At 42.9% G+C, this 141,332-nt stretch overlaps 2 protein-coding genes across 5 annotated transcripts; one reads left to right on the top strand and one right to left on the bottom strand.

Moving 5' to 3' along the window:
* The first annotated feature begins 29,518 nt into the window (after nucleotides 1-29,518).
* On the top strand, nucleotides 29,519-46,652 carry PAQR3 (progestin and adipoQ receptor family member 3). 3 transcript variants are annotated; one of them, XM_084855436.1, is made up of 9 exons: nucleotides 29,519-29,683; nucleotides 30,695-30,799; nucleotides 31,261-31,520; nucleotides 32,796-32,958; nucleotides 34,033-34,188; nucleotides 39,086-39,283; nucleotides 39,985-40,075; nucleotides 41,235-41,383; nucleotides 43,071-46,652. In XM_084855436.1, exons 3-8 carry the CDS (start codon nucleotides 31,336-31,338, stop codon nucleotides 41,372-41,374), a joined length of 933 nt encoding a protein of 310 aa, XP_084711562.1. In that variant the 5' UTR covers nucleotides 29,519-29,683; nucleotides 30,695-30,799; nucleotides 31,261-31,335; the 3' UTR covers nucleotides 41,375-41,383; nucleotides 43,071-46,652. The 3 variants fall into 3 exon arrangements, with proteins under 3 accessions (XP_084711562.1, XP_084711561.1, XP_084711563.1); XM_084855435.1 differs by lacking the exon at nucleotides 30,695-30,799; XM_084855437.1 differs by lacking the exon at nucleotides 43,071-46,652 and having other exon boundaries at nucleotides 41,235-41,420.
* Nucleotides 46,653-47,942: 1,290 nt separating this feature from the next.
* Nucleotides 47,943-136,748, bottom strand: BMP2K (BMP2 inducible kinase). 2 transcript variants are annotated; one of them, XM_084855432.1, is made up of 16 exons: nucleotides 136,000-136,748; nucleotides 110,631-110,749; nucleotides 109,392-109,497; nucleotides 106,410-106,552; nucleotides 104,092-104,213; nucleotides 100,168-100,249; nucleotides 99,172-99,304; nucleotides 91,940-92,043; nucleotides 89,673-89,752; nucleotides 86,199-86,356; nucleotides 84,205-84,392; nucleotides 82,630-82,725; nucleotides 80,943-81,124; nucleotides 75,408-75,565; nucleotides 68,478-68,591; nucleotides 47,943-54,199 (listed from the first exon to the last, which is right to left on the bottom strand). In XM_084855432.1, the coding sequence occupies exons 1-16, from the start codon at nucleotides 136,187-136,189 to the stop codon at nucleotides 52,761-52,763; spliced, it is 3,414 nt and encodes a 1,137-aa protein (XP_084711558.1). In that variant the 5' UTR covers nucleotides 136,190-136,748; the 3' UTR covers nucleotides 47,943-52,760. The 2 variants fall into 2 exon arrangements, with proteins under 2 accessions (XP_084711558.1, XP_084711559.1); XM_084855433.1 differs by having other exon boundaries at nucleotides 80,943-81,118.
* Nucleotides 136,749-141,332: the final 4,584 nt, after the last annotated feature.

Below are 141,332 nucleotides of genomic sequence, written 5' to 3'. Positions count from 1 at the left end.
TAACTGCATTCCAATCTGCACATTTGGGAAGTGTGAATTTGGTAAATTCTTATCAAGATGCAAACCAAAATTTTCTTTCCCCCATCCTTCATGCTATGCTAGCCACAGTGCTAGTATACCACACAAAAGAATCACAAAGCCGCTGAGTCCCCACAAGAATAAAGCAATTTACCCCAGAGTAGAACTACTGAAGTCAGCAAGAATGTTCAAGAAGGAAGTAATTATAGATTACAGTCTCAGGACCAAACTTGCTGTGCTAAACACATAGTTTGCTTGGACTCTTAGACTGTCTTTGGACTTTGCTTTCAGTCCTGATCCTTGCTGATTTCTAGCTTCTCTGCCTAGGCACTGCCAGAACTCCCATCAGCCCTACCCAGCATAGCCACTGTTGCGAGATCATGGGAGTTGTAGGCCAAAATATCTGGAGGGCCACAAGTTGACCACCCCTACTCTAAGAAATTATTGATTGCTATGAACTACATGATCAGGTCACTTGAGCAAGCAAACTTTTGTTTGGCGAGTATCTTCTCTACTGGGATCAGTTCTTTCTATTGTTTTGTGCAAATGTTTTATGCTATTGCATTTCCCAGTCCAGATCCAAAACTCTCTCTCTCTTGCTCCCAGGTGTGTTTGCTTTTGGAGAGGGAGGGAGTTGTCTCCCAGCCATGGCTGGGGTTGAGAACTACAATTCCCAGAGGATAAACAGTAAGGTGTACATAAGAACATAATAAGAGCTGCCATGTTGGATCAGACCAGAGATCCATCGGGTCCAGCATTCTGTTCACACACTGGCCAATCAGCTGCCCACAGGAACCCACAAGCAAGACATGAATGCAACTTCATGTACTTGAAAGGTTGTCACAGAGAGGAAGGCCAGGATCTCTTCCCGATCTTCCCAGAATGCAGGACACGGAATAATCCAGCTGAACATCAGGGAAAACTTCTGTCAGGGATGCTCTGACTTGGATTCCTGCATTGAGCAACGGGTTGGACTCAATGGTCTTATAGGCCCCTTCCAGCCCTACTCTTCTACGATTCTAAAGCCATCCAAATTGGTGGCCATCACCACATTTTGTGGAAGTGAATTCCACAGTTTGACTATGCGCTGTGTGAAGAAGGGATAGGATAGCACGCTTGAAGTACTTGAAAGGTTGTCACAGAGAGGAAGGCCAGGATCTCTTCTCGATCATCCCAGAGTGCAGGACACGGAATAATGGGCTCAAGTGACAGGAAGCCAGATTCCGGCTGAACATCAGGAGAAACTTCCTGACTGTGAGAGCAATACGACAATGGAACCAATGACCTAGGGAGGTGGTGGGCTCTCCCACACTGGAGGCATCCAAGATGAGGCTGGACAGCCATCTGTCAGGGATGCTCTGACTTGGATTCCTGCATTGAGCAAGGGGTTGGACTCAGTGGTCTTATAGGCCCCTTCCAGCCCTACTCTTCTATGATTCTACGATTCTAAAGCCATCTAAATTGGTGGCCATCACCACATTTTGTGGAAGTGAATTCCACAGTTTGACTATGCGCTATGTGAAGAAGGACTTGCTTTTATCTATCCTGGATCTCGCACCAATCAGCTTCCTGGGATGACCCCACCGGATTCTAGTATTATGAGAAAGGGAGAATAATGTGTATGCATATGGCATCTGTTAGAAACAGTGGCTGAATAACTGAGTCTACAAAGCGAAGGCTCGGCAAATCAAAGTTATGTGGTTGCAAAAAGCAGACACAGACACTGACGCAAGAACTGAACTGTTGTTTCTGTGAAAAAGGGAGCCCTGGTTAAAGGAGCAGAAAGCATCTTTGGCTCCGCCTTGCCAGCACTGCAGGCAGGGTCCTCTGCATGGATCCGGGGGAGCTGATCAGCCCGGAGACCTATTACACCTCTAATAGTGTAAGAGCAGATTAACCCTTTGGTGAAACTGTCTGCTAGTGCGATCTCCTGCCAGTGCCATCAGTATTCCAACAGCATCCTTGGTGCACCTGAAAAAGCATGTCAAGCTGGGTCAAAACCCTTAAAAAACAGGCGAGCTTTTTCCAGAGGCCTGCCGAGAAAGCTCACCAATACTGAGCCAATTCTGAACTGAGCCAGGGAGAGCTTGCCCACCAGTAATTCCTGCCTAAACAGACTGGCAGTTCAGACATTGCTCTAACAAAGGTCAAAGCCAGACTGAGCCCTGATATACTACTGCGGTCCAAGCAGCTTGCTCGAGCTCCATCTCCAGCTGCTGGCCTATTTACTACACAGCCCTTGTCTTGAGCTCCTCACTTATCCGTTGGATAACCTCTGTGAGGCATTGCGATCTCAACACCGCTGGGACAGCAATGAATCATAGAATTATAGAATAGTTGAGCTGGAAGGGCCATCAAGACCATCGAGTCCAACCCCCTGCTCAATGCAGGAATCCAAGTCAGAGCATCCCCAACAGGTGGCTGTCCAGCCTCGTCTTGGATGCCTCCAGTGTGGGAGAGCCCACCACCTCCCTAGGGAATTGGTTCCATTGTCATATTGCTCTAACAGTCAAGAAGTTTTTCCTGAGGTTCAGCCGGAATCTGGCTTCCTGTAACTTGAGCCCATTATTCCATGTCCTGCACTCTGGGATGACTGAGAAGAGATCCTGGCCTTCCTCTCTGTGACAACCTTTCTAGTACTTGAACAGCGCTATCATATCTCCCCTTAGTCTTCTCTTCTCAAGGCCAAACATGCCCACTTCTTTCAGTCTCTTTTCATAGGGCTTTGTTCCCAGTTCCCTGATCATCTTTGTTGCCCTCCTCTGAACCCTCTCCAGCTTGTCTGCATCTTTCTTAAAGTGTGGTGCCCAGAACTGGACACAGTACTCAAGGTGAGGCCTAACCAGTGCTGAGTAGACAGGAACTAGTACTTCACAGTATTTGGAAGCTATACTTCTATTGATGCAGCCCAAAATAGCATTGGCCTTTTTTGCAGCCACATGACATTGTTGGTGCATATTCAGTTCAGTGGGAATCAGCTCAACTCACCAACCACGGCCGTGACCACAGAAGCATGTAGACCAGCAGTGGAGGCTGGTGACCCCAGTGTCAGTGGGGTGGTGAATCTGCTCTGGGTTTCAGTCAGAACCAGAACCAGTCAGAACTCTAACAGATCTATCCAAGGTGCTGAGCCCAATCCCCCAAACAGGTTCAGCACCTTGGATTTTGGATATTAGAGTTCTGACTGGTTCTGGTTCTGATTGAAACCCAGAGCGGATTCGCCACCCTAGTGACATTGGAGCCACCAGCCTCCACTGTAGAACAGCCTTCCCCATCCTGATGCCCTGCGGATGTGTGGGACTGTAACTTCCACCATTTCCCTTGGTGGTGCCCACCCACCACCAACTTCTAGTTGGCAGGCAGATTCATGGCCAGCCTACCCAAAATATACTGGAGCACTGCTTGCGCTGAGCAGAGAAGCCTGATTCCCAGGCTGTCTCCCATCCAAGTACTAACCAGGGCTGACCCGGCTTAGCTTCCGAGATCAGATGAGATCAGGAGCATCCATGTATTGGTAAATGTGTGGCTGCCCTTGAGAATGACAGATGTGCAGCTGAGAGGCTGGCCTTCCTCGTCAGGTGTGGCTGCTTGGTTTCCAGGTGGGGCTTTCAAAATTGGATGGAAAAATCAGCAATTTCCTCACAATCAACAGAAACTGCCACAGCCCAAGTACCTATGTGTATTTTAGTATCTATGAATTGTTTGCATCAGAACCATGTAAGCTGAATGAGAAAAACCATTTTTAAGTCCAAACACATTTATCTGCTTATACTGAACACCTTCCTTCAATAAACAATACATTTGTGACTTTGTAAAGTCACCCCTTGTCTCCTCCAAGCTCCTTGTAATGCTCATATTCACAGCAGCTAACCGTTTGTTTATTCAGAATGACTTAAGCATCACAAGAACGATAACAATGGAGGCTGGTGGCTTCGATGTCAGTAAGGCAGTGAATCTGCTCTGTGATTCAGTCAGAACCAGTCAGAACTCTAAAGGAACAATCCAAGGTGTTGAAAGCTTGAAAAATCTACTGTAAGCTATGGGGAATCCTGGCTGGAAGGAGCTGGACAGGTCAAAATGGGTAGAGTTTGGAGCACTACCATTTTCTGGGAACACTAGTCTCCACTGTTTGGCGTTTCCTTTTTTTAACCAGAACTTTTCCCATTGTAAAAATCAAACTTTCATTCTTTAAACAGGCACTACCATGTCACAAATTAAAACACTTCTTTCTCAAAAAATGCTTAGGAGCAGCAAACCGGTGCTTCAGTGGGATGGCACACCCACTGGCTCCATCCTGACTACCAGCCTGTATCTAGGTTTTCCCAGCTCCCCATGAGTAACCTTGACTGGTACTTAGCGATGCCATGACATTATGATATTCCATGTTTCCTTCTCCTCACTCCACATCATGATATTCCATGATATTCCATCATGATATTCCACATCATGATATTCCACATCATGATATTCCATGTTTCCTTCTCCACATCATGATATTCCATCATGATATTCCACATCATGATATTCTGTTTTCTTCTCTTCACTCCATATCATGATATTCCATCATGATATTCCACATCATGATATTCCACATCATGATATTCCATGTTTCCTTCTCCTCACTCCACATCACGATATTCCACATCATGATATTCCATGATTCCTTCTCCTCACTCCACCTCATGATATTCCACATCACGATATTCCATGATTCCTTCTCCTCACTCCACATGACTGACTGCCGATGAGAAGCAGGGAGGGGAATGTCATGATGTCATGGTACAGGAAAGTTCTGCTAGATGCTACAGAGCAGAGGAGGGAGTTAGACAGGCAGCTGTCATTAATCACAGCAGATACATGTTTAATATCATGTCTAGTTTGGGCCTGTCAGGCTCCTGGAATACTGCTAGACAGCAAAGCACCAGGAACTTGCAACCTAGTAAAACGAAAGAAACCTTTCAATTCATACTGTAACCCTGCATTATTCAGAAGCATAATGAAATTCCAGAGAACATCAGATGCTGAAGTACATGCAGATAATTTTGTTTTTATAACCAATTTCAGACAGATAAATACTAGCCTCCTTTCCAATTTCCCCCCCATTAAACTGAAGTGTCAGTGAGATTTACAGCCCCCTCAAGTTCTCTTTTCATAGGAACATTCATTTACATAAACAGATAATCCAAGATAAAAATTTCCATTAGACAAAGGTGAAATGGATCAATTTTCTCTGCCAAGGCAAATCTTAAATCTTGAATAGATAGGGTCATTATTACACACCAGCCCCATTTCAGAAATAAGGGGAGGGGGGTTCACATACAAAAATCATCCAATAGCAGCCATTTCCAGCTTTCCAATTATCTTTAAGAAAAGCTTATTCTGTGGACAATAAAGCACATTACGGCACAATATGATACAGTCCATAAAGATCATGACGTTTTATGAAAGGTTAAAAAGAAAGCTCAGCACATCCAGGGGGGAATGTCATAACACACAAAGACTTTCAAGATTTCGCTGAAGGTGCGCATCAGCTGTGTAAATATTGTGGTAAGGAAAATGTGGCATTCCGTTTTGAGTGTCAAAACACTGTGCCCGGAACCAGATGCCCAAGCAACTCTGCTGGAAAAGCGGGCCCTCACACAAGGTTAAACAACAAAAGAGGGCACCATTCTCCCTTCAGAGAAGAGGCTAATTCAGTGTTTTGCTTGGCCTCAGCGTCTGGTGAGGACAAGCCAGGAGACCAGAAGCATTTCAACCCATTTTGATGTGAGTGAAATTACTTTGAAATGAACATTGTCATTTTGAGCCAGCCCTACTTCACACAAACCCTTTTTCACCACACTCCCCACCCGCATCTGTCACTTCATTCCTCATCTATCTATCTATCTATCTATCTATCTATCTATCTATCTATCCAACTATCCATCATTTATTTATTTATTACATTTCTATGTTGCCCAATAGCCAAAGCTCCCTGGGTGGTTCACAAAAATTAAAACCACAAAACACAGCATAAAATTCAATATAAAATTTAAAAGTGTATAAAAGTATAAAACCAAAATAAAACCTAGCAGCAATGCAGACATTTAAAATACAATAACAGATGTAAAACAATAGAACTAAAAGATGAAAAGACTATACGTATAGATAAATAGACATTATTTATTATAGACTGACGAGAGACAGAGAGAGACAGAGATGACAGACAGACGTAGTAGCAAATGGATCCAGCACTGTATGGGTTAAAGGTAAAGGTGTCCCCAACCAGTCGTGTCCGACTGTAGGGGGTGGTGCTTATCTCCATTTCTAAGCCGAAGAGCCAGCGCTGTCCGAAGACGCTTCCGTGGTCATGTGGCCGGCATGACTGAACACCGAGGTACACAGAATGCTGTCACCTTTCCCGCCGAAGCGGTGCCTATTTATCTACTTGCAATTTCTTGCTTTCGAACTGCTAGGTTGGCAGGAGCTGGGACTGAAGACCGGAGCTCACTCCGTCACGCGGCACTCGGGTCTCGAACTGCTGTCCTGCCAACCTTCCGGTCTGCAATTCAGCGTCTTAACCACTAAGCCACTGCAGCCCTACTGTATGGGTTAGAATAGCCCTTAGTTTGATACAGTGAAGACTTCAACCAAACTTGCACAGCTGCCAGAGTTGGACACATTGTGCCCGCCCTGTCCGAGTAAAGCCACACCCACTGGCGCCCCACGGTATGGCCCCTGCCATAGTGTACCCCTAAAGCCCCCAGAGAGATGGGTCTGTCCACTCCATTACCCTGAAGGGAGGCTGCCCCACAGTAGCGGGGGAGGGCACGGGCGTGTAACTCTGATGCTTGGCCTACTGTTTTCCCCTGACTTCAAACTGTCCGGCTGCAAGGCTCTGTTAGGAAAGTCTGCCCTTCATGGCTGAAGATGTGACGGCAGGCTTCAACCACATGGAGACATTTAAATTAATTAATACATTTTAAAAGAGGGGCGGCGTCAAGAGTAGGCATGGTTGGGCACCTGCGGAAGGCCCACACCCCAGCAGGGGCCCGCCCACCGGAGTTGCTCCTCCTCTTCACCACTGCAAACTGCTTGTTCACCTGCCTCTCGCTCTGGCCCAGGTAATGGTGGTGGTGGCAAGGAGGAGGACCGGATGCCACGGCCTGTTTGCTCAGTGGCTCTCTGCCTGTCAAACAAGCAAGTGGGCGCAATGAAGGGAGAGAGGAGGAGGAGGAGCTGGTGACAATGGTGGTGAGAAGGTAGACTCACTGAGGGAGGGGGCCCACTGATGTTGTCTTGCCCAGGGGCCCGCAAAATCTGGAGCCGGCACTGCCCTTGAACCCAGTTCCTAATGCATCATTGCTTACCCATCCCCACTGCCACTGAAAATCTTCCCCTTCCCAGAGAGGGCATGGAGCAGGCCTGCCACACCAAGCCAGAGGGTCACCTTCCAGCCACGTGTTGTGGCCCGCCAATGGAGGACCCACTTGACAAAACCTATTTTGCACTTCCAGTCAGGTGGCAAAAGGACATTTATTGGGCTCCTTGTGAGCTCCCATCCATATCTGGTTGGATTCAGTAGTTCATGAATTGTGCATGCCTGACACAGAGGATGTTTCTCACAAATTCTCCTCCTCCTCCTCCTCCTCCTCCTCCTCCTCCTCCTCTTTCTTTTTCTTTTTCTTCTTCTTTTACACTTGTAACCATCATTCCTTGTGGGATGTAACACAATTCCCTGAAGTCCCTCAGTCCCTATGAGAGTGAAGACAGGCTTGAGAATGTATGGGAAAGGCCTGCTGAAATCTTAGGAAGCTAAGCTAAATTTTTAAGGGAGATTCACATCACGCACACACACAAACACACACACATGTGTGTGTGTTGGTCAGTACAAGTGTAGACCCTTTCCACACTGACTGAACACATGGACGGTGAGGCAGCATTTCCACTGCAGGCATCAGTGGCAGAGGTCTGGCTGTGGTATGCTTCTGTGCTGGTGGTGGAGAGGAACTTCCCATAACTCCCCTCACAGTTTCTTTCAATGCGTTTCGGAGGGGTGGGGGTGTCATGTGAATCTCCTTTAGTGTTCCAGGGGAGGAGCTTCAGTGCTTGGTCCTCCTGATGACTAGCCGAAAGAGAATAAAATTATGCAAATGAAGCTCCAGTGTGGCGTAGTGACCAGAACAGGGGCAGGGTAGGCAACCTTTTTGGGCCATGGGCACATTTGGCCATTTGAGAAACTGTCCTGGGCACCACCACAAAATGGCTGCAGTGGGAGGTGTGGCCAAGGTCACGTAACCTCCCCAAAAGACTGAGCACAAGACAGAGGTGGGGACTGAGCACACTGAACAATTCCTTTGAACCCACAGTTTTCAGCACCAACAGAATCTTATTTCACAGAGACCCCAGCTGTCAGGTTTTTTTTAAAAGGTTAATTTAAAAAAATAAATGGAAGGAGTAGGGTACCTGAACAGGTACCAAGAAAGGTGCCTGGGTGGCGCATTGGTGGCCATGGGCGCCATGTTGCCCACCCCTGGGCTAGAGTGTTAGGCTTTCACTAGGGAACTTTAGTCTGTGTGAGCCTGGAGGTGCCTGGCCTGCTTGAGAGACCCTGGCACATCAAACATCGAAGAGACCTTGCAGGCGGAGGGAGGTGGCACTCAATTCTTAGAGGCCCCTGAACGGACTGTGCTGCTGACATATGAAGCACAACTGTGGCCCAGCGCTTAGAGCCGGTGTGGTGCGATAGGCAGGATGTTGAACAGACCTGACTTCAAATCTCTGCTCAGCCATGAAACTCACCAAGTGAATCGTAACCACTCTGCCTAATGCTCGGGCTGGGCCACCCACCTGAGTATAAACAGGTGGAGTCTGGTAGCTCCAATGTCAGTGGGGCTGTGATCCACCCTGGGTTTTAGTCAGAGCCAGCCAGAACTCTAAAGAAGCTATCCAAGGTGCAGAACCCATCCCCAAAATAGGTTCAGCACCTTGGAGAGCTCATATAGAATTCTGGCTGGTTCTGACTGAAATCCAGAGCAGATTCATAGCCCCACTGACATCAGAGCCACCAGCCTCCATTGGTTCCAGCCTGTGGACTCGGTTTCCTTTGGGTTATATGGTGTAGTTCTTAGAGCATCAGAGTAGGATATCTGAGACCCGTGTTCAAATCCTCAGCCATGAAGCATGCTGGGTGACTTTGAGCCAGTTGCTATCTCTAAGACTAACCCACATTGCAGGGTTGTTGTGAGAATAAAATAGTGGAGGGAGACTATGTATTACCACCACTGTCTCCTTTAAAGAAAGGCAATATAAAAATGTAATTAATAATAATTCTGCATTTAATCATTCACATTGGATTTTACTTGCTATCCCTGATTATCTTACAGGGCAATAAATGCCTTGATGTCATACGAATATTGCCCCACTGATGTATAGCTGGTCTGTATATAGATAGCTGGATTGCCCATAGTTTGCTAGATTAGGACTGCAGTCCCAAGTGCATTTATATGGGACTAAACCTAACTGAAGACAATGGGGTTTATTTCTGAGCAGACGTGCACCAGAGCCTGCTGCGTACAGTGGCTACCCGGGTTTCCCACCTAGGAACTTACATCTTTGTTGAAAATAAGACAGAGATCAAGTTTCTCCAGAGCTGCTGGGAGCAGAGTTTATGAACGGTGACAGCAACAAGAGGGATGCGCTAGAAATCACTCTCTAATAGACACAGTCATCAAAGCCAAAACAAGCAGCAACAAATGCAGCTCATATTTTCTTCAGGGAAGAAACATCTTTCTTTGCTAGTTAATGAAACCGACTCCCCTTAGGAACTAGAGGCTGATGGAGAGGGATGGGGTTTGAAGGAATGATGGCAAGACATACTGATCAAGGGGCAATGAAAGGCCTATTTATAGGCAGTCCACTCATCAATATGCTCCTGCAAAGTGCCAACACTGCCAAGGTAGGCAGAAAAAACAGCAGATTTTTTCAAGCATAAATATTGGGAGGAACAGCATTTCATTTGCTAGTTGCACTATAATCTGAATCTATAAAACTAGGGTGTGGAACCCATAGTCCATGGGGCACATCTGGGCCTCATCCTAGTTTCAAGTGGCCCTTGCCTATGGGTGGATGAATCTGACAATTTAGATTTCGCTCCATTTCTTATTTTTCCAGTCTTAAGTTTGGTTTGTGCCAAACACTGAGGGTTTAGTACTGGGAAAATGCTATCATTCCCCTGACCAAAAAAGCTCAGGATGATCTTGAGATGGACTGTGAAACCAGGGAAGCACTCAAATGAGGAAGTGTTGCAGTAATAGGTGACCTCAATTACCCCCACATTGACTAGATAAATGCATGTTCAAGTCACTGCAAAAAGGATAAATTTCTTGATACCCTGAAAGACTGCCCTAGAACAGTTGGTCGTGGAACTGACCAGAGGGAAACCCTGGACTTAATCCAGTGGTGCCCAGGACTGAGTGAAAGATGTGAGTGTTGTTGAACCAGTTGGAAACCATGACCACCGTCATATCAAATTTAATGTATATCTAAAAGTTAATGTATATCTACTTCAAAAGAGGTAACTTCTCTAAAATAGGGGAACTGGTTAAAAAAAAAAAAAAAGGAAGGAAGTTGAAAGGGGGAGTCAAGAGGTTACATTTCTCCAAAATGCTTGGAGGTTACTCAAAATCACAATAATAGAAGCTCAGAATGTATACTTCAGGTCAGGAAAGGTAGCACCAAGTCCAAGAGATCACCAGCATGGTTAATGAGCAGTGTTAAGAGAAAAAACTGGAAATCTTGCCCAAAAAGGAACAAAAAGGAACTCAAACTTGCACAAAGGAAATGCAAGCAGACAATAAAAAAAGGAAAGGTTCCTCCTGTGCAAGCACCGAGTCATTGCTGACTCCTAGAGGGATGCCGCTTTCACTGGCGTTTTCATGGCAAACTGTAGCGGGGTGGTTTGCCGTTGCCTTCCCCAGTCGTGACTACCTTTCCCCCAGCAAGCTGGGTACTCATTTTACCGACCTCGGAAGTATGGAGGGCTGAGTCGACCTGAGGCGGCTACCCAGGACCCAGCTTCCGCTGGGATTGAACTCAGGTCATGGGGAGAGTTTCAGTTGCAATACTGCCGCCTACCACTCTGCGCCACACGAGGCTCTTAAGCAGACAATAAGAGATGCAAAAAAGGATTTTGAGGAGCATATCGCTAATAACATGAAGGTCAACAATAAAGAATTATATTTCATCAGAAGCAGAAAACAAGACTAGGGAGGCAGTTTGACCTTTGGATGACAATGGAGTTAAATGAGTACTAAAAGACAATACGGAGTTTGCAGAAAAGCTGGATGAATTCTTTGTGTCTGCTTCACTGCAGAAGATGTAGACAGAAACCTGGGCCTGAATTGATGTTTTCAGGAAAAGAATTTGAGGAACTGAGGCAAAAAGTGATAACGAGATGAAGTTATACATCTTATTGATAAATTGAAAGTTATCAAGTCACTGGGTCCAAATGGTACCCATCCTAAAGTTCTTAATGGTGAAGAACGTTCAGATCCGCCCTTCATACTCCAAATAAATAAATAAATAAGCAAGCAAGCAAACCTCTGAACTCGGAGACTTATGAGTAACCAAAGCAGAGTGGGAGGCACACTCTGCAATTTAGCTAGGCAGGCTGAGGTGTCAGGGAGGGGGAGGGAAAGAGGCTAGGGACAGCTGGAGATACAGCGTAAGCTGTCCCCTCCCCTCCCCACCCACTCGCCCGCCCCCTTTCCCTCCTCTCCAAGCTTGCGTTTGCTTGGATCAAATAATGTAGGATGATTGAAACGAAACAGGATTGCTCCAAAAGGATCTCTCCAAACTGGGTGAATGAGCATTAAAATAGCAAATGTGGGTCAATGTAAGCAAGTGTAAAGTGATGCACGTTGGTAACAAAAAAGTCCCAACTTCATAAATATGCTGATGAGATCCAAGCTAGCATTAACTGACCAAGAAAACTTTCTTGAGGTTGTAGTGGGTATCTCGATGAAAATGTTAACCCGGTGTGTGGCGGCTGGAAATTCCCTGTTTAGAAAAGTAATTGAAAATAAAATTGCCAATATCATACTGCCCTTATATATAAATCCACGGTGTGACCACACTTGGAATACTGTGTACAGTTGTGGTCACTGCACCTCAAAAAGGATACTGTAGAATTGGAAGCGATGCAGAAAAGGGCGACTAAAATGATCAAGCGATCACAACCAACCTGGATGGCTTTCAAAGGGAATTAGACAAATGCATGGAGGACAGTTTCATTTCATGTGACCTGCAGAAATGGGGTGGAAGTGGTGGGGTGGTGGAGAGATGGAGAGAGAAAGAGGGAAGGTGTCACAGGGAGAAGAGGCATGGGATGGGGTGGCAGAGAGGAGAGGGGGAGGGAGAGAGAGAGAGAGAGAAACACTATAATATCCTGAAGTACTGCCCACTGACTCTGCCCACCAACTGCTCTGGCTCCAGCCACCATAGGCTGGGGCCCACAAATACTTTCAGAGGAAAAAGGTTCCCCACCCCTGCTATAAAACAATATTTTATGGCCACAGTGGTTTGTGATCCTTTTTTTCTTTTCTTCATTTCTGGAGATCATAACTAATGTAAAGCTCCAGTTTTATGCACATGTGCAAGAGAGAAATCCCATTGAAATCAGTGGGACTTACTTCCAAGTAAACATGCATAGGATTACACTGCACATCCTGTTAGTTTCAATGACACTTATAGGCCAATCCTATGTGTGTTTCCTCGCAATATACAGGGTTTAGGATTCTTCACACGGAGCTTTTATCCTGCGATTGAGATGGCTCCTTCACGGAACTTTGCGGGCTCTTTACATGACACCGTGGCCCTCCAGGGCATCTCCTGCACTAAATGCCCTTTGTTCCATTTTTAAATAGATCGCAGATAATGAGCTCTCAAATTACCCTGTTGTGTTCCGCTTGAGTTCCCTCCGTGAAAAGAAAAAAAGCAGAAAGAAGAGGAGCAAGATCAATGAAAGATAATGGAAGACTCAGAGACGGGGAGAAGGAGGGGGAAAGGGAAGCAGGAGAAAAAGGGAGTCGTCATCCTGCATTTAAAACGGAAGCAGAAAGCCCCATTTTAAATGCAGGATTTTAGGCTGGTGTAGAGATGCCCTTACTCTCAGGCATATGCGTGTAGGATCGCAGCTGTAAACATTACTAATTCCCTCTGGATCAAGGCATTCATTTTTTAAAAATCAGATCATAACAAATTCTATTGTTCCATGAACAACATTAACTGAAAACATTCACTTTTTATAAACAAACATATCATTTTTAATCCCCCAGCTTGTGCGTTTATGTCAGGCTGGGGAACCTGTGGCCCTCCAGAAGTTGTGGGACTTCAGTTCCCATCAGCCTCAGCCAGCCTGGCCAATGGTGAGGGATGATGTGAATTTAACATCATCCCTCACCCAGTCCTGGATTATGTTTTCAAATGTGCATCCAGAACTTCCTTGAGGGCTAAAAACCCTCATTTGCCTGTTTTAGTAAAAGCTGAGGTACTCAAGAACCCAATTCTATGGCAAACTTCATATTTTGGGTAGAATTCTGTGCATGTATAAGAACAAAGGTGGTCAGAAGGTCAATCGGGATCTACCAGAAGATCTCTGATCAATTTACAAGAGACTGGCAATTGTTCCTGATTTCCAATAGTTTAACAGCAGCAAGTAAAATTACAAGTAGAAAAGCACCACACTCTCAGCCATTCCTGGACTTGTGCTAATTGCTCATCTCTTAGCTTCAGCGTCCCCCACCTGGAAAATAAACATATTTTCTTTATGCAGTTTTGCTAGCCAGTTTTGCAATGTTCTATGAGAGAATCCCTGATTTGAAGTAACTCGGATATGCATTTGCAGGTCACCCCAGTGCATTGCTCATGGGGTTCAGAAGGTAACAGGCCTGTCCCCTTGAGCCACCATTTTGTATCTTTTATTCCACCATCATCCAGCTACTATTTTGCACCTGACTCCAGCTGGGAGATCTCAGTGCTACACTACATGCTATATTAAATACGTAGCATGCGGCTGATCTTCACCTTTTTAAAAACATCTCTGTAAGCGTGCAGGAATACAGTCCAGATCAGGACCATCACACACAGGTAGGAGAGGTTTAAACTTTCTCAGCCAGCCACTGTTTTTCCTAAATTCACCCCTGCAGGGGCTATTAGGTAGTGTAGAAACCTCCATTTGTGCTGATGGAGACTCCCCCCTCCCTTTTTTAGCCTCCATTTGGGGGGTGGATAAATTTAGGAAAAGGGAAGTAGCTGGATGGGAAGTTTTAAAATTCCCCTACCTGCATGATGTGGCCTGGATCACAGCTCCATGTGCTTACACTGAGGTAAAAAAAACAACTGAGGATCAGCTGCACTTGAGATATTGAACACAGAGTGTAACTCAGCCTTCTGAGTTCTGGCAAAAATATTAAGTAGGTTTTAACTTTTCTTGGAGAGCTTCACTTCTGTGGTTAATTTTGCTGGAGTTCACCCCTGCTGGGAAATTGAACCTTTTGACACAGAAGCTCAGATATGGAAGCTTAGATATGAATGCATGTGTTACACCTACAAAGTGGCACTCTGCACGTGCTCAGATACACTGAGGTCAACTACATATTCTAGGGTTGAGTCCTCTTGACAAGCCCTGGGTGAAATTAAGCCACCCTTCTGTCGTGCGAAACTTTCTGTTAAAAAAAGTATGCACAGACAATTATTACTGCGAGTGTAGCTGGAATAGCAACCATAACCTCTAATGATGTAGAGATAGCTGCATTATAAAATTCACAGCTGGGTAGCTACATGGCTCAAGGCAACCCCCTCCCTTCTTTTTTAAAGCCCGTGTTTTAGTAACGGGTGGGTAGATGTTTATTAAAACATTGTCTATTAAAAATATATGACGCATCATCGGTCATTCCATGTGATGTGATGCCAGACTGTTTATCAGTCGCTCCACCTGGGATGATGCGTGAAGAAATCTGGCAAATGTGTTTGACAAGCCCACAGCCTCATAATTTAGTAGGCCATCAAACAATAAATACATTTCAAGTCCCAGAAATTAAATCACCGGAGCCTCTCGGCCAATAGGCCCGTCCATAAACGTGGAGTCTACGTGGCAATGGCGCGCCAGGCTCCATTCTCCACTGTCACTCAAAACTCGCAATGAGGCTGACACTCCAAAAGGTAGTAATTGCTTCCTCTTCGCCTCATGTCTGAAGTTGTACAGATGAATAATAATGCTGCTGTTCTTCCAGGAGACAGTGTGGGAGAAAGAAAGGAAGAACAACACCAATAAATTATTCCACAGTTTGCTTCCTTGTGCCCCCTTGTAGGGCTCAGAGCTTCGGTGGTGAGTCAGGCCAGAGCAGCTGGTTGCTGGGGTGTTGCTATGGGGATCTTGGAGGTAGGGCAGCCATTTATGAATTGAGAAAAAGCAGGAAATGCATCACCAACAGCACCGATCTGGCCACTTCCTGGGCTTGCAAGCCCTAACATGGACACCTCAGGGACCGCATTCCTTGTCTTCCTCCTAACTCTCAAATAGGGCTACCCATGTGCCCTACTTTACAGAGGACCATCCTCTGTTTGAAGAGTTGTCAGTCATCTCTTTGAAGGTATCCTCTCTTTGAAAGGCTGCCCCAGTCCAAAGGCTTTTCTACATGAGGCATCTGTCGTGTGCTCGTCATTCCCTACTCGCGGTTGTTTACAAGTTCTTTAGAAGACGTTGTGCTTACATGCACTGGTTGCCAATTTGTTTCTTGGCCAAATTCAAAGTGCTGGTTTTAACCAACAAAGCCCTGCACAGCTCTGGACCCTAATCCCCCAACAACCACTTTCCCCACCCCCTATGAACTAACCCAGAACCTGAGGTTAGCATCAGAGGTCAGCATCTCGGTGCACCACTTCTGAGAAGCTTGGGGCGTGGCAGTTCAGGAATGTGTTTTTTTGTGTGATAGCCTTATGTTTATGAAATGCTGTCCCCAAGGAAATTCACCTGGCACCGCCAATGTGGTAATCTTTTCTGCACCAAGTATGTAATTATTTTTTCAGGTATATGGACATTCAGGTATATGGCCTGACTGTAGAGCATAGTTTTAGAACTTTTCTCCACAAGGCATTTACCATGTGCTTGTCATTCCCCACTCATGGTTGTTTACAGGTTATTTAGGCAATGTCATAACCTTCCAGTTTCACTTCTGTGTCTACCCAGCACTTTCAGTGAGGTTTTTTAGAGCAGGGAAAATGCAGCATTTAATTGTGAAAGCGAAAAAAGGTGTGGCTTCTTGTCTATTTGCACCATCCTGCTATGCCACAGCGCCACTTAGAGGTTACGTAGCGCAGGATACACTCTTCGTGTAGTGCTTGGATCTCAGTTCTGTGACAAAAGCAAAAGCAGATGCAGCAGATTAACAGCCGATGAATAGCCTCATATAGAAAAGCTCCAAATCCAGTTTAAAGATAAAGAACCATAAGGAGGGACTGCAGCAGGAGCCTTGGAGTTGCCACATCCACAGTTATCACCTGGACAGCAGACTGAGCAGGAAAACTGGTCACCTGGTCAACGTTCTTCCCTGCTATGTCGAGACTTATTGTGTTTCTACTTAAATTATGGCCATTATTTCTAAATTTGCCTCTATACCTATACATTAGAATATGCAATGCTATGCAAATCTATGTCCTTTTCTGGCAATGTGTAAGTGGCCAGCTTACCAGGGTCCCAAGGCAGAAGTTGAATGTTGCCAGCTTCCATGACTTTCTATTGCTGTGCTGCACAGACGCAAAACCTCCTATGTCCCCAGGAAGATGATGTTGTTTCCATTTCCTTTCCAAGGGCACAGTTAGGGGAGCAGAAATAGTTGCCCCTAGATAGGAACTGCCTTTTTTCCCCATATACTGTCCCTTGACAGGAAACAGAAAAGAAGTCATTTCCCTTCCCAGAGACATCTGAGTCAATCTGCATGTGGCTGGGAGCCTAGATGTTTTGAGGAGGGTGCTGGGGAGAGGGGAGCAACCACTAGGCAGCAGCACCGTATAGTAGCAGGAACAGTTGCTATTGGTCTGGCAGAACAAGGAACAGCAGCAGCAACAGCTAAGCTGCTAGTGAGGGTTGGGGGGAAGACCCACCACCCCAAAGGGAATTGTGCACCCTACTTATTTTTACTTTAATTATGGGGTATGGTGATGTGATAATGAATAGGGATGATTAACTGAAGGGAAAGTGATTTGGGGCCAGGATCTGGGGTGTGAAATCAAATTGTGAGAAAATTAACTGAAGAACTGATTTGGGTGATCTGGGGTGGAGTTCAAACCAAATGATGCATTTTGGGGTGATTTGGATGGGAAATTGGCTTGCCTTATCTGAAACTTAAATTCTAGTAATTATTTATAAATTTGCATCTATACGTGTAAATGAGCATATGCAGGTTGCAGTCTTCTTCTTTGGTGGTGCAAATCCTCTTTTTTTGTGATACGTTAAGTGGCCATTCCCACGCACACATTCCAAGAGATGTTCTGGACTTTGGTTACATTGAAGCCTATGTATCACATTGTAATGATTTATTTATTTCTTTATTACATGTAGTAGCACTTATAGTCAATAAAAGGGTGGGAAAAGCAGTACTGGGGTACAATCTCAAAAACGATAGAATGATCTCAGTACGAATCCAAGGCAAACCATTCAACATCACAGTAATTCAAGTCTATGCCCCAACCACTGAGGCCGAAGAAGCTGAGGTTGATCGGTTCTATGAAGACCTACAACACCTTCTAGAACTAACACCAAAAAAAGATGTCCATCATAGGGGATTGGAATGCTAAAGTAGCAAGTCAAGAAATAACGGGGATAACAGGCAAGCATGGCCTTGGTGTACAAAATGAAGCAGGACAAAGGCTAATAGAGTTTTGCCAAGAGAACACGCTGATCATAGTAAACACTCTTTTCCAACAGCACAAGCGGCGACTCTACACATGGACATCACCAGATGGTCAATATCAAAATCAGATTGATTATGTCCTTTGCAGCCAAAGATGGAGAAGCTCTATACAGTCAGTCAAAACAAGACCTGGAGCTGACTATGGCTCAGATCATGAGCTTCTTGTTGCAAAATTTCAGCTTAAATTGAAGAACGTAGGGAAAACTACTAAACCATTCCGGTATGACCTAAATCATATCCCTTATGAATATACAGTGGAGGTGAGGAATAGATTTCAGGGATTAGACCTGATAGACAGAGTGCCTGAGGAACTATGGACGGAGGTCCGTAACATTGTTCAGGAGACAGCAACTCAATCCATCCCAAAGAAAAAGAAATGCAAGAAAGCCAAGTGGCTGTCTGAGGAGGCTTTACAAGTAGCTGAGGAAAGAAGGGAAGCAAAAAGCAAGGGAGAAAGGGGAAGATATATCCAACTGAATGCAGAGTTCCAGAGAATAGCAAGGAGAGACAAGAAGGCCTTCTTAAATGAACAATGCAAAGAAATCGAGGAAAACAACAGAATGGGAAAGACTAGAGATCTCTTCAAGAGAATCGGAGATCTCAAGGGAACGTTTTGTGCAAAGATGGGCATGATAAAGGACAAAGAAGGCAGGGACCTAACAGAAGCAGATGAGATTAAGAAGAGGTGGAAAGAATACACAGAAGAACTATACAGGAAAGATCTTAATGTCCCTGATAGCCATGATAGTGTGGTTACTGAACTTGAGCCGGACATCCCAGAGAGTGAAGTCAAGTGGGCCTTAGGAAGCATTACTAACAACAAAGCTAGTGGAGGTGACAATATTCTAGCTGAGCTATTTAAAATCCTAAAAGATGATGCTGTTAAAGTGCTGCACTCAATATGCCAACACATTTGGAACACTCAGCAGTGGCCGCAAGACTGGAAAAGGTCAGTTTACATTCCAATTCCAAAGAAGGGCAACGCCAAAGAGTGTTCAAACTACTGTACAATTGCGCTCATTTCACATGCCAGCAAGGTTATGCTAAAAATCCTACAAGCTAGGCTTCAGCAGTGTGTGAACCGAGAACTACCGGAAGTACAAGCTGGGTTTCGAAGAGGCAGAGGAACTAGAGATCAAATCTCCAACATTCGCTGGATCATGGAGAAAGCAAGAGAATTCCAGAAAAACGTCTATTTCTGCTTCATTGACGATGCTAAAGCATTTGATTGTGTGGATCACAACAAACTGTGGTAAATTCTTAAAGAGATGGGACCACCTTACCAGACAACCTTACCTGTCTCCTGAGAAACCTGTACGAGGGTCAAGAAGCAACAGTAAGAACCGGACATGGAACAACCGATTGGTTCAAAATTGGGAAAGGAGTACGACAAGGCTGCATATTGTCGCCCTGCTTATTTAACTTATATGCAGATTACATCATGAGAAACACCAGGTTGGATGAATCACAGGTCGGAATTAAGATTCCTTAATTAAAGAATTAAGAATTAAGAATTAAGAAGGACAGATACTGAAGCTGAAGCTCAAATATTTTGGCCACCTAATGCGAAGAGAAAACTCCCTGGAAAAGACCCTGATGCTGAGAAAGATTGAAGGCAAAAGGAGAAGGGGACGGCAGAGGATGAGATGGCTAGATAGCATCACCGATGCAATGAATATGAACTTGAGCACACTCCGGGAGACAGCGGAGGACAGGAAGGCCTGGCGTGCTATGGTCCATGGGGTCACGAAGAGTCGGACACAACTTAACGACTGAACAAAGCAGCTGAAAAAGTACTGGCTTAATATGATCTCGTTGGCCAGTCCCCATTAACAATCTCGCTGCCCTGTTTTGGACCAGTTGAAGTTTCCAGACCATTTTCAAAGGCAGCCCTACGTATAACACAATGCAGTAATCCAGACAAGAGGTTATCAAAGCATGGATAACTGTAGCTAGGCTATCCCTGTCCAGATAAGGTCATACTTGGCATATCAGCCTGATAAAAGCTCTGTGCCACTGAGTTCACCTGTGCCTCAAGTGTCAGTTCTGGGTCCAAGAGCACCCCCAAACTACGAACCTGTTCCTTTAGGGGGAATGCAACCCCCTCCAGAACAGGTTGAACATCACCGAGCCTGGCATAAGAACCACCCACTAACAGTACCTCTGTCTTATCCGGATTGAGGCTCAATTTATTGGCCCTCATCCAGTGCATTACCATGCCCAAGCACTGATTCAGAGCAGCCACTGCCTCACCTGGATTTGACAGAAAAGAAAAGTAGAGCTGGGTATCATCTGCATATTGATGACACCTCAGCCCATACCTCCTTCCCCAGCAGTTTCATGTAGATGTTGAACAGCAGAGGGGATAAAATAGATCCCTGTGTAACCCCATAGCATAGTTGCCAAGGCACAGAGCAATAATCCCCCAGCATCACCTTCTGGAATCAGCCATCCAAGTAGGAGTGGAACCACTGCAGTGCAGTGCCTCCAACTCCAGCCCAGACAACCTATCCAGAAGGATACCATGGTCGATGGTATTGAAAGCTGCCAAGAGGTCCAACATGATCAACAGGGTCACACTCCTCCTGTCTCTCTCCTGGCAAAGGTCATCCCACAGGGTGACCAAGGCAGTTTCTGTTCCAAAACCAGGCCTGAAGCCCAACTGAAATGGATCTAGACGATCTGTTTCCTTCAAGAGTGCCTGGAGTTGTCCTGCAACCACTTGCTCAAGCACCTTGTCCAGAAAGGGGATGTTAGCTATCGGCCTATAGTTGTTAACGTCCTAACATCCAGCTTAGTTTTTTTCAGGAGTGGCCTAATTACCGCTTCTTTTATGTTGGCACGTATCAGCAGGAATAGACAAGTTAGATCAGCAGTGAGTAAAACTTTCCAAGTGCTTAAAGTACTTTCTTCTCTTCTGCATTAGTGCTGTCAAATTCTGTGGATTTTCTCCCACTCTGTGTAAGCTTCAAAGGGTGCTTCTAGATGAGGCTTTTATTGTGCAATTGCCCCGCCTTAAACACTGAATTTTTCAGAGGGTTCAGATGATGTTGGCTCCCACTTGGAACCCTCTCGTGTTTTCCCGTCGCTTCTTCTGTCTTTTTTCTTCCTAGAAAAAATCTGTTAAGGAGGAAAAGACGGAATTGCCACAGAATACCTTTTGATAGACGCCGTCCATTTGGGGAAGCAAGCCAAATGTCAGGAAATGTGACCTAATGTAAGAAAGTGTGTGCACAATGTAAGAGAAAAACACAGTTGTGTTGTACGTGTGCAAATAAAGATCACATCCCACTGTACAATTCTAAATGTTCCCTAGGAAAACCCCTAATAGAGAGTCCAATTCCCGTAAAGGGCACTGGCCCTAGAAATTCTTGCTTGCACCCCTGGTGGTAGCTTGAGTGCTCGGAGGCCAAAGGCAGCAAGCTAGGTGAGATAAAGTAAGCTAGAATCCACTCAGATCTGGACATATTAGGTTTATTAACGAAATGCAGAGAACGTAAAAATAGAATTGCAGTCAAATGAACAAACATTGTTGCTGTTGTTGTTTTTAAATGCTTGTGCAAACTTCTGATACTTGCCCTAGATGTTAAAAGAGGTGGGTCATATCTGACATGGCACCACAATATCCATAGCACCAGGCAACAGGTTTGAGTTAGGAATCAAACATCCATCTCTGTGCCCTCCTGGAAGAAGATGTATTGGGAGGCACTGAACTGGGAGGCATTGGAAACTACAAATCCCATACATCCCAATGGGCAAGGAGTCTCCTGGGCTTGCTAGGATTTCCAGATCTTGAAGATGAGGTCTTCAAGGTGTCAATGAATCTCCCCTTTACCAGTTCTCCCCTTGCTTGGGATAGAGGGACCAGGAAGGAGAGCTAGGAGAACAGTGAACTACATTTTCCAAGGACAAAAGCCAGAGCTTTTCCCTTTCCTATACTTTCCCCTCTCACCAAAAAATGAAGTGAGAAGTTGGTCCGCAATGTACAGAGCTATCCGCACCCAGTGCTATCCTCACATATAGGAAGCACAGTTATTTGCACTTGCCTTGCTATAGAACACATGTCTGGAATGCCCCTTCCTCTTCCCGCCACCACTGCAGCTCTCTTCCTTCTATAAATTCATCTCGGTCTATAAAAGGTTGAATCCAACCCATTTCCCAAGTAATTATCCTGTAACCATTTTGTTTGTTTGTTTTTCTTGCTCTAGACAACACGTTAACATAAGAGGACACTTGTCGTTAAGCCTAATGGAGAGCAAAATAAATCTGAGCCAGCCAATGGAATGTCAGGGCGCAGCAGCATGGCTAAACATGGGTGGTGTTATTTCTATTAATGTAGCACAAACAAATGGCTTCATCATTCCACCCCTCCATAATAATTCCAAAGTGATTTAAAATGGATGAACATTTCCAGGTAGAGGGCATTGCTCCATGCATAAGAAAGAGACTATGGCACAGTTTATAGTGGGCTTGCATTTACCTTCCAAAGCTATATATATATATATATATATATATATATATATATATATTTGCATAATCTATGTGGAAAACCATTTTTTTAAAACTACCATTAGCACTGTGGAGTTAATACAATGTCAATTGAGCAAGCTGTTATGCCTCATGTCCCGTAATTGCACCTCAGATTCAGTGCGTTGAAACACAAAATATGAGCAGATCCAGCTGCCCTTTGAAATTTTAGCTCTGTTCAAGAGAGAAACGTCTGTAAGCCCCTCCCCAATTCCTAGGGGAAATGTGTCAGGCGCAAAGTCAGCTTGATATAGTAGCCCATAATATGTAAAGTTAAAAGATATTTGTGCAGAACTGATAGACCAGTTTCTGGCAGCGGTGCCTACCCCAAATATGCACTCTAGTGATGCATTCCAACTCGAGCCACAGTTATTAAGGCAGCCTTTCCCAGCCTGGTGTGGCCATTGGCCATCCTGGCTGAGAATGATGGGAGTTGCAGTCCAACACACCTGGAGGGCACCAGGCTGGGCAAGGCTGTATTAAGGGCTCTTGCCTCCATCTTCCCAAAGCAATGGGCAATTCCAGGAGCAAGCTTGTCATTTTCCTTCAAATGAGAGATGACCGGATACTTTTTGTGTCTGGGGATTGTTTCTTTTGAGATATACAAGCTGAGCAAGCAGGATGGAGCAGGCAAGCATCCTGTGCTAGTCTGTAAAGGAGTATCAGTTCCACAGAAGCAAATTGCATACCCTTGGAGCACCACAAGATTCATTGGCATTGCTTACGTTTCCCCCCCTCTACACTCATGTGTACATTGACCTGCCAACTTAGGCTAACACCTCATGCATCTGACAACGCGGACTCTACTCCACGAAACCTGCTGCCATAATGAGTGTGCTGCTCTTTAACGTGTCATAAAACTCTTTGCTGTTCTGGCTGCAACAGACTGGAATGGCTGCCCCTCTAAGAAGATATTCATTCTTGTCCATCAGCTGTAAAACTTTTGGTTGCCTCCACATCAGCCCCTTCTTTCTTCTTCCACTTCTTACATAACATCTACATGACATTGTTGCTAGCCTGTACTAGAAGCTCCTGCCTGACAAGAATAGCCCAAGACATTGACCTGGCTTGCACAACACGACAGCCCATTGTGGGTTAATTAACCCTCGGTCTGTTGTAGGGTTATATGAGGGTTGTTTAACCCTCAACTCCTGCTGGCAGGCTCACACAACATGACAACCCCCCGTCTGGGGTTGTATATTCATAATGGTGGCTGGCAAGCACCGCAGCTCCTCAATTTATTTTATTTCTTTATTAATAAATTAAATTATTTAATTAATTATTTAATTAATAAATTAAAATGTATTAATTAACCCATGATAGGCTGTTGTGTCATGCAAACTGGCCCATTTTGACCCAAGCTTGAAAATTAAAATCTCTCTTTCACACACACACACACAAAATTAAATAACTGATAATTTGGCAACCTTTGAAGATCGCTTGCGTAGGCCATCTCACTATACTTCATTAATAAGAGTCAGGCTAACTGCCTGAGTGCAATGGGCTAAGTTCCCTTTGAGTTGTTTGGTGTAGTGGTTAGAGTGTAGGATTAGGACTGGAGAGACCTGAGTTCAGGTCCCCACTCATCCATGGAGCTTGCTGGGTGACCTTGGTCAGTCACCATCTGTCAGCCTTACCTACCTCACAGGATTGCTTGAAGGATAACATTTGGGGTAGCGGGGAGAACCATGTAAGCTGCCCTGAGTGCTCTGATGGAAAGGACAGGATATAACTTTAAGGATATTGAACTGGATCCAGACCTACTAGAGAAGACCTATTGAAAACAATGGGACCAGTTAGTCATGACTGACTTCAGTCCCATTGATTTCAATGGGTCTGCTCTAAGCATGACTAAGCCTAGATCCAACAAATCTAGAATCCAATAAAATTCATAAACAAACAGAATGTTCCAAGCCCAACTGAGAGCACTTGTATTCACTTTCATAGCCCTAAACAGATTGGAGCCAGGTTACCTGAAGGATCACTTCCCCACATATAGCTGCCTAGACCTTAAGTCTATCTTCTCAGTCCTTCTCTGGGTGCCCCCTCCAAATGAGGTGGAAGAGGGGAGACAAGAAAGGGCCTTTTCAGTGGTTGCACCCAAGTTACGGAATGCACTCCCCAGAGGCTTGCCTGCTGCCCTTGTTGTAGTCCTTTCAGCACCAGTTGACAGGCTTTTTTATTTTCAAAGGCTTTTCATTTGTTGTACTGGTTTTGTCTTCTGCTGCTGGTTTGATACCATATTAGGTTTTATGGTCTTACCTTTGTATTTATGTATTCTTATAAGAAGCCTAGAGAATGCATGTAAATAAATAAGTAGCTATTACCATAATAATGACACCAATGGCAGCTTCCCTTTGGGAGCAAATAGAAGCTGGGGGTGGGGCATTATTGGATTTTTATTGGACATTTTAAATGCATTTACACATTTAGGATGCAATCCTATGCATGTTTAGACACAAAAAAAGTCCTACATGTCCCAGCATTCCTCAGCCAGCTGGGGAATGCTGGGAGATGTAGGAGTTTTTTTCTGTCTAAGCATGCATAGGATTGCTCCCTTAATGTACCATCTACTTTAGCCCTTACAGACACTTGTCGACAAGTGACAGATGCCATAGTTTGAGTAACACTCTACATGGGGCTGCCCTTAAAGAGTGTCTGGAAACTTCAGCTAGTACAAAATGCTACAGCCAGATTTTTTACTGGTGTGCATTTTACAGACCACATAACATCGGTCTTGAAACAGCTCCACTGGTTTCCTGTTTGTTCCCAAGTCCAATTCAAGGTGCTGATTCTTGCCCATAAAGCCCTGAGTAGCTTGGGGCCAGGGTACCTCAAAGCCACCTCCTCCTGTATGAGCCTGACCGAAATTTACATTCATAATCTGAGGTGCTGCTGCTTGCCCCATCTCTTGGAGAACTGAGGTTGATGGATACTCATAACAGGGCCTTTTGTGTAGGTACACCCCCATTGTGGAAATCCCACACCCCCAGGAATGTTAGTCTAGCCTCCTCTTTCGTGTCCTTTAGAGGGCTGAAAACAATATTGTTCCACCAAGCTTTTCATAGTTAATGCCATGCTCTGTTTTATTGGTAATCCCCAGTTTTTAAAATGTTTTAGATATTTGAATGTTTATGTATTCTTCATACTGTTTTTATTGTACATCATCACAATTATTCATTGAGCAAAGGGGCAAACTAAAAATATTCTAAATAAAATAAAATAAATAATTCCACTAACAGCCCAGGCGCAACCATGCCTACAACAATGGCTGCCATATATAAAAACATGACAACCACACTGTCAGCAATATATTTATATCACACTTTTCTCCAGCTCTTCATCCAAAGAGGCATATATGGGATTATCTGATTTTATCCTCACAACAACCCTGTGAAGTAAAGAGCAACTTCCCCAGCATCACCCAGTTAACTTCACAATTAAGTAGGGATTTGAACCCAGGATTCTACATGCCAAGATCAACACACTTCACCACATTGACACGGGATTAATATCCTACAGTGAGATATTATCCTACTGGTAGTCAGTTTGCTTTGGTTGGGCAGGCTAGGAAGCTAACAGATAGCTGCCAGAGCTCATGCTTGTTTATAGTCACTGCACAGGTAGATCCCAACGTCAGTGAAATTTGGGATCTAGTTCTAAACTAAGAGAGCTGTATTCCTGGGAAAATTAGGACAATAGCCAAGCATTTCTAGAAGTCCTACATTCTGACTTAATTTACATTTTCAAAAATACACATGAACTGAATTATTGAGAAATTACAGTGGTATAGCAAGGGAAGAATTCCGCTGCCTGGAATTTTAATTGCAGGGGAACACCAAAGGGATTTTCTAAATAGCCCAAAATGTAAAACAAAATCATCACAGTCTTCTTATGAACGACAAAGAGTCTTGTGGCATCTTAAAGACTAACAGATTTATTGTCGTGTAAGCTTTCCTGACTGAACAACAAGCTTTCCTGGGCTAGAGCCTGCTATATCCAATGAGGTGAGTTCTAGTCCACAAATGTTTCTGCCACAATAAAGTCTTCAAGGTGCCACAACAAGACCCTTTGTTGGGTTTGTTGCAAAAACAGATGATTACGACAACCCCTCTATTCTTCTCCTGGTGAAAATGGTGATGATTCAATGGAAATTCTGCAGTGACAGAGTGACATCTGCTGGAAGATGTGAAGAAAATGAACCTTGGACAACTGATAAGAAAGTGAAAGTAAAGGTAGAGCTACCAAACAGGGTCTAAGTGACCAGTAAAACTGTAATTTTCCAGGTAATCATTACTAAGATCAGAAAAACCAATGAATTCCAGGTTCTGCCAGCCTCTGCCCAAGACCTACAGATTTTTCATAGCACCATTGGGTTCAAACCTGGCTGCACCCCAGCTTCTCAAAGTCTTCCTCATTCTACCACCCCTGACCTAGGTTCTACTCTGACCCATCAGGTTTTGCTCATCACAGGGCCAGAACATTTTTTAAATCAAGAGTTGGTGACTTTAAATAAAGGTAGAGAGAACTTTTCACACAGTCACAATATCTACCACAGAGCAAACCGGATAGTGGGGGGCAGGATGTCCCCCAACGGCATAAAACTAAATGGGCAATATCATGGCATTCAAGGGAGGACTGGAGGGCAGGCATCAAAGTGCACCACTTTAAACCAAAAACACATGTTGGTGGAATGCATGCTTAACTCAAATGTGCACTACACTGTTTTGGAGCTTGGTAACTTTTACTGAACTGGTTAACATTGTCTGTCTTCAAAACAGCCAGGTTTGGTGATCTCCTGCAGAAGGTCTCCATGGCAAGTCTGGCTTGGGAAGAAAAGGGGCAGGTGAGCAGTTGGAGAATTAACTATGTATGACAATAAATTGTTGAAAACTAATTTTATTGATAAGCATGTGCTAAAATTTATAAAGCACATTTAAAAAAAAATCCAGTCCTGCAAATTCTATACATCAAAAGTTAACACACAGTAAATTTTGGGGTGCGGAGGGGCCATAGCTCAGCGACAGAGCATCTGCTTTGGATTCAGAAAGTCCTAGGCTGAATCCTCAGCATCTTCAGCTAAAGGATCTCAGGTAGCAGTTGATGCGAAAGACCTCTGTCAAGGCCCTGGAGAACTGCTGGCAATCAGAGTAGACAGCACTGCGCTATGTTCCTACATCTGCATCCCAATCAGAAGTTAAGTCCCACTTCCTTGAAGGCACGAGTGCATAGGATTATGGTCACTGTGTGAAGTAGGTACTGTACATATTAAATAGGTACAGTCAGAAAGTGGGAAGAATTCTGTCGTTCCCCACATAGCGTGTGATACAACCGCAGCAGAAAGTCACTGTTGCAAATGGCGACATAGAAAAAAGTGTTCATCATTATCAGTAAGGGAAACATAACAGGATATCTTCATAACATTCACATGAGCACATGACTGATTACTGGAAATATCTGAAAGCCATCGTTATGTGGCTGGAACTGGCAGAACAGTAGCATCGGACGATACAGCATGGCAGAATATAAAAATGGGTGGGTTATGCAGCACAGCTGGCTGCATCATTCCATTGTAATTTATAAGACCACAACATCTGGCCCTTGGCAGCTGAGTTTCCATCTTTGTATTTCGTAGTCCAGATTTCTCTCTGCCACGGGGAGGTGGGGAAGCAGGGGGTGATTTTTATATTTTGAGTTGAGTCGGGGATGTGGGGGGATGAGAGAGATCATGGAAAGGAGGCTAAGAGGAACCAGGTTAATTGTATTGAGGTTATGATTATGAATATAGAAACAATAAAACTGAAGAGGCTGCTGTGGTCAACTAACAGCAATTCCACAGCGCAGCTTCTCTTTGCCCTCTCTCTCTGGGCAGTGTTGTGGGAAACTGCAACACTGCCCAGAGAAAGCACCCGCAAATGCTGCACCATGAGAGAGAGATGAGTGGCTGCTCCTTACGGCCACCTCCGTCACTGGGCAACACTGCTGCAAGGAGAAGCCATAGCTTCTGCTTGCTCTCCAGGTGACCCGGCAGTTGCGATTAAGCCTGCTGTGGAGGGGGCCTAAGAGTGAAGCGTTCTCACTACGGCTTAGGGTGGTCAAGTGTCCTCTTTTACAAAGAACAGTGCTCTATTTGAAGCGCTGCTGCCAGAGGACTGTCCTCTGTTTTGAAGGCATCCTCTGTCTGAAGGGCTGCCCAGCCCAGGTCCAGTATAAACAACCATAGGAGAGAAAACTGGGCCTTGAAGCTGCCCATCAACAGTAACAGGACACCAGACTGAGCAAGACACACAGAGTAAAATCCGAAAGAATAGAGTAGATCCACTGAAAGAAATGGGACTTCGGTTAGTCCTAAATCCATCATTTCAATGGGTCTACTCCAAGTAGGACTTACACTGGATTTTACCCACAGGTTCTCCACCCTGGGGCGAGATGTACTATATTTCTATTTAAATTATATTATAATTCTGTATTTGCATATGACAACTTTATGCCAATCAGTGTCTTCCATTTTTGGTGATCATACGTGTCACTCCACCTCACCCAGAACATGACACTGAGGACTCCAACCAGAACCAGCTGTGATTAAACCGGCTTCACACCGGTCCATGGCCTTTGTAAAGGGGAGCACAGCCCCTGGGGTGACATATGAACCAAGTGACGCGGGGAGGAAGGGAAGAGGCACAACCAATCAGGCTGCCTGCTCAGATTGGCACCCGCCCCCGCGCCTCCCTTAGAATTTAAATTCGAAACCCAGGGGCCGTTGGCGTCGCTACAACCGCGCCCTTCGTTCGTGCGCATGCGTGACTCCCCTTGCCGCCCGCCCGCCCGCGACCACACAGCCAAAGCCAACCTCGCCCGCCTCGCTCGCTTTGTCTTCCTACGTAGGGCGCGCGTGCACGCAAGCGCTCAGCACGTGCACACTACCTGGGCGTGAGGAGAGCGGCAGTCCTGATTGGCGCGCCCGCTGGCCCCGTCCGGCGGCATAGCGGCTGCGTGACCGTCGCGCGGTGATTGCGTAATCCGAGCGGGCCCGGCCGGCAAGCGAGGAGGCTGGCGGGTGGGTGAAGTTGCCGCATGAGCGCCGCTTGTAGCGGGAAGAGAAGGCGCTGAGCCCCTTCCCTTCTCGCCATGGTGCGTGAAGGGCTGAGGCGGCTCCCGCTGCTGAGGCGGCAGCGGCGACGACCGGGGTAAGCCGTGGGTGGGCACCGACGGAGGCAGGGAGTGGCTCGTACTGTAATGGCTGTAATACAGGAGCCCTTCTTGTCAGCTGGTACCTTAATGGCCATAATAGTTGAGCCCGTTACTCTCTCCCCCATTGGAGGCTGGTGGCTCTAATGTCAGTGGGGCTGTGAAACCACTCTTGGTTTCAGTCAGAACTTCGAAGGAGCTATCCGCGGTGCTGAAACCTAGCCCCAAAGTGGGTTCAGCACCTTGGGTAGCTCTTTTAGAGTTCTGGCTGAAACCCAGAATGGATCCACAGCCCCACTGACATCAGAGCCACCTGCCTCCGCTGCCCCCCCCCCACAACAACAGAGAGCCTTGTGACACCTTGACTAACAAATTTAGGGTGCGATCCTATGGGGGTAGGTGGCCACCTATCCAATGCAGGGCAGGAGAAGCCCGGAGGGGATCGTTCCCTCTGCGCTTCTCCTGCCCAGATCTGCGGCTACACAGCCAATTTCAGCTGTCTAGATGCTGGAAGGCGGAGGGGGAGAGGAGGCTGCCGGACGACACATAGGATGTGTCGTACTGGCATTTCCACTTTCCCGATCCCGAAATGCCCTGTTTTGGCCGCTCTGCGCTCCTCTTCCGAGCGCTGAGTGCAAGGCTGTTCCATGCTGCTGTGAGGCAGTGCAGAAGTGGGGAGAAGGTCAGTTCTCCAGTGGCTCCAAGGTTGGTTCCCAGAAAACCACATATCCTATGGCTGTCTAGCCGCTGACTAGCAGCCATAGGATTGCTCCCTTATTCTGGCATAACCTTTCGTGGACACTGTCCACTTCATCAGACCCACTTACACCCGATTATGTGAGTTTTAGTCCATGAAAGCTAAATAAATTTATTTAGAATAAATAAAATAAATTTGCTACACTTTAAGGTGCCACAAGACTCTTTGTTTTTACTGTGACATACTAACACAGTTACTCCTCTGCAAATTTTTATATATATATACCTTACCTTTTCTTGTTTGTTGCGTGCAGGTCCGTGGTTTGCTTCTGTTGGTAAATATACAGCTGATTGTTGTATTGCTACTGAGAGACCATCATTTTACCCATGAAGTTGAATGGGATTCAACTCGTGTTTTGGTAATCAAGATGATAACAATTCTGAACAGTTATATAAGGGATCTTTTTAAAAAATGTTCAAAATACTTGGGTATTTGTGTGTGATAATTACTTCCTTAAGGCTGGTTTATTCAATCAAAATACTCCCTTGGTAAAGCTTCTTCTAGGTTTTACGATTCCAGGTTGTAGGGTAGGTCTGGTTGTTTGAAAAAACTCCACCTCCAGGCACCTAGTCTTCCCTAATGCGTGGTTTTTAATCTACACAGAGGTGGATTTGTTTGGTTTTTTCCCAAGAGCTGCTAATCATTAGCCGTTTAAGTATCTTGAGTTGATAAGACACCCTTTTTCTGTTGCTCTAGTTGCACAATGTTGTGTACTTCACAGAGAACTGCTTTGTGACAGATGTGTGAAGAGTGGGACTGGATGTTCTGTGCTGCATTAAATATTAAGCCACTGTATGCCTTGTCTTGGTCTGTTTGCAGGTAAACTGTAGCAGAGGCCAGAGGCCTTGAGTACTACTCTTTTTACTCCTGGTTGATGACTGAAACCCTACTAAAATGCATCAGAAACTCCTGAAGAGTGCTCATTACATTGAGCTGGGAAGTTATCAGTACTGGCCTATTCTGGTGCCTCGAGGAATTCGCTTGTACACCTATGAACAGATTCCAGTGTTCCTGAAGGACAATCCTTACATCACGGATGGCTACAGAGCATACCTGCCTTCCAGGCTGTGTTTAAAAAGGTTTGGAGTTGATCCAAATGGTTCAAAATGAAATCTACCAACTAGTCTGAACTAAGGCTGTGCTTCAAGGAAGCAATAAACACTTTGATTGTAAACCTGTTTGTTTCAGTATATATGTTCTGCTCCTGTATAAATTATAATCAAAGCAGCTAACAAAGCAGGGTGCATTGTACTTCTGTATGAGAAATAGTAATTCATTTTGTCTGTTCTGAACATATTGCTGATCAAATTTCAAACGGTAGATCCGGAGTTCTGTGTCTTACGGTAATGCAAGAAACTTGAGCAACCCAGTTCCCCCATCCAATTACACAGGTGCAGTGCATCTGTGCAAGACCTTAGACCAGCATGTGCTTCCAGTGTGCCCATGTGGGCTGGGGATGATGGGACTTATAGTCCAATGCATCTGGAGGGCACTGTGTTGGGAAAGGCTGTCTTAAACTGAGCCAAAGTGGGCGGACAGATAGTGTGACAGAGTGATGAGGTTAATTGGCATACCATTCTGTGCTGGAACTGGGATTCTATCTTGCACCCCTGCAAGGCTATTCTCCAAAAACACGGGTGATCACTGAAAAGAGAAAAATGCCAGGTACTCACAGCCCCATAAGTTGAAAGGCAAAAATGCATTTACTGACGCACGCACACACACAGCAGGAATACAAATAACACCATACGCAACATACTCCCATGACAGATGTACATCACATGTACAATGTACTCCCATGTAATGGTTCCTGAAGCAGAGTTTTTCCTCCCTTGGAACCCATGAACTCCCATCCCCATTTGCCCATCCCTCTGCCTAGGAAAGCTTATAAGGAACCCTGGGTTATTCCAGCTCTGTTCTGGCATTTTTGCTGATGGGTTTTTGCTTTGGGATATGTAGGAGGTGTGTTCAGGCTACAGTGTTTTTAGTTGTTTTAGTTTTACATAGCTGTTGTGATACTTCTGCTTTAAACTTGTATTTAGTGTATTGTTTGCATATCGTATTTGCATATTTTTGTGAGCTGCTTTGGGGGCCTTTTGGCTGAAAGGTGGCATAGAAACACAGTATAATGTAACATGAACTCTTCTGAAATGGGCTGAGATGTAGAAACAAGTTCTCTGTATATATATATGCACACAGGCAGGTTGGGCAGAATTGGATACTGACTAGCTTGTATAGGAGCAAGTGAGAATGCAGTAGCAGCCATCTTAGCTGGAACATAGGATTAGGGTACCAGTTTAACAAATGTGTCAATTGTGAACAAGACAGTCATGGTTGTTTTCTTCATTTTCCAGCCTATTCATTTTATCCAATGAGACAGTCAACATCTGGAGTCACTTACTGGGCTTTTTCCTCTTCTTCACTTTGGGCATATATGACATGACTTCCGTGTTGCCTTCGGCAAGTGCCTCAAGAGAAGATTTTGTAATTTGTTCTGTTTGTCTCTTCTGCTTTCAAGTAAGCTCCTTTATGAACTGCAGCCCAACTTGGGTGGATGGGAGGAAAAAGGCAGGGAAGAAGGTCTGCATTCTGTCCCAGTTTGAGGTTTGTGGTGTCCTTCTGCAAACTCTAACCCACTTACAGCAGCTTGGCTAGTCTCAGTCTGTGGCCCAGTGCTGGAGGAGAAGCTGCCTTCAGTGCTCTCAGTGTGTGGTTCCTTTTTTTATTGGTTTAAATATTTGTATCCCATTTTCCTTTTTACAAACCTCAGAGCTACTTACAAAAAAATAATAAAATTTTAAAAGTAACCTACAGGCTTCACTCCACTGTATATTGGAAGGGGGCAATATGGTTAGGGTCCAGATTATGGAACACCTTCTCCTGTGAAATTCATTCGGTGCCCTTTATATGTGTTTGAGCACCTGGGCAAAGCATGTTTATTCTGGGAAGCATTTGGCTTGCTGGGCTGATGATGTGTATGTGATGAACTCCCATCTTTAAAAAAAAAAAAAAAGTTTTATCTGCTGAGCCTGTCTTCATTTTCATATTGTTTGTTGTAAGTCATTTTGAATAGTGAGAGTGAGGTAGGGAACACTGGGTAATAGAGTCAAGCCAGATAGTTTTGCCCTGTTCCTTAAGTCTGTGTTTGTAGTCCAACTGGAGAGGCACAAGCTCTTTGGGTTATTGTGTACTGAGCCCAAAGGGAATATTTAAGAGATTTTATTATATTCAGCAGTATATAAATGCCACAAATAAATAAGCATTTCTGCACCGTTGCCTTAGCAAGTGTGTCATCACCCTCGAGAAAGGGTAAGAGGAGTCTTCGCCTTACTTTCTAGCTTGAAGCTGGACAGCAGACATGTTACAGCCCAACTTGATATATCCCAGGTGCATGGCAATATGGCATTATTGATTCCTAGTAACAAAAGTCAGAGCAAATGGTCTACTAACATCAGACACTCAATCTGCTGTTTGTAGATCCCCCACCCAATATAGTTTAATCCGACTATTTAGAGTAGTGTCTTATTGTTTGGCTCTCATGAAATTAGACCCTGAGAAAATTAATGTGGATTTGTTTGAATGTTTTTATAGGTCTGTATGCTTTGCTCAGTAGGGTATCACCTCTTCTGTTGTCATCGCTCAGAGAAGACCAGTCGACGGTGGATGGCGTTGGATTATGCAGGAATTTCCATTGGTATCCTGGGCTGTTATGTGTCTGGAGTCTTTTACGCATTTTATTGCAATAATGTAAGTTGGCATTTATGTTGATTGGTGTAGCTTTGCCTTTGTTGATGTAGCTTTGCCTTTGAAGTTTCTGGTATTGCAATTGTATAATTTGGTTGAGAGGGAGAATTAATTAGGGATGAATATAGAGATCTGGCATCACTTCAGATAAAAGTATTTTCCCATGAAAAGAGAGACTGGTATCTTGATTCAGGGTGAATTAAAATAATTTTTCAGAATAATCTTGATTGTTCTTCCATTCAAAATTCCAGTAATATTGTGTTCATTTAAAATAAGCTGATTCAAAATGAGATTTGTCCTCTTAAAAAATAAGTGCAGGAATCAAGCTGGTGTTCCAGTTCAACCATAGAATTGTGTACTGAACAAGTGTACCATATTTAATTCTAGTATCGCAAAGTCCAAGGAAGACATCATGTTTCATATAACCAAAAAGAAGGCCAAACGGGCCAGCTCAAGCAGAGGCCTCACTTTGCTCAATCATTTAATGAACGACTGTTGTTGTTGTTCAGTCGTTCAGTCGTGTCCGACTCTTCATGACCCCATGGACCATAGCACGCCAGGCCTTCCTGTCCTGCACTCTCTCCCGGAGCGTGCTCAAGTCCATATTCATTGCATCGGTGATGCTATCTAGCCATCTCATCCTCTGCCGTCCCCTTCTCCTTTTGCCTTCAATCTTTCCCAGCATCAGGGTCTTTTCCAGGGAGTTTTCTCTTCGCATTAGGTGGCCAAAATATTTCAGCTTCAGTATCTGTCCTTCCAATGAGCACTCAGGGTTGATTTCCTTGAGGATGGACTGATTTGACCTCCTTGCAGTCCAGGGGACTCATAAGAGTCTTCTCCAGCACCACAGTTCGAAAGCATCAATTCTTCGGCACTCAGCCTTCCTTATAGTCCAGCTCTCACAGCCATACATTACTACTGGGAAAACCATAGCTTTGATTAGACGGACCTTTGTCGGCAAGGTGATGTCTCTGCTTCTTACTATGCTGTCTAGGTATGCTGTAGCTTTCCTCCCAAGGAGCAAGCGTCTTTTAATTTCATGGCTACAGTCACCGTCTGCAGTGATCTTGGAGCCCAAGAAAATAAAATCTGTCACTGCTACCATTTCTTCCCCTTCTATATGCCAGGAAGTGATGGGGCCAGATGCCATGATCTTAGTTTTCTTAATGTTGAGTTTCAAACCAGCTTTTGCACTCTCCTCTTTCACCCTCAACAAGAGGCTCTTGAGATCCTCTTCGCTTTCTGCCATTAGGGTGGTATTGTCTGCGTATCTGAGGTTGTTGATAATTCTCCCGGCAATCTTAGTTCTGACCTGTGATTCATCCAACCCGGCGTTTCTCATGATGTACTCTGCATATAAGTTAAATAAGCAGGGCGACAATATGCAGCCTTGTCGTACTCCTTTCCCAATTTTGAACCAATCGGTCGTTCCATGTCTGGTTCTTACTGTTGCTTCTTGACCCTCGTACAGGTTTCTCAGGAGACAGGTAAGGTGGTCTGGTACTCCCATCTCTTTCAGAATTTGCCACAGTTTGTTGTGATCCACACAATCAAAGGCTTTAGCGTAGTCAATGAAGCAGAAATAGACGTTTTTCTGGAATTCTCTTGCTTTCTCCATGATCCAGCGAATGTTGGCGATTTGATCTCTAGTTCTTCTGCCTCTTCGAAACCCAGCTTGTACTTCCGGTAGTTCTGGGTTCGCATACTGCTGAAGCCTAGCTTGTAGGATTTTGAGCATCACCTTGCTGGCATGTGAAATGAGCGCAATTGTACAGTAGTTTGAACACTCTTTGGCGTTGCCCTTCTTTGGAATTGGAATGTAAACTGACTTTTCCAGTCTTGTGGCCACTGTTGAGTGTTCCAAATTTGTTGGCATATTGAGTGCAGCACTTTAACAGCATCATCTTTTAGGATTTTGAATAGCTCAACTGGTATACTGTCATCTCTGCTAGCTTTGTTGTTAGTAATGCTTCCTAAGGCCCACTTGACTTCACTCTCGAGGATGTCCGGCTCAAGTTCAGTGACCGCACTATCATGGCTATCAGGGACATTCAGATCTTTCCTGTATCGTTCTTCTGTGTATTCTTTCCACCTCTTCTTAATCTCATCTGCTTCTGTTAGGTCCCTGCCTTCTTTGTCCTTTATCATGCCCGTCTTTGCACAAAACGTTCCCTTGAGATCTCCTATTCTCTTGAAGAGATCTCTAGTCTTTCCCATTCTGTTGTTTTCCTCGATTTCTTTGCATTGTTCATTTAAGAAGGCCTTCTTGTCTCTCCTCGCTATTCTCTGGAACTCTGCATTCGGTTGGATATATCTCCCCCTTTTCGCTTCCCTTCTTTCCTCAGCTACTTGTAAAGCCTCCTCAGACAGCCACTTGGCTTTCTTGCATTTCTTTTTCTTTGGGATGGATTGAGTTGCTGCCTCCTGAACAATGTTACGGACCTCCGTCCATAGTTCCTCAGGCACTCTATCTATCAGGTCTAATCCCTTAAATCTATTCCTCACCTCCACTGTATATTCATAAGGGATATGATTTAGGTCATACCGGAATGGTTTAGTGGTTTTCCCTACGTTCTTCAATTTAAGCTGAAATTTTGTAACAAGAAGCTCATGATCTGAGCCACAGTCAGCTCCAGGTCTTGTTTTGACTGACTGTATAGAGCTTCTCCATCTTTGGTTACAAAGGACATAATCAATCTGATTTCGATATTGACCATCTGGTGATGTCCATGTGTAGAGTCACCGCTTGTGCTGTTGGAAAAGAGTGTTTGCTATGATCAGCGTGTTCTCTTGGCAAAATTCTATTAGCCTTTGTCCTGCTTCATTTTGTACACCAAGGCCATGCTTGCCTGTTATCCCCGTTATTTCTTGACTTCCTACTTTAGCATTCCAATCCCCTATGATGAAGAGAACATCTTTTTTTGGTGTTAGTTCTAGAAGGTGTTGTAGGTCTTCATAGAACCGATCAACCTCAGCTTCTTCGGCATCAGTGGTTGGGGCATAGACTTGAATTACTGTGATGTTGAATGGTTTGCCTTGGATTCGTACTGAGATCATTCTATCATTTTTGAGATTGTACCCCAGTACTGCTTTTCCCACCCTTTTGTTGACTATGAGTGCTACTCCATTTCTTCTAAGGGATTCTTGCCCACAGTAGTAGATATGATGGTCACCTGAATTAAATTCGCCCATGCCTGTCCATTTTAGTTCGCTGATTCCCAAGATGTCGATGTTCAATCTTGCCATCTCATTTTGACCTCCTCCAGCTTACCTTGATTCATTGATCTGACATTCCAGGTTCCTAAACAATATTGTTCTTTACAGCATCGGATTTTCTTTTCACCACCAGACGCATCCACAGCTGAGTGTCCTTTTGGCTTTGGCCCAGCCGCTTCACTCTTTCTGGCGCTACTTGGAAATTCCCTCTGCTCTTTCCCAGTAGTATATTGGACACCTTCCGACCTGAGGGGCTCATCTTCCGGCGTCATCTCTTTCAGCCTTGTGATACATTCCATGGGGTTTTCTTGGCAGGAATACTGGAGTGGGTTGCCATTTCCTTCTCCAGTGGACCACATTTTGTCAGAACTCTCTGCCATGACCTGTCCGTCTTGGGTGGCCCTGCACGGCATAGCTTATGGCTTCACTGAGTTACGCAAGGCCCTTCACCACAACAAGGCAGTGATCCATGAAGGGTAACTGGGGATAACAGTGCTTAGCTAAAAAAATATCAGTATCTCCTCAAACTTGGATTTTCCATAATAGCACTGTTCAGGCTTTTGGATGAACCTGTGTGGTCTTAATGTGGGAAAGAGGGTTTTCACGCAAGCCCCACCCCCAACTCCCTGCATGTGCCAGTTCCATTTCCAATCTTCACGCATTCAGCACAGTGGTCTGAAGGGGAATGCTAAGCACGTTCAGCAGAACATGCTTACATGTCTCCCTTAGGTCAGGAACCCTGCCTTATCACGGTTCCCAATCACAAGGAAGGTTCTAAACGTGTTCACCTGAATGAATTCGTGTAAAGTGCTCAAAGGTCAAGAGCTGGAAATTAGGGGTGGGCTAGTGTGCACACGCCCTCAGCCTTTCCAAATACACAAAATATTAAAGGGGACCTTTCCTAGCAGCAGGGACTCCTATAGTTTTTGTTTAATAAACAAAAGGTGCAATCCTGTGCATGTTTAGACAGAAGAAAAGGCCTGCACCTCCCAGCATGCTGGGAGGTGTAAGCCTTTTCTTCTATCTAAACGTGTGTAGGATTGTGCCCTTAATTGCTTAAAATTGTAGGTGTGTGTAATGGCAACTGCTAGTATCGGCAGTACTCTGATCATGCCTGTAGAAGGGATTTGAAATACCAGTCAACCCTGCTCTGCAGGAAGTGTGCCATTTTCTCAATTAAAAGGCACATAAGGGTGGACTAATAAGTATTCAGTATGACAACCTTTCAGAACTTCTATGTATATATTCCGTATAATAAATTGAACATAAGAACTGATTCCAAGTTGTGAATCCAATCCATAACGAGGAATGAAAACAGGTTCATTTGTGGGGCAAATAACAGTACATGTTTTGAGGGAGAGTCCTGATCACCGGGGTCTTAAAATATGTGACATCAAACCAAACAGCATATTATGGAAATAAATCTTCAAAACTAGAGTACAAAATCATTCTGTAAAAATGATTGTGCCACCAAGATGTAAAACACTTTTTTTAATACGTAAGAGAGAATACAGTGCTTCCTTAATGGTTTCTGTGGCTCATCTCCATGACCTGGAAGTCTTCCTTAAGGGCACATTCTAGAATTTGGGGAAATTCCCTTTTATTTGATTTTGTCGTGTCTTAACCCCAAGATTTTTTTATGTTGGTTATCACTTGGGCTGCCTCCTTTTTCCCCCTTTTCTAGTACTGGCGTCAAGTATACTTGATCACTGTGCTTGCTATGATCTTGGCAGTATTCTTTGCTCAGATCCACCCCAGTTACCTCACTCAGCAGTGGCACAGGCTGCGCTCAGTCATCTTCTGCTCTGTGTCAGGCTATGGAATCATTCCTACCATCCACTGGGTTTGGCTCAACGGTGGTGTCAGTGCATCTATTGTGCAGGTAAGCAAAGAAGTTATTTACCAGACTTGCATCCCAAGCCTACCCTTGTTTGCTCTTCAGCCTTGCTTCCAGATAAGATGGCTTAGGGATTGCATCCCTTAACTTAATTCCAATTCTTTTTACAAAATGAAAGTTTTCTGCAAATCTGCACTATTTCAAATGTGAAGCAAAAGAGAACACCAATTTTGAATCAGAATTACGTTATTATGGCCTGTTCTTAGGCTGTGCCAAAATGATTATTTCTGGGAAACAATGGGAGCAACTTTGTACTTATCGTAGCGCTAGCTTTGATCCAACCTTGTTAGCTTGATCATTGAACAGTAATAATGAAGGGGAAGGAAGAGGAAGTTTGTTGTGCAATTTGGGCAAGCATTACTGCTGAAAAAATGTGTATTCAGTTTGGCTTTCTTAAGAATGACATGCCTTTTCCTGTGGAGATTATTTCATTCAGGGAAGAAGATTATAATGTTCATGGTTGATGTTCATTCTATTCCATGTTATCTATCCCTCTTTAAAAATAAGCAAAAGTATGTAGGGAAATGAACTCCTCAGCAGAGCTGGGGCGCATCCTTGTTTTCGGAACCTACTTAACATTTGGACACTATTGAAAAGGATTACTCTGTGCCTTATCAGGTGTTTTTATAGCTCTGGATCTTGCTGATCTCAAACAACTAATGTTAACCCTGCTTTTTTTCTTTCAGGAATTTGCTCCCCGTGTGATTGTGATGTACTTGATAGCTGGCATAGCATTTCTCTTCTATATTTCCAAAGTCCCAGAAAGATATTTCCCAGGTAGAGATATTCTTCTACTAGAAGTGATGTTCTGGTAGCTGTTGGACCTTGCTGTAAGAATGAATAGTGGGAGCATCCTAGGAATCTTCATGGTTGTTCACCCCAAATTGCAGTGTGTATGTGTAGCTTCTAAAGGCAGATCTGCAGGCAGGGCAATCTTCTTGTGGGGGAGGACTGATGTTGGAGCCTCCAACAGTTTCAAAGCCCTACTGGTGCTGGCCCAGCAAAATGGAAAAGTGGCATTTCTGTTTCCCCCTCCCTTTCCGGGGCCATTTTAAAAAAAAAATCTGAATTCTTTCCCATTGAAAACAATGGGAGGGAACTGATCTATGGCCACTCCAGGGTGGGAGTATATCACTAGCCAGGTCAGAGGTGTGTCTGGGAGCTGCAAGAGCTGTGGATTTTGGATATCCACAGTCTCTCCTAGAATACTCACCACCACACTTCCCCTTGCCTCCATCAGAGTTCTGACATCAAAAAGGAACTGCCATGGATGTTTGGGGGGGGGGGGGATCTAAGAGCTGATCTCCCTCTCTGAAGGCAGATCTCTCCTTCCCTCCTCAGCAGGGGAGATATGATGACTCCTAGGACCCCCAGGATACCCTCCCAGGAACCGTAGGATTCTGCGTAGTCACCTGCAGAAACCTGGGAATCTTGACATTACTAATGTAATGGCCTGCTGTTGTGTGGGCATCAGGAAGTCTCTGGTTCGTAGGCGAGAGAATGAATTACTGTCCTGTGCACCACCTGCTCACTGTTGCATGATATGGTAAAGCAGAATGGCATGTGCCATCTCCCTGTGCCCCCCCCCCCCCCCACACACACACACTTTTTAAATATCTTAAGAATTGAGTTGCTGGATCATACCAAAAAGGACCAGTTGCCCAGCATTCATGTTTCCAGCAGTAGCCAGACAGATGCCTGTGGAAGCTCACATGAAAAGGGGTGTCCCTCCGCTGTTGTCCAGAGATACTTGCTTAAGAAGTTGCTTTCCAGCAATGTTACCTCAGGGACCTTTCACACATCTGTAGAGGTGATAACTCATTTTCAGCCAGACAGTGAATATAAATGGGTGCCCAGGTGCATGCAAGCACTCCAGATGAATGAAAGGCATGATCTTCTTTAAAGGTAAATGAATGTGTCTTCTCCTTTCCAACAGGGCAGTTAAACTACCTCGGCTCTAGCCACCAAGTATGGCACATCCTCGCAGTGGTGATGTTGTACTGGTGGCATCAATCTGCCCTATACATCATGCAGTACAGACACAGCAAGCCTTGCCTTGACCACAGCGCACACTAGCACACACAGGTATGGCAGTCTCTGTTGAGGAGATGAAGATGGACTGTTAGGGGAAGGGGATTTGCCTTTCTGTTCTGGAAAAGGCATGGGTGGGGCTCCTTGCCCAGAGGTCATAAAGGGCCTCCAGCTGGCTATTCATTATTAGTGGGGATGTGCCTTACTGATGCCCTGGAATTTCCCTTCAGAATAATCCATGGATCTCTCAGATCAACAGCACTCATATCTTCTCCTGATGGCCTTTGCTCCTCTGTGACTGCCTGGTCACATAAAACTGTCTCACTCCAAGTCAGACCATCTAGCTCAGTGTTGGCTACACTCACTGGCAGCAGTTCTGTTTCAAACAAGTCCTTCCCAGGCCTATCTGGAGATGCCAGGACTTGCACTTGGACCATACACAAAGCATGTGCTCTTCCACTGAACCATGGCCTTTCCTCTTATGGACCTTTTTCCTGAAATATTCTTTATCCTCCCGATTTCCTTGGATTTGGGCTCAACCTCAACAGGCCATCTGTTAATCATGTGCCAGAGCTCTATCAGCTGAAGCCCTAAATCCCCATCCCTGAATTCTGGCTCCTGAGTGGCTGGAGGTGATCACAGTTGAGGAAAGCATTGGGGACCCAAATATTGTGCAATATTTCTCTTCTCTCTGTCCCATCAGCCAGGACAGCTAGACTGGTGGGGACGAGGAAGAGGGCCTTTTCTGTGGTGGCCCCTACTCTGTGGAACTCCCTCCCTAGGGAACTCCGTCATGCCCCCTCTTTAATGAGCTTCCGTCATGCATTAAAAACGTGGCTGTTCAGGCAGGCGTTTGGGGTGGGTTAGGGTATTTTAGAAAATGTTTTTATTGTAGAATTTTATTGTTTTAAACTGTTTTTATTGTATGTTGTACATCGCCCAGAGTGGCTGGGTGACCAGCCAGATGGGCGATTAATAAATTTAATAATAATAATAAAAAAACTTTGCTTAAGTTGCTATTGAGAAGCTCTTTGCTGGGTTTGGAAATTCCTGGGGAGGCTGGTGATGATGGAATGTTGCCTTCTCTTGTGGTGAAGGGGGACAGGGAGAAGCATTCTGAGGAGTACGAGAGACACATTCCAGCTCACAAAACCTCCTTTAAAAATCTTACCTTGATATCCAGACTGTATTCATGCCTTCCTTTTTCAAATTGCAGTAGCGTGGAATTAACACGCAAGCAAAATACTTTGCTTCTGTATGATTCACGTGGCCTCTTCATGAAGGATTGAACAGCCGCTGTTTCTGTTTTCCCCTCATGCTGGAAAGAGCGCTCTCCCCCTTTGTTGCACATATAAAGGATGCTGCTTTTGAAGACTGCACTCTGTACAACTACTTCGATCGCAGGCAGAGAGCAGTAGCTTGTTTTTTACCACTTTTGTCTGAAATAGCTGCTGCTTGTGTGTGTATTGATGATGTTGGCAACAACTTTATTGCCACTGTTTGCTTACCTGGGGATTTCATGAATCAGCATAGCCCCCTGCCTCGTCCTGTATCATCTTACAACTACTTCTGTTTATCTTCCCAGACCTAAGATGAACCCTCTCCCTCCATCTTTTATTTCAACTTAAATCCCTGGAGGGGGTGACCTTTCCCAGTACCCCCTTGACTTAGGAAGGCTCCCTAAGGTTGATCATCAGACTGTGCTTGCAATCTTTTGAAATGGATTTTGTTTGTTTTTCAGAGTTTCACCACTGCACCGAAGTTGTGACAATGAACGTCTGCTTGCTTTGAAACCTCACTACTTTAGGGTTGGTGTATTAGCAGGCAAGACAATTAAATAGGCCTGCAGCAGCCAAATAACTTTCTGTTCAAGTTTAGGACAGTGAAACAGCTGCAGAGGTCACCCTGTATCGGGGTAATATAACTGAGCCATATAAAAACATGGATCGTTATTTGAACTACTGATATACAAATGGTAATAAGGCTTTTGCCTGAGGACTGTGGATAAGCTGAGGAAACATTCTCTAAAATGCATGCATGTGAAGTTCCTGTGATAAATTCTCATTCTGGGATCTCACCTTGGAACTTGAAAATCCATGTTGTCTGATGTATCTTTTTAATGTGTTGTGTCCTTGCACTGATGTTTGCTGTTGTAAAACTTTAAATTATGGATTTGATAATCTTAACGGACTTCTTTTCCTTTTCTCTAAAAGAGTATCTGCTGCAGCTTTCTTCAGTGGTAACTTAGCAGGTTAGTCCTATTTGCGGGGGGTGGGGAGTGTTGGTCCCCATCCATAATTTTAGATTCCAGGTTGCTCTTTAAAATGTCATTCATCAGTAATCCAGCATTTTGCAGCCTAAGCTGAAGCCCCTTGCACTGTTTGTTAAAACGTGTGTTTTAGGGAAAACTTATTGGGAAAACTTTAAGTATTAACACAACCCCCAATCAAGATGCTTGCTGCTTCTTGGCTAAGCACAATTGCTCTGAGCTATCTTTTCGGAGGATGACATTTGCATGTTGCCAAATGTAGAGCAGCCATTAATGGCTGGGCAGTTACTTCCCCTGCCTTACTGCTCTTTTTTGAACTGAGTGGCAAACATGTCAGTAGCCCACTGCCAATGAGTAAATGGTTTCCGTCAGTCCAGAACAGTTTTGTTTCTGGCTAGTGGTGTGGCCACCTCATGTTTTGAACTTCCAGCTGCCATTTCTTAGCAAATGCGTTGAGAGGAGATGATTTGCGGGGAGAAGTGGGAGGAAGGAAGTACTTCACCTGCTCCACTTCCCCCAGGTTGGGCTCTAGACTGTTGCAACAGTAGTATAGAAGTGTGGGAGGCGGGAGAGAGAATTTGTGTGCAGAGGAATTGTTAATGTACGTTGCTTGAGGTAGGCCTTGCCCTAAAGAGCAGCTTATAAATTCCTTTAATAATAAAGTGCTTCTCTTCTTGCCCACTACTTCTTCCCTACATATTTCTTCCTGATGCTTTGTCATGGAGAAATGGCCAGGGTCTCAAAAGACGAGATGACTGCAGAATATGTAGTTGTGGCCGGAGTTTAGATTTTGGAAAATGGCTTTTTACAGTTAACTAGAACATATTTTAATATATAGGGTACAGTAGTCTACATGTTGAGCACCTGTTTACTCTTGTATGTGTTACTGTATACCTTTAAATAGATAATGAAGTCTTGGAATACAGAGGGAGGCCTGGTAAAAATGTAGGTTTGTCAACTACTGGGGAAAAAACTTTTTGAGATCAATACTCACCATCCCCAAAAAGGGACTTTTATGCTTTGCAGGGGTGGGGCTGAGGAGAGGAGATAGTTGGAAAGGGAAGAGAGAAAGAGATTGGGGAAAGCTGTGTCTACGTGGATGGGGTGGGGGGAAGAGCGTGGGGTGGCTCTAGCCAGACAGCTTTCACCTAAGGGAGTGCAGCCCTTAAAAGTGGGGAAAAGGTTCCCACTGGGAATACATGTAGTTAACTGCAGAGTAACCCTGGGGTTTGTACTAGCCCTCTATCACTGTGCATTGAAACTTTAATGTTAACTGGAATTTTAGTCATTTATGCACTCATACCTCCATTCACAATAAAGGCTCTGTGCATGGTGGTGATGGAAAATGCATTATCCTGACCCTGGCTACTCATGATCTATAGGCCCAGACTATATTTTAAACCAGAACAGAAAATTCTGAATAACAGTATTTTCTTTATTAAAAAATAATCAGGATTATTGCTGAGCTAATTTCTCATGAAGCCTCTTAGTGGCTGAGCTAAACGTTTACAAATTGCTATATGAGACAAGAGCAGAACCAGAGTCCCCTATGAGCTAGTGTAAATAACTGGAAGTAAATTGTCATGTTAGCACAGACTTGCACCTCACTCTGCCCTGTCGTGTACTTATTCCAAACAAGAGAATAAGCACTTGTTTCCCAAACCCAACCTTGCCTTCTTAAAAACTCTTATTTTAAACATCGCTTTTTTACTTTGCTTTGTAACTACTAATCACTCACAACAGTGTTGTTTAATTGTGAATGGTGGGGGTCCCTCTTGGTCCCTTTCCCCTTGTAACAAACAGTCTGAAGGCACCAAAACCACAAGCCTTCTGTCCCTCTCTGGAGAGTGAAAAACCAAACTCTACAGCTCTTGGCCTGTTGCTAGGATGAAGACCATTACTGCAAAAATAGGTTGGGATATCTGTCTGACATTAGAATGACTGATCAAGTTTGAAGAAAAAAACCTTCGGTGTAATAGTTCACGCTAACCTTATTCATATTGTGAAGAGTCCAGAGGTGCAGGTTTTTTCTACCGTAAATGTACCTTATCAAACAATCCAACTGTAGTACAGCAGAATATATGCTAGGTAATAATACAGGCAAACCTATTCTTGTATACAGCTACTTTAAACATAACTGAAAAATAGCCCCCTGTGGCAGCTCAGTTTTCTTGTGCAAAAAACTAATACTTTGGGAGTAGATATAAGTGACAGTTAAAGGCTGGTTGTATTTTCCCCCAGATCATCTTCCATATCTGGTAATATTGACATAGGCCTTTAGGTAAAGGTCTTTTCCCTTTAGTCAAAGAGTAGTTTTAGATCACTGTTCGCTGAACTTAAAATAGAGAATCTTAACCTGTTCGTTGGTGCTAAAAGCAAAATCAATGTGCTTTTGAAAAAAAAGGCAAGTTTCTGTTTACAGCTTCTAGCACTACACAGATTTTTAGACCCTAACCCTTTTTATTTTGCAGTTAACTTGTTAATATTTTTTTTTAAGATTCTGGTAGGATTTAAATGTTTAGTAATACAATGGAAGGACATTTTTTGTCTGCTATCGTTAAGGTAGATTGAACTCCAGTGATAGCTGTACATTAAAACCTTTTGTAAATGCCTGCATATGCATGTAAACTAGTCTTTGTTTTCATATTTATTTAAGAGGTGTTGTGAATGTATAGATGAGCTGCTTTTAACAGGAGAACTCTTCAGAAACCTACAGGGAACAGAATGCAAAATGGTAAAAACAGTAGTACAGATTTGCCTCCTTAACCTTTCCCTGGTAATGTTGACTATCAGCGAAGCAAACATGTACCAATATCTGCTATAGGAGCCTGATTTTAATTTAATTTAAGTTAACCTTTCTGCAAGCATGGGTTTAGATGAGTCATTGATTAGTACAACTGCGTGTATGTTTATTTTCTCTGCTCATCTTCAACTACATGTACAAAGGAAAGTCACTGCAAAATCCTTTCTACTTACACTTGAGTGCAATTTAATCAAGTTGCACAGTATGTATTATGTAAATATTGTCTATGTAAATAAACAGTTTATGGCAAATGTACCTGATTTGGTGTGTGTGTCAGTTGAGCAGCAGAAGACTGAGAGGTTGAGGCAGGGTGATGGGGCGAAGTAATGGTACTAATTTTAATTTGTAAGGATTATTAGCTCCGAGATACACAGAAGGGAAAGGTCTACCAGGTTCTCTTGTCACTGCCCAACCTATGATAAAGGCCAGATGGAGGGCTTAGGTTCAGTCCAGTTAAAAAAAATCTTAAGCGGCTGGCCCAGATCCTCTGAGACTTTGGTATGCTGCTACTAATCAAGACAAGATGGGTTTAGTGGAACTAATGGGTGGGATAAAACAGCTTCCTATGTTCATATTCTTGTTCCTGTGAAACCTGTAAATGGGTTCTCAGGTGGACTTGAGCCTTGCTCCTATCAGTCCCTGTGTGTCTTCTCTTCCTTTGGAGTACCAGGTCTGCTCTGTGTAGAAGTAACTATGTCTGTAACAGTGATTTGGCAGAAAACAGGGACCATAGGAATACTACGAGTATAGTTTATTCCACAAAGCAAATGCCAAAGAACTGGGTTCCTTTTAGGCTGCTTTATAGCACACTTATCCTGCAAATATAACTAGCATGGCTTCCCTCCAAGTTATACTGAGGTGTAGTTCTGAGAAGGCACTCAAGGTGTCAGAAAAACTCAAGCACTCAAAAGACAGTATCTCAAAGTTCCATGGGACACAGTATGACTTAAGAATGACATAACTGACGAGCTGTGATGGGGAAGGCTGGGTTAAGTTGTATCTACAACATGGTGCCCTCCAGATTGGTTGGATACAACCCCCATCATCCCTAGCCAATGGCCATGCTGGCTGGATGATGGGAGTTGTAGGCCAGCACATCTGGAGGGCACCATGTTGAAGAAGGCTGACTTAGCCTAAGCACTTGGAACAAGTTGAAGGATCATGATACAAAGAATCTGTGGTGGTGATCTTCCCTTTCTCTTGGCATATTTGGTCTACATGAGTAACTTCAGTAACAGTGTAACTAGAGGCACTACTATTAAAGTATGTGAATCTAATAGGCTAAGGACATCTGCAGCATGTGCTCCAATAGTTTGTTCCCCATGGACTTAGATTTGTTTATCTCTGAAAAGGTACAAGATATTTGAAGGAATTCCTAAAACAAGCACACCACTGGCATTGATTGCAGCAAGAGAAACTTACAAGAACTGTAAATAATGCAATAAAACTTCACGAAAAAACATACACAGGAAACTCAAGGCCTACCTACAACACTTCGGTTCTGTTGCAAAATCACACAATTAGGAGATGGGTCTACAGAATCATGGTATCTGGTTTTGTTTGTTTATTTATTTATTTAGTAACAACTGAAAGTTGTTTTCTCAGGTACATCAATTTCACACAAAAGTGAAAGTTCTGTATTAGTGGTACACACACAAAAAGCTTTAGAAATTTCAAGTCTAACAAGAAATGGAAGTGTAATTTGAAAAAGTGCACTTAAAGCTGTTTGCCAGCAATTAACATATAGCATTATGCTGTTTTACTCTTGAGTGAAACAGTGATGTCCTAGTCACAGAAACCAAACTTGGCAATAGACACTATTACTATATTTCTTCTTTTCAAAGAAGCGCTCTAGAAAAATAACTGGGCAGCCATCATTTTGCATTTCCCCGTTACTCTTTTAGCAGCTTTTGGCTATACTTGTTTTTTTGAATGCCATGAAAATGATTGTGACTGCAATGTTATGTTTTAGATCACAAACTCCAAGAGATATGTGATGTGTGCGTGTGTATGTTGTATATATGTCTCTCTATATAAAAATACACCCTATCATATAAAAATCTTCAGATAAACTCTAGATGCTCTTCTCACAGTAGTAGCTATATCCATTTATTCTCACAGTAGGTTTTTCTTATTTTGGGGAGAAAAGTAAGGACTTCTGGGCAGCTCTCCCCCCACAACTTAGGCATTGATCCTGACCCTCTAAATTATTGGGTGCTTGCCATTGAGTTAAACAGATGCAGAATCAAGCAGAAAGATATAAGCTCTTCATTTATACAGGCTAAAAAGGAAGAAAGTATCCCCAAATTGATATTTGGATAGCAGGTGGTAGATCCAACTTGTTTCACCAAGCTTTACAACAGTACCGTTAGAGAACAGAGTTACACAGATTTGGATGACAGGGTACAGTCACCATGAGGTGATTTTACCAGAAGAAAAAACATGACACCTGATATTTACCGTGTTAATTTCAAATGTGCTCCCAAAGGCTGAAAAGTAAGTATCTGCTTCAGTACAATAAAAGCATCTTAGGGTGACTATAGAGTCAAATGTAAGAAGTGATTCTGTCCCTAAGATTAACTACACAGCTGATTTTGGAAGATGCACTGAGCTGTCTGCTGTAATGGAAAAGATCAAACCATTGAGAAAATATTGGAGGAGAAAAAAACACCCTCACCTGGGCAGTCACTGGTATGAATCAACACTTCCCAACCTTCTTACTATTTCAGGAAAGACCATGATAGATTCGATTGCAAATATATGCATACATACACACATAATACAAAGACATCTCCCCAAAAGGTACCGATTACCTTTTTCTATGAAGTCCAGAACTGAAGGGAAATTCAAATTATTAATTCTGCAGCTCTCGGCAAAAGCAAAATAGGCAGAAATCCAACTTTGTGGGGTCTGCCAGTATACCGCAGCAATCACAAAGGACAAAAGAAACCCCATACCATTCTTATTTACAGTAACCTATGAAAATAAAGTCTTATGCAAAAGTGTCCAGTCAATAAGAATACATAAAGCAAGGAGGGTATTAAAGACCCAATTTGAAAGCAAAGAATGTTAGAATAATGTGAGTGGCCATGTCTATTTACTTTGGCCTTGAAGTTATGCTACAGAATGTATGTCTAGGCCCCAATCCTGCAGAGCTCCATACATCTTCATCCATACTACCAATCTAACAGCACAGGTTGAGCGATGCTGATATCCTCCAGAAGACTCTGCTGAAGAATATGTCAAAGCACCCATGGTGAGGACTGAAAAAACTTTAAACGTTTTTGAACCCAACCAGTTTTTGAGAGAAGCATCTGGAAAATCTATAAATTAATGAGAATCATGCAAATGTGCTACGTCTAGCCTCCCCACCACTGAATTATTGCAGGATCGATTTTGCATTCCCCTCGGTCAAAGGCATTTCATATGTCCATATAAGATGTACAGAATGGAATTGTCAACAACAGACTACATAATACAAGGAAAACTCTCCCAGCAAATGCAATAATGTCAGTTATTTCACACAAATAATGCAATGACCCAATTATTCTAAACATAACTTGTTCATTTTTCATAGCACAAATTGGGATCTTTCTAACCACTTTCTGAAAAAGCTTCTAGCAAGCTGTGGTGCAGAGGTACAATTTTCAGACAGTTTGGAATATAAATATAAGATGCCAGCTTACATCATACACTATCCCCAAGCCAGAGAAATTTAGTTAAAACCACTTGGACAAGTAGCTGTGATTTAAGTCCCATGAACTGCAATGGGACTTCAACGTGACTCTGGGGCTGGTGGTGGATTTTATGCCCAGGAAACCACCTACACCTTTAGAAACATATAGAGACACTACTGCATTGGGATCAGACTGTTGCAATAAGTTCTTGTATTAACTCTGGAATTCCAGCCTGCTATGGTCACGTCAGTCATGACATGTTTCCTACATGGAAAGTCCTTCCATATAAGAAATAGTCACAGGGATAAATAAATGTAATCTGTAGGCTCTCGAGATCTATTTTATTGTGTGTTCATATGCTGGGAAGCCATAGCTTATCACTTTCTGGGTAGGAAATCTGGTCATGGCTGAAGCAGCCCTTAGACAGAAAGCTATCTGGCTGCAGCTTTAAAATCACAAACTTTTTATAACAAAATCTGTATTGCTTTCTAAGGCTTTGGCACAAGAATAAAGGAGCAGGCATTCTGAGGTACATGCACAGCTAGTAATTTTTAGCCATTATGTGCTTTACAGAAATATTTAGTATCAGAAGACAGATACCTAACTGACCTGGGATTTGTGCTTGATATGACAGAAAGGGAGCAGGGCAAGAAACATATACCTAGAGAGCTTCAAATCTTATCTTTAAAAGATTGCCAGAAAAACTCATTACATAAAAGCAGCACTTTTTCTAAAAAGTACTTTTTAAGGTATGTTTTTAAGGGATCTCAATCCTTCACCTCTTTCAAAATTCATCCTTGTTACAAACGTCATGTTACAAACTACAAAAGAGTGCTTCTCCTTTGATATTTTGCTTTCATACAGTGGCTGGAGGACAGAAACCACCACTGGGCACCTTTTAAGGAAATTCATTCACCAGGTATTTAACCTCCCCCCATTAAAGATTAGATTTCATGTTTGTACAAGTTCATATTCAAGCAATACCCAGATACATCCAGAGTCCCAATACATGTACCTTGTGTTTAGATGTACAGAAGTGCTTCAGTTCAGATTCACACAGATGTGAATGATTATGCAAGGCCCAAGATCCAGAGATGTCAGGCTTGCATGCACTCAGTGGAATTTGTAACATTATGTATAAGCAGTTGACCCCATACCACAAACTAAGTTGCTTTCAAGCATTAGTCCAACACACACACACACACACACGAACTACACTGCAGTATCTCTGGAGCCTGGCCGTACACTACTGTGCAATTTAGATACAGTAGCTCACTCTGTGTTTTCACACCCATCCATTTCAGAGAAAGTCAAGCTGGCCCAGACTTTAGCGTAATGAACTGAAAACATGGGAGATATTCAGCTAAAGCTCCAACTGCATTTCAGGCTGCCATTTGGAATGGCCATAGTGGATCTAGAATGGACCATAGACAGTCAAATACATTATGAACACCTTCACCCAAGTGGAAAGTTCAAAGATGCATCATGTACTCACCTTCTAAGTTCTAGAAATTTTTAAGCAGTGTCTCAAGGGCACCAATTGGCTCAGAGGTAAGTTATAGCAGGACATGGTGGTCCTGGCTGTAAGGCATTGTTGGTTTATTATGCAGTTTACTGACAGACTCAAATCAGTATCAATTTTTGTAAACCTTCCAGTTTTATACCTCCTTTGCTGGAAACTGCCTGAATTCAAGTTACAGGTTTCTTTAGAGCTAAGTGTATTATGCATGAACTCTTAGAGAGGTACAACCTTACGAGACAAAATAAAAGTATTAGGTGAGAGCAATTTTAGAAAGGGATTAAAAACATTTTAGGGTATACACAGTTTATCTGGAATACAAACCCCCAGTAAACTGAACCAGACATTGGATGAAATTCCTACTTAATATCTTTACAAGTCTGAACTTGCTACAGATTTTCTGGCTTTTGTTTTCCCTGCCTTGTCAAGCACTACATGCAAATAAGCCAGGCTCTCTTCCGAAATGAACTGTGTAGTCTTCAAATTGCTGCAGAATCCAGCTGTATACTGTTATTTCCTCCTTTCCTTTCCAACTTGCTCTAATATTGTATTCCACTATGTTCTTGAGGTCTCAAGAGTTACAACTATCCCTGTTTTACATTAATGGCACTTACTGGGAAAAAGCAGAGTTCTGGCATACACATATAGAAAGGATTGTGTTTCTTTGTATATGTTCAGGAACTGGTGTCAAGCCAGCAAACTCTGATGTTCAGAACAAGTAAACCTTCAGAACAAGTAAAGTGAAGTAACTCTAGATCAACCTGGCTTATTTAGGCATTTTCTCAATTTTGGGTTGATAGATCCTGTCTCATCTGGCCAGTTACAGTACACCACAAGTCAGACCCTTCCATCTCTTTGTTGAAGTGTAACTGCACTATAAAAAGGGCACAATGATTGTGTGCAGTATAGTCACAGGCAGTACCCACAACAATACTAGCCTTTGATTTCTCTTGTGGAAATCTGCTCTTATTGAAACGTGTTCATCTCCTTACCATCTCAATATTGTATGCTTAACATGGCAGATTTTAAAATCTTAGGATCTAGTCAGAGTTGAGAAGGAATATGCTGTATTTAAAAAATAAATCAGTTTCTTCTCAGTTCAACCAGATGGATTGTGGCTGTAAAATCCAAGTTAAAAAATGCAGATATGCTCCTGGAAGAATCTACTGTTTGGAAGGAAATGGAGCAGCTCCAAATGGATCCAATTCTACTGCCTGTTGCTGCTGGCTTTGTTGAGATGTCACACTTGGCACAACAACTTCTGTGAAAGGAACTGCCCCAAAATCATCTGTTAATTTTACCCCATCACCAGAATGAATGCTGCCAAGTAGTGAATTCTGCCTAGGTCTACCAGGCACTACCGTGTTATGGTCCCCACGATTATCAGCCAATCCTTGGTGCTGTGGAAGACGCACCAATTCTGTGGGGTGGAAAGGCTTGGCTCCGAAGGGATCCAGAAGAGCATCATCTGTTTGCAGAGGGTTGACTCTGTCTTTGCTATCTGACAGGGTAATACTTATATTTTCCTTGGAATCAGAGATAGTCAGAAACTCATTACTACTCTGAGAGTCCCGACGACCACCTTTTTTGTGCCTACGGGCTCTCTCTGGCGTACGGTAACTGGGCTTCAATGTCTTCTTGACGCTAGTTGGAGTGCCATGATGGCGCTTCCCATTGCTCTTAGATACTTCCTGTTTCATGCGTCTCTGGCGGGAAGAGAGTTTCTGCAGATTTCGTTGTTGCTGCTTCACTCTTTGCTCCTGCTGGCTCCCAGCTATCTCCTCAAATGGGATAAGCCCAAAGAGGTCCTCTTTGCTCTCATTGCTCTTTGAGACAGCAGTAGGTTGGAATGGGATACAGCCAAAAACATCCACACTTTTGGGAGATAAGGGAGAAGGCTGGTTTTCAGAACCTGAAATCAAGTCATCCTGCTGAGATATTTTTCTGCTGAATGGGGCTTTGGTGAAGACATCAAAATCATCCTGATCTTGTTCCAAACCTGGAAAACCAGCCTGGGGAGAGAAGTCTTGGCTTTCTTTTTGCTTAGGCTCTTGAGGCTGAAGAGCAAAGAATGGAACTGCTCCAAAGACATCAAATTCTTGTTTGGGACTCACCTTGGTCACTGTACCTGGCAACTCAGACAACACAGAACACAGTACAACAGGCTCCCTACCTTCAAAACTGCCAGTCCCCTCTCTGTATCTACTGCAAGGCACCTCCTCTACAGCCCTAATATGACCAGAATCAGACTCAGAACTTTGCTTATCATCATCTTCTGCATCTTCCTCAGAATCCATCAGAAGGGGGTGCTGGCCAAAGTTCTCGGGTTCAGTATCATTGTCATCCATGAAGTCTCCATGCTCGCCCTGCAAAACCTCTTCATCTTCTTGCTCATCCTCTTCCTCACTGCTCTTAGGAGAAGGAGGGTCTGATTCAAAGTCACTCTCTGATTCATCACTTCCTTTTTTTATGTGTCCTTCTGCCACCTTTTTCCTGGCTTCATGGTCCTCAGTAACCAGGCTTGACAGCTCATGTTTGGTTGGGCTCCCTCTCTTGTTTTCTAGATTGCTGACCAAATTATTAATTTCATTTCCTGGGGAACCTGAAAGAATGAAGAATATGAAAGAGAACTTCAATTTCATCTTAATATTTCACACTCCAAACACACACACACTTAAGTCCATCTTGTTATGAACTAGGATGAACTACATTTCCTTGACAGAGCTAAATGTCACAATAAACTGAAGGCAGATCAAAAGATTAGATTCATCACTGTGCAGTAATTTTTGCAAATATTGTACTGTTGGATCTGCATAAAGCTATATCAGTTTATAGAGGCCTTCCTTGAGTGACCAGCTGTGGTTTATAAAATTCAGAATTTGTTTCCTTTAAAATGTTTTAATTATTTGTTTTAACTTTGTTGTTCACCACTCCAACAACCAAATGAGTCTGAGAAGCTTGTAAGCCAGGCATGACTGAAATAAATCCACCCTGTTTGTCAGTGTTCCTCCAGTTGGGAACAGAGTATGGGCATTCCATTCTTAACTGTTATTTATGATAGCAATTTCATAATAGCAACTATTAATTATAATCCTCTGCAAATTTGTCTAATTCTTTTAAAGCCATCCAATTAATGGCTATCACCACAACTTCGGGCAATGAATTCTGTAATTAGAAATTGTGTGAAACAGCTTTCCTTTTTCCCCCAGAAACCCTAGCCAATGTCAGCAAATTATAAATTATAAGGAGCTGCCTTAGTGGTTGGAGCATTGGTCCATGAAGTGCAGTATGTTTACTCTGGCAGTAACTCTGCAAAATCTTAGGCAGAAGTCTTTCCTGTCTGTTAACTTAAAACCTTTGACCAGAGATACCAAGGACTGAATGTGGAAAGCTCTAGCTGTGCAGTTCAGCCCCTTCCTTATCTTCCTCAGCTAACACCAGGTTCTATTGTTTGGAAAGGGAAAAATAGTACCTAACTAACACAATTCAGCATCTTCTATCTGTTTACAATCATTCCTACTCAGCTCTTCCAGCAGCTGGAAACTCTTATGCCTCTGCACCACTTGCCTGCCCCACCCCCAACTACAAATTCCCAACTTAACCTTTCCTTCTAGATGAAATATACTACACCAACAACCACTCTCCTATCTTACCACTTTGTATTTTTCTATATTTTCTCCAACTGTAAAAAAAGAAGCCTTTGAGTTGATTGTGGGAGGGTCTGTACACAATATTCTAATACTGCAGTGCTGTGCATGTTTACTCAGAAGTAAGTCCCACTGTGTTCAATAAGGCTTACTACCTAGTGTGTTTCGGATTGCAGCCTAAGTCATCAGGGGCGCAATCCTATCTCCCCTAGACAGCATCTGAGGGACATAGGATATTTTGGAGCCCAGAAGCCATGCTTCCCTCTCCCCCCGCACTCTGCCCTCAGTAGCCAGCACCATTCTCTCCACACTAGCTATGTCTCCACACTTGGAAATGGAGCACAGACACAGTGAAAAGGGAGCAGTCCCGGGGTCGGGTCAGAGAGCACAGAAGCTCTTTTATGCAGCTTCCTATGCACATCCCGGCCTCCTTCCCTCCCCCTCCCTGAAGCCTCACCTAGACAGACAAAAATCACCTGTCTAGGAAAAATGCGGGGTGGCCAGAGCATGGAGGCAAGGATCGCCTCCATGCTCCAGCTGCCCCGCATTAGATTCTTGGCAGCTTCTAACTTCGGAGGTTGCTGACTATCAATGTAGGATTGCGCCCTAAGTTTTATGAATATGATACAACCCTATCGTCAACTCCTTACTGAAGTATTCTCTAACACTAAATGTGCCTTTTAAAAACAGCCACACATACACACACATGGAGTACACTGAACTGATGTTTTCAATGAGCTTTAGACCAGGGGTGGGGAGAAGGTAGATCTCTAGATGTTTGGGACTTCAAACCATTGGCCCCTGCCACCATGGCCAATCGTCAGGAATGCTGTGAATTGGCCCAAAATTCCTAGAGATCTACTTTCTTCCCATCCCTGCTTTAAACTATGACCCCCACATCTTTCTTGGGTGGTTTATAACACATTTAGGTCTTACCAATTTGCATGTGAAGTCAGTATTATTCATCCAAATGTGCATCATTCTATTATTGAACTGTATCTCATCTGGCTCTTACCCTGTTTGGAGAGATCATTTTGGAGCTCTTCAGTTTCCCTGGGATTTTATTATCCTGAATGCACTGACATCCACAAACATGGCCATTTGACTTCACCCAGCTCCATTATCACAGCAGATCTTTAGGGGACCCCAATGTTTACATCACTCCGTTGTGGAAAACCATCTGTTTATACTTGCAACGTACTTCCTGATTTTAAAGTAGATACAGTTAATCCCAAATCCCATTCTGTTCCCATTCTGTTGCCTTGAGACTGGAGAAAGAAGAACATCATACTCTGGCCTCATCCATCAGCCAGAAGATCAAGGGCCACTGGGAGGCTGCACCCTGCCAAGAAGAACATGAGAGGAAGAGACTAACCTGGACCCATCCATTCTCAATAAGGTAAGATACTCCCTGCCTGCAGGCTCACAGTCTAATATACACAATCCAAAAGGAATGGTGAGGAAAGCACAAATTGTGGAGCATCTTCTCTGGTCAAAAGAGCTGATGCTTCACAACTTGCTTTCCTCATCATCCCTTTTGGATTGTGTCTATTAGATTGTGAGCCTGCAGGCAGGGAGTATGTTATCTTTCCGTTTCTGTACAGCACATAGAAAATTTTAGGTGCTTTGTAAGTGTTAAATAATCTGAGTTACCATTGTCATTATTATTGTCAAAGCTTTTGAAAATCCAAGGTTCTCTATCCATATGCTTCTAAAGAAATTAGTATCCTGAATAAATTCACGTTATGGTTTACTTCCCTCCATTATGTAAATTGTCTTTTTATTCCAGCTTTCTTTTTCTTGAGTTTTTAATAAGTTACAGATGTATAAAGACCTGTCAAAACTTCCTTGAAAGTTCAAGTCCCTGATCTACCTTCGGGGAATTAAATACGCATGAATGTTTAATCTTTGGCTAGTGGCTTTGGTGGAGTCATAGGATATATGACGCATCTCAACAGAGCTCCCTGGAGCATCTGTTAAGTTGGCACCATGACAGGACACCTAAATAGGCTTCTCTCATCTTCTTGTTTCCTAATGCACATCCAAAAACATATACTTTTTAATAATGGGCTAAGTGGTTCAAACTGGCTGGGTCTTTTGAGATGTAAGCTTCGAGGTGTTAGAAAGGTGCGTCCAGCCACTGGGTAATTTTCTGATTTGCTAGTTAGACCACTGACATAAGAAAAGGAGGTTATTGCATGACTGGTCAACACTATTGTTAGGCCTGAGGCCTATAGCTTGTGTTTAGTTAGAAATAGTTATCTTGTTGGTTTAAAAGGAATACATGTGATTAATAAATGTGAAAATAGTATTTTTGGCTGAAGGCAGAATTAAGGGTGAATGTAGAGGAATGAGTTACAAACCAAATGAAAGACTGATGCAACTCAGAAGCAAATCACAGGATGTTTAGAGAGATATGCTCCTGACACCACCCGCCCCTTCTAACAAAGGTAAGACAAAGACTGCTGCAATCCGAAGAACGTGTGTGCAGCATGATGGGGCCAGAAAACAGTCTGTAACGTTGACTATTGCTGGCTGTCAGAATTTTGCAATTAGTTGGAGGCATAAACCATAAACAAAAGAGTATAATTGAGGACTTCAGACAAGAACCAGGGGAGAAAAGCATCCATCTGCAGCCAAATGAGCTCGCTCGCGCACAGAAGGCTTCTCTTGTCCCCCTAACACACACGATTCGGAACTGGCCATTTCAAGTTGGGGAATTGTAAGTATGAAAGTGACTTTCTAAACAATAGCTTAGGTAAACAGGATTGCTTTTATTGCTTTTACCCCTTCGTATGAAATTTCCTCAATAAAATTGATATGCACAGTGTTAACTGCAAATACATGTGCTGATATCTTATTCTCCCTAATAAGATCCACACAACTGGGTAACATTTTAAATCAGCCCAAAGTAGTGCATAATGCTATCAGAGTTTGCTCGCTCCATGAGAGCCTTCCTTATACCATCTGACTGGAGGCCAAATCCTCTCTGTAGTGAACTCTGTATATGCTCTGGGACCCAAGACACTACTCAAGTAAGTAACATGTAATTAGGCTAAGTTAGGTTGACTTTTTTGTTTTATTTGGAATTCTGTGCATGTGCGACTATTGCCTTCCCTTGTTTTTCCCCCCTTTTCCCCTAAATAATTTTTTATATATGTTTGGATATTTGGCTGTGTTGATTTAAAAAGGAATTCTCATTAAGAACTCTTGGTCCCACGAAGTGCTGCAGTCACAAAACTACTGCTTGTGTTCTCAGGAGCTTTACGTTATGTTCAGTTCTATTTCTCGGCTTTGGGAAAGAAAATCCAAAGCACCCTTCTTGCTATTTTTCCTAGGGCTGAGCTGAAAGGAGGGGGCTTTGGCAAAAGGGCTCCGAAACTCACAAGCAGCTGGACAGACTACAGTGTATCAGGAGGTCCATCATGATTGGTGGCAGCCTATCAGTAATGGGGGGGGGGGGGGCTTGGAAAGGAATGGCCCTTCCCCCTCCCCCTTCCAGTTCATAACAGATACTGTCAAAGAGGGGTTGCCTCCTTTGATTTCTCAGATCAGATATGGTACTGATCTCAGATTATACACACTAGTGCCTGCGTATGCTTTTTTAAACTTCCAAACTCCCAATGCTTTTTACTTTTGTGTCCTGTCTTTTAGACTGTAAGCCTAAGGGCAGGAATTGCCTTATTACTGATTTTTGTAAGCCACTCTGACAGCCTTTTTCAGTTGAAGATTGGGGTAAAAATCTTTGAATCATCATTATCAGATTCATCAGCTGTTCAGGAGAGAAGTACTAAACCTAACCTTCCCCCCATGCACACAAACAGCTGATTGGTGGGATTTTAGCTATTAATCACGGGAGGTTCTGAATGTAAGTGTATACTGTATATACAAGTCCGATTCAGCCACACTTGGAAACCTATATACAATTCTGGTGACTGCATCTCAAAACAGGTATTTATCGTAGAACAGGAAAAGGTGCAGAAAAGGCAACCAAAATGATCAAGGGACTGGAACAACTCCCCTGTGAGGAAGGCTTACAACTTTAAGAGCTCTTTAGTTCAGAAAAACAATATGCAAGGAGAGACATGACAGAAGTGTGTAAAATTATGCATGGTGTGGAGTAGGTGAAAAACTTCTTCCTTTCAGAATACAAGGGTCATCCAATAAAGCCGAATGGTGGAAGACACACGACAGACAAAAGGAGATACTTCACACAGCAAACTACGGAATTTGCTACCACAACAGGCAGCTTTAAAAGCGCGGGGGGGGGGGGGATCCATGGAGGATAATGCTATCAATAGCTTTAGTCACGAGGGTTATATATTACCTCCAGTACCAGACTCAGCATGCCTCTTGCTACCAGCTGTTGGTGAACACAAGCAGGAGGGTGCTATTGCACTCATGTCGTGCTCGTGGGATTCCCATACGCATCTAGCTGGGAACAGGAAGCTAGACTAGATGGGCCTTTGGCAGGATCCAGCATGGCTGCTGTTGTATACTAAATGTCTGCTAGATGCCCTAAAGCAGAGGTGGGCAACTTCCAGGAGTCAGGAGGCACATTACGCCCTGGAACCCACCAGAGATTGTACTCCACTCCTACTGAAACTTGCTGTGATGGTGGCAAAAACACAGCAACCTTGCAAGTGAGCACGCATGCGCACACCCCCACCATAAAATGTTGTAAGCCACAATATTTTATAGGATGTAAAATCATCCTTTTCAGCACCTCAGCAACTGGCCAAAGTGGGAGGAGAGCACCTAGGTCAGCCTTCCCCAACTTAGTGCTCTGCAGATGTGTTAGACTGCAACTCACATAATCCCTAGCCAGCATGGGATGACGGGAGTTGTAGTCCAACACATCTGGAGAGCACTAGACTGGGAAGACTGAAGGGCCTAAAGATTCAGTAACCTCCCTGCCTCACTAATACAGAGTAATAAAAAAATTCAAGATATATCTGCACAATTGGAATGAACAGAAACATAAGGAGCTTAGAGTTTTGAACTGTTTCAGGTTTGCTTCTGGTGTCAGATTCTTCTTCGTGTAGTGCATTTTATTTTATATCCAAATTAAAATGTGGATTAGATCCCTTGATGTGATGCAGATTTCCCAAAGGAATAGCCATAATGCAGAACTTAAGAATTCCATGTCATCTAAATCCTTCCATTTTAAACATTTGCTTAGATACTATTATTGTTTACATGGATGTGATTATTTTGTAAGATTAAAAGCTTAATCTTTCCACATAAGTGTAACACAACATTTATTGTTCAAACACCACTTTTCAAGCTGCTATCAGTATGAGCCATTCTTTTATCTGCATATGCGGAAACAGCAAGCATGCATTTCTACTTTAACACATTTAAGAAAATGCTGATATTAGAAAGTGAAGCATTTCATCATTTTAGGCATACCATTTGTAAGACAGAGCGTTTGGTTTGGATAAACACAGGGGTGAAAGAAGCCATCGTGGCTTCTCCCCCCACCCCCTCAAGTGCCGCATGCGGACCGTCATTTGCATAATTACCCGTGCTGCAGCACAGGTTGCCGTGTTAGCCGAATCTGGCGTGCTGGTGATGGCTTCATACCCACCCTACAACCCACGACTTGCAGTGGGGGGTTGTAGGGTGGACACAAAGCCACCCCCACTGCACCACATGCCAGGTTCAGACATGGCAACCGGCGCTGCAGCACGGGTAATTATGCAAATGATGGTCCACAATGGCTTCTTTTACCCCCGTGATCGTCTGAACACCCTCAATAAGTTCTTGGTTGAAATGAGTTTTGAACCAGGAACTCATGTAACCTTCTGTGGATGCTTCCATCTTCAACATACCTGCGATCCATCTTATTTCCTTTGAAGTCATGTGTAAGTTTCCACAGATGTAACACTGATTTCTAATTTAACTTCATGGGAGCACCACATTCAAATTCTCCCAATCTCAAGTATGAGCCATTGCAGTTTAACACTACTTCAAACAATACTATTTTTAAAGTGCATTCACACACACACACACACACACACACACACTTACTCATACACATGCACATATAGCATTAAATCTACTTTTAAACCCAATTCAGCTTTTTGTACCAAATAAATCCATATTTCATTTAGCATTGTTACGTTTGGTAAATGCCCAAGAGGAGGGAATCTCAAGTTCATTTTTAAATTAATGCCATAACAATGTTGTAATAAGGCGCTTTAACATCAACATGCAGAAAAGATTTGATTGAAGTAATCTCTAAACTGCTCCAATGAACATTTCAAATCTAAATTTATGAAGAGCTGAAGAACTTTATGGTATAACATCTGCTTGCAATGTACTGTGCAGATTACATCACTTCTAATCAGGTTTCCTCTGGCAGAAGGCTATTGTTCTATCCTCAAATCCAATGCAGGTAGAACATCTTTAATCATAAGATCCCAACCTTCAAGGAAAAATTCTGTTCTGATGTTCTTTTTCTAGACATCCAAATATAAGAGGATGAATGGCTTGTAACAACTGGAGTAATTACATGCCTTCTGCTAGTTCATCATTTCAGGGGTTGGGAGAAAGCAGAGGCATAACCATTTTAAAGCTCCTTCTGAATTGGTAACATACTGCCATCATCATTTCACAGCAATTTGCCACATGTCAGCTCCAAGGATTGCTGAGACACATCAACTAAATCTGCACTATTCTTTGGCAACAGGCAGAGTAACAGATGTCCAACACCGTGCTGGATTTAGGGACTGCTTACTGCTCTTATTGTAAGAGATAGACAAAACCTGGAAATTACATTTCTATATGTTTTTCTTCATCTCATATAAAACTTTAAACTTGTTGTTACATCAGTATAACAGATGCCTCTTTTATTGATTGATTGCATTTATATCCTGCCTTTTTCTTTTCCTTTTGCAAGGAACCCAAGGCGGCTTACGTTCTCCTCCTCCTCTCCATTTTATCCTCACAACAACAACCCGGTGAGGTAGGTTGGGCTGAGAGTCTGTGACTGGCCCTTAAAGACGACAAATCTATATACATGGCTCATGTTTACTTCACCCCATAAATGCTCTCTCAAGGTTGATTTAAATTTTCTGCATTGGAATTACGACAAGAAGAATCCCACAGTTTCAGATGGCTACAGATCTATTTTTAAACCAGGAACGGACAGAGGCTTCCTCCAAACACATGCCTCAATCATCTCTTTTTTAAAATCAGTTTTTATATAACTGATATCAAGTATGGCTGAATGCCCATTAAGAGATTTTCAGATGACAAAAAATATAGTTATTTATTTGCTTTATATCCCGCCCTTCCTCAGAAAGAGCCCAGGGCAGTGAATAATCTATACAGAACACATCACACAAACCACATTAAAATCATGACTCTAAAATCACAAACATATAATCCATCAACACAATAAATCAAAGACAAATAGAGCACTTGCCTATACCCCGCAAACCTGCACAAATAAACAGGTCTTCAACTGGTGCCTAAATGACAACAGTGTAGGGCCTGCCAAATCTCTACTGGAATAGAGTTCCACAGTCAGGGTGCCGCAACTAAAAAGGCCCTGCCATGTGTGGTTGTTCAACAGGCCACATTCCTCAAGGGCACCACAAGTAAAGCCTTCCCAGCCAATCATAAATTCTGGAATGGTCAGTATTGGGGAAGGTGGTCCTTCATGTACCTGGGTCCCAAACTGTTTAGGGCTTAGTAGACAAGGACTAACACCTTGCATTGAGCCCAGTGGCTCATTGGCAGCCAGTGCAGAAATTTCAAAACTGGATCACATCCCACTGCTCCTGTCAACACACAGGCAGCAACATTTCCACCAGCTGCAGCTTCCAGACAATCTGCAAGGGAAGCCTCCCATAAAGAGCATTGCAACATTCCAATGAGGTCGTTATCACAGCATGGACTACTGTTCCCAGGTTATCCTAGTCCAGGAATGGCTGTAGCTGGCCATAAGTACTCCTTGCTACTGAGGCCATTTGAACCTCCAATGACAGCTTTGAATCAAGACGTACTCCCAGACTACAAACCTGCTCCATCAGAGAGAGTGCTTCTCCATCCAGGACAAGCAATCTACCTAATTCCCAGACCCAGGGAATGTAGGCTCTGGCCCACAAAAAATGTGTTGGTTGCCACAAGGTGTTTTTCATGTGCAACAAATTAACGCCCCTCCCAGTTTAGTTATGCAAGACGCTCAAAAGGTGCTTCATAAATTCACTTATACAATGCTGTGAGGTATAAGCTTCAACAACAGCTAATAAGCCATATATTGTACATTTGGGTTTATAAAACAGAAATGAGGGCCATTTAATAAAACGTGAACAAGTGTTAGTTACCCTATATAATTTACAAGGTACCACAAATGCCCATATGATATAAAGTAATACATTAATTCACTGTGCATAACAAACACTCTCTTCAAACAACATCACTGTGCATAACAAACACTCTCTTCCAACAACCTAAAAGACGACTTTATACATGGACTTCACCAGACGGTTGACACCAAAATCAGATTGACTACATCTTTTGTAGCCAAAGGTGGCGGACATCTATACAGTTGGTAAAAACAAGACCTGGACCTGACTGTAGTTCAGATCACGAACTTCTTATTGCACAATTTAGAATCAGACTAAAGAGAATAGGGAAGACCCACAGATCCGTTAGATATGAGCTCACTAATATTCCTAAGGAATATGCAGTGGAGGTGAAGAATAGATTTAAGGGACTAGATTTAGTAGATAGCGTCCCGGAAGAACTATGGACAGAAGTTCGTAACCTTGTTCAGGAGGCGGCAACAAAAAACGTCCCAAAGAAAAAGAAAACCAAGAAGGCAAGATGGCTGTCTGCTGAGACACTGGAAGCAGCCCAAGAAAGAAGGAAAGCAAAAGGTAACAGTGATAGGGGGAGATATGCCCAATTCAATGCAAAATTCCAGAGGTTAGCCGGAAGAGATAAGGAATTATTTTTAAACAAGCAATGTGTGGAAGTGGAAGAAGATAATAGAATAGGAAGGACAAGAGACCTCTTCCAGAAAATTAGAAACATCGGAGGTAAATTCCAGGCAAAAATGGGTATGATCAAAAACAAAGATGGCAAGGACTTAACAGAAGCAGAAGAGATCAAGAAAAGGTGGAAGAATATATGGAAGATCTGTATAGCAAGGATAATAGTATCGGGGATAGATTTGATAGTGTGGTCAGTGAGCTAGAGCCAGACATCCTGAAGAGTGAGGTTGAATGGGCCTTAAGAAGCGTTGCTAATAACAAGGCAGCAGGAGATGATGGTATCCCAGCTGAACTGTTTAAAATCTTGCAAGATGATGCTGTCAAGGTGATGCATGCCATATGCCAGCAAATTTGGAAAACACAAGAATGGCCAACAGATTGGAAAAAATCAACTTATATCCCCATACCAAAAAAAGGAAACACTAAAGAATGTTCAAACTATCAAACCGTGGCACTTATTTCAAATGCCAGTAAGGCTCAAGATCTTGCAAGGTCGACTCCAGCAATTCATGGAACAAGAATTGCCAGATGTACAAGCTGGGTTTAGAAAAGGCGGAGGATCTAGAGAACAAATGGCCAATATCCGCTGGATAATGGAGAAAGCCAGGGAGTTTCAGAAAAACATCTATTTCTGTTTTATTGACTATCCTAAAGCCTTTGACTGTGTGGATCATCACAAATTGTGGCAAGTTCTTGGTGGTATGGGGATACCAAGTCATCTGGTCTGCCTCCTGAGGAATCTGTATAACGACCAAGTAGCAACAGTAAGAACAGACCACAGAACAACGGACTGGTTTAAGATTGGGAAAGGAGTACGGCAGGGTTGTATACTCTCACCCTACCTATTCAACCTGTAGGCAGAACACATCATGCAACGTGCTGGGCTTGATGAATCCAAGGCTGGAGTTAAAATTGCTGGAAGAAACATTAACCATCTCAGATATGAAGATGATACCACTTTGATAGCTGAAAGCGAGGAGGAGCTGAGGAACCTTATGACAAAGGTGAAAGAAGAAAGGGCAAAAGCCGGGTTGCAGTTCAGCCTCAAAAAAACCAAGATTATGGCAACCAGCTTGATTAAGAACTGGCAAATAGAGGGAGAAAACGTGGAGGCAGTGACAGACTTTGTCTTTCTAGGCGCAAAGATTACTGCAGACGCTGACTGCAGCCAGGAAATCAGAAGACGTTTACTTCTTGGGAGGAGAGCAATGACAAATCTTGATCAAATAGTGAAGAGCAGAGACATCACACTGACAACAAAGGTCTGCATAGTGAAAGCAATGGTATTCCCCGTAGTAACCTATGGCTGCGAGAGCTGGACCATAAGGAAGGCTGAGCGAAGGAAGATAGATGCTTTTGAACTTTGTGGTGCAGGAGGAAAATTCTGAGAGTGCCTTGGACTGCAAGAAGATCAAACCAGTCCATACTCCAGGAAATAAAGCCAGACTGCTCTCTTGAGAGAATGATGTTAAAGGCAAAACTGAAGTACTTTGGCCACATAATGAGAAAACAGGATACCCTGGAGAAGATGCTGATGCTAGGGAAAATGGAAGGCAACAGGAAGAGGGGCCGACCAAGGGCAAGATCGATGGATATTCTGGAGGTGACGGACTCGACCTTGGGGGAGCTGGGGGTAGCGATGGCTGACAGGAAGCTCTGGCGTGGGCTGGTCCATGAAGTCATGAAGAGTCGGAAGCGACTGAACAAATAAACAATACATTAATTCTGAGTGCCTGAGTTTGCTTGTTTTACTTTTCCCTCCTCATCCCTTTTTCCATTTGTGCCATGTCTTTTAGATCAAAGATGGGGAACCTGTGGCCATCCAGATGTTTATGACAACATCCATCATCCCTGACCACTGGCCATGCTGACTGGGCTGATGGGAGGTGGAGTCCAACATCTGGAGAGCCACAGGTTCCCCATCCCTGTTTTACATTGTAAGCCGGTAGGCGGTGTTGTTTTTATTGATCTAACTGCTCTGGGAACCTTTTCAGCTGAAGAGGGGGGTGGGGGGTGGATAAAAATCATTTAAATTTTAAAAATCAAGTATAGAAATGATCCTATACCTTTCAATAGCGGTAGGCAGCCTGGTGACCTCCAAATGTTTTGGACTACAACTCCCACATTCCCTGTACATTGGCCATGCTGGCTGGAACGTATGGGAGTTATAATCTAAAACATCTGGAAGGCATCAGGTTGCCTACTCATGGTTATATAATAGAATTAAAGTTCATTTTCTCAGATGTTCCCCTTGGAGAAATCAAACAGATACTGGTAGGTTGGAAACTGTTTATAGCTCCAAGAGGAACAAGCAGATTACGTATCTTTCGGTAATTCAGCATAAGCAAACATGCACCTCATAGGGATACCCTATATCATGAAAGAATATCATGAAAGAATAGTACCTTTTCACCTGGACATTTTACAAGATATCCTGCATCTGATGCACAATCTTGGTCTTTGTCATTGGCCAGGGGACCCAAGGGTCACTGGGAGGTTGCAGCTTCTGCCTCCCAGCAAGAGGAAGACCAGCATGACCACAACCACTGGCCAGAGAAGGAACAGCTGCAGAAAGCTGGCTTCCAACCGCAAGTTACCCTCGGTGCCCTCAGACTGCAGAAATGCAGGGAAGCACACTCTGGCCTCTGCCATCAACCAGAAGAATGAGGGTAGCTAGGTCAGTTGAGGCAACTTTATCCATGCCAGACCGCCAGCAAGAGAAGATCAGCCTAGCCCTGACTGGAAATAAATGCCTGCTTACAACACACCACTTTGTTTTGGCATTGTCAAACTGATCTCCCTCCTCTACCTTTCCCCTCTACTCCCTTTTCTCTTCTGTGTCTTCTCTTGCCTGAGGGTAGGGCCTATCTCATTTTTAAAAAAATGATGTGAGCTGTTTGGGGGCCAATACTTTGTCAGAAAAGCAGGATACAAATATAATAAATAGCTATGCCTACTGAATATCTCCTCCCTATGCACTTCTCCATCATTCCATTCCCATAAGATTATGTTTGGATATAAAAGCTAGAAAACAGTTTTCCAAGAGCTAAATGTAGGTTTATATAGATCAGCAACAAAGGTGTTCAAGACATTAAGTACTGTAATCAAAACAATCAAAACTGCACAATGGTCAAGACTAGTAGCCTGTATGATTGTGTTCATCGTCCACCACTACCAGTGGCAAGGAGGATGAGATCAAGAAGGCTGCCTACCTTCTAGGAAAGCAAAGCCAAATTATATTGCAAACATAACCATCTGATGAAGGTAAAGTCCATAACTGAAAAGACATCATTTAAGGCTTAGTTACTTTAGTATAATCAGGATGACATGGCAGCCCTAGTCCTTCCTCAGCTTTTAAAAGAATATGGATGAAAGCTGGAAGTAACAATAGGGACAGCAGCCTGGGAATACAGCAAGAGTCAGTACAAAAAAAAAAAAAGGAAAAAGGAGCCTAGAGGGCAAAATGGCATGGAAAATAATAAAGCTCAACCAATTAAGAGATATGGCTACCTAATATACTGTAACATGCAATTTGATCATAGCAAAGTACAGTGAAAAAGGAAGGTTCATGGTAAACAGAAAGATGACTATAGCGGAAGATGTCTGTCAAAAGCTGAACAGGTTAGCAAAAATTGTATTGGACATAAGAAGATTTCAAATAAGTGAGTCTTTGTAGCTAGGGTTCAGTAGATGTTGGCAGAAACTACAATTTCTGGAGTCTAATCAAGTATGGAAATACAGTCAAGATTCTATCAAGTTCCAACTGTGAAGACTGTATATATCAACTTGTAGGATCTTTCCCATCTCCTCCAAGATGCTTCAGACACATGTTATAAGAAACGTGACAAGCACAATGTATTCTCAGAGCTTGTATAGCTATTAGCTGTTGAGTATAGTGACTGTAGTAGAAAAGATGGAAACCATGCAAACATACTTTAAGGTCTAACACAATACACTTAATTATTTCCAGTAAGCTTACCAGAGGAAGAAAGCCTTTTAAATTCAGTAGTAGATAGCAAATGTTAATCATTGGGCATGAAAACATCTTGATTTAGGCTGGGCTAGATATGCACTGGGAATAGTCAAGATACTGAAGAAATAAATTAATTTGGGTCTCTGGAATGTTTGACTTCAGGAAAGAACCTGTGCCATCTAATCAGACCCATTTCTTTTCTATCAAGATATATTTACATGAAAAGAAGTGATGTTACATTAAGTAACTTGCCTGGGTGAGAAATGAAAGGTACAGAACCAAAGGGATCTTCTGGAGGATGGTTCTGTGGAACAGAATGTGGCTCCACATTCTTATCTGAGGATGTTCTCCTCTCCACGAGCTTGTCTGCAAAAATAAAAATGAAACAAAACAAAAAAGTAAAATAAAAATGGCAGCTTTTTACGCCAGTTAAAGATATACTTAGAAGTCTCTTCTAATACCAGCTCTTAATGGGGTTCATGGGCACAATATCCCAGAACACTTCTTGGAAGCCCCACTGAAATAAAAAAGTTGCAGAAGCACACAACACAGCAAACACAAAACCTCAATGTCAGCTTCCCATAACCCAACAATTCAGTCAAGCCAGATAGCAAGGTTCAATGCCACTTCCAGAAATTGCCCAGGTTTCTGAAAGTGTCCAAGGCAAAGGGATCGCACAAATATGGAGCAGCCACAGAGAACATGCCTTCACAATGAAGGTGTAAAAGTCAAGAAAATCCAAATGATCATAGTTTGGCATAACTGGGCACAAATAATTCTGGATCAATTAGAACTGACAAAGACTATTTAGATTCTCAGAGGAACTGTTTTTGCAGTCATTCAAAACTTGTTTTGCGTTGTGTGAGGTTTTAAAACTAGTTGAAGAACTTATTTTCTTGAACCAACTGGCTCTGTCCTTTTGTTGTTTTGCAGCAGCTCTTCTCTTGGTTCTAAGTGTTGCACAAGAGACTGTTGTTCAAAGTCAAATACAATGCACATACAAGTATTTGGGCATGTCTACAGCATCCCAGCCCATGTACTTTCCAAACATTCCAAATAATTACATATTCAGTTCTAATTATATTGACTTACGCAAGCAGAAGACTGCTCACACAATGGGAACTTCCCAACCCCTCCTCACTACTGCAGCCTCCAGTGCACCCCCCCAAAAGCCACTCCTGAGGTTTCTATACTCCTGCAAGTGCAAGGTGCCTCTGCCTAAGTTTTTACAAAAAATTCCCCTCCTGTTACAGCACCCCTGGTCCCATCCCATGTGGTTCTCAAGGATCCCCCAACCCACAGGAGTAGCTTTATGGAGGGCACTGAATGGAAAAACTGCCTTCCAGTTGAGCAAGTCTGGACCCAAGCTATTGGGCTGGGATCCAATGTCCCTTCCACAAACCAAAGAGCTCCTTCTGCTCACAAAAAGGCCTGGAATCCATCAGAAGCTTCTCTTGGCAAGGGGGGGATTTTAGTTGATTCCCCCCATCCCTCTGCAGTCCCTTGTTCCATTTCCCACACTGGTCCAGAGGGTCCCCCAACCTCTGGAGCCATTTTTCAAGGGGCACAGGGGAAGGAGGAATCCACAGAAATGGCCTTCTTCCAATAGGAGTATCTTGTGAATTTCAGTCATGGGAACTCTGGATCCAACCCATTGGCCTTTAAATTCAGATTCCAACCTCTCACACAAAAACAAATTTTTAAATAGTAACAATACCAACATTTAAGAAGCAACTTTAGAAGTACAGTTTTCCTTTTTGTACGTGGCCCAATTGCTCAGAGCCAATTACTTTGTATACAAATTTGTACAGCCTATTTGCCACCTGAAATAAAAATGTTGAATATTCACAGAATCAACAGCAAGTAGTGATAAATGAAGACAGCAAAATGTAAATATTTTAATTAGCATATACATTGTAATGGACAATACAAGTTAGGTTGTAAATTCCAATTTTTTTTTAGACACAGCGAATAAAAAATGGTTCTTATGCAACTCTTTACATAAGTTAACAGCTAAGCCATGTTTTGGAAAAGCAAAACCATGCTTAAGTTTCCCTAGTTTAATCTTCCTTCTTCTACAAGGAGAAAAAAAACTTAACATATTCAATAAACTGGTGTTCAATACAGGAAAGTTACTCTTGAACATACAAATTAAAACACTTCTTGAAGGGTATAATAATTGCAGTTGTTATCCTAGGAGAGTACACAGTGCAACATACAAGCAGTAATATTCAAAACTTTCAGCTTGTTTATTACGCTGCATTAATTTAATACATGGCTAAATATACAAAAGTAATTTTGTCTTTATAATCAACCAAGGCTTTTATAAAAGGTTCATGTTTTATAGACCCAAACACTGCAAAAACCATAGGAGAAAATATTGATATTTTATCATAGGATTTCTGTTTGAACTGCAATCATCAAAAAGGGGCAGGGACAACATAGATTAAATGCAGAAAGTTCTCATGAGTAATTAAGATTTTTTTAAATAGTATACATTTTGAGGCTAGAACTATGGATGACTTCTTCAGACTCTTAAATTATTCTCAGTCCAAGATGTAAGAAAACGTATCTCTTCTAGTAGTCATTCAGTCAATGCATTTATTGAACAGCAAAAAAGCATGCACCCATTTTTCTTCTATCTCTTAGACAATTAAACCTAAGGGACAAGATAGAAGTGGGCAAGAATGTTATTGACATTGATCATGACTATCTCCATTATCAGAACTAGCCCCACTTCTATATGTTTCTTAGTTTATTTTGAGTGTATTAATGAATATGTACAGTGCAGCAAGAATGCTGTAGTTGTACTAGCTCCTTTTTAAATGCCATTCAATTTATAGATCCAGAACCTAATACAATTACTAGTAGCACAGCACACAAAAGTTATATGATAGCTGAAATACACTATTTAGGAAGAATCATCTGTTAATAGAGATAGCCAGGACTCATACTATAATTCCAGATGTAACAGTGGTTCTAGAAAAATAAAATATTTCTAAAGTCCTATCTAACACACCCTCTAATCTGTGCACATTTTTCCCACAGTGAGTAAATGTTTTATCACTAATATTGGACTTTTCAACATGCTGTTCATGTAGCAGCACCAAGGAACATACCAAGATACAGAGGTTTCTCATTCTAAAAAAAAAGAAAATTCTCAGCATGCAATGGAAAATACTTGGGCACATCTAACGCATTTTGCCTCAAAAGAGGAGAAGCAAACTCTGGATCAGTGTCACTGTGTATTAAAAACACAAAGCCTGAAGGAATTTCATTAGAAAGCATTAACATTACACAGTAAACACACACATTCAAAAGAAGCTGTAAAACCAATACAAAAGTATTGTCATGTGTAAGAATCCTGCCTTTCCATCCCACACTTACTCGGGTTTTTAATAAGTGGCCAAAAGATCAGAGACCACTCTTTGGTCTCCTTGTTCTTTTACGGAACAGTAGATTCTCTTCTGATCTAATGCAAAGAGCTGTAAGCTCTTGATATGGTCCTGAAATTAAGCTCCCAATAGTACCAAAGTTATGCTCTGGAACCTTTATTAAGTCACTCAAGGCATAAACAGCTATTCGAGTTCAGCTAAATCAACTAAATGTGTTCGAGTTCAGCTAAATCAACTACATCTGGACATTCTTGTAAAAATGAGGTCTGTCAAATCTCCTGTAATAATGTTCTCTTCATCACACTTTAATTTAGTTACATTTGTTCAGAATATACAGCAATACCAGATGTCAAACTTCATCTGGATTCTAATATACAGTCAGGGACAGAAATATTGGAACAAAGATAACTGTTTTGGCAGTTGGCCTCTGTACACCACCACATTGAAGTTGAAAGGAAACACACCCAGAGAGGAGTGAAGACAGGACTTTCAGCTATAATGCAAGGGGTTTGACAAAAGTGGGGCACTAACCATTCAGGAAGGACAGCCAGTGGCATACACACACACCCATCGTTGGGGGCTCATAAGTAATGGAACAATCCAACATCATTTCAACTTAAGGATCGCCTTTAATACCTGGATGAAAATCCTTTGCAGAAAATGACTGCCTGAAGTCTGGGACCCGTGGACATGACCCAATGCTGAGTTTGCCAGGCCATTACTGCAGCTGCCTTCAACTGCTGCTTGTTTGTGGGTCTTTCTGCCTTCAGTCTTGTCTTCAGGAAGTGAAAAGCATGCTCTACTGGGTTGAGGTCAGGTGACTGACTTGGCCGTTGAAGAACATCCCACTTCTTTGCTTTCAGAAATTCTGGGGTAGCTTTTGCTGTATGTTTTGGGTCATTATCCATCTGCAATATGAAGCAGCGACCTATCAGTTTGGCAGCATTAGGCTGAATCTGAGCAGAAAGTATAGCCCTATACACTTCAGAATTCATCCTGCTGCTTTTATCAGCAGTCAGGTCATCAAGAAACACCAGTGACCCGGTTCCATTGGCAGCCATACATACCCATGCCATAACACTGCCTCCACCATGTTTGACAGATGATGTGGCATGCTTTTGGATCATGAGCTGTTCCTTTCCTTCTCCATACTTTTCTCTTCTCATCATTCTGGTACAAGTTCATCTTGGTTTCATCAGTCCAAAGAATCTTATTCCAGAACTGGGCAGGCTTCTTTAGGTGTTTGCTGGCAAAGGCTAATCTGGCCTGTCTGTTCTTGAGCATTACCAGTGGTTTGCACCTTGTTGTGAAGCCTCTGTATTTACATTCATAAAGCCTTCTCTTGACTGTAGATGTTGACAATGACATGCCTACCTCTGCAAGAGCATTCTTGACCTGGCTAGATGTTGTGAAAGGGTTCCTCTTCACCATGAGCAGAATTCTGTGATCATCCACTTTAGTTGTCTTCCATGGTCTGCCAGACCTTTTGCTGTTGCTGAGCTTGCCAGTTAATTCCTTCTTTTTCAGGATGTTCCAAACTGTTGTGTTGGCCACTCCCACTGTTTTTGCAATCTCTCTGATGGGTTTATTTTGTTTCCTCAGCCTTATGATGGCCTCCTTCACTCGCATGGACACCTCTTTGGACCTCATGTTGGGAGTTCCAGTGAACAGCTACCAAATGCAAATGGAACTCAGAACCACCTCCAGGCCTTTTATCTGCTTGATTGGTCATGGGGTACCCTGGAAACAGGCCACACCTGGCCATGCAGCTGCTTGTCAGACATTCATTCCATTACTTATGAGCCACCAACGATGGGGGGGGTATGCCACTGGCTGTACTTCCTAAATAGTTAGTGCCCCACTTTTGTCAAACCCCTTGAATTACAGCTGAAAGTACTGACTTCGCTCCCATCTGGGTGTGTTTCCTTTCAATTTCAATGTGGTGGTGTACGGAGGCCAACTGCCAAAACAGTTATCCTTGTTCCAATATTTCTGGCCCCGACTGTAGCATGTTAAAATGAGGCAGTTGACAGTAAGAGTGGACAACTCTTCGAAGTAATTTAAACATTTAAAGAGTTAGCTGTATTCAGCTCATTGGCAGTATTTCAATGCAAATGTGAAAGATCCCCAATCATATTCTTAACACGCCTACCAAGCTGAGTAGTTTTAAATTCAGAACTATAGCTCACAGAACTGCTGCTTTGATGAATGCATGCTTCATTTCCTAGAAAAATGTCTTCTTGGGTGGGTGCGTGCTTGCTTGCACTTTCCTTTATGTGGAAAACATTAAGCGGCAGGAACACTGGTTACTTTGGCCAGTAAGTCAATTTATTTCTACAACAAAGAACCAGTTTAAATTTCCTTTCTTCACATGCAAAGGTCAGGGGGAGTGTATGACCTCAAGTCTTGTGCTCATAATAAACCATGGATTGTTATTATGATTGAACTGGCCACTGAGTCTTTCAAATTAGTGTTACTTTCAAACTAATACACCAGAAATGCAGCTTGAGTTTTATCAATTACAACTGTAATTTACTTGAGGTAAGGTTTGCTTTTTGCCAAATTCAGGATCTATATGCTGCCCTGCGTCTTACTGCCTATGCTGCCGCCTCAAAACTGTTTCCATGCCTCACTAGGGCGGGAAGCGTCTGTCCGCTAGTACCACCCTGCTCCCGTAGGCTATGACAGATGAGAGGCTGGAAATGGACTGGCAGCTGGGGGGGGGGGGGCATCCACTTCAGTAGACTTGATCCCTAAAACGTTTGGAGGTGTGAAGGCAGGAAATGAACTCGACTGAGTCTGCTAAGTGATTGGGGGGGGGGTCACACCCCGTGGGTGCACTATAGCTCCTTAGCCTCCTTAGATTCCCCCTGGGCTAGATCGCCCAATCAGGAGGCTCAGACTTGTGCATGGGGAATCACCAGATAAACCCAGGTTGAATTCTTCAGATCAAGAGCCCGACATCATGCATACAAGTGGGGCATTCGTTCTATTCGAAAACATTCTCCTCAGAAACGTGTTTGTTTGGATGGAGATCTCAGGATCTTGTCTAGAAACATCTGCCTCAGAACTAGGCAGGAACAAAACTGGAAATAAGTTGTGCCTCCACTGAGGAGTGCGGTCCAAGTCTAATCTATATATTTCTGCCTATCAGTTGCTCCTCCAGCGAGTGGGAGGAGCAACCTATTCAAGGATATCCTCCTCCACTGCAGAAAAAAAGAGCAAGAGATTTCAAGTAAACACGCTGGCTTTTTGACTTGAAGAGAGTTTATTCAACTATTATTGTGTCAGAACAAAAAGCAGCCTTTAACATTAAGCCACTCAAAAGACATTACAAAACATTAACATAATGTACTAGGTCATTTTCCCTCTTTCAGGCATTTTCAAAAGGTATTCCAGACCCACAGACTCTCCTGTTCTGGTGTGCAAGGGAACAAAACTGCAAAGTGAAGCAATGCAAGCAGCTGACTGGTGTTCTGCATTGTTAGACATTCTGTTATTATTCTTCTTTTTGCATGTGACACTCAAGAAAAGTAAGTATTCAAAAGATGACCTTGACATTTTCCGTGGTATTACAAGTGCTAAACAATTAGTTTCTATTGCACACATTTTTATAACAGAAGGACAAGACACACAGCGGGCCTAGTTCTGCCCTCAAATGCTCAGAAAGAGTTCTCTCTACAACAGACTGTGTGGCCCTTGAACAGAACAGTCTTTGGCACTGCCAGTTGTACCTAAAGAGCTCTTATTTACTGTGAAGTGAAATAAGCCTTCAAGCGTCCCTTACTTGATCTCAGAAGGTCAAACTCCCTGTCCAATAGCTCCTCCTCTGTTAGCTTGGAGAAATTGTCTTCTCCAAACGGGTTCCAGCCAGACATATCAGGGGGGTTACTGATGTTCTGTTTTGGATAGCTGGAAACAGACTCTGTGTCCGAGGAAGATGACCTATAAAGGTTGATTGCAAAAATGAGTTACAGTGATATTAATATAATTTAAAGTACATTAAACAATACATAACATGCACATGACAATTAATGTAATTATTTTTGCAACTGGGAGAAAAAATTAGGATTTTAAAAATATATATTTTATTTACAATATTTGTATACCGCTCCATATCTAAAACAGATTTCAAAGCAGTGAACATAAAAGATAAAATAGTAAAAGGATAAAAAGATTAAAACATCATATTAAAATTATGCTTTTTAAAAACAGAATGCCAATAAAACTGTGGCTGGTCAGTTAAGGAGCGCTTCCTGGAACACTGGTATTTTCAGGAGGCGCCAGAAGCAACACAGTGTTGGTGTCTGCCTGACCTCCAGGAGCAGGGAGTTCCAAAGAAACGGGTCATCACACTGAAGGCTCTTCTCCTGGTGGACTCCAATCGGGCCATAGGTCTATGTGGAACCATCAGGAGCATGCCATCTCATGACCTCAGTGACCAGACAGGTTGGTAAGGGAGATAGCACTCTCTCGGGTATCCTGGTCCCAAGCTGTTTAGGACTTTGTACACTAGTACTAGAACCTTAAACCTGGCCTGGTAGTGAATAGGCAGCCAGTACAGTTCCCTCAGCAAAGGATTTGCATGCTGAAAAGGGGCAGTTCCTGACAACAGCCAAGCTACTGCATTCTGCACTAGCTCCAGCTTCCGGAGTAGCCTTAAGAACAGCCCCATATAAAGCACATTGCAGTAATCCAAACTGGAGGTTACTAGCACCTATACCACTGTGGCCAAGCTATCCCTGTCCAAGAGAGGCAGTAGTTGGTGAACCAGCTGAAGCTGGTAAAAGGCACTGCGAGCTGCCCTGGCCACTTCCGTCTCCAGTGACAGTGATGGATCTACAAGTACCCCCAAACTACGGACCCGATCTTTCAAGGGGAGTGCAACCCCATCAAGAACAGGGAATGAGCCTATCTCCCAGACTCTGAAACCACTCACCTACAGGGCTTCCATCTTGCCAGAATTCAGTTTATTGGCCCTCATCCAGCCCATTACTGAGTTCAGGCACTGATCCAAGACTTGCACAGCCTCTCCTGATTCAGATGTCACAGAGAGAAAAAGCTGTGTGTCATCACCATACTGATGGAACCTGGCTTCAAATCCCCTAATGACCAAACCCAGTGGCTTCATATAGATGTTAAATAACATCGGGGACAAGACAGTACCACGTGGAACCCCACAGCTCAATTGCCAAGCAGCCAAGGAATGGTCTCCCAATGTTATGCTCCGAAATCAGCCCCACGGGTAGGACCAGAATCACTGTAACACAGTGCCTCTGATATCTGTCCCACGGAGTTGATCCAGAGGGATACCATGGTCGATGGTATCAAAAGACAATGAGAGGTCGAGCAGAATTAACAGGATTGCATTCCCCCGTCCCTCTCTTGGTAAAGGTCACCAGGTCAACAAAGACTGATTCAGTCACATAACCAGGACAAAACCCAGATTGGAATAGGTCCAGATAGTCAGTATCCTCCAAGAGTGCCTGCAGTTGTTCCACCACTACCCTCTCCAGAACCTTTCCTAAGAAAGGGACATTTGCAACTGGGCAGTAGTTGTCTAATACCATTGGGTCCAGTGTGGGCTTCTTCAGGAGTCGTAGCACTACTGCCTCCTTAAGGACAGCAGGAGCCACCCCTTCCCAAAGAGAAGCATTCACCACACCCTGGACCCATCCAGTCATACCCCCTCAGCTAGCTTTTGTTAGGCAGGAGGGGCAAGGATCAAGAGAACAAGTGGTTGGTCGCATTTCTGCAAGTACCTTGTCCACATCATCAGGCCACAACAACTGAAACTGATCCCACAAAAATTGGGCAGATGGTGGTGTCAGACACGTTGACTGGAACTGGGCTAACAGCATCAAGTTCACTATGGAGACAAGCAATTTTATCCTCAAAGTGAGGTGCAAAAAGGTCACAGAACGTCCTTGAGGGGACCAGGGCCCCATCCACTGGGGAGTTTTAACAGCCCCCAGAGCACCAGAAAACACTCTGTTGTTGTTGTTCAGTCGTGTCTGACTCTTCGTGACCCCATGGACCATAGCACGCCAGGCCTTCCTGTCCTCCGCTCTCTCCCGGAGCGTGCTCAAGTTCATATTCATTGCATCCGTGATGCTATCTAGCCATCTCATCCTCTGCCGTCCCCTTCTCCTTTTGCCTTCAGTCTTTCCCAGCATCAGGGTCTTTTCCAGAGAGTTTTCTCTTCGCATTAGGTGGCCAGAATATTTCAGCTTCAGCTTCAGTATCTGTCCTTCCAATGAGCACTCAGGGTTGATTTCCTTGAGGATTGACTGATTTGACCTCCTTGCTGTCCAGGGGACTCGTAAGAGTCTTCTCCAGCACCACAGTTCGAAAGCATCAATTCTTCAGCGCTCAGCCTTCCTTATAGTCCAGCTCTCACAGCCATACATTACTACTGGGAAAACCATAGCTTTGATTAGACGGACCTTTGTCGGCAAGGTGATGTCTCTGCTTCTTACTATGCTGTCTAGGTTTGCCATAGCTTTCCTCCCAAGGAGCAAGCGTCTTTTAATTTCATGGCTACAGTCACCGTCTGCAGTGATCTTGGAGCCCAAGAAAGTAAAATCTGTCACTGCTTCCATTTCTTCCCCCTTCTATATGCCAGGAAGTGATGGGGCCAAATGCCATGATCTTAGTTTTTTTAATGTTGACTTTCAAAGCAGCTTTTGCACTCTCCTCTTTCACCCTCAACAAGAGGCTCTTGAGATCCTCTTCGCTTTCTGCCATTAGGATGGTATCGTCTACATATCGGAGGTTGTTGATAATTCTCCCGGCAATCTTAATTCCGAACTGTGATCATCCAACCCGGCGTTCCTCATGATGTACTCTGCATATAAGTTAAATAAGCAGGGTGACAATATGCAGCCTTGTCGTACTCCTTTCCCAATTTTGAACCACTCGGTTGTTCCATGTCTGGTTCTTACTGTTGCTTCTTGACCCTCGTACACGTTTCTCAGGAGACAGGTAAGGTGATCTGGTACTCCCATCACTTTAAGAATTTGCCACAGATTGTTGAGATCCACACAATCAAAGACTTTAGCATAGTCAATAAAGCAGAAATAGACATTTTTCTGGAATTCTCTTGCTTTCTCCATGATCCAGCGAACATTGGCGATTTGATCTCTAGTTCCTCTGCCTCTTCGAAACCCAGCTTGTACTTCCGGTAGTTCTCAGTTCGCATACTGCTGAAGCCTAGCTTGTAGGATTTTGAGCATCACCTTGCTGGCATGTGAAATGAGCGCAATTGTGCGGTAGTTTGAACACTCTTTGGCGTTGCCCTTCTTTGGAATTGGAATGTAAACTGACCTTTTCCAGTCTTGCAGCCATTGTTGAGTGTTCCAAACTTGTTGGCATATTGAATGCAGCACTTTAACAGCATCACCTTTTAGGATTTTAAATAGCTCAGCTGGAATACTGTCATCTCCCCTAGCTTTGTTGTTAGTAATACTTCCTAAGGCCCACTTGACTTCACTCTCGAGGATGTCCGGCTCAAGTTCAGCGGCCGCACTATCATGGCTATCAGGGACATTCAGATCTTTCCTGTATAGTTCTTCTGTGTATTCTTGCCACCTCTTCTTAATCTCATCTGCTTCTGTTAGGTCCCTGCCTTCTTTGTCCTTGATCATGCCCGTCTTTGCACAAAACATTCCCTTGAGATCTCCAATTTTCTTGAAGAGATCTCTAGTCTTTCCCATTCTGTTGTTTTCCTCGATTTCTTTGCATTGTTCATTTAAGAAGGCCTTCTTGTCTCTCCTTGCTATTCTCTGGAACTCTGCATTCAGTTGGATATATCTTCCCCTTTCTCCCTTGCTTTTCACTTCCCTTCTTTCCTCAGCTACTTGTAAAGCCTCATCAGACAGCCACTTGGCTTTCTTGCATTTCTTTTTCTTTGGGATGGATTGAGTTGCTGCCTCTTGAACAATGTTACGGACCTCCGTCCATAGTTCCTCAGGCACTCTGTCTATCAGGTCTAATCCCTGAAATCTATTCCTCACCTCCACTGTATATTCATAAGGGATATGATTTAGGTCATACCTGAATGGTTTAGTGGTTTTCCCTTCGTTCAATTTAAGATGAAATTTTGCAGCGAGACTGCCTCTACCAGCTTGGTCAGGGAGGCTGCTGGGTAGCAGTGTGGGCAGTAAACCAGCAGCATCCCCAATCTATCTCTATGGCCCGACACCAGGTGCAACCCCTCAAGGCATACTCCAAGGTGGAGTCATAGAGATACTGGTCCTATGAACCATAGTGACTCCCCGCCCCAAACTGTGTTGGTGCTGCACCAAGTAACCAGGTGGGCAGAGCTGAGTCAAGTCAACCACACCCAGCTCACCCACCCAGGTCTCAGTAATACACACCAGATCAGCCTTTTCATCCATGATTAGGTAGTGGATGAGTGTGGTCTTATTGCGGACTGACCTGGTATTAAGTAACAGCACCACAAGACAGGAGGGCACAGTGGATGAGCTACTGGGTACATGAGAGCTTGGGGTAGGGGGGGAGAAGGGGAACAGAGTATAAACATATGTGACCCATTCTACTCTGATGTCCCGACCCCCTCCTCCTACCAAATCTCCTTCTGCCCCAAATCAATGGGATAGAGGCACCATCTCCATGGATCCCTGTATCTTCCAGGCACATTCTTCCCACAACAGAGCTTCCCACACACTCACTCACAACGCAAACATGCCCACAGCCATTCAAAACTCACATACTCCATTCATCCAATCAATCATCCACAGCCAACCTAACACAGTCACAGATAATAGTTAGTGGAAATAACCAGCCACTGGTTACATAAAGGACATCAGGCTTGCCAACCCACCAGCAAAATAAAAACTATTTCCAAGTCATTCAGAGCTATGTCTGCAGGTTCCTGTGTACTCCACTCCATCTCTCACCTGGAGTGTTACAGTTACTTCTCGCCCCTGTCTCTCACTCGGAGGGAAACCAACTTCTCGCCACCACAGACTCTCACCCTGGGCAGAAGAAGCAGTTCTAACACAAAAAACCCCTAACCCAGGGTGGGCAATTGCTGAAAGTAGCTACTATTATCAAGAGACCCCTGCTGTTAACCAGGGAACCTCCCTCACACTCTACAAATATTAAATTAAATAAGCAGACAAAGAGGTAACAAGCAACCAAAAAAAAGACACAGCAAAGGTGAGGGACATAGTATTTTAGTCAACAGTGATTAAGCAGGATGTCTGATAAAAATTAGACATTCTAAGAATCAATTTGGGAAGCACAATCATAAACTATGCCTATGCAGTTATTACTAACATCAATTGAAGATGCTTGCCTATTTGTAGTATAAGAGGTGTCCAGAGCTGCACCAACATGAGATGGAAAGGATTTAGAATGAGAGATTAAGGCTGGTGAGAACTCCTGAGGAGAGGCAGGAAATTCAGGAGAATGTTTCGGTGGTGGCAACTGCTTTGCAAGAACCTGTTGCTGTAGAAGAGCTTGTTGGTACTGCTGCATCTCAAAGAAAAACGGAGGAGAAAGTCAACCTTGCAAAATTATACATGATGTAGCCCTTCAGTTATCCATTCAATTTCACCTCGTAGAGAACCTCTTAACTACCATATCAGAACTCAGCCAAAGCAGCAACACAAAAGTCTGCATACCACTACCAATACTTAGAAATAATATGTCACTCATAAAAATAAGTTTGTTGGGAGACGGAAACCAATTAAGGGTGGTATAGTTAAATAATGCTGGCCATCCATTTAATTACATATTATGCTAAACATGAAATGACATAAAGAATTTTACACTTGTTTTCACCAAGGAGAAAAGCTACACATGGAAAATATTTCAACTGATTCAACATGAGACACTGGGGCAGTTCAGATGTAACACGGCTTTTGGCACCAATTTTGGTAATTACCCCACGATTTGCAGGGACACACACCATGCACAAGCTGCTTCTTGTTTTCAGCAACAGCATTCAAGCATTTCAGAATGAGGCATTCAAGCGTTGTTACAATGATGTATAAACCTGGGAATTTGGGGCTGTTCATGCATTAAAGAACTCCAAGTTAACCCATGGCTCATTCTTGGGTTAACTTGGGGTTGTTTAATCCATGAACCACCTCCAGTTCCTGTGTTTGGATGTCACTGTAACCACCCTCAAATGTGGCATTCGAGGGTTGTTAGGAACTGGCTCGTGTACAGCGCCACAGCCCCACAATTGGTGGGTTAACCTCCAAATTGCTGATGAAAGCCACCATTATGTCCAAACACGGTCACTGAGTAAGATAGCGAAAATGCTTTGACTAATGAAGAAACTAATTTTAAAAAAATGTGCAAGAATACTGAACATATCTACCAAAATTCAACACAAATGAGTTCTTCACTCTCAGATATCTTTAGCCTATAGAAGACAGAGCAAGTAAGTACCTTTTTGAAGGATTACAAAAAGTAGTTCCTTTATTAAGTTATAATCTTAAGCAAACAACAGAACTGAAATAAAAATCTGAATATTTCTTTTGCTCAAGATCTTTAAAGCCTTTATTAATTTTTCAGGAAGTGAACCATTCCTTCCATAGTTAAGCACTATATAAGGCATGCCATTTTGTTGGTAGGTACTTATTGTTTCATAAACGGAGGCAAAGAAAGCAGTACAGGAACAGTATGCCTCCTCACGTTGCATTTTAAAATGGCCAATTCCCTCAAGTTGAGGCTCCAGTAACAGCCATCAGGTTTACTCATTCTGGTCCCATTTTATTTACACAGTACTAACGTCCCCTCTCCGCTCATTTCTTTGCTGTAGTAAGCACCAATGGTTCTTAAAAGTATAGTAACTAACTAAAAAGCAGTAACTGAAACCAAGCTAATAATATATAACAACCCAGTCAGATTATTTAAGATAGTGATTTTTTTTAATGGCTAATGATTACTTTGCTTTATCTTTATCAGTACCAGTCCTATTTATCAGTAAAACAGATTTAGGCAGAATAATTATGTATTTAAAGATAACCTACCATGGCAGGGTAAGGAGATGGGGGAGGTAGCTGCTGGTACACCGAGCGCATCAAAAGCTGCTGCTGAATCATGTGCTGCTGCATTGCTTGTTGATACTATAATTTAAAAAGGGATAGATTCTTATAAATCAAGAATGCCACCTAATCAAGTAAAATTACACACACACACACACACTTGTCCTCGCAACGTGAGCAGCACTTTAAGGAGAAGCCACACTTAATATTCTAATGCTGAAGTCTCCAATGCAGCACCTCCAGGTACAACAGCAGCCTTGGGGACCTCCAACTGCACCTGCAAAGCTCCCCACTCCCTGCCCCCTTCAAAATGTATTTTTAATTGAAAAACATTGGAGTGCCATGTTCTCCTTCCTGTTCCTGGACTTGATGCTGGTCAGCAATTCAGCAGGCAGGTAGAGAAGGAAAGAGTTGCTTCCTGGCCCTGCCCAATCCTCTTCTGCCCATGCTGCCCTTTCCTCTTTGCTCGTTCTCGCTCTCTCCACTCCCAGCTTCTAGCCTCACTCTCTCTCTCCTCTGTCCCACTGCTTTATCTCGCTATTTTTCTCCCTTCCCTGTTCCCAGCCTTCTTTCTCTCCCCTTCCTAGCACCTAGCCCTGCTATTTTTCTCCTTCATCCTTTATCTCACTGTTTCTCCTCCCTCCTGGTTCCTAGCCCTGCTCTCCCCTCTACCTCATTATTTCCCCTCCTTCCTAGCCTTTAACATTTTTGCTCCCTCCACTTTTATCTCATTGTTTCTCCCCCCCCAATTCCTAGCCTATAGCTTTGCTTTTTCTCTCCCCACACCCATTTTACCTCACTATTTTTCTCCCCTTCCAGCCCCTAGCCTTGCTCTTTTCCCCTCCTTTCCCAGCCCCTTCTTTCACTCTTCACACACCTACACACACAGCACCTCTCCCAGGAGGCAGGCGTGCTAGGTGGGGAACAGAGTAGCTGAGTCTGGGGTCAAGGTAGGGAAAACTCTGGAAGTTTCCTTTGGAATTGGGGGCATTGTCTTTCCTTTCGGGCTGGGGAAATGTTGTGTATGTATAAAATGAACACAGCAATCCTATGTAGACTTACTTAGAAGTAAGCCCCACTGAGTTCTATTTAAGCATGCAATCTTAGGATGCAATAGATGTAGGCAGGAATACTGGTGCAATACAGCAATTTCTCAAATTTCCAAATATGTCCTTGAGCCCAAGAAGGCTGAGACCCCTTTTCTAATGTAATCATTTCATCTTAAGAGGATAAGGCAATCCAGTTGTCTTCCAAAATAAGAGGCCTCAAGCTTTCCCCACAGAGTGCTCTACATAACCCAGATATGCCACAAGTAGGGAGTAAATGTACTACAGAAAGGTGCTTGCAGAGCAAATAGCTCCAAAAAACTTAACATGAGTTAAAACTACAAAGGAAGTCAAAACAGCCCCAGGCACTAACCTCATGTGGGTGAAAGTCTTCCCAATGGCAGTGTGAAAAATGCATCCACTAAGTCTTAGGAGGGAATATTTATAGGCTGAATAGATAATAGAAGAGGCAAATTTCAAACAAGTTTACACTATAGCCAAGACACATTGGTACCTGCTGCATGTATGCATCCTGAAGCAATTGTTGCTGTTGCTGCTGGTGTTGCTGGTGATGTAACTGCTGCAACTGTTGTAGTCTCCAGTCACCTTGCTGTAGTTGTTGCAGTACTCTATTTTGCTGTGGGGTCTGGTTAGTTCCCTGGGACAACACATTATCTTGACTGTTTCCAGGCTTTGAGGCTCCTAGGATATTTTCAAAGAACATTATCTGGTTAATGCATTTCTAAAATACAAACACAGAAGGCTTCCTAGTAAATCACATGTTAACGGGGACTGACCAACGTAATCATATTACGCTAGTACTTTTCCATCTGTACTGACTGCCACTTCATTTCCAGGCCTGATTCAAAGTGCTGGTGTTAATGTTCAAAGCCCTAAATAGGGCCAGGTTATCTGAAGGATCATCTCCTCCCACATATACCTGCCCAGACCCTAAGGTTATCTTCAGAGGTCCTTCTCTGGGAGCTCCAACCAAAGGAAGTGAGGAGGGTGGCTACTAAGAAGAGGGCCTTTTCTGCTGTAGCACCCTGGTTGTGGAATGAGCTCCCTAGAGAGGCTCACCTGGCACCTACATTGTGGTCTTTTCGGTGCCAGGTAAAGACCTTATTTTCCCAGGCATTTTCATCTTTCAGTTTCTGTTGTTTTAAAATATATTACTGTATTTTAAATCTTCACACTGCTGCTATACTTTATTTGGGTTTTTATTTTTCATTTTGGTTTTATACTGTAGTTTTAAACATTTACATTAGGTTTATCATGTTGTATTTTATGGTTTTAATTGTTATGAACCACCCAGAGAGCTTCAACTATTGGGAGGTAGAGAAATGTGATAAATAAATTAAAATAAAATAAAATAAAACCACAGAAATAGCAAATGTTTACTTTGTGTTGCATTTCTCTACAGAACATTTTGCAAGCTTTTTTCTTCAGTTAAGCCATGAAGCACTCTCCAACTGTAGATCTATTTCTTGGGGTGGGGGCTACATCCCAACCGTAGCTCTGGAGTAAAGCCTCAGAAAGTCAAGACGAGGCGCCAATGTTCCTGGCATTGTAACTGTTAAAACTACAACACCATAAGCTGATACAATTTACTCTATAATAAGTTTCTATAACATTATGCTTCAGTTAATACTGGCTATTAAATAATTATTGTAAGGAAATGCATATTGTTCTCACATACTACAGAAAATCACACAATTATCTGCAATTTAACGTATCTCCTTAAAAAATATGTATCCATCTCCATGTCATTTTGTGAGTGAACAGATTGCCTGAAGAAGAAGAGATTGTCAGGAGATTGTGTATTTTCCAAGTACTGTGTCATCACACCTCTGTGGGGTCATCTCTCCTCATACTGTGTTGAAATCCAGGCAACTGAGTATAGGAAGAATACTATAAAATACCAGCATGGCCCACCCATCAGCCAGAGAAGGAGCAGCGACAAAAAGCTCACTTCCCCTCCCTGCCACAAAGAACACTCAGCTCCACCTGATAGTTGACCTTGGACTGCAAAAATTAGGGGAAAGAACGCTCTGGCCTCATCCACTGGCCTAAAGAACAAGAGCCTCATTCAGGTAAGAACACCAGCAAGGAAAGATCAGCCTGGCTCAACTGCATTTAAATGCTCTTATAGCTCACCACCTTGTTCTGGCCTTGAAAACCTGATCGCCCACCTCTTCCTTTTCCCTCCACTTCACTCTCCTTCCCCGGTGTGTCTTGTCATTTTAGTTTGTACGCATGATGACAGGGCCTGTCTCTTTTATTTTTTATTAATGTGAGCCATTTGGGGAGACAATAATTGTCTGAAAAGTAGGATGAAGCTGCAATAAATAAAAAAATTTACTTTGATTCATGTGCATCTACAATTGCCAAGATCCTCACAAACAGGTGGTATTAAATTTTAAAATAAAGTTATTAAGTACTTGATTTTCACTAAGTATTGAAAGAGGAAAGCTTTTTTCAACTTACTCCATTAGTTTGAGAAATTACCTTTTTGCCCACTGTTAAAATCACCAGGGACTGGCACCTTCACTGGTGTAACTGAGCTCTGGATCGTTAGCACACTAGAACTGGCAGTGCTTGTATTAGCCTTTGGTCTTTGTCTTGGAGCTATTGAGGTTTCTGTTGGTCCAATGGCATCTGTTATTCTAGAATGAAAGAGATCTAAGAAATTTCCATACTTCAAAACACGGTATAGTAAAGAACAGCCTTGTTTTTAACTACTCACCTAGTTGTCATAGGGGTCTAGGGGTCTTACCAGGCAAGCGAGTAGGCTGCCAGAAGAGGGAATGTGTGCTTGGCCCCTCCTCCTCTAGCCGACTGCATTTCTATAACAGTCATGGAGAGGAAGCCCCCTTCACCACACCCATTAAAGAATCCAAGCATGTTGTTGGCTGAGGCATGAAGTACTTCATCCCTCCTCCAGCAGTACACTGCACTTCCATACTGGATTCACAAGAGCCAAAGCTCCTTCCTGCATGCCCAGCATAGAAACTGAGGGAGCTGGCAGGAGAAGGTGTGTTCCTTTCCTCTATCACTACCCTGCTGTGTTTCTATGCTAGATTTACAGATGAGCCTCCTGGCTGTCTAGCACAGCAACATGGCAGACTGCTGGAAAAGGAACAAAATGAGCCATGCTTTGCTACCAGCCCAGCTGGTTTCTCTTCTGGATATAAAGTCCTGACATGCACATCCAGCACAGAAATCAAGTGGATGGCACTGAAGGCATGGATTGCTTCATCCTTTCAAGGCAGTCCCCTGTGCTTCTATGCTCGACACATGGGAGCAGATGCTTTTTCCTGCATAATCAGTATAAAAACCAAGTGGGCTGAAGGATGACGTCGGAAGTGCTCATTGCTAGTCTGCAAAATGTTTTTCTCACCTGTTTTTGGTTTTTTTGCTCATAAGACAGACTGGCAAAGAAGGAACACAGTGCTCAATCCATCCTCCACCAGCCTCCTATATGATAGAAAGCAGGTGAGTAAAATATTTTGCAAGCTAGTAACCTTCTACGGCTAGCTTACAAGGTTAAATTAAGAAACACAACTTCTAAGAAAGTTATTTATAAATAAGTTACACTTTATATTTCTTCAAAGTTGAATATTCAATTTTATTTCAGATATTCTCTCAATATGCATAACTACCACAAGAGGGGGCTTATCCAATATTATTTCCAGAAGCAACAGAATGATTTTACATCTTTACTGTGTCATTCAACACATCTTTGTGAGTACACAAATGCACACTCACATGGAAAATGTTGCTATTCACAAAACTAAGCCACTGTAGGAGGAATAAATGAAGAGAAAACTGTTTTTCTTAACAATTCAGGAGCAAACACTTGATGTATAAGGCTACTGGATTATTCGTTCAAACCTACATCAGGGGAAAAATTACCCAGCAGTTTCTGTTCCGGATGCACACACTAATTCTTATGAGAAGTAAGTTTCCAAAAGGATAGCTGGGGATCCTTTTACTTGGTTCAATCATAAAATTTGGCTATTTTGTCCCTACTTTCCTCTAACTGGAAGCTTTGTCCCTCTTTGCCAGAGGTGTTATATGCTTTATCTACACTTATTCATTTTTGCAGCTTTTTTCATTAAAGCTAATGATTAAGTGGCATTATCAAATCTTTAAAGTGAACACAAAGCAAATAAGGAATTACCATATGAAGTCAGAAGAAGACATTAGTGGCAAAACAAAATAATATCTGAACTAGCCATTTAAGAGCTAAGATGTTAACAACATTCTTATCTTGAAACAAAAAGTACTGCTAACTTTAGTATTGGCAATTCACCTTTAAAATGTTGGTTATACTACCACAACTGTTAGCCACAGAATGTAGTCCATCACCTACACAAAAAGGCACAGCACAGCCACAACTGTTAGCCACAGAATGTAGTCCATCACCTACACAAAAAGGCACAGCCAGCCTTAATAGCTGCCAAAACTGACCAATCTTCATGATCCAGACCACTGGATGCCACAGGAAGCTACAAACAGCTTTAGAACAAACCTAAATGTTTAATACTTAACAAGTAACAAGTGGAACCTGCAACAAAATGTTATAGCGTCCCCGCTGTGCTGGTGTTGCACCTTCCATTTCATTCATGTTTCCTCCTCTGTGCTCTGTTGCTTGATCTGCCAGTTTCCTCTCCTCCATGTCCCCCATCATTGCTCACCTTTTCACCTTGTCTTGCACTCTTGTTTTGGCTTTCTCCCTCCTCCTCCTCCAACCTCTTGCTTCCCTCGCTCTGAACACGTCGCCTGGGTTCACACGATCACTGCAGCCCACCGTGGCTTATTTAATGATGCGCGTCAGCAGCCATTTCAAATACTCAACCCCCAGCAGAGGTGTTGCCATGGTTTGCAGTGTCATCTGAACACAGGCAGCATGGGTTGTTGGAGGAGGAAACAACCCTCAGATAACTCTGCAACAGACCATGGATTGAGGGCTGTTTCGACTTCCAACAACCCCTTCTGCCTGGTTTGGATGACAGGACAAACCATGGCAACCCTGCGGTGGTGGTTGAATATTCAAAATGGCTGCTAGCACATGCCACAATCCACCATGGCTTACATAAGCCATGGTGGGCTGCAGTGATTGTGTAAACTGGCCCATAGTCTAGAGCTAACACATAAATGTCTAGATGTGGCATTGAGGGAATATCAGTCTTTATACAGTGGTCCCAACACATCTAGCCTACTTTTGGTCTACAGATCAATTACTCTGGGATGAAATTATAAACCTACTTGGGTGAGGATCACTTGTATTTGTATAATGTTCTGACATAATATAAAGTAAACAAGATAAAGAAGTATGCTGTGCCTTATGTTTTATTCTGTTCCTTTTGCTTTATGTACTCCGGGGACTGGACTTCTGGTGGGTAAATCTTGCCCCAATAGGAAGAACATAAGAATCCATGCTGGATCAGACTAAAGCCCTATCTAGTCCTGCTTTTTCTTTACACAGTGGCCAGCCAGCTGTCAGTGGGAAGCCCACATGAGTTCAATAGCACCTTCCCATACATGTTCCCCACCAACTGGTACTCAAAGGTGTACTGCTTCCAGTACTGGAGGTAATATATAGCCATTATGACCAGTGGCAGCCACTGACAGCCTTATCTTCCATGGATTTATCTAATCCTCTTACACCATCCAAGTTGGTGGCCATCACTACATCTTGCAGTGGTGAATTGCATAGTTTAAGCACGCGCTATGTGAAGTACTTCTTTTGATCCGTCTTGAATCTCCCACCATTCAGCTTCATCGGATGACCCCAGGTTCCAATATTATGAGAGAGGGATCAACATCATTGGTGTTCACTAAGTAGAAAACTTCTGACGTTCTTTCGAACTGTATTGCCACACGAAAAAGCTATATTAAGAATACATTTTTGCATATTAAATGAAATATTATTATGCAAACCATGTATAATATTGTTAAACAAAAGATTACACTCACCTAGCTTTTATTTGGCTTTTCTTAGCAGCAGCCTCACTAGCTGTCAAAGGCTCAGGAAGAGTTGAAAGGAGAGGAGAATTCTTTGGAACATAAATTACCATATGTTATTAAATAATTTTGAAAGTAAAATAAGACACCAATAGTAAAGATTAATATGCATATATACACTAATAGCCAACTCAGTTCTGAGTGCCTGTCATTTGTAGCCAAAAGGGAACCATCCATGCACAAGAAGAAGTTATCAGCAGGCCTGAGGGAGCCCCAAGGTTTTCAGAAGTATGAACTTTAGAAAATGAACCTTACGGGGGGGGGGGGGGGCAAAACAGCCACGTAAAAGCTGAACATGCTCAGTGGCCATGGAATGCAGTCTGAATGCAGTGTGTTGGAATGGGGAACAACTGGAAAAATGGAAGAATGAAACTGAGTATCCTGGAAGAGGGCATGGCTAGCTGGCACCCTGAACAGGAACACTCCACACAGCAACACTGTTGCAGCCCGCACTTGTTTTCATAAATCCCAAATGTCTGAGTGACAGCAAATGATGTGTGTTTCACAGCAATCATAGACTTATCTGATGGAGAACATGGACAGTATAATCCTCTCCAACAGAGCACAAAGCATACTTAAAGCAGAGGTCTCTTCCCAGAACAAGGTATACAGCCAAGCATAGTGTTCTGAGACGCACAGACACAAACTATCCCCATGTTTTCATGGCTAGTTTTAGACATTTGTGGAGATACCTTTAACATAAATATTTCAAAACAACTGAAAGTCCTACTGCAGGCTAGCTATAACTAGCCTGTATTAAAACCTTCATTTGTCTTGATCGGAGTCCATTTATTTTATTTTTGTTTAAAACTTTTATATCTCACCTTTCCTTGAAAAAGCTCAAAGTGGCAAAAGTAAAACCAAAAAACCAATTTAGAAACATCAATTCTAAAAATTCTAAAGCACTAAAACAGCAATAGAAAAAAACCCAGCAATACACCAACAGTAGCAGTAAATGTTTTAAGTTTTAAACTTTAAAACACCAGAATAAGAACAATCCACAAACTTTCCTTAAAATGAAAGTTTTCATTAACTTCCTACCAAATGCCATTAAAGAGGTGACAAGATATGCCTCCCTTGGGAGAGAATTCCAAAATCTAGGCATGCCACATAAGGCAGATTCTGCAGATTATTGATGTTATCTTCTTTTTGACCCAACATGTAGAACTGAAGTCTCTGAAAAGCCACCCATCCTAACTCAGAGAAGATACTTTAGAACGCTGACCAGTGAAAGAATGAATGTACTACAAACCTATGCTAGAGGTTCCCCCTCTTCCCTGTTAAAATGGGGAAAGAGCAGCATTACATCATTGAGAAGCAGTTAATTTCAGGGGGAGGGGGGAGAAGAAAGCTACATTACTTAACCCTCCCCCACAGTTAATCTAGGAGAGGAAGTTTTATAACTAATAGAATTCATTAACTATGAAAGAGACTACATTGTAATACCTACATGGTCAAAAACAAAACACTTGTACTGTTATGCCAGGGAAGGCATCAAACTTCATTGTACTTAGGGTAGATCCATCAAAATCATTGGGGCTTAATTCAATGGATCTACTCTAAATATAATGAAGTCTGGATCAAATCCTTAGGCCACAATCTAGAAAATTTCATCAGGCAAGCCCAAGGGCTCACCTATTGCCAGTGAAGCTTGCAGCAGACCTCATACAGCTTTTGGAACTTCCCCAAGTTTTATCAGTGGCCTTCCTAGAGGCAAGGACCAGGAAGGCTGGGGGGGGGGGGGGGTGTCAAGTCAGTAATCCTGCTGAGCATGCAGAATTATTCATGCAGTTCTCTAGATTGTTGCTATAGCAACTCTTCTGTTCTACCATGTTCTTGAACTTTACATAGCTTTTTGGTGGGAACCAAGTCAGTTGAATAGCTATTAACTTGGTCATTCAACACCTCTTGGGAAAACGCACAGCAAGTGAAATAATAATTTTCACCAGACCATAATAATTTTACACTGTATTTGATATGATCAACAAAAATATTCATATGATATCTTCTTATTTAGTATTTTCAAAGCAGATATGGAGGTGTTTTAGCAATATTATCAGTGCAAAGGCTATCTGAAGTTTCTGAACCAATTTAAAGCCACTTGTGCATTTAGAGGCGGGGGAGAACGAGTTCTCATTTTTAAATTCCCTGCCATTCTTTTTAGCTACCCTGAAAAAAATGTATTGTATCAAGGCAGATTCAAATACAGATCTACTTACATTAATATTTGTTATTGGACAGTCCTTTTTGGCAAGTTTAAAGGCAAAATAAGATACTTGAAAGATATCAGGTCTCCGTTCTTGATCTGGTTCAAGCATGTACCCTGTAGATTACAGCAAATTAAGTTTCTAACAACAAAGAAGTTAGAAGTCTAGATTTATAGTAAGACAACCAATTTCAATAATAATGTTTCACAAATTGATTTGGCACTGATAAATTTTGAGTCCTGACAGACAGCAAACAGCAGCAAGATTCAGTTGCAGTAGCTGAAATAACTGGAGTCTACGGAATGACTTTTTTGCACCATCACCCCCTCAGATCTCCCACTGCTGCTGCACCAAGGAACAAGCCAGGACTTGCATGAATACAGCCAGCCTAGATAAGCCCCACCCCATGGAGTAATTGTATCTCCTGCCAGGTGAAAGGTGGCAGCATACTCCTGCGGGAGGATTACTTACTGGAGGCCCACTGCAGCATACTCCTGGGGGAGAAATACATTGGAGGTGTCGCTTCGGAGGTGGCACAAAGGTGAGGGCCACCCTATTTTCCTCTGATGTGGGACTGCTGAACAGTTATTTAATGGCCCCTAAAAAAATTAGTGGCCCTTCGTCTTTTACCAGTATGACACTAGAGCCTTTTAAAAGTTTTTATCTGCATGTGTACTAGCTGAGCTGTTTATTGGCTTAACTGTGGTGTGTTGGCTTGCTAGGTGGGGGCCTCTCCTGCCACACTGGCTGTTTGTTATACACCTGAGGGATTCATTAGCTAACCTGGGGAGGGATGGGGGGGCCTATTAGTGTAGTCATTGGCAGGAGGAGATATGGTGTTGGGGAATGAACAGGCCAGTTAAGGAGATGAGTGATTAAACATCTTACACCGATTTCCTCTTCCAGTTTTCCCCCAGCCAAAAGATTCCTGGTTGCCTTACCAACTTGCCTTCTGGTCTTTTGGTGCTGATGCTGAATGTCAGGTCAGTCCAGAATAAGATCTCTCATATCCACGATTTGTGGATGAGGGGACCAACCTGGTATGCATAAACAACGTAGGTCGGAGAATGGGGAGGAGTTAGTCTCTTCCAGTTGTGTCCACCTGGGTATTTGCAGTAGTACCACCATAGATTTAAAGGGTGGGGGTGTCACTATAGTCTATAGAGATTATATCTTCCTCTCCAGGCTTCCTGTCCAACTAAGTGCAAATCTTGAATATTTGTATCTTGTGCTGCACACTCAGGACAGATTCTAGATCCATTTCAATCCAGTTTCAGACTTTGATTTGGAATGGAAACTTCCTTGGTCACCCCTGTGTGATGACCTATACTGGGTGAGGGACAAGGAGAGTGGAACCCTGCTGGTTCTCGTGGATCTCTCAGTGGCTTTCAATACCATCAGCCATGGTATCTTTCTGCATAGGCTGTCCGAGCTGGGATGTGGGGACACTGTATTGTAGAGGTTCTGCCCATAGTTGGAGGGTAAGCTCCAGAAGGTGGTTCTGGGAGATTACTGCTCTACACCATGGCAGTTGTGCTACGGGGTTCCTCAGAGTTTCATTTCACCCCCATGCTTTTTAACATCTACATAAAACCACTGGGAGAGGTTATGCAGCAATACGGACTAAGATGTCACCAATATGCTGATTGACACCCAGCTGTACCTCTCTTTTTCATCTAAAACAGGTGAGGCAGTGGATGTCCTGAAACAGTGCCTGGGCAGGGTAATGGACTGCATGAGGGCCAATAAACTGGGACTCAATCCAGACAAGAGGGAGATACTTGCGAGTGGTTTGTCTATCCAGTTCTGTTCTGGAGGGGGTCGCACTCCCCTAAAGGATCAGGTTTATAGTTTGGGGGTGCTCTTAGATCTTTCATTGTCACTCAAGTCTCCAGTGGCCACAGTGGCTCCATGCATCTTTTATCAGCTTAGGCTTACATACCAACTATGACCCTACCTGGACAGAGATAGCCTCGTGACAGTTGCTCACTCTGGTAACCTCCCATTTGCATTATTGCAACATGTTTCTGTGGGTCTGCCTTTGAAAACAGTCCAGAAACTTCAGTGAGTCATAAACAGGGCAGCTAGACTGGCCAGATCCAGTTGGCAATGTGATCATATTATGCCAGAACTCTGTCATCAGCACTGGCTGCTGTCTGTTTTTGGCTGCCAGAATTGGGCCCAATTCAAAGTGCTGGTTTTAACCTTTAAGGACCTAAACTGCTTGGGGCCAGGTTACCTGAAAGAGAATCTCCTCCCATATTTACCTATCCAGTCACTAAGGTCATCATCGAAGGCCCTCCTGTATGTGTTTCCACCAAATGAGGTGAGGCAGGTGGCTACAAGAGAGAGGGTCTTTTCAGTAGTGGCACTCCATCTGTGGAAGGCATCCCCAGAGAGGCTTGCCTGGTATTTATAATCTTTTCAGCACTAGGTGAAGACCATTTTATTCTCTCAAGCATTTTAAGAACTGTTTTTAGGGCTTTTAAATCCCTGCACTTTTACTGTTGCTGGTTTTATGTGCCATCATGTTTTACTCTTTGTTGCTAATTTTATCTTGGTTTTATTATATGCTATTGTTATTGTTTTATTGCTTGCATTTTATGGTTTCAGTGTATTGTACACCACCCAGAGAATTTGAGTTACTGAGCATTAAAAGTATAATTGATTAATTAATTAAATTGTTTCTTCAACCCTTCAGCCAGGTGTGAGGAGATCAAATATAAGAGTGATTGGCTTCAACTTGTCCTAGTTGATGCTTTATTTAGTACTTGGGTATTCCTAAATCAAAGTTTCGATTGCAGCAGTGGCTAAGAGTGCTCTGTACCAACTTCATCTGCCAAGAAAAAACTGCAGCCCTTTCTTTCTGAATCAGACCTATCAACTCTCATTCATGCCTCCATAATTTTAAGACTAGGCCACCATTATATGCCTTTGGAGAATGTTCAGGGCTTCAGCATATGAATTGGGTCCCCACTGTCTTTCAGGCCCAGTTCAAGGTATTCATTCATTCATTCATTCATTCAGGTTCTATACCGCCCCATAGCCAAATCTCTCTGGGCAGTTCACAAAAATTAAAACCATTAAAATACATTATATAAAGTTTAAAAACATTCACATAAGGACATAAAACAGATAGCACACAACAACAACAACAACAACAACCACCACCACCTCCTCTGTAAACCGCCCAGAGCGCTTCAGCTATGGGGCAGTATAGAAATGTTAATCATCATCATCATCATCTAAAATAACTTTAAACCATCACAGACCATCCAGGACCTGATCAAAAGACTCGTTATATGCTACAAAATGCCTGAGATTGGTTTTAGTCTGCCAGACCCTAAAACTAATTGAGCCCACATACTCTGGAGACCATTTTCTCTCTGTTGCATCACCCTCAGACAAGCCAAGAACACCTCTGTACTTCCATTTGGATAGCAATCACACATAGATGTAATTTTGGTGGCTACTCAGCAATGTAGCAACTTCTCCAGAGATTTTCCACAGCTCAACTCTATGTATCGTCCAAAAGTGCTGAAAAGCTTCCTTGTGTGCACTGGTCAGTGTGTTAAGCTTTCAAGATTCAAGATTTGAGAGTAATTCCCTCTAAAAGCAAATTCAGGTAACTGAGTGTCTTTCTGTTTGGAAGATAAATGGTGGCACTGAAAATAAAGTAGCAGTTTCTACATAACTGGCAGACTCCTTAAGTACACAGATATTTGTAAATTAAAGGATTTTAAAAACAAACACATCCCAAATGGTCTGACAAGCACCTGTAAGCATCCAGGACTTAGAGGTTTAGAGTGAAAGCTGTACTATTTTTCAGAATCTAAGAGAATCAATAAAAGCATTCTCACGACAACAAAAAATGGAACTTTTAAAAAAGCAGATTTTGACTTTTCTACTTTAGCTTCTCTAAAAATAGTATTTCCACATGCCTTTTGCATTCAAATGAAAATTACAGTGGAAATAGCTCTATGGAGAATGATTCAGCAGCTTTCTGGGGAATGGTTTTTGAGTCTCTAAAGGATTGCCTGGGCACAGTTCATTGTCATATTACAGCACAGGTCTGGGAAACACACTTTCAAACAACATTTAATGGAACTAGGGAATGTTGCAACTCCAACACTTCTTCTGCAATGCCTTATGCCTTGCCTTCCTGGCCTCCCTTATCAATAGATGAAATTACAGATTTAATCTTCCAGCTAAATATGGGAGAAGCACCTGGGCATGATCTATTTTTACCTGAAATCTTAAAGTCTAATATATCATGGTGAGCACCAATGCTGGTTATTCTAACAAGAGCAGGTAGAGCTCCTATGACATGGAGTACCACAGTAATTATACCCAGTTTTAAGAGAGGACCTGGCTAAGATCACAATAAGTACAGGCCAATTAGGCTTCTGTTTATTATTGGTAAACGATACGCATGCTTTTTATATTATGAATTTAAGGCTTGGGCTGAAAACTAAAGGTATGGAACAGGCTGGATTAAGACAAGGGAGATCCACACCGTACAATTTTAGCTCATTTGGGAGAAAAATATTCTAGAACTTTCAGAGGAAGATTGTTTGCAGTTTTCATAAATCTGCATTTGATTCCATCTCTAGGAAGAGGCTTCAGGGGACAATTCTCAAACCTCAATTGATAAAAAGGTTATTTCTTATGAGAACTCTTTATTTGAATTCTACAAATATGGTTACACTATGGAGTAGAGGGCATGTTACCTAACCATATTTCAATAACTAAAAATGGGTATGTCTTTGTGCAGATGCTATTTAGCCTGTATTTAAATTATTCTGCCCCCTGTTGTATGGCTGATGATTTGCATCCCCATATATTAGCAGATGTTAAGATACAAATTCTTGTTGGCACAGACAATGCAGTATGGTTATTGATAATTAAGATAGGACTGAAATGTGCCCTTATACATTTTCCCTCCTACTGTCAAAAAGAACTAGTGAATATCAATTATATTCATATATATATATATATATATATATATATATATATATATATATATAAAAAAAAATATATAAAATTACCAAGAGAGCCAGTGTAGTGTAGTGGCGAGAGTGATGGACTGGGAGCCGGGAGATCCGGGTTCTAGTCCCCACTTGGCCATGGAAGCTCACTGGGTGACTTTGGGCCAGTCACAGACTCTCAGCCCAACCTACCTCACAAGGTTATTGTTGTGAGGATACAATGGAGGAGAGGAGGATAATGTAAGCCGCTTTGGGTTCCTTGCAAAAGGAAAAAAGGCGGGATATAAATGAAATAAATAAAATAAAATAAAAAATGATAAAATAAAGATTATATTTTCCAAAAGTGTTGTAAAAGGCAATAGATCTTGGATGGGCATCCCATAGAACATGTGATGAGATTCAAGTACTTTGGTGTCATATTTTAGACTTCCTTATCTTGGTCAGCTCAAGCTTTCTGCTTACAGAATGTATCCAACAATGGCAAATCTATAGTTAGGTTATAAAAGAAGGCAATTTCGTCCTTATGCCTTTCAGGTCTTCTATACTAAATCCCTGGCACAAGTTTTGTATGGGGTGCAGGCATGGATTGTAGCAGTAAATTCTTAACATGAGTTGGTTCTCCCATTATTATTTTTTTGCATAAAATACTTTTTGTGCCCAACTGTGTGTAAACAGCAGCATTTTGGATAAAAGCTGGTTCCATTTCAGTAGAAGGTAAGGCTTGGCTTGAGATTTCTATTCTTGGATGATAGTTATAATTCTTTATATTTAGTGTGTGAAGGCTCTTATAGAAGTGACTGGAAGAACTCTCTGGAAAACAAATAAACTTTTTTTCCTGGGCTACATAGTGGTATTGGTTCTACATAGTAGAATTGGTTGACCCAGAGGGTCAAAGATATTATCAGAGCTCTATAGAATCTGCCATGAAGATTTAATCTCCATTATAGTTGCGGGTTGCTATGGTTCCGCAAAGAGGTTATGTTGATTACTTGAGGACCTATATTCTAAAATAAAGGAAAACATTTATACTAATTTGCTTGACTGTTCTTCCTTCAGAAGAACAGTCAAGACTCTATGGCATTCCATGATTCCAAGATTCTGTGGCATTGCCAAGATTCTATGGCATTCCATAAGTGAACCGTGTACATCTGTCCGATAGTGAAAAGTTAGAAACTCTACTACATGTGTTATTACTGCGTTATTTTTATAGAAATCAAAGAACCAGATTTTTGTCCTTGATTGCTCCCTTCCTGCCTTCCTTATCATGGATACACAACCTTATGTAGCTGATTTAATTGCAAAGTTTATAATCCAAGCTATAAAGAACTGTAACCAACTTCTGCAGAGACGTTAAGGAGTACAGGTTGTTTTTCTTTTGTCTTAGTCTTGTTTATAAAAAATGAATGCATTTTAGTAAGCTTTCTTGCATTTTTGATTTTCTCTCTCTCTCTCTCTCTCACTGTATGACATTCTAGAGCTGTTTTGAAAATTTGAAAGTCCGTAGATTATTAATTAACTTGATACTGAGGTGCTGTGTAATAAAAATGATTGTTTTTCAATTTATTGTATGGTTGCCCCCAAATGACTAGTTACAAACTATTAGCCATACACTAAACATGATGGGCAGAGTAATCCAATGTAAGAGAGAGAAACCAAAGTGGAGGAACTACCTTTTCCTATGTATTTTCCCAACAGAAGAGAAAAACTACTCCAGGTCCAGAGCTGGTGTAGCTTTTTCCCCCCATTCAAGGGACACGTTGAGAGAACAGGAGAGCTTTAGATCCTATGTATCACAGCCCCTCCTGGCATGCCTCCCTTTTTGTGCTGTGCTGGAGCTACAGAGAAGCACCAGCTGCAGACCTTTCCACAGCTGCAAAGAGGCTTGCAAGGTCAGATCTCCCTCTCTGAGGATGGACTTCTCTCTCTCTCTCTCTCTCTCTCTCTCTCTCTGCCCTTGGAGAGAGAGATTCAAAAAATTCTATGCCCCCTGGGATGCCTTCTTGGGGACCAGAAGATTGCATCCTAAGTTTCTCCTTCCCCAAATACTATCTCAATTCATGAATAGTTTTCCTTTTACCCCAGAACTGGCATGACCTTGCTTGAAAATGAGGACACACTATTGCTACAGATGTAATGAGTAAGGTTCTAAGCAATGAAATCTTCAACCCCACAAATAATCTATTTTTGTCCAGCACACCATGTAAAATCTAAGCATTTCACAGAAAGCTTAGTTTGAAAGTTGGCTCAATTACTTACTTATTAAACCATGTATGCCATGGGAGTAGCGTGAATTGTCTGGGATGGTAAAGCTTCCATCACAAATGGCAACCTGACTCTCACCAAAGGGAAGTATGAAGAAACAAAGCTTATATAGCAAGCAGCCAAGGGCCTATGAAGTGAAACATAGTGTTAGAGAGAAAAGCACCAACAAGACTGCATAAAAAGTATTTCACCACAGCAACTTAAATGTAAGACTACACATTTTAGAACTTAACATTTCAATTATAACTCTATCATCACAGATTTCAAACTAATTAGCAAAAGGTGTTTCAACACCAAATAAATGTAAGCAATAGCAAAACTGTTAAAGTGTTTTTGGGGTAGAGTTTTGTTTTTTGCTAATTTGGTCATCTCATTTGGCACTTGTTGACAGCAATGATGAACTTCAATCAGTAATCTGGTTTACACAATTTTATTAAGAGGAGTTCTGTCAAATCTGGTAGTATTGTTCATTAATGACAAAAAGCTTTCCTAGTATTTTTTGTTACATTTTGGCACAATGAAGCTTTACAGATGGCCATGTGCTTAACTTTTTGCATTACAAACATACAGTAGAATTACAAAGGGTGCTTTCATCTTAAGCATTCTACAAAAATATTGGATCGGATCCATTTATTTCTGTGAATTTAATTACTAAACAAAGGAAGTTAAGTAACTGAGTGAGCATAATGTTTTTTATTTAGTGAAATGATGTATTTTACACTATATTTGGTTAAATAGAAGATGCACATATGCTAGCCATTTCATTTTTATTTATAAAGACTTTAGAATACGAGGAGCTGAATTCAGACTCAGTCATACTTAAGAGCAGACCCACTGAAATCAGTGTCACTTAAATCCCATTGATTAAAATGGGATTACCTTTAAGTATGACTAAGTCTGGACCCAACCTCATGACATTTCTCCAATGCATTTCTTCACAGGACTAATTACTTCTTACTAACTATAGCAAAATTATCCAGTTTTCCTTACCCAGATATCTGCCTTGGTAGTAATTTGTTTTCCTCCATAAAGGTTGATCATTTCTGGAGCTCTATACGATAATGTAGTATACCTAAGAGCACATAATTGGAATAAAGATTAACTGTAAATCCAAAAATGACTAACATGTTTTAAGTAGCAAGAATGAAACACTAAATACTCACCTTGAAGGAGCAGTATGAATACTGGGGCAATATGAATTAGAACTAAAGGCAAAATGCTAAGCTTGAGTTGAAGAGGTAAAGCTGATTTGCTTATTGTCTGCCTATCACCATGTGACGTGGAAGATCTGTTAGTGGGTATATTGCATTTTAGTTCTTAATCTAAAGAAGGAATCCTCAAAACAGAAGAAAAATGATGAACTTATAAAGCCAAAACTTATAAAGATTTTTCCCCTATTACTTTCTACCTGGCAAGCCAAGCTTTCTCTGACAGACTACAGTTGACACAGAAGGAACATCTCTTGGAGTGTTTGTGTAAGTCATTAGCGCTGGAGGATCTTACACTTTTTTACGGGAGTGTGAAATGTAATTGGAACCATGAGCTAAATATCGTCTATCATTACGGATAAAATTCAGAAGAAATCCAACCATTAGTAATTAGTGTACTTACTGTCCAATCAGAGCAGTTATGTGATGTCATATTTAGAACAACAAAATTCATTGCAGTGGTTTGAAAAAGCATTCAAAATTTAATGTATCTAGGTAAGGTGTAGTTTTGAACTTTCTAGCTAAGAATTTTCATGGAACTGTAACTGTAACATATAAACTAGACTGATCCATTATATTCAGGTATATTTCTCTCTCTCTCCATAACACAGTATCTTTTAGTATGTACAATCTTATTCTCTGGATTAATACTCAATATGAAACTAAGCAGTTAGAAGACTTTTTTAACTGCAACTGTATTTTTAGCAAGCAGCTATCTTACAATAAAATCTGCTTTGCTTTCTACCTGACTCACTTTCATGCATTTACCATTTTTGGAATCAGGTTTTCAAACTGACCCTTGAGGACAAAAAGCTTCTCTCTTTTTAAAAATAGAAAATAATGAAAGCTACAACAAAGAGGCCATTAGCAACACAAAGGCACCTTACAGAGCAATCCTATGGGAGAGGGAGAAATTGAGGCAGATGAACTACCTTTTCCTGTACCCTGCCTGCTCTCATCAACAGGGTGGAACAGCAGAGGCTTTTCCCTCTTTTAATTTGGCCTTTTACAACAGTACCTACAATGGGAGGTAATGTTTTCTATTTTAAAAAATTCCCTCACACTACAGCAGCTCCAGGGCTGGCATAGTATTTCCCACCTTCTAGGAGCATGTCAGAAGGATAGGGGGACTTTGGATACTGTGGATCCACAGCCTCTCCCAACATGCTTCCTTTTTGTCCTCTGTCAGAAAAAGACCAGCTGCAGACCCTTTCCACTAGGGCTGTGCACAGGCCCCCCGCTTTGCTTCGGACTGATTCAGACCCCATCCGCTTCGACTCTGATCCGAATCCAAAGCAAGATTCGGACATCCAAATCATTCGCTTTTGGTGTTTTCCCATTGACTTGCATAGGAAAACACAAATGGACGTAACTTTTTCACTTTTCATGAGACATAAAAATTCAGACAGTTTGGCCCACTAGATGTATAAATGCGCTGTACTTAGAAACTCAGACCAAAGTTCATAAAGGGATCATCAAGTTAGGTGTTGAAGTAGTGAGGTCACCATCCCTAAACTCTGCTGTAAGTTTCTTTGGAGTGCAAATAGTAATACTTTCCTAGTCACAGTCAATAACCTCAGGGTCTGTTTGGCTGAATTGCCTGGGAAAACACTGGCTGGTAGGCAGGAAGTAAACAAAGATAGCAACCCTGCTGGCTGGGCACATTGACTTGAACAAAGAGCAATGACAGTTGTCTGCTGGACTGACAGAAGCAGGAAGCAACACAGCAACCCTGCCAGAAGGTCACAGTAGCACCTCGCCCAACTCAGCCCCTGCCAAGACCCTGAAGATGCCTCATATTGGGCTTGCTTGCTTTGCCACACACAGTGTATTATTATATTATTTAAATAATAGCTGTTGTGTATGTAGTTCTTTGCCCACTGTTTTTGAAAATGTGGACTGCATGTACTCCTTTGACACTCACTGTTTGCTTGTCCACACAGCACAAGCGATGCACATGCACGCACACACGTGCAAAAGAAAAGCAAATACAACCAAAGGCCGGGGGTTTTGTTCTGCCAAAGGAGAGTGGGAAGGGTTAAGGCTTCCTCTACCATGCCTAGCAGAGACTGGCACAGTTGCTCTTGGTGGCCACAGTAGAGGCAGGATAGGACTGGCACCAAGATAGAAATGCCATGGAGCTTCCCTATCAGCTCCCATCCCATCCTGTTGCCGCTGCTGCCACCACCACCACTGCACACAATGGCAACTCGTCAGGGCAGCAGGAGGCTGCTCACGCCCCCCAATGGATCATCTTGCGCCCCCCTGGGGTGCGTGTACCCCATTTTGGAGACCACTGCTCTAGCTTATAGTCCTCTCCTCTCCAATAACACCACCTCTCTCACAATGAGCAAACGGAGGCTGACTACCAGCAAAGCTCACTCCCTCCTCCTCTGCACTTCCCCCCTCCCTCCTCGTCTTGCCCCTCCTGATGGCCAGATCTCTCTCAAATTGATACATTTGGTGCCTCTGGCACCTCTACCTCCTCTCCTCTTCCCCCTCCCTTCTCCTACCCCTCCGCATAACAAATTGATACATTTTGGAGACAGCCTGTCTGGGCTCCTCAGAAGGCATAAGAAGAGCTCCAAATATATGGGGCAGACCAAGGTGCCTCGTAGGTGATTTGCTGCTGTTCTGATCTGCTTCGTAGCAAGACGAGGCACCTCCAAATCAGCCCACTTCACCTTGTTATTTGGGTTTTGGACCGAAGTGGTGCACAGCCCTACTTTCCACCACTGCAGGTAGAAGGCTCGCAAGGTCAGATCTCACTCTCTGCCCTCAGGAAGTGAAATATGAGAAATCCTATGGCCCCTGGAACACCCTCCCAGGGACCATAGGATTGTGCCCTTATGAGAGGCCAAATCTTTCCTAAATTTACACAAATACATTTCCTTTTAATTGGGTTATTATATGTGTTTGAAATATCTAATTCGAAAAAGGAAACTGGAAATACAAAACACAACCATAATGTATCATCCTAGTAGTCCGCTAGTCACTGAACATATACAAATTAGTGTTAAAATAGTAAAATGGGTTCCGTGGGACAAATGCAGCTCTCCTGGGGTTCCAGATGGCCATGCACCCTTCTTCTGGCCCCAGCCCCTTTCCTCCAACCAACCATCTTTTGTTGGCTTCCCAGCTTTTATGCGGTTTTCCCCACCACTTTAAAAGGTTGAAATACCTTTCCTAAGACTTAGTTACTGGCTGTAGGAGCTTTAAGCTACAATATGCTGGTATTTTTTATATTTTGGCCCCACCCAAAACAGAAATGTGGCTCCTGAGAGCTTCACTGAAATGGAATTCAGCCCTTGGGCTGGAAGAGTTTCAACACCATGTAGTGAAGGACTGAACTAATCTTTCCTGGACTGGGCCCATGTAAGGAGAAACCACAAAAAGGGTTACCATAATGGTACATATATGAGACACAAGGTCAGAAAATCTGGGACTCCCATACTCATAGAGAGATATTTATCCTGCCTGAACAGACACCGTGGCATCAACTGGCATCCAGATGTAGAAATCTGTCCATGTGAAAATAGGGCCTTTGTCCATATTATGAAGTTTCCCCCCTAAAATACGTCATAGAATTAGTTTTTGAAATTGCTAAGCATTTAAAGTATGTGTTTCTATTTATGTTAATATGCAGAGAATTCTAGGATTGTTAGAACACTGGTGTTAAATAGATGCCTTAAGAAATACAACTTACTTTTTAATTTCTTCTTCAACTACATTAACTCCATCTTTCTGAGGATTAAGGAATTTATTAGTGGCACTGCCGAAGTCACACAGGACATAGTTTCCACTGTCATTCAACAAAAGGTTCTCAACCTAAGAAAGAAAGAAGTCAATTTAAAACACATACATATACAAAAATCAAAGACACTCCTTATTTTCAAGCAAGTCACCTTTCACTTACTTATTTAAACCTCAACTTGACAGGTAAGTGGTGCTTTACACATTCAGCAACAATACTGATGACCAAACTTAACAACATTCTGAAAGATTTATATCTTTATGGTACTGTTAAATGCACATAAGCTTTATATTCTATGATTAAAGGCTCTATACTGACTAGATAAACAAGCCAAAATATTATGTGTTAAGTCAGCATGTGTGTTAAGCCACCATTCCACACAGGCAAAATCTGAATGTCTGTCCACCAAGAAAAAGTACTGGTATTCAGGGTATAGTCAAAAGTTTGAGATGTTCTAAACCAGGGGTGGGCAACCTGAGGCCCTCAGCCTAATTTCAAAAGCCTTCTGCAAATTATCAGTTCAGGCCTCTGGAAAGGGCAATCTGTCCCTCCTGCAGCAGTCTGCTAGGTGAAGAGGAAGAGGAAGAAAGAGAATGGCAGAAATGAGAAAAACAGAGGAGTTGTCGTCGTCCCCCCGCACCTGATTTTGGCTCTGGCCCTGCTCAGCACTGGCTTCAGCACTGCCCAACTCCAGCATGCAGACCCTAATAGATTCCCCTGACAGAATGCAGCCTATGACAGAAAAAAGGCTCCCCACCCCTGCTCTAAACCATTATGGAGATTCACTCATACACATCTTCTCCCGCAATATGCCCAAGCCCACATATCCCTCCCAAAAATAACTTGCTATCTGAGCTGCCTATACCTGGACCTTTCAAGCTACAGAGGAGCTCTCTCTCCAGGACTTAAAGGTCAGTAGCCTTTAAAGCCAGAATGTGGAGTCTATGCATACAGCTCCTACGAAGCTATTGCTTCCTGGGCAGAGTAGCACCAACAAGGCTATCTGAACTGCCTCTCCCAACTTTAAAGGGTTAATAGCTAATGTTATTCATTTAGAATGTGTGTACCATGGCTCCATACAAGTAAACCAGTCAGAATCCTCAACCCTGCCAAACTGTTAAAGGGGAGCCCCGTGTATTACAGCAGGGGTGGGCAGAAAATAGATCTCCAGCATGGGCAATGGTCAGGAATTCTGGGAGTTGAAGTCCAAAACATCTGGAGATCTACTTTCTGCCCACCCCTGAATTACAGTAATCCAACCTGGGGGTTACCAAAACAGACTCCTGCCAAGATGGAGGCACTGTGGGTAGATGGTTCCTGGATCAGGGAAGTTGGTTTTCAACCTATTCTGGAGGGGGCTGCACTCCCCTAAAAAAGCTGGTGCACATTTTGAGGATGCACCTTGATCCAACATTGTCACTAGAGATCCAAGTAGCCTCAGTGGCTAGGACCAACCAATCCCTCTCTCAATGAGACATTAATAAACTCCTGAACATACTAGTCAGTCCCCTTAAGCTTTATGTAAGGAGCCACGATGGACAAGATTTGAGAATACAGATGGTTGGTCAGACCTCTCCAAGCACTCTCCTCAGACAGCAGTAATTGAAACTGATCCCATGAAGCCAAACCCAATAGTGATACAGTTCTAGAGAAGGTGTGTCCAGAACAATGATGGCTTCTGAGTCAGAACAAATACAAGTGAATATACCCTAAAAGTGTCAAGCAAACTTGTCACAGCAGGCCTTCAAGGGTTCCAACATATCTCCCCCAAGATCCAGGTATAACAGCCCTTTCACCACTCAAAAAAGCTCTGCTGGATGGCTAGCTGAGGATGCAATCAAAGCAGAGAAGCCAAAGCACTTTGCCATCTTCACTGCCATGCAGCAGGCAAAATAAAGTGCTCTTACTTGTGTCTGGTCATAGTCACTATGATACTTATGCCATCTGCATTATAGTTGTCACCCTATTTGTTTCATCCCCATGCACACCCCACAAGCTCTGATAAACAAGGGAGCTAGTGGGGCTCTACAAAACAGGAGAGGATGCTGGGAGTGACTGCGTTGACAAGTAATCCCTAGTCCCTCATCACAAAAATACTTGCTTCAGGAGATTTCAAGTGAGTGAATAGTCTTGCAAAGGAGAAGGGTAGCTGTATCTAAAGCTGATTCAAACTTAGCATTGTCATACTTACAAAGAAAACAAGAACCAAATAAGGGAATGTTCATTCATAGCCAAGAACAGCAAGAATTCCACTCAGGGATTCCTCTCACCTTCAAATCTCTGTGAACAATGGGAGTTTTGCATTGATGCAGCCTAGCAACAGCTTCACAGGCATCACAAAATATCCTTAGCACTTCTGGCTCAGTAAAGCCTGTCTGCAATCTCTGGTTCATCTGATTCACTACCTGACCAGCTACAAAAGGAAGGTAAAAAAAACAATTATTTAAACAGAATGGATATGATACAATTTTGTAAGGCTGGAAGCACTAGTTATCTAGAACACTAAAACATTTAACAATCTGACCAGCTAACAGCAATACTCTTTAAAAGAAGAGTTCAAATAGTCTATCTTCAAGGTACCATATTTAATAAAGAAAGACCATCACATGAAAATATGATATTCTTTTTACCTAGAAACAAGTGAATATGAATAGTATAGCCTTTATATGACATAATATAACATAATATGAATCAAAGTCTCATGTTTAATTCTGTTCCATCTCTCTAGCAAGCCAAATGAGATCAATGAAATTGATGCAATTGTCAGCAAGCTGAAGTTGTGGAGAATCAAGGGCTTTCTTCTGAAGTGTTAACAGATTTTGCCAATTCAGTGAGGGTCATTAAAATCAAGAGACTTGGTGGTACAATCCAGCCAAAGCTAAGCACGTTAAGACCAGTGTCACATGTAGTCATCATCATTATTTATTTGCATGCCACTTTTCCACAAAATTGTGCCCAAAGTAGCTCACAATATAATTTACAAGATATCCAACAGCAATAAATATAACAGTATTCAAAAAATGCAATAGAAACAATTACAAATAACCATAATGTTGGCAGACAAATACACAGTAGAAATATTAATATGTACAATACCCAATAAAATAGTACAAATAAACTAAACTAATCCAACAACTGAGCACTAAATAGGAGAGAGAATAAAGCACAATACAGTAATATTAAAATACATAAATAAATCTCCATTCCACATGAGCGTTCTCCACAATTAGCCTACAAGCACAGGCTGGCAGCCAAACCTCTCACTTGCAGCAGCCTTCCGCTCCTCTCACAGTTCCTTCCCCATCTCTCACCCGAGGAGGTAAAAACTGCCAGTCCTCCTTCAAGTCCCACACATCCACAAAGTTTTGACAAAGCACCCCTTCTAGCACTGATCTTCAAAGAGCAGGCTTTATCAGGCTCCAAAGTGGTGGGTGGGGTGAGGCAGGTGAAAATGCCAAGCCCCTTGACATAATGCCAATTCATGGGCATGGCCACAGCAACCATTAATTGCTGTGGCCATGCAGAAGTGCTCTGCCTCCCGCCCGCCACTTCCACTCTGCATCGAGTTTCTCAAACAACCCAGGAACCTCCCATTCCTGGATTGTTTGAGACGACATCTGAGCCTGGAACCCTGGGTCACTGCAGGACAAATAACCCATAGTTTTAACCCAGCAAGAAACCGTGCGTTCAAACTCTGGGTTATTTGTCCCTCAACAACCCAGAGTTCTAGGTTCCAACATCACATCAAACAATTTAGGGTTGTTTGAGAAACCAGATGCAAAACAGAAGGGGCAAGTGGGTAGGAGGCAGCACACACGCTCATTCCTACGGGTTGTCACTACATTTGAACCATGTCCAAGTCACAGTGACTTCAATAGAGAACTGTAACCACATGCTTAGCACTCCCAACTGAAATGAGAATCAAAGTGCTCAAATTTGGCTAGATTGTACCTTTAAAGTTTAGCACTGTCACCTGGTTAGCATGATACACCAGGCTCACAGTTTGTAGTAGAGTTAATCAAGGGTTGTTCAATTCTCGACTAACCCATGGTGGCCAAGGTTGGACATGGCAACCCCCCAATTGGGGGTTGCATATTCAAAAAGGTGCTTGGCACACACCACAGCTCATCGGGGGTTAAACAACCCACAGTGAACCCAACTGTTGTGCAAATTGGGCTTGTGTCTCAAATTTCAAAAAAACTTTTTTGTTTTTACAAAGCAGTTTTGATTACCAAGTCTTAGTCTGGCAGCACAAAAATCTCTGAAGGCACCTGCCTACACTGATGAAAGTGGTATCTTTTACCAAGCACGGCATAGGCCACATGCCATTACAGGAGGCAAGAAAAATATTATCATCATCATTATTATTATAATACAGTACTATCATTATGCATGGCACTTTACAAAATACAAAAAATCAGGTCCCAACCACAAGGAGCTTTAAAAAAACGTTAAAAGGAAAAAGGCTTGTTTACACTGGTTCAGGAGTGCTTTTGGAAGGTTTTAAATAAGATAATTCACAGATCATTAGAGTCAGTTGAAAAGTGTATTGGAATCTGAAGTTGGACTAAATGTCCTCAGCATTTCAGAGGCAGAATAGAATTGTGCACTCTACACTCTTTCTACAATGAAAACAAATTAACTGAAAACGTAGTCCATTTATAGTTAGGTACAATACCAAAACTGTGACTAAAGCAAAGTATACTGCAGGCTCCCTTAGAGAGGCCTCATTCTCCCTTGTAGTATTATAGAGCTACCAACTCATTCATATGGGAAAATAAGCCCCAGAGAATGGTCCAAAAAAATCTGAAGCTGCAGTACTGCTGAAGTTAAGCAGGTGTCAACCTGATCAGGCTCCTGGATGGGAAGCCCCTGAAAGAGGAGGACAGAATAACTATTGCAACACACTAGAAGCCTAGACAGTACTACCTGCAGCCTCCATAATACAGCCCTGTTTAATCCAGGCCTGCTTTCTGGAAACTGTCTACTAAATAAAAAATAATCACCATTGGCTCAGCACTAGGGAAACATAGCAGAGTGTTAACAGGGGGAAATGTCATACATAATAAGCTGTAGCTGTCCCTTTTTGCTCCTGTCTTCTGGGAGCAGTGAAAGGCAGGAGCTCTGGCAAGTGAAACGGGAAGTGAGTAGCCCCCCAAGCCCTGGAACTTTATTTGCAAGGCTGTTGGTCTCGCCTGAAACACTGTGTGTTAGACCACAATTTATATTTAAAGTTACAAAAATTGACTTACCCCGACAGTATTCCATTAAGATCAGCACCTCCCACACATTATCACTAACAGAATTGACAGCACAATCCAAATACCCTACGATGTTCTTGTGTCCAGACAGTTCTTTCTGAAAAAGGAAAAGCACTCTTAAGTGTAAATTTTAAAAGTTTTTTTTTTTAAGGGATTGAAAAAAATGTAGCAGAGAAAATCAGGAAATAAGTGCAATGGGAACCACCAATGGTATTAATTAGATCAGCATCCAAAATACTTAAACATTTGCTTCTCATGATCATCTTGATTAAAGGATTTGAAAATCAGTTCACAGAGGCTAAGTTAATAGCTTAGTCTCTCCTGAATTAATTTGTAACCCTGAGATGACTGGTCTTCAGTTAGTGGGTAAAGATCCTCAAGTGGGTTAATGCTTGACTCAAGATGGTCCAGTAACACAACATTTGCCTTTGGGATTTTTAAGTAGAAAGGTGGGTTGGGGGAGAAGAGACTGCAAAACATTGGGAATTTTTACAATAAAAACTTAGACCAATTCTATACTAGTTCAATTGTCATGACCTCTCCCCTCCAAACAAAACCAGTTTGATGCAGGTGGTAGAGCTGTGAGAGATCTCTACCTCACCACCAGAACCACAATTCCCTGAGGTCCCTAGGGAGAAGGAATAACTGTTAAATCTAGGTGAATGTAGGTGTGCTCTAAGAAAGATACAGAAGGGAAAAAAGTGAGAGAACTGAACAAAGGACATATGCATTAAAAAGTTAAACTCAGCCCCAAGTTACAGGTTGGAATTAAAGATAGGTCCAAGTTCTGAAAAGGCTGGCAACTATAGTGTTGTTGCTTTCACAACACTCCACTGAAATGACTTGCGTTGGTGCACTGCCTCTGAATGTTATGATGACCACTAGTATGCTTTCTTTTTTCAACAACACAGCTTGAAGACTTGTCACATACCTTAGAAAGCACTCACAGCACCCACATCTAAAAATATGTTTGAACCTCTTTTTGGACAAGAATAATAAATTGCAGAACTGCTCTAGAGTCCTGGAGTACACACTCCCCCCACCAATAGAAATGCTACTTCAAAGTGTACTTTTTCTCACATTCTAACATATTGCCCCATTCAGTAGCTCAAGTGTGCCTTTCAACATAACCCAAGTGGTGGTAACAAACAGATTTTAAACTTTTAAATAAGAAGCCAATGCATGTTTTGTCTAAAAATATATTCACAACGTACCAATGATTTTACTTACCATTATTGTTATTTCTCTTTTGCAGATATTGAGGTCAGGCACATTATTAACATACATTCGTTTCAATGCACACCGGATGCCACCATGTGTGCGCACAAGGAGGACTGTAGAAAAGCCACCTGAAAGAACAGAGACTAAAGCATAAACAAGTTCAGCTGTTTATAATTTAAGCAGCTCAAGTTTCACTATTTAAAAATAGTAAATTCATTAACAGTGTTCTAGTTATCCTTAATCTTCCTATTTATATTACTAATAAAATTATATTATAATGTAGTAATAAAAATAATTTAGAGCAGTACCCAATTTTGTCATTTCATTAGTGCAACTAGGTTCTGAACAATGCGCAAGAAGAGAATCCAACTAAAGTTATGCTTGCACAACCTATTGTGTCACTGGCTGTACAGAACTCTTCTGCAGCCCATTGCGCAAACACTTGTGCAAGTGTAACGGGCAACTGCTTGCACTATGGAAAGACTGGTGGAGCTCCACTAGCTCTATTTGAGTTTGCAGAATGATACTGTTAGATACTACCCTCAGGTTTATAAGTTGTCTTTTAGGGAAAATCCTCCCAATGTGCCATACAAAATTTAAAGACACAAAACACAATAAAACAATGATAAAAATAATCAAATCAAAACAATTAAAATCAGTTAACAACATATACACAACAGCACTGAATTTAGTCCTTACTCAATTATAGGTCAAGGTAAGTTAATATCACTGCAGGCCCCACTTGAAGGCCTGCAATGATGAGGCCTGGACAACATCAAGCAGGCAGCTACTACGAGACAGCTTTATCCCTTGTGCCTGCCAGCTTAATTGCTTTGACAGGCAGGCACTAAAGCAGGGCCACCGATATTGATCTCAGAGTACAGGAAGGTTAGTATGGGTGAAGGCGGTCCTTCAAGTAAACTGGACCTAAACCATTTAGGGCTTTAAAGGTCAATACCAGCTCTTTAAATTGGGCCCAGAAACAAACTGTCAGCCATTGCAACTGGTGCAATATAGGTATCACATGATCCTATCAACCAGCACCTATTAGACGCATTTTGAATCAGTTTACGTTTATAGTTGCCTATTTGGGCATTCAGAATCTGTGCAAAACCAACATATGAGAAGGAGCACTCTAGCCCCGCCCCACCCCCTCTTCACACGTTTCCGTCACCTTCTCATATGTTGGTTTTTGTGTACTTGTACTTGTGTAGGGCAACAGGCTAAAGAGGAGCGCATCCTATATCTGTGGTGGTGCTCCAAGTGATTAAGAACCCTATGGAGTATTCGTACGTTGTTTTCCAACCTCAAAGCAGCTCACGTGATCCATGCATCTGCAACAAATCATGGATTAATTAAGTAGGAGTCTTCCAACATTTGTGTTCTAAAAGTCATTTCATTGCTCTCTGCTTCTTAGAATAACAAGGGGCTGACATGGCTCCACAACTGGGTTGAGGGCCTTTGGGAGCAATCGTACTGACAGCCAATATTCCAAGCAGATACTAGGGCTTGGCAGGACCACCAGCTAAACTTGCAGGAAAATCCCCAGGAGTCCTCAGAAAACCATCTGCATTCATCCATATCCAGGGGTGGACCATTACATTTGTTCCACCACCCTTGCAGAGGCTACAGATGGCTCAAAGGTCCAAATTGATCAGGTAATGATTGGTTCATGCAAATGGAGTTGGCTTCCCCACCCACAGATTTTCCCCCTAGTCCAGTATAGAAAACCAGATCTAAAGTGTGTCCTACCACATGTGTTGGGCAGATATAATTTGAGACAGGCCCATAGTTGACATGACAAGCATGAGAACCTAAGCTAGCTGCAGCATAGATGGTAAAGTTCCCCGAGACCCCAAGCCTTGGGGTCCTCAATACCATGCTCAAGATCACCTCTGTCAGCTCAGGCAGGGAGACCACCAGGCAGCAAAGTCAATAGTACACCAACAGAATTCTAATCCTGACTGTCTCTGGTTCACAGCGCCAAGTACACACACTCAAAACTGGCTGACTTTTGGACATGGTACAATAATGTGTGTTACAAGTGAGAGCCTGCAAGGAATTGTGGGGTGAATGGCTAAAATCCCTTCCTCTCTTTTGTTTCATTCATAGAACACATGCAAAAAAGTGGTCCACTTAAACCTCCAGCCATTTTTAAGTGTCAGTGAAATATGTCTGAGGACACTACAGTAGGGTTTATTTCAGCCTGCTTCCATAATCTAGATCACTTCCATATTTCAGTTAGTATCCTATAGTTAGGCACCCAACACACAAACTGTTGAAAGCAAAATGAATCCCTGTAGATTCACTTAATTTTTCACATACTAGGCTGATTCAGACTAACATCAAACCATGGCTTGGCACTACATAACCTGGTTTGCAGCAAGCCACAGTTTGTTATCCAAACTACAGTTTGCATTTGCCCCAGTATAAACTATGCCGCCTGTGCTACTTGCAACATCCATGATTTAGGTAAAGTAAAAGGGCATAATTTATTATGCATCAATCAAGAAAGCAAGGTGGATAAAAATAATACAAATCCTTTTTATTTTTAAATTTAAGTACTAAGTTTCTCTTAAAGAATAACTTGGTTAATCTAAGCAAGTTCACTCTACAGGTAAGTTAATCAATGCCTTCTCCAGTTAAAGGAGGCGGTTCTATGTAAATGAAGACAATTTGATTGTTTGGCCAATATTTACATTTACACTCTACAAACAACTCTAGTCTGCCCAGTAACTAACAATGATTTCAAATGGTCAAGTCATGGGCATTTCACTTTTGTTTCCTACTTTGTTTTTGTGAGGGTGGAGCTGGGCAAAGGCAGAGTGGAGCAGAAAAGAGCAACGCTGGAAAGAAGAAAAAGTTGTCCAGTGAGCAAGTTTCTATAGTCTCTTACTTAACTGTCATTAAGATAACCATAAGGCAGAACCTATATGAGAACATTTTAAAGACATTTTTTAAGGAAATCAAGCAAAATATGCAGTGTCACATATAAATGCAAGGCCTGGTTATAAGAATGAAACCACAGTGTAAATAATACTCTGTTTAGATATGAATTAAAATGGTTTAGTGAATGGATTTGTACTGTTTGGATTTGTACTGTTTAAGAAATATTAAGTATCAATGATTTGAATCACTGGTCGCCTCCAAACTTTGGGGCAGCCACCTATCCACTGCAAGGCGGGAGAAGTGGTGAGGAGCGCATCTCCTCCACGCTTCCACTGCCCTGCTTTCACAGCTAGACAGCTGATTTCAGCTGTCTAGTCACGGGACCTCGGAGCACAGGGTGGGGAGGCCAGATGACACATAGGAAGTGTCATACTGGCACTTCTGACCTCCCCGCCCTGGCCTGCCCCCAGGAACGCCCCATTTTTCACACTCCACACTGCTCTTCCAAGTGCGGGGCCAATCCACGCTGGCTACGAGGCAGCACAGGAGGGGGTGGAGGTCAGTTCCCAGAAACTGTCCAATCCTATGGCTGTCTAACCACTGACTAGTGGCCATAGGACTGAGCCCATAATTATTTTAATCAGCCTTTTCTCTTGATGATTTAAATTCCCTTGATCAATCCAACCTGGAAGAAAGTTGTATTTACATTTCCTGGCAAATCTCTAGGAAAGCTGAACCTGAACGTGCTTGACGCTCTCAAAAATGTTGTTTGAAGCCCAAATCATTGACAAAAGCTTAAGCACAAATTATACTTACTCAGCTACAGAAAAAGTTCAAGCTTCCTATTTTAACAGACTTTTTTCAGATTAAATCATCTGCCAAGAACCGCCTGGCTGTCCTGAATGAACCAAAAATGTACAAACACACACATCACTTAAATGAGGATTGGATTATTGCAACGTGCTCTACATGGGGCTACCTTTCAAGACCCTTCAGAAGTTTCAACTGGTCCAGAATGTGGAAGCCTGGATCTACCCACAGGATCATCTGATCTATACTGCAACAGGTGCACTGATTGCTAATTTGTTTGAACACAATTCAAATTGTTGATGATCACCTGTCAGAAATTAAATGGCTTGGGTTCAAGATAATAATAATACAAATTTATACTGTGTTCTATCCCAGATCGCATTCCAATCAACCCAAAAACATACAACACAATAATATAAACATCAATAATTAAACATTAAATAAACTACTAATCAAAATTGTAACTACTTACAACCAATGAAAACAACCAACCAATTTGAAACCCAGTTACAAAATGATTGTTCCTCATTCAAAGCACCAACGCCTATGGCCCTGACTCAAACAAGTTTTCAAGCCTCACTTAAATTTGTCCAACTCTAGTTCCATATGGAGGTATAAAGGGAGATAATTCCACAATCATGGGGCAAGATGAGAAAATGCCTGGAGCCTAGCGTTTGCCACCTTAGCCTAAGGAACCACCAAGAGTCCGGAACCGGCGGACCAAGTTCTCCTAAGAGGAGCATGCCACACAACCAACTCCGACAAATAACTGGGAAGGAAAAGACACAGGGACTTAAAAGTCAAGACAAGGAGTTTAAAATGTGCCCTTGCCCTGACAGGCAACCAATGCAATGCCCTGCGATAGTGGGAAACATGGGAATAACGGGGCAAATCTAATACAGCACGTACAGCACTGTTTTGTACTAGAATAAGAGGACAGAACAAAGAAGGAGAAGATACTTTAGGAACCACCTCTTCCCCTACCAGCCTGACCACTCCCTGAGGCCCTTCTCTGTGTCTCACCTGTGGTGGAGAAAGGGCCTTCTCGGTGGCTGCAATCAGATTATGGAATATTTGCCTTATGAGGCTCATTTGGCCCCTTCCCTTGCTGCTTTCTGTCAGTTGGCGAAATCTTTATTCTTTCAGCAAGCTTTAGTCTTCCTAGGCTGATAAGGTGTTACATAGTGAACCCTATTTAGGACTTTTTATTTTCTGAGCCTGTTTTTATATTGTTTCATTATGGACTGTAGTATTTTGATTGTTGTAAGCTGCTCTAAATAATGCAAATACTTTAGAAGGGTATAATACACATCTTTGAATAAAATAAACGAATTAAAATGTGCACCAGAACACATCCAACATTTCACTGTGGCTGTGCATTACAAGGCTCAATCAGTAATGCTGGACAAGTTGTTTTTCAGGAAAGCTTGCCTACCATTTTCATCTCATTGAGAAAGGAACAGGATTCTATGGAGGAGTTTGGAAACCACTGAAGTACAGATCCACATCATTACTCTTTTACCATTAGGTGGCAACATATCCTAACACAGAGGCCTTTAAATCCATCACAATACCAGATACTGTATTGCAATAATCAGAAAAATGTCAAAATATTGTATCTTGTTCTGGTAAACAAGAAAAAAATGTACATTGTGCTGTTTAACTGCCGATAATGGAATCAGTCAAGTTTTTATACAACTATTTTATATAAGAAAAGTTGTCAAATGGCTTAATATTTAAAGGAACTGTCGGGATAACAGTTTAAGAGCATAAACCAGGGTGGACAACCTTTTTGCCCCCGAGGACCACACCCCTCAGTATACATGCACACACTCTCCCAACAATCCTGATCTAGATCCTTGTTTTTTCGCTGGTATTAGCGTAAGAGAAACAGAAATCTTGACTAGAATCACTGAGAGGAGGGAGAGTTCTGAACTCTCTCTGCCCCCGCCCACCTTCCCAGTGATCCTGAACATGATCACAGGGGGAAGCTTTAAACTTAACGCTTGCACAGTGATCCTGCTAAAGATTGCTTTTTCCCCGCTCTATTTTCATCAGGATCATTGGGTAGACGGCAAGATTAAGGCCTCTCCCCACACCCCAGAAATCCTGATCAGGATTGCTGTGGGGGAGGCAATGTTAGAGACTCCCTGCCTCCCCTATGATCCTGATTAGGATTGCTGTTTCCACACTATCTGCTCCTTGTTCCCTAGGGCATGGGTGATCTGCTAGGCAGCAGTGAGACACCCCAGGGGTTCAGCAGACCACAAAGAGAACAGCCAAAGACAGAAGGTTGCCCACATGTGGCATAAAGGATCTGCTATTCAACAAAACCCTTTTTGCCAGAGAATTGGGGGCATTTTAATTATCCTTAATCCCTTCCTTACTACAAAGCCTGGACAAAATACTCATATTTAGGCAAAACCCAGACACCAAATTTTTATTCCCTTAAAATATGTGCCCAAATACCTTCAAAGAATGCAGTTCCCCACACTGCAAATTCCATTCAGAGCATTGCACACCATGACAAATTTTGACATGACACCCAAGTCCGCTCTACTCACATTGCCATATGTTGGTGAGATACCTGACAACTGTAAAGTACCAAATTCAGTACAGTTTTATAGGTGTGTGGCTTTCTCTATTTAGGCTTGAATAGAGAAACATACCTGGGAGTAAGCTCCACTGAATACAGTGGGGTTTACCTCTGAGTAAAAATGGCTACTAGTCATGATGGCTATATACTACCCTCCAGGATCAGAGTCAGCATGCTTCTAAATACCAGCTGCTGGAAACAACAGGAAGTGAGAGCTATTGCATCTCATTGGTCACTATGTGAAACAGAATGCTGGACTAGATAAGGCCTTTTTTTGTTTGATCCAGTTCCTCTTATATTATCATGCAAAGAATTCCACTGCAAGTCACACAATTATGGGAACTCAATGCAGACCTCACAAGAACCTCTCCATAGCTAGAAAAAAAATGCTGTGTTTATGAAACTTACACTCACTGAAAAATCAATATGCTCATGCTGGTACTGTACTGTACTATCAAAAGCCCCTATGTTTTAAATGCACCCCTTGCTTTAAAGACTGTTTTACAACAGCAGACAAAAGCTAAGTGCTGGAAAGCCATTATTTCTATGCCCTTTTCTAATTCTGATTTAAGGAAGCCTCAGGGAGATAGCTAGGACTTGTCTTCCCATTGCTTTTGAAAATGGTTTAAGCAAGAAGATGAAACACATTACAATGAGTGCAGTGAATGTATATTATAGACTATTAAAGCAATGAGGTCAGCAGGATCAATTAATTACATTTCCTGTATTAAAAACAAGTGCAGCAAGTATGTACATGGCAGGACAGTAGATGCAAGCCATCAGGACAATCTCTCTTGGTCTGTGGATTTGAAGAACTATGAGAATTTTACATGCCTCATTTACTGATCCATAAGTTCTCCATTCTGCTCTCCTAAATATTTTTAAAAGCATATCCATAACGGATACAAGTTCTATAGCGGTAACAGCATTAAGTCTGTTGCAGCAAGAAGTATCTTGTAGCATCTTTAAAGACCATGTTTATTATGGTATAAGCTTTATTATGGCCTAAGTCGAGTAGAGTCCACTTCACCTGTTTATCTTTTTGCTGTTTATTCTGTGATGGATATATACCTCAATACCCTCATTTCTGTACTCAACCCACTTTCCTCATGTTATCTCTTTCCTAATTCTGATTCTCTTTTATTGACTTAATTCAGAAAAAAATATACTTTATGAAAAAGCTTAATAAATTGTAAAATGACATCCGGACAACCCAGACATTTTTCAGAATGCTACATTGCACTTCTCTATCATCCTTCACTCAAATGCTACCTACCAGGCTGAAAAGATATTTTAGGGTGCAATCCTATGGGGTGCACCCTTGATGATCATAAGCCCCCAAATTCAAACGCTTATGAGAATCCTATTCAGGCCAGGAGGAGTGGCAAAGGCAATCTCCGCCTCCCCATCCTCCCGCCCTACATTTTTCGCTAGCCCCTTCCAACCCTGAGATTCTATAGCAGCGGTTCTCAACCTGTGGGTCGCGACCCCTTTGGGGGTCGAATGACCCTTTCACAGGGGTCGCCTAAGACCATCGGAAAACACATATTTCCGATGGTCTTAGGAACCGAGACACCGCTCCTCTATCCGTCTCCAGGCGGGTCCGCCCACATGCAGATACGCCCACATACGAGTACCCGGCGTGATGACATCATCGCGCCAACCCCATCACATACACCCCATACAAATACAGGTGTATGTGACAGGGTTGGCGCCATAATGTACTTATGCGGACCAGTCACACATGTGTAGAGAGCAGCTACTGTGTAGAAAGCAGCTGCTGTGTTGAAAGCAGCTACTCTGTTAAAAGCAGCTACTGTGTTGAAAGCAGCAGTCCTGGAGGTAAAACGACACTTCATGAATTATAATTACTGGGTAAATGTAAAATCATGTACTGTAAAATCATCAACTACTGCAAAAAAATATATATCTGTACCATGGGAACTTAATCTGGATGCTGATCGGTCTTTTTATATTCAGCTATGGTTGATGTGAATACTGCCCCCTGGTGATAGTAACAGGTATGTAAAAAACAACAACACAGAGAATGGTAAATCATAGGAAACTTTAATGAACTGTATTGACTGAACTATGCCATGTATCATCTTTTGTATTATTAAAGCTATTGTTATATATTATTTTCATTAGCAAACCATATTTACATTACGATTCATAATGTAGAGGGTCAGACTAAGAAGCCTCATGCCTTTGCTGAGCTCTTTCTCCCTCAAATACATTTTGCAAGCTAAAGAGACGCAGGAATTTCTTATCTTGTCAACAAGGCTGAGGCTGAGGTCAGAGCGGTATATCATGTTCTCTGCTAATCATGGCTACCCTATAACCCATTTCTTGTGTTATAAACAATGGTGCTAGGAGAAGAAATGCTGAATACTGCAAAACCACACAGAAAGGGGAGGGGGAGCTTTTTCCTATGTGTCATAATGTCTATAAAAACAATTTGCTGATGTACCTCAGGGCTTTTGGCACTTTGGGAGTTATCCCGGCCATAAAGCCCACGCCTTTAATAAAGAAAAGAAAAACTCTTTTTCCTTCACTCCGTGGTCTCTCTGACTCTGATTTCTGCAACAGTAACAGTAGCAAAATTACAGTTATGAAGTAGCAACGAAAATAATTTTATGGTTGGGGGTCACCACAACATGAGGAACTGTATTAAAGGGTCGCGGCATTAGGAAGGTTGAGAACCACTGTTCTATAGCACAGACGGGCTTTTTTGCCTGTCGCTGGAGTGCATCAGATGGAGAGGCAAGGAGGCCAGAGAGAGCTCAGGATAGCTCGTATCATGGTCTCTCCAGTCTCCTCCCCTCCTCAAGCATTGAAACACCTCCTTCTCCAAGGTTGGGTTCCTGTCCTCAGAGAGCAGCCAGCACAGTTCTTTCTGTGATGGCAGCAAGGGAGAGGAGGGTTGGAACTCCCATTTCCCTTTCAAGATCGGAGAGCTGTCTCTGACCTCAGATCGGGGTATCCAAAGTATCTGTCTAGGGGCCATAAGATTGCTCCCTTGTTAAAAAAAAAAGCATCTTGACAGCAGGGTCCAGTGCCATCGAGGATCCGCTGGATTAGAGCAGGCAAGTCAACAGATCAGCCAAGCTGGCATGCGAAGCATTCGAAGGTCTGGGTGCTGAACTCTGCTCTGCTCCAGGGTGAGAAGATGGGGCACCTCTAGAACCCAGACATAATTATCCACCATCCACCACTGTAGCGAACTCTTCATCCATGAAGGGAATCAAAGCTGGGTATAGCTCAGTGTCAAAGCTCAATATCAAAGCTGCAGAGGAATCAGTTCTGCAAGGTTCAAGTATGCAGGCGGGCGTAATGCACAACTCACGCCATTAGACCAAGAAGGCGCCAGACCATAAATGCTGTAACAGTCCTCCAAGTGAGTAACTGGGCTACCAGGGAACCTAAAGAATGGGCCTGATCTTTGAGAAGGAACACCTGACCTGACTGTGAATTGAAGAGAGCCCTGATAAATTTGAGCTTTTGCACTGGCTGCAGATGAGATTTCTCCTCATTGATACAGAGGCCCAACTCACACAGGAGACTGCAGGTCATCTTGGTCAACTGAAGAAGTTGACACCTGGTTGATGCTACCAGTAGCCAGTCATCTACATACAGATAGATCTCCATACTGTACACCCAGCAGACTACTGCCATGCTCTTCATGAAGACCCTTGTGGTGGTAGCAAGGCGGAAGAGCAGCACACAAAATTGGTAAACATCTGTCCCAATCATGAAGCAGAGAAAGTGTGGATATGACCTCTTGATCACTATGTGAAAATAGGTGTATATCAGGTTGATTGAGGCAAACCGGTCTCCCTTGCACAGTTTTTAATACAGGAAAAAGGAGAGATGATAGAGAGACCATGTGGAACTTCCTGGGCATAGTATAGGTGATGACGTCCCAGAGATCCAGGATCGGACAAAGCCCTCCATCCCTCTTTGGTACTGTGAAATACCAGGTGTAAAACCCATTGCTGAGATGACAACGTGGGACGGGATCTATAGCGCCTTTTGCCAAGAGGTTCTGTAGTTCTTGCCAAAGGACCTGCGATGGAGCTGTCAGAAGATCCTGAGCAGAAGAGGGTGCCTAACTCAATCCTGTAGCCCCTGCTGGAGTCCAATGTGATGTTGGTCCAGGCTGGCTGAAAAGAAGACAGGCAAGTTCCGAAAACAGGACAGCAGAGGGCCAAAGAAAGAGCGGGGGAGAGTAAAAGGTGACACTTGTTGCCCTTTGCAGTGAAATTTCCTAAACTTGACCAAGTACTGCTTTCTCGGCTCTGGAGCCTGCTGTCGAGACACTTGCCGCAAACCCAACTACTGGTAGGTATACTGCATTGTGGGGGCATGATACTAGCAACAGTTGGCTCAACCCCCATGCACTGTGCTGTATTTCTCACTTTTTGGACCGAATCCATGGCCTCATCAGTCTTAGAATTGAAAAGACCTTGGCCATCTAACGGCAAGTCCTCAATACGAGACAAAGCCTCTTGGTATAGGCCTGAAGACTTCAGCCAGACGTGACACCTCAAAGCACCTGCCCCCAACAAGAACTTTGGCATCGCAGTCCACCTGAAGCCAAGAGGTGTTGATCTGTTGTCTGGCTAGCCGCATGACATACAGAGGCAAAGGGAAAAAGGGTCAGGCTGGGAGGCCTGGAGTTTTCTGTTGGGAGGGGTAACCCTGAGAGTAGTAGTTTCATTTCTCCAGTTAAGTATCAGTTTCCTTTCTCCACTTAAGTTTCATTTCTTCAGGCTTGAAGCAGTACTTTCGGTTTTGAGGGAGGACAGTATATAAGGAGAGGGAAAGAGCTAGTAAGGATCAGAAAGACCAAGCTGCAGCACAGCAACAGCAGAGACAGCCAGAGCCTGAAGTGAGCACAGAGTTTGAAGAGTGCGCAGGAAGAAGCAGCCTAGAAAAGTCTAGGTAAAGGGACCTGCATTTTGCAACTTTTATTTTCTTTTAATACCTTTTATATCGCTCAGCTCTATTGTGTTAATACCTTTAGTTGTAATTTGTTTGCTTGAAATCTACTAGTAAACTGTTACAGGTAAATCCTGTGTCTAGAGTGTCAGTCACCCCACGTCTACAGCCTAAACCCCATGTTACTGGGAAGGGGAAGTTTAAAAGAAGGAAGGTGGGACTCTTAAGAAGGCAAGAGATCCTTAAGAAGTTGCTCAGGGGGTCTGGATCATAAATGGAACCTTGACACCTTGAAACACCCCAGCAAGCTCTTTCTTGTCTTTGAGAAGATGGTCCAAGAGGCAACCAACTTTTTCACAGAGGAAGAGCTGATATCTCGATATAGCTACCTGGTAATTAGACACCTTAGGTCCAAGGGTTGCCAAGGAATACAGCCATCTACTGAGCAAGTTGAGATGGCGACCCTGCTTGTTAACTGGAGAAGAGTGGAGTCCCCTTGATTTACCTTGTGCTGCCTCAACAATGATAGAGTTCGAGGAGGGTGAGTGAAAAGAAACTCAGTGTCCTTATCCTGAACTCGGTACATCCCCTTGGGCTGTTTAGACATGCAAGGCATAGATGAGGGAGCCTTCCACAGCTATTTTATAGTATGGTGCAGAGCTGGAAGGAGTGGAATTGCCACTGCTCAGAAAAGCTCAGTATTCGCAGCATTAAACACCGTGTCGTGGACAGTAGAGACGGATTACTGCATTTCAAGTCCTAACAACTGGGCCATATGGATGACCTGATCTGAGAACTGCCCCAAATATTCTGATGGGTAGATTGCATCCTGGGATCCCACTGCAACATCCGGAGAGGAGATGGATGGGTGCAGTGAAGACTGTGAAGTCGAGTCCGACTAAAATCCACTGGTCACCGAAAGTGGGGAAGCCTCCGGAGGGTCTGATTTGTGATGCTGTGTGTCCCACAACCTTGTTGAGTGTGATGGAGCTTGCAAACCCAAAGGCACTTTGCTCAAGTGGTGAACTGGCAGAGGCCGTGAGGGTGCTGGCTGATCCGTTGGTTCAGAAGTTGGTATTGGAGGCATCATTTTGGAAATTATACTTGGATAGGAAGTTATACTTTGAGGCATTAGTAGGGAAGTTATAATTGGAAAGGGAGCCAGGAAGATTCCATCGCCATCTGGCGGTCTCAATACCATGGCCGAAGGCACTGGTTGCTGCCGACGAGCCTGACAATTGCTAGTACCCGCGGCAAGGGTACTAGCACTGACAGTGGTATTGGTCCATACAACCCATGTCCCAATTTTGAGATCTCCTGTAAGGCTTTTCCCATTCTGAGCGCCTATCCCAGAGAAGGGGATCTGGATCGGCACTGACACAACTCGAAATGTCTAGAGGCATGATCCCTCTGTACTGACGTTATCAAGATAATGGAATTCAGGGCATCACTCCAGAGGCCCTCCATACTGAGGTGATTGGTATTGATCTTGACAACGTGGCAAAGGGGATGGTTGGCCCAGAGAAGCATCACTGATTTCACCCTCTGACACTGATGCGATCAGAACCAGGACTTGTGTCAGGACCAATACAGCCGCCAGTATTGAAGATTTCAATTCCTGCTCATCCATCAATGCTGCAACTGGAGCCAGTGACTGTGGTTGGTCCCATACTGAGTCTGCCCCTTTATTGAGCTTTTCTTTTTCTTGTTCTTAGACTCAGAAGAAGATGTAGCTGACAATTTGGAAGTTCTGGCTTTTTTTGTTAGCTTTTTTGCCAACAAAATGGTCAGTGACCACCTTGGCATGGATGGGTCTTGTCTGCTTGGAGAGTCTGTTTGTCCTGAGGTCTGAGCTAGACTATGGGGCGATTCCAATCCCAACATTAGTATAGGCCATGGTGAGGCAGACATACCGTCAGCAGGGCTTGGAGAAGACTCAGCCATAGTCTCCTTAGGCACCTCCACAGTCTCTAATATCTTTCTCCAAAGAATGGCACACAGCCAAACAGATCTATTCTTTCAGGCTTTCTTCATGAAAGCCTGGCAATGTGTACAGGCTTCTCTACCTTATGCCCCTCTCCGAGGCAAAAAAAGGCACAAGGAATATCTGTCAGTTGGGGGTAGTTTGCTCCCACAGCAGACACACTTCCAAAAATGAGCCTGGCGGGCCATAAGCCCATCAGGCAATCTCTACATCACAAAGCTAAACAATAAAATAATAAAAAATCAAGTAAAAGGAGGAGGAATGATAGAAAGAAAGAAAGAAAGAAAGAAAGAAAGAAGAAAACCTCAGCAAAAAATGTTTTCAGATTGACTGAACAGAGAAGTTGCCTAGCGAGGCTACCACACTGGCAGTTGAAAGGGAACTGAATAAGTGGGAACCCACTAGGGACATGTGCACTGTGACAGTGGGGGAGGTTTCCCACCAAAATTCCTCAGCTATAGAAGTTTCCCGAAATTTTTCCTGAAATCACACACAGATGCAAAGCCCATATTGCAATGCCCAGAGACCACGAAGAAGAACTTATTTTTATCATCTCTGGCAACCAAAAAGCACTTCTAAAATGCCTTGCAGAGCAATTCTATACATGACTATTCAGAAGACCCATTTGATTTCAATGGGGCTTGCTCCCAAGTAAGTGGAATCCTTGTTTATGGTCAAACTATAAATTTTAGGTTTTTGCTTTTAAGTGAGAGCAAAATCCTAAAATTTGAAAGCATTCAAATACATTGTTCAAGTCTGAAACCTATTTAATTTTGTAAATAAAAATCACACACCCTAAGGAACAAGTATTGTTAGAACCAACAGAGTACTGTAGAATAATCTCATTTGTTGGGTTTTGCTGCTGAATATCCCTAAGACTCAGAGGCAAACAGCTTACGCCTACCCAGTGGTCCAGACAGAACAGATCTATTATTGCTGTTGCTGTTGTTGTTATTATTATTATTTATTACATTTCTATACTGCCCAATAGCCAAAGCTCTCTGGGCAGTTTACAAAGATTAAAAACTTTAAAAATACAGTATACAGAGATTGAAAGCCATTTACATAAAAACCGATGAACAGACAACACACACAACAGAACATATCTGAAACAACTTCAAACAAGCAATCTCAAGCAAACAACCATAAGACAATCCAGGATCAAATAAAACTTATCATATGCTGCCAAATGCCTGGGAGAAGAGAAGGTCTTAACCTGGTGCCAAAAAGATAACAATGCTGGCACCAGGCTGGCCTCATCAGGGAGATCATTCCACAATTGGGGGGCCACCACCAAGAAGACCTACTCTTGATACGACAAGTTCAGGGGCCAGTTCAGGTGTTACTTTACCTACAGATTCTACCTGGGGAAAGAGTGGTTTGGAGCCCCATACCCCAACCTGGTAGGCAACCTGGTATCCTCCATATGTTTTGGACTACAACTCCCATCAGTGCCAGCCACCATGACCAATGGCCACGAATTGTGGGAGTTGTAGTCCAAAACATCTACAGATTGCAGTCTACCTTGCATTATTAACTTAAGGTAACTGTAGAGGCACAAGTCATCTGTTAGCTAAAAATTAGATCATACTGACTTATTATAGCCAACCCATTATAACTCTACAATATTTTTGAATCCTGTTTAAAATGCTTTAATTAAAACTGGCAATATCTAAGCCCCAACCCTTTTGGCATTTCAGTTAGTTTAGATCTGTACGTCTGACTGATTCTATAAACTTGGGGAAACGTTTTCTCAAAGTTATAACTTGTTTTTAAATTTTCCCATGTCATATTTAATGGCAATGTTTACAATACGGAAAGATAACTGTAATAAAGTAATAATAAAATAATAAACTTTCAAAGCATTATAGAGCATTAAGACATTTTCCCCTTCCTCAGCTTGTTCACACTGAGAACTCCCTCAATATAGTAACAGCAACATGTATTTAGTACTGTAAGGCCAAATAAGATTCAGTGGGAGCAGATGTATCTCCTTAAATGCACACCTGCCCCAATCAAGTTTAAAGTAGGAGTAAAGGGGTCCGATTCAAAAGCCAAAAAGGGATATGTAGGCGAGGGGTGCAAAATACTCGCTTACCTCTCTTTAGCCCCTCCTTTTACGAGCTTTTCTCCTAGCTGGCCACTCATTTGATACTGCAGCCCACTAAAAAGCGCAATCAGTGCAAAAATGTAAGTGTATCATGGGGATTATTTTAAAACCACCACCACCCCATAATATGCACTTAGGACGCTTGTAGACAAGGCTTTTATTGCAATGTCTCCCTGCCTCATTCACAAAAACTGGAGGGGGGGGAGTTGTCATCCTCTTACACTTGTAACCCTTCTGTGTTTTCCCACTACTTCTTCCACCTTTTTTTGTTGCTGCAGGAAATTTGTTAAGGACAAAAAGTAGAATAGCTGCACAATGCCTTCTGACTGGTAGTGCTACGAGACCTCTACCTAGAACGCTCACTTAGCTTGGCCGTTTGAATACTCAAGTGCTTCACAGATGCTCTCTCAACAGTCCTAACAACCCAACAAATTACCTCAATATTACCATCTCCATATTGCTCATGGGAGGGTGAGAGAGAATGGCTACCTAATGAACTCCTGATAGAGGAGAGTTCTGAATCTAGGACTTCTCAGATCATACCTCACACTCTTGGGCTGCCACACTAGATCAGTTTTCAGTGTAGTTCTGCAATAACTCCACTATGATTTATTATTTACATCTGCCTTCAGCATATCTGTATTCACTTGCCATCTAACAATCATTCTGCCTTCATCTCCCTCAATTCTTGATTTGATGCCTCCCAAACTAGCTTTCACTCTACTGACATGCTTCTAGTTAAAAAAAACAGTAATTTTGTTGCTAAATCCAAGAACTAAAGTTCTGTCATTATTTCCTTGTAACTGCCATTATACATTGATAGCAGTAGGATGCAACAGTTTATCACCACCAGAAGTGACTTCTGATTAGAAATTAGCTGAATCGCCCAGCTTGTGCTTTAGAAGACTTTGATAGGTATCTGCCACAATTCTGCGCCTCCATTCCAAAATGTATTTTGTATTCCAGAAGCCTCAGTTCTTATGGAAACCTTACAAGAAGCCTACCTTATTCGTAAGGTAAGGGCCAAGCCTGTTCAGCTGCAGTTATACTGCAGGCCAAACAGAAATTTCACCACCAAAGTCTGTTGGTAAAGGAATCTGGCAGCATCTTTAGGTTTCACATAAGTTTGTTGCAACACTACAGCCCACAAACCGAACAATTCTTTCAAAGGGGTTCCTTTAAAGATGCAATGTATATCAATTAAAGGGTACTCAAAACACACTGAACAAGAATAAGAACCTGAAACTGATTTATCACATTTGTACTCCTTATTTTAATTCTCCCATCCCCACCCCTCTCTCTCTCTCACTCACGAACACCTTGTATATGTATGGGATAGACATACATGCTTTAACCATTGTTTTTTATGTGTAGTTCCATCCTAAGTAAATATGAATTCCATAATACAACTGGAATATAGGTTAAATGACTAAGGGTCTAGATTAGGGCATCTACACACCTAGGAGCATATTTTGTTGCAAGCAAATACTTCAGTTAAACAATAGTAAAGACTGTCCAAATGGAAAACTTGATTTAAACTTATTATTTAAATCAGTCTTTTAAAAAAATGTTTAAAAATCAATCCACCCTCCCCAAAACTAAGGTGACATAAACATTACGGGTAAACTGCAATTGCATTTAATTAAAATTGCCCTATACCAGGGGTGAGAACCTCAAACCTGGAGACCAAAGGCGGCTGAAGGAGGGTCATGATCTGACCTACAGAGGTTTCATCTCATGGCTTGTCACCTCTCCCAAGTCCTAACCCCAGTCCAGGAGGGGAATCCCCTCAGTTATCTCCAATCAGCGATCGAGATAACAGCAGGGATTCCCAAGTCAGGACTCAGCTGGTACTTGGAGGAGCATGTGGGGCCATTTAAACGGGGAAATCTAAGGAAGTTTTAAACCCCCTATACCCATCCAGGGACACACACCCAGCTGCTTTGCTCTCAAAGAGAGGTGTTTTAGCCCAAGGGCTGAATTTGTTTTGGAGAAGCTCTCAAGGATGCCAGTGGTGGGCAGGGCCAAAGGCAAAAGGAGCCAGTAACTAAAGCCTTAGGAGAGGCATTTCAACCTTTCAAAATGGGAGAAATTGCACAAACCAGCAACCATCAGTGGTTGGGGGAAAGGGGCCATGGCCATCTGGAGACGCCTAGAGGATCAGAATGGGAACCCAGGCCTGTGGTTCTTCGCAGCAGACCTAAAAGAAAAACCATACAGATCTCCCACATCTCATCTAGTTTATTACCTTATATTGAATATGAGATTTTAGAGCATCAAGCATATCTGCACTTCAAAGTCCAGAGGGCTGAACAATTAACCATTAGAAGAGACTAGAGAATTGGAAGCTATGTGTTCTAAGTGATGTACAAATTTATTGCAAGCCATCCAGGGGATTGTTTTATGAGGCAGCACACAAATATCATAAACACAATATGAGAAAGGGCACCATATTTCAGATGGCATCTCAGCTAAGTGTTAGTGAATCAGAAGCTGGCAGCCAGAAAATCAACTGGTTAGTTCAAATCAATGGGGCTCTTCACAAAATACACTAACCCACACTCAGTGGTTGAGTGTGGGTTGCTGTTGAACCATGGGTTGTTTGTTGGATTAGCATGTTGTCTGAGCCCAGGACATTTTCCTCAGGTGGCTTGTTAACCATGCATGTGGCTTGTTAACCATCCTGAACAACTTAACAACAAACCATGGGTTCTCAAGGTGCCTTGTCGAGAAAAATAAGCCACACTGCATGGTTAACAAGCCCCCCCTGTGGAAAATGTTCTGGGTTCAGACAATACGCTAACCCACAGTTCAACAACAACCCACACTCAACCAATGAGTGTGGGTTAGCATGTTCTGCTAACCCAGTCAATGTGAATTCAGCTGCCACACCTGCTTCTTGGTCACCATTTCTGCCTTAGGGTTGAAAGAAAGGTTCCTCCTGTGTAAGCACCTGGTCACAATTGGCTGCAGTGATTGTAGAAGCCAACTGGCAGAATCTCTTTGTGCAAATTGGAAAATTATAGCAGCCCTGGGGCTATTTGCATATAACAGCGGCAAATCATGGATTAATTAACCCATTATTTGCTGGTGGCACGTGCCAGGCACATTCCGCAGTGATGTCTGAACCTGGACACTATAGGTTAATTATGGATTAAACAAGCCACAGTTAACCTAACTACTAATTGTAAGTTAACTGTGGGTTGTTTAACCCACAATTAACCTATAGCGTTTGGGTTTGGACATCATGTAGTAACCCCCGAATGGGGAAAATTCAAAATGGCCACAGAATGCGTCTGACATGTGCCATGGCAAATTGTGGGTTAATTAACGAATTAATTAATTAACCCATGATTTGTTGCCATTACATGCAAACCAGCTCACTATCTAGACCAGGGGTCCCTAACATGGCACCCATGGGCACCCGACAATATTTCCCCCCATTTTTTAATATGTATACCTGGATTTGTATGAAATGCATATAGCTTTCTAGCAATTATACATGGGTTTCAACAAAAACTTGGACCAAACATCCAAGTAAGTAACCATCTGAAGGTATCATCTATATGCTACCCTTTCAAATATTGAAAACGTTGTAAGGTCCTCAATCCACTGCATTATAGGAGGTAAGTGTTTATCCTTCCAGTGTTGTAATATCAGTCTTTTGGCTGTCAAAAGAGTGCAGAGAATCTATTTACACTGACCATTTGTTAATTTCCATGAAGCGAGTAAATAAAACAGCGTGAATATTAAAGTCTGTTCCTGTACAAACTTTTTCTGTGTAATAACCTCCGCACAAAAAGAAGCTACCATTGGACATTGCCAAAAGATATGTTTAAAAGAAGCATTAGCTGTACTGCGCTGCCAGCAATTACCTTAATTAGGCAATCCCTTATTAAAGAGACGTTGTCCAAAAGATACGAAGCAAACATTTTTGCTGAATAAGATGCAGCCTTAAATCCATAGATGTGAAAGGTAGATGCCAAAGTGGTGATCCCCTGATTAGGTATTTTGTGCTGGTGCCCATAGCAGTTTCTCCAATTCTCAAATGTACCCACAGGTCCAAAAAGACTGGGGACCCCTGGTCTAGATTCCAGACTAAGCAAACAAAAGCAAAAAGAACATGCTTCATTTTGCATCATCAACCCTTCCCTCAGGTTCCCACTTCTCAGTTCACTGCTTGCTCTGCAGCTGTGCTTGCACTTTCTATTGGGGAACTGCATGTGCCCCAGCCATCAGGGCTTACTTTCTACAGGGAAACTGCATGCACCATATGTATTGACACATAGTAGCAGGCATATTGCAACACAGGTCCGATAATTAGTTACTCAAAAGTTCGTACAACAGCACTAATGAGTAAGCTCCTTCCGCTCATGTAGGTTTGGATCCAACCCAATACAGATTACTACAGAATTTGTAATAACATTAAAAAATGATTAACTTGTTGCTGCATCACACCTGACTTGGATTCCTGCACTGAGCAGGGGGTTGGACTCGATGGTCTTGTAGGCCCCTTCCAGCCCTACTATTCTATGACAACATCACAGTTTCTTGACCAGTTAACATCTGAAAGTATGAAGCTGCATTATACTGAATCAGACCATTGGTTTAACAAGCCCTCCATATACATATTTGCCACATCTCACATAACACACTTATAAGTAACAAGGCTGAAGAGTTTCAGAAAGTATAGAGTCATTCAGACCTACCCCAGTAAGATAAGGGTTTGTAACTGAAGGCCTCTGGGCCAAATCCAACCCCATAGTTTCCTAGCTCTCAACATTTAAAGACCTCAACACCATAGGAACCACCGCCTACTTATGCCCTAAAATTGGGGGGACAGGCCCTTCTATGCCCTATGACGGAAACTCAGTTGATGGGGACAAGTGAAAGGGCCTTCTTATTGGTCATACCCAAATTATTATTTATTTATTTTTTGCTCCATGAGGCCCAGCTGGTCCCCTCACTTGCTGTGTTATGCCAGATTATAATAACATTTTTATTCCAGCAGGCCTTTGTTTTACCAGGTAAATAATTTCCTGTCCAATGTCTTCACTCATCTGGTGAAACTCTATTTTATCATAGTTATTTTTATTGAATATTCTTGTATGTTATAATTGGTTTTAATTGTGTGTAAGCACAAGAAGGGTGGGCTATAAGTCTTTATATAAATAAACAAAATAAAACATACAAACCCCAAGATGAAAGAGTTATAAATGAAAGTGACTTTTGTGACAACAGAATTTGCTAGCAGGTCAAAGTGGGTTTATATTGATCGCCCACCCCACTCGGTTATATTAAACACAGATTTATGTATTGTGTGTAAAAGTCATTTTGAGACTCCTTTTTGCTGTGGGAAGCAACTCATAAATTTAATAATAATACTGATGATGCAAGGAGCGATGGTTAAGGTACTGGCTCTCATTTTCTTCTCAGACTGGCCCTTTTGGGAAAACATGTTGCTGACTAGAGTTATAAAGAATCACAAGACTGGCCATCATAGCACTACTGAATTTTACAGCATTTATTTACCAATGTGGAATGTAACCTTATCTTCTGCAACAGACCATCCAAAACAAATTCAATACTAGTACTTTAAGGAAGGAATTATACACTGGATGTGTGAATTTAGTCAACTAACAGTGTAATCCTATGCATGTCTACTCAGAAGTAATTCCCATTAAACTCTATGAGACTTAGTCCCAGAAGTGTATAGGATTGCAGCTGAAGTCAGCCTCTCAACCAAGTGAATGACAAGGCAGCCATAGTGTGACACAAGTGAGCTGGATGGAAGAAAGCGGGGACAAAGATGACATCTTAAATCTTGAAGCTAAAGAACCCCAGAGGCCATCAAATGCCAAGATGCCATTTACAGAGGAGGCAGATATGTCCCCCATGCACACACGTCAGTATTTTTCTTTATTTTAACATATGCAGTTTCAGCTTTGCGATGACGACTCAAATACTGTCAGTCATGCAAGACAGAAAAATGCCCAGAACTTCTTTGCATCTCATTTAATCCTTTAAGGGAATTGAAAATGTACATATTATTCTCAAGTTCTGGCAATGTTCTGTGTTTCCAACGCATTTGTGAAAGATGCACTTAAGGTATCTTATTCTTATTACGGCTGTTCTCGACAAGGCTAACCAACTCTATGTTTCAATGGGATGTGTTTAAATTTGTCTCACTAACATCACTAGGACTTAAGAGCTTAAAGTTAACTATTTTCAATGCATCTGAAATACACTGCTAAAATTATCTTTGCTAATATTTTCTCTAAACCTATAAACTAAGTAAACTGCATTATCCTATGTAGTGCAACTTGAATAAAATTTCTGCTAACAGCAACACAGAAAAGTGCTAACATGTTTTAAATATTTGCAGGTGACAAATTATGCTCTAGGAGGTTCTTCTCCTTTAAAATGGGTATTCAAAACATTATATAACTGGGCTAGTTGCCTACTTCAGTCCTTCTGTATGGTCAAAGATTACTAATGAAGACTAATAAAAAAGAAGAGCAAAATACATTACAAGTGTAAAGTGATGCACGTTGGGGCAAAAAATCCCCAACTTCAAGTATAACCTGATGGGATCTGAGCTAGCGGTGACTGACCAGGAAAGAGATCTTGGGGTTGTGGTGGACAGCTCAATGAAGATGTCAACCCAGTGTGCGGCCACTGGAAAAAAGGCAAATTCCATGTTAGGCATAATTAGAAAAGGGATCAAGAATAGAACTGCCAACATCATACTGCCCCTATACAAATCTATGTTGCGACCACACTTGGAATACTCTGTACAGTTCTGGTCACCACACCTAAAAAAAAAGATATCATAGAGCTGGAAAAGGTGCAGAAAAGGGCAACCAAAATGATCAAGGGGCTGAAGCATCTCCCCTGTGACAGAAGGTTACAACAGCTGGGATTGTTTATCTTGGAAAAAAGGAGGGTAAGGGGAGACACAATAGAGGTCTACAAAATTATGCATGGTGTGGAGAATGCGGATAGGGAGACATTTTTCTCCCTCTCTCAAAATACTAGAACCTAGCGTCATCCTATGAAGCTGACTGGTGGGAGATTCAGGACAGAGAAAAGGAAGTATTTCTACCACAGGATATAGTGATGGCCACCATTTCGGATGGCTTTAAAAGGGGGTTAGACAAATTCCTGGAGGAAAAGGCTATCAATGGCTACTAGTCTTGATGGCTATGTGCGACCCCAGTACCAGAGGCAGTGAGCCTATGTACACCGGTTGCTGGGGAACATGGGTGGGAGGGTGCTGTTGCGCTCATGCCCTTCTTGTGGGTTCCTGGTCAACAGCTGGTTGACCACTGTGCAAAGAGAATGCTGGACTAGATGGACCCTTGGTCTGAACCAGCATGGCTTCTCTTATGTTCTTATGTACAAATCACCTACTATATCAGTAAGGAGTACTTCAAGACTTCAATCCCACAGGCAGAGAGGAAGGGTTGGATGAATGCATGGAAACCATGTATAGGTTTCCCATCCTTCCTAACATCCTCTGAGCTGCCTGCATGTATGTAGGCAGGGGAGAAACAGGGCTCTATTGAATAAATTCAGATCCAACATGTATGGGTGCTGTGTCCATGGTGCAAGTAGATCAGTATTTCTCAACTGAAGAATGCTCAGGAGCTCAAAGTTAAGGAAGTTTAAAGGGCATGTCCTTCGCCTTTTTTCCTAACTTAAATGAGTACACAAGATATCTATATATTGGCTATATATTTATGACTTTAACAGAGGACAGCATTTGCATGACCACAGGAAGAGGTATTTGGAAAAAGATACTTAAGCATTTATAAGCGGGAACTGATAAGATTTCAGGAGAATCAACAGAAGGGAAGTGAACATTTGAAAAAACTCCACAAGATATTGTGTTAACATCTCTAACAAGGCTATGACAGTTTATAGACAATTTATAGATTATGGTTTTTTAAACTTAGGAACAGGCACCCCTAAAAGAAAGAAGTCCTTTAAAGGGATTCCACATTTGATTTAACTGATATCCCAGCCCTGGAGAAAGAGGGATTATAAATCAAATAAGAGCTATTATTTATAATATAAATAATAGCTTTTAACTCCTCAGAAGAGAAGGAAAGGAACTCACAGGCTTTGAAGCTTGTGTAGGTTGGCAAATCAGTACTAATAATAATAAAATACATATTCAAACTTTTTTTCCAAGTCAACAGGGTAGATGGCAGAAAGAAGTCCCACTACAGCAAAGGGATTTACAGGATTATAGTCATAAATGAAAAATGTGCCCACAAGACCCCTAAACAGACTCTCAGGTTTATGTAAGGGGATAATGCCCCTAAATGAGTGGAGTGCTTGCAAACCTGGAATAGCACCTTTCCCTTCAAGAAAGAAAAATAAACAAAAACAGGAAAGAACACATGTCATTTATAAACTTAAGCTATGTCCCAAAGGCAGAGGCTATGCATCCTTTTTTCTGTCTGAAAACTTACTGCCTTTTTTAACTATTGCACCATAAGCAATACACATATCTAGAAAGAGCCAAACCCACAGTTTCAGGGCTACTTCCCTCTTTAATTTTTGCTCACTGAGATACTCCCATAAACCACTATTTTAAGATAAATCCTTTCAGTTCCATTATTTAATTACAGGTGTGACTAGAGAACATACATGAGCGAAATCCATAATATGGGAAAACTCTCCTTCAGAAGTACACGCTACACACAGTCATCCCCTTTCCCCCCATAAGGATTAGTGTGGTTTGGCACCACACAGAGCAACTTCAAGGGAACACACTCCTGTTTGTTTCTCACAGTGTTTTGTCCAGGGGGGACTCTCCCCCCCCCCGCCACACACACACAGCCTGGTCTTAAAACATGTTCACCAGAAGTCGAACTGATTTAAATGGGGCTAGAAAATCTGAGCATGCACCAGTTGAACTTGTTACTAGCCCACTTCTGGGCCTAATTCAAAATGCTGGGCAACAACTTTGAACTAGATTACCCCAAGGAACACCTTCACTTGTACTGTACTCCCCTACCCATTTATGAATTCTGTTTCAGTGGCCCTGCTTGAGTGCCTGCCTCTAAAACCAGTTAGGCTAGCAAGCGCAAGGAGACAGGGCCTGCTCAGTTGTAGCCCCACAGTTATGGAGCTCCCTTCCTGCCAGCGTATTCTTAGGCCCTTCACTACAGGCCTTTAGGAGCGCCTTAGAAACTTGTTTCTTCACCATAGCCTTTCCTCAAGGATATGAAGAAAGTATGCAGTTCACAGCAACTGTTCCTGTATTTTACATCATTATTTGATGAGCCTAATTATCTTGTATCAATCTTCTTCCAGATGCCAATATGTAAGGGATTGGCCCTAAAAAGCAACTTATAAATATCTTGGAGAATAATCATACTATTAAATCCATATTTACAGCCAGAGTCTGAACCTGACTATTATCCAACTTAAAACGCACCTAACTCCACCGTCCAAAGGCCTACATAATCCTCTGAGATAGAACCAATTAAAACGGACTCTGTGGTGGCTTTCACAGGGCCCAAGAAAAAGGGAATGGGGTCCTACCTTAATTTGTGTGCCTAAGGTTCTCCCCCTATCCCCAGAGGATAATTACAACGCTGGCACCCACACCCCAGTTCATACCTCCCTCGGGAAGGAGCCCACGGGTCCTGTGCACATCGAAAACCAAGTCTGAGCCCAATGCATTCACACCGTGGCTTGCTTTTTATAGATGAGCAACCCTAGGGTCTTGCTAAGACGGTAACGATGACCAGCCCTACCAGAGATGCGTTAGGCAGGTAGTCTTGCTGACAGCAAGCGTCTGGTAGAAGCACCTCTCTTTCCCCAGCGTAGCGGGTGCGAGATTTTTACATCAGAAAAGCGTGGGGGGGGGGGTGAGAGAACATGCCAGCGGCATGTACCACAACTCCAGTCGAGCCTACAAGAACCCACGAGTGACGTGCGGAGGCTGTTAGGCGTTTTCCAAGGCCGCCCTCGAGGGGTGAATCTACGGTGCCCCCGAAAGGGAGGCCCCAGCCATCCTCTCCCCGCTCACCTTCCGCCAGCAGCTCCTCCACAGTGACCTGGAAACGTCCTACAGAGAAGACCCTGCTGCTGCCCACGGCCGGGCCGCCTCCGGCCGCGGAGCTCGAGCCCGCCGCCAGCGGTCCTCCGACTCCGCCGCCTCCGCTGCTACTACTCCCTCCGGTGCCGTCGGACTTGGGCATCCGAGAAAACTTCTTCATGGCGGGCGAGGAGCGTCTCAAGCTCGGGAGGAGCGCGAGGACGCGGCCGAAGGAGGAGCGGCGCGAGGAGAGCCGCCGCCGCCGCCGAAGGAGCCGCCCCGTCTTCCCTCAGGGGCTGGGAGCGCGGAGAGTCACACCGCCCGTCAGCCGCCCGGCCCCGCGCTGGGAAGCCCGAGGCCGCTGCTGTGGGGACGGCGCTCGACGAGGGGCCGCCGCCGGCTGCCGCGCCTCACATTCCGAGCGGGAAGCCCGTGTGAGGGAAGCCGAGCCTCGGCCGCCCCCGCCTGCAGCGCCGTCTCTCTCTCCTTCCTTCCTTCCTTCCTTCCTCCCTCCCTCGCTCGCTCGCTCGCTCGCTCTCAGTTGCACACTCGACGTAGCGGTGAGGGGGAAAGCGGGAGGGGGAGAGACCCCTCCCGCCTCCAGCTCCAGAACGAGGCCGGAGGTGCTCGCGCGCCGCCCGCTAGCGTTCTGCCGCTGGCCCTGCGCGCGCCCCGGGGCGGACGGCGACGAAGACACGAGGCGGCCTTCGCACCCGCCGCCGCCTCCTCGCGCTCTCCCCACTCGCAACGCTCTTGCTTGGTTTTCTTCGCAGGCTAAGGGAGGGGCGGGGCACGGCTGAGGAGGGGGGGCAGAGAGAGAGAGAGAGAGAGAGAGCCAAAGATAAGCCGCGCACGCGCGTTGCTTACTTTGGGCTCTCCCTCCTCCGTTCCCTCGTCGTCTTCGTCTCCCCTCCTCCTCCCTCCGCTCGGTGCTGCCGGAAGTGAGGTTGCCGTGCCCGAGCAGCACGTGCTAAGGGGGGGGGGAGGAGGAGGAGGAGGAGGTGGGGTAGGGGAGAGGAGAGGGGCGCGGAGGAGACCCTCCAGGGCCGCGCCCGGGCCCCTCCCGCTTTTGCCGAAGCGAACGTTCGAGACCTTGCCGTTGGGCAAAGGCCGTTGGGCAGAGGAGCGGGGGAGGGGTCCGGCGTTTGGACCTCGGCAGTGGCCGTTTCTCTCTCGGTGTAAGGCAGCCTCCCCCCAACCTGGCACCTTCCAGATGTATTGGACTGCCCTTCCCATGATCCCCAGCCAGCAGGGCCGCTCCTCCTCCCGCACAGATGCACGCGGACCACGCTGGCCGGGGATCATGGGGGTTGGAGTCCCGACGCATCCCGAGGGCTCCCGGTTGGGGAAGGCTGATAGTCACGCCTCTGTGCCGGCGTTACATAGCCCTTGGGTTGGGATACGACTTCCGTTCTTTCAGTTCTGGTTCGGATGTCACGTCTAAAACAAAATCCTCCGTGGGCTGCTGAGCTGTGGCACTCCCAGCCACGGGATTGTTTTTATTTATTTTAAAGATAACAATATTCAAAGTGGCCGTGACAGATCACTTAGATAAATCATTTTCGAAGTTGTGTAGGGGGACATATAAAACTCATTTCGGCTGATCTGGAAGGGGGTGTGTGACCTATTTTGGATGGGTTGCTCTCCCCTAAACTGTCGTGTCTGTCGATTCTCCTTGACCTGGTGCTATATGTGGGTGTTCAGGTGGCCTCAGTTGCCAGGAGCCCCTTTTACTGCAGCCCTCTTCGGAGAAGGCAGACCTTGCCTCAGTTACCCCATGCAGTGAACTAATTATGTCCAGGCTAAACAATGCTTTCTACTTGGGCAAGTTTAAAAACAGCCTGGAAACTCCAGTTGGTTCAAGATATAGCTACCGGGATGCTGGTAGGGTAAGGCAGTTGGCACATATTACACAAATCCTGCACTAGTTAGGCTCTTTAACTGTTCCTTTCTAGTACTAACCTCCAAAGCCATAAAGAGCCTAGGGCCAGATTATTTGAAGGATTGCGGGCACTATATGAGCCTACCCAGGCCTTAAGATCAGCTTCAGAGACCCTTCTATCTGGTCTGTCACTAAGGAAAGTTAGATTGGCAGGAAATTGAGAAAGGGCCTTCTTGGTGGCCACCTGTGCCAGAAACTCTGTTAAGTCCACTCTCTTGCCAGTGTTATTTTTGTGCTATTTTTAGGGCCTTCTTAATTTTATGCGTATGTGTGTGTATGTGTGTGTGTGTGTATATATATATATATATATATATAATATTTATATGCCGTTTTATTTTGTGCTTGTTATATATACTGCTGTGTTTTAATAACTGTGTGTTATGTGATTTTTGCACACACAAAAAGCTATGGTAAAAATAATTGTTTGTGTGAGAGAAGCCAAGTTTCAGCCATCTCAGCCTGCGGCACCACCGCTTTCCCCCTTGGTCCCTCACCAAGACACATTCAAGGGCGCTGAGAGAAAGGGAAGGGAATCGTTTATTCTTAAAAGCAAGATTGAAATAAAATAATCCTTCCCCTCTTTTCCCTTTCTTCTTCCAAACTTTTCCTCTCCCTCAATTCCCTCAAATTCTTTCACATTTTCAGCTCTCTTGGTATCTCTGAATATTTATTTATTAGGACCAACCAAAATGTCACAAAGTCATGAGCAAGCGTCCAAATTCTGGAGAACCTGAAAGTTTACTCACAATTGCAACATTTTGGGTGGTTCTAACAAAGATATTTCTCTACAGTGGCTTTTGGACTTTTTTGGAATGGACCAACATAGCTATCTGCATTTGTCAGTACTTTTGTTCATCAGTATCTCAGGGGTCTCCAACCTTTTTGGTCCTGTGGGCACATTTGGGAATCTGAGAAACTTTCCTGTAACTCAGGAAACAAAAGGAATATTGAAACTTTTATCTGCACAAGCTTCCCAGATAAAGGATGTTTTTGAAAGCTGCGGGATGGGTTCTTCCATCTGGTGGCTAGTATATGCTTATGTGGATGAAGCTTCTGTTACCCAGTTAGAACCACTTATTTCTAGCAACAATTATCAGAGGAGGTTTAGGCTGCAATCATAGACAGCAGGGCGGGCAACTTGTGGCCCTCCAGATATTGTTGGACTGCAACTCCCCTCAGCCCTAGCCAGCATAGCCGACAGTGAGGACTGATGGATGTTGTGGCCCTCCAGATGTTGTTGGACTGCAAGTTGGCTACCTCTGCTATATGCGCTTACCCAAGGGTACATTCCATTGAACTGAATGGGGCTTACTTCTGAGTAGAGACTTAAAGGGTTGCCCTGTTAATATGTGAGACAGCTTTGTGTTTGGAGGCCATTGCAGTTAGCTCTTTAAGTGTTGATTCAAATTTAAACCAGCCAGAAGTTGTTCAGCAAGCTGAGTCCATCTCATTATTTGTACCAATAACTATGCAGTATGATAACACTGAAGATTAGGGAGGCTAAAACCACCACAAAACCACTGGCAGTTTGGCAAAAACAACCGTATAAGAAGGATCTAAATAACTGATTATTCATTTGAAATAACTGGGGGAGTATTTAAGGTTAGTCCTCTAATCATTACCATGGCTATCACACTCATTTTAATTCTATTGACTAGTCCATAGAATAGAATGATAGGGTTGGAAGGGGCCTACAAGACCATCGAGTCCAGCCCCCTCCTCAGTGCAGGAAGTCTGATTCCCATGTGGTTTCCCATCCAAGTACTAACCAAGGCTGACCCTGCTTAGCTTCCGAGATCAAACAAGATGGGTGCATCCAGCCCTTTGCTCAGATATAGTGATAGAGTCAATGTCTGCCACTTATCTAGGTCTGACCTGTAAGAGTAGATCAAGATGGTTGTAAATTATATTAAACATTTCTGGAACCCCTAACTCCCACATATTTCAGCCATTGAGACTGCCGTTTAAATGACACCTCCAAGTGACACATGTTCAGTTCTTGTTATGAACTTATTTACCAGGTCGTAGTGTTACAGATTTGGTCCAATGAATTTGATTACCTGAGAATGACCTAAATGTCTATATAGTCTGAAGCTGTGTGGATGCCAACACTGGAAAATATCATCAATTAAAAGGTGGCTTTCAAAATCCTGAGCTCCAGTTTCAGGACCTTGTGTCTCAGGATCTTGCCTAATGACACACACAATAGCCTCTAGGACAAGATCAAAGAATAAGGGAGACTGAGCCATCCCTGCCTCTTTCCCCTTTGCAAATACATTGGAACTGAGCAAAGGTCATTATTAAGGCAATCTTATACCCACTTACCTAGGATTAAGCCACATTGAAAATGGGACTTACTTCAAAGTAGACATTTTATTTATTTATTTCATTTCTATACTGCCCAATAGCTGAAGGTCTCTGGGCGGTTCACAAACATTAAAACCACAAAATACCGCATAAAATACAATATAAAATATGAATACTTAAAACCACAATATAACAGTACAACCAGAATAAAACCTAGCAGCAATGCAGAGATTTAAAATACAGATTTAAAACACCAAAGCTAAAACATTAGGAAGGTAAAATGCTAAAATAAAGGGAGAATAAAAAGGTCTTCACCTGGTGCCGGAAGGAGTACAACATAAGCACCAGGCGAACCTCTCTAGGGAGTTCATTCCACAGCTAGGGTGCACAGCAGAAAAGGCCCTCTTCCTGGTAGCCACCTGCCTCACTTCCTTTGGCAGGGGCTCCCGGAGAAAGACCCCTGAGGATGATCTTAGGGTCCGGGCAGGCACATATGGGAGGAGACAATCCTTCAGATAACCTGCCCCCAAGCCATTTAGGGCTTTGAATGTTAATACCAGCACTTTGAATCAGTCCCATAAATGGACTGGCAGCCAGTGCAGCTGAAAAAGTACTGGCGTAATGTGATCTCATTGGCCAATCCCTGTTAACAATCTTGCTGCCCTAATTTGGACTAGCTGAAGTTTCCGGGCCATTTTCAAAGGCAGCCCCATGTATAACACATTGCAGTAATCCAGACGAGAGGTTATCAGAGCATGGATAACTGTAGCTAGGCTATCTCTGTCCAGATAAGGGTATAGTTGGTATATCAGCCTAAGCTGATAAAAAGTGCTCCGTGCCACTGAGTTTACCTGTGCCTCAAGTGACAGTTCAGGGTCCAAGAGCACCTCCAGACTACAAACCTGATCCTTTAGGGGGAGTGCAACCCCCTCCAGAACAGGTTGAATATCACCTAGCCGGGCTGACAAACCACCCACTAACATTACCTCCGTCTTGTCTGGATTGAGTCTCAGTTTATTGGCCCTCATCCAATCCACTAATTCCATCCACTAATTCAGAGCAGCCGCTGCCTCAC

Source organism: Heloderma suspectum, chromosome 5, assembly GCF_057233095.1.
Source record: "Heloderma suspectum isolate Gila_16-S chromosome 5, 16-S_ref, whole genome shotgun sequence".
NCBI classification, from domain to species: domain Eukaryota; kingdom Metazoa; phylum Chordata; class Lepidosauria; order Squamata; family Helodermatidae; genus Heloderma; species Heloderma suspectum.
Note: the sequence above shows the minus strand (reverse complement) of the source record. Positions and strands in the feature narration are given on the sequence as shown.

Excerpts from the sequence above, each read along its gene's own strand:
- BMP2K (XM_084855432.1), bottom strand. The coding sequence starts at position 136,189 with ATGAAGAAGTTTTCTCGGATGCCCAAGTCCGACGGCACCGGAGGGAGT. Across the intron at positions 106,553-109,391 it reads CTTAATGGAATACTGTCGGG|CTGGTCAGGTAGTGAATCAG; the intron begins GTAAGTCAATTT and ends TTCCTTTTGTAG. Across the intron at positions 92,044-99,171 it reads TGGCATACATGGTTTAATAA|GGTACATGCTTGAACCAGAT; the intron begins GTAAGTAATTGA and ends TGTAATCTACAG.
- PAQR3 (XM_084855435.1), top strand. The coding sequence starts at position 31,336 with ATGCATCAGAAACTCCTGAAGAGTGCTCATTACATTGAGCTGGGAAGT. Across the intron at positions 34,189-39,085 it reads ACGCATTTTATTGCAATAAT|TACTGGCGTCAAGTATACTT; the intron begins GTAAGTTGGCAT and ends CCCCTTTTCTAG. Across the intron at positions 39,284-39,984 it reads TCAGTGCATCTATTGTGCAG|GAATTTGCTCCCCGTGTGAT; the intron begins GTAAGCAAAGAA and ends TTTTTCTTTCAG.